The following is a 135,510-nucleotide window of genomic DNA, read 5'->3' on the forward strand; positions in this document are numbered from 1 at the left end:
ATCTGAACCAGAGCCATTACTATTTCTTATTGAAACAACACAGACGTTTTTCTCTTGGTGCTCTGCATTTCTGTCTGGCAAATGTTCCAGCACTGTGTAAATTGCAGACTTTTAACAACTGAAGGGGGTAAAGTTTTAAGTTCAGGGTAATGAGAATCAAAGCAGTTAAGTGGTTCCATTAATACATTTACATTTATTCACTTAGCAGATGCTTTTCTCCAAAGCGACTTCCAATGAACATTATGTAGTGTTACTATCAGCCCACACACCTTATTCACCGTGGTGACTTACACTGCTAGATACACTACTTACAATGGGTCACTCATCCATACATCAGTGGAACACACTCTCTCTCTGGCACTCACACATTATGGGGGAACCGGAACAGCATGTCTGTGGGAGAAAACTGGAGCACCTGGAGGAAACCCACGCAGACACAGGGAGAACATGCAAACTCCACACAGACTGAGCGGGGATCAAACCCATGTTCTCTCGCACCACCCAGGCGCTGTGAGACAGCATCGCTACTCGCTGTGCCAACAGTGAATGTCTCTTCATTACCACCTACACCTGAGGTTCAAAAAAACCACCCACTACATCACCTGTTTTCACTCATTGATTTATCTATACTATGTTAAGACATGAAGTAGTCAGTCAGCTAAATCTCATACATGAAGTAGTCAGTCAGCTAAATCTCATACATGAAGTAGTCAGTCAGCTAAATCTCATACTAGTGTGAATGGTTAGGATAATTACCTGGGAAATATGTCTAAGGGGACCATGACTGAAAACATCTGACCTAAAGTGTTTTTCGTCCTGTAACACCTCTTCATTGACCACAAACATCCCGTTAAAATATTGATTTATTTTGCTTCAATGAGAAAAGGGTAACAGAAAATGCACACCATATCTTTTCCCCGCAATACAAAGCAGTTTCTATTTTACTGATATTGCCTTTTGAAATAGTAAATATAATGTTTGAGTTTTCTGAAGTGGTGCTAAATATCCAGTGAATGCAAAAACACATTTTATCTGAGTATATTTCTCTAGAATATTGTTTATTATTACCAGGCAGGTTACATGGTTGAAAAAGAAATGTGCTGTAAAAAAAGAAAAATTCTCATTCCCCCTCAGAAGTACTGCATAAATAAAGTTCTTCATATTATGCTCATTTTCAGTAAAGTGAAAAAAATAAATTTAAAATAATGCATTCCTCTTAAAATAAATTAAACAAGGATATAATCAACTATGGAGTGTTCCTTTTTCATTCCTACACTGTATAATCACACACGTATTTGACTTAAGCTGCTTTATTTGATCAAGTACCAATCCCTAATCAATGAGAATAAGACTCCTTAAACCTGGAGTGAACCAAAGTCACAGACATGCAGTGAAAATGGAGAACTTCAGAAACCAATTCATGTCCATGGCAGGAGCAACAGTAGCCCTGCTGCTAGAATTTGGTTCGGAAGGAATTTGTTTCAAAGTTGTTGTGCAAAACACGGTTTTTGACACACGAGGGCGAGATACCGTTTTTCTCCACCTTCGTGGCGTTTAAGCTGTACTGACCACTCACTCAGAAGCCTGTGTAATTAAAACTTCCTAAGATTTCCCTGAAGAGAGACAGCCTGCTATTTCAAGGGGAAGATAAAAACCCAGGTGAAACCAATAATTTAACCTAAAAGATGAGTTTTTGTTATTTTGTCTTCTCATCTCTAAGACCCTGAACTGACACAATGGACAAATGAAGCACAGCAGCAAAGAATTGCTCCTTCATTGCACTGTCAGGAAAAGCCAATGACCCAGAGAATTTACCTTTGTTTCGTGTCACAGCCAGGTTAAGTATGTGCCTGTGACAAAGACCCAGCTGTTGTTAAGCACCAATCAGTGATGTCAGCCAGAGAGACCCCAACACAAGAACAGGAACCTGCAACGCAACTAGGGAAAGTTTAGTTTTCCACGTTTCCCTTGAGGGTGGGCCGCAGGGTCTGGTGGAGCCCGTAGCCAGGGGACTTGCGAGGGGCAGCCGGGGAGCCCAGCGGGAGCGGGGCCATCGTCTTTCTCTCAACAGTGCTTCTGGAGGACCGTTTCTCCTCTGGGCTCTCCAGATGCACTTCGCACAGCTCCAACAGGGAGAGCACTTGCTCCCGCAGGGGCAGGGCCTTGAAGCGTCGCTGTGCCAGGTAGAAGAAGGCCTCCACGAAGGCCTGGAGGCTCATCCCTACACAAGGGAGCAACAGACACAGCGTCACAGTGACGGTACACAACTGCACTTGTAACAGTACAACACTGACTGCTTCATATACCTTAAACCCATTCATGACTCCAGAAAACTTACTGAAGCAAATCAGCCTTTCAAACCAACACTGTTTCTGAAGGCAAGTCTAGTTACATTAAAAAAGCTGAAGTAGTACACCCTTGGGGGCACGGGTTTGGCTGGGGCCTGCTCTCTGGCGGGTCTGGGGTTCGAGTCCTGCTTGGGGAGCCTTGTGACGGACTGGAGTCCCCGTCCTGGGTGTGTCCCTCCCCCTCCAGCCTTGCACCCTGTGCTACCGAGTTAGGCTTCGGTTCGCCGCAACCCCGCTTAGGACAAGCGGTTTCGGACAGCGTGTGTGTGTCGTACACACGCTCAGGAATACTTACGTCTATCCCCTTCGCCTTCGGCGATATGAAATAAAAAATGAGTTTTATTCATCACAAAACAGAGTAGTAACCTTTCTGGTTAATTAGTCCTTGCACCACTTTGCTCTATGTCTTACATGTGTTCTCCTCCTTGATCAAAAGACCTCTAACTTACTAATCTGTCCATAATACTCTTTTCCAGTCATCCACTATCTAATTCCTGTGTTCTTTGCCCCATGTTAACCTTTTCTTTTATTTTCCAATGTTAAATATGGCTTTTTCTCTGAAACTCTGCCTCTAAGGTCTGTATTCGAGAGTCGTTTTTTTCCACTGTAAATAAAACTGGTATTTGGCATGTACTATTTAAGGAAGCAGCCAACTTAGAACTTGTAAGGCTTCTGTTTCTCAAACTACAGGGTCTCATATATCTAACCTTTTGTGCATTTGTGCATCTGGGCTTTTCACTTCTTTTTCTATCCTGTTAGATGCAGTTTGTCCTCTTCTCTCAAGACAGTAGTGGACAACTGTGTATGAAATCTTCAGCTTCTTGGCAATCAACGCAGGGAATAACCTTTATTTCGCAAACCAACAACAAACTGACATGTTTCTTAAGAAAGCTGTTTCGTTTTGGCCATTTTTGAACCCAGAAATTAACTTTAGGAATGCCAGTACTTCCCAACGTAAGGAAAGAATTTACTTGCTTTTTTGAACAGAATGACACGTGTCAGCTGTGCCAACAAAACTACAAAGGTTTCTCGAATAATCCATTAGTATTTAAACATGATTAATTAAGGATGAGCTAAAAGGATTAACCAGGAAACTGAGGATTTTAAGGGCTCTGGAGCAATGGCTGCTGGGGCTTTGCAGTCATATGTTAACACATTATAAATCAATCATTTCAAACAGTAATATCTACAGTATTTGCAACATTAGCGATAATTTCTTGGCTATATTTTAAAATCAGTTTAATGGTACATTGAGAAAAGGATCAGTTCTTTCAAAAAAATAAAATTTCTAGATGACTCCAAACTTCGGAACCCCAGTGTAGATATATATATATGTAAGCTTTCATTGTGATTGAGTCCATTAACTTTCAGCAAGTGCTGGTATTCACAGACTGTCATGTCTTGTGGGGGCTGCAAGAAATTAATCATATATCAAGGCTGATTAAAAGATAATAAACACATCTAAAAACAAACTGCCACAAGAGTGTATAATCAAGGCCATCCATCAACTCTAGAGTGCGGAGATGAGACTCCTTAAAGTCCTTTTCATTTCAAAATATTTCTTCAACTCATTAAATCCATTTGAGTTTTCAAGGTTGTGTTTATTTAACTTTTCCTTGATACTTAATTAATACATAGTTTGATATTAAAAATTCCAAACCCCTTTGCAATAGTGCTCAAGTTTTTAAATATGCATATTTTAAACTCTGGAAAGCAGACTGATACAAAAAGCCAAAACAAAATCTTAATAAATATGTACATATATACTGACATTACTACCAACCCTGCACAAAAAAAATCAGTATTTCATAGCAGGAGTACAATGGATGTCAATGATAGACAATTGATATTTATATAATGCATATAACCACAGGCATACAAATACAAAGAAATATACTTGGACTTCTCTTTGCTAGTTAAAACATAATGACAGCAAACAAACAAAATAAGCTATATAAATGAACATTATAGAAGAGTTTATGCCTAAAGAACAGCAGAGTGCTCAGAAATTAAAGGTGATTTTGAAAAAGTAAATGTATTGTTATGTAAATAATTAAATGCTGGAATGAAAATGCTTTAGACTTAAACATGTAATAAACAGCACAAACAGCTACATTTTGCCATTTTACATGTACTGTAATTGTTTGTATCAAAGAAGCAATGGTTAAAAAAAAAGCAACTTTTTCCAGGTTTTGCAGATTAAATGAGAAAATAAAAATGTGTGTACATGCACATAAACAGAAGTGAATGAAAGAATGAGCCCGGCAATGGAATGAGTGAGAGGTTGCCTCTACAGCAGCATTTATCTCCAGCAAGCAGCCCACGCCGCGTTAAACTGCTGCATTATTAGTCTGTGTCATCACAATGCTACCTGTTGCCCTATCAGAAACATTATCATAAGGACAACCAAGATATAGCAATGAGTTTTTTCAAACAATGATGTGTTTCATGAATATAAATTTACAAATCTGATAAGGACACATCTTTACAGAATGACAGATATATCTCAGTTTAAATGACCACATTTTGGCTGGTTAAGTCAGATGGAAAGAATATACAGTTCAGTTTCACCAATGCTTCCATTATTGTATTAGTATGTAATTCACTGTATCTGATTTTCATCAATGCCCAAACCCACCGTTATCTCTGTTGATGCATAATGCCTGTGATACAGTATTTGGGTAATACATACCATGTGTGTACTTCAGCTTGTTCTACAGTTTTATTCGCAGAGCTCGATATTTGGAGAAGCAGGTACTGAGTGGTTAAGGACGAAGAATTATAACCTAAAGACTGTAACTTCCAGCAGGTGTCTTGCTGTAATTCCCTTCAAGCATCTGCACCTGACTTCCTCCAGATATACTGTATAAATGGGCAAAACCATATGTATGTCATTTTGGACAAAGGAACTGTCTGACCTATGAAATAAAAAAAAATAATAACTTGGACAGCAAAGTCTGAGCAGCTCTTTCTTTAATCTTGACGCTAATGAAAAGTAGCCAACTGAACACACAATATCCCCACATTTAAAGACATTTAGAAATCATCTCCTGCATACAGATCACCTTATTTATACATATTTGGAAGTTTGCTGAACCAATGCTGAGTTTCCAGTTAAAATCAAAATTTAAGATGTTAATGTCATTATAGGCTGGAATTTATTATGTTGAAATATACACACACACACATTTTCAGAACCGCTTGTCCCATACAGGGTCACGGGGAACCGGAGCCTACCCGGCAACACAGGGCGTAAGGCCGGAGGGGGAGGGGACACACCCAGGACGGGACGCCAGTCCGTCGCAAGGCACCCCAAGCGGGACTCGAACCCCAGACCCACCGGACAGCAGGACTGTGGTCCAACCCACTGCGCCACTGCACCCCTCATGTTGAAATATACTAAATATAAATTCAATCTGTTCACAATTTCACTGAAATCTTTAAAAGTCTTGTCAGTTTTATTTCATTATTTATTCTTAACTTAGTAGTATTTTGCAGCTGTGGTCTGAGGTCAGAGGTAACATAGCGTAGGGGTTAGAGCTGTTGCCTTTGGACCCAAAGGTTGCAGGTTTGACTCTAACCTCTGGCTATAGTACCCTTGAGCAAGGTACTTACTCGAAACTGCTCCAGTAAAAGTTAACTAGATGTAAAAACGGGTAAGTAATTCTAGGTAGATTAACATTGTAAGTCATTTTGGAGAAAAGCATCAGCTAAATGAAAAAATGTCCTGGTAGTGATGAATTTTCTTCTGGCTGATGGAAGTAATGACATGAATGACAACTCACTGATAATAGCAATTGATCACTTCTGTGAAACATTATTTGCTTTACTTGATTTATGCTTGCAGTTTCAATATTTTGTTTGTTCCTGTGATCTAGTGTTGCTGCTGTTACAAAAAAAAAAAAAAAAAAAAAAATACCGCTGAAAATTTTGCTTCATTTTCATATTATTGTTTGGTTTCTTAACTGATAGCAAGTTTGTCTGGTTAAAACTATTTTACCAATTTCTATAGCTAGAGCAGTTGCTAGATCAAGAGAACCACAGCACGGCACACATTGGGAAATGAACAGAACTGGAACTTTCAAGACCATGTCAATAGCTACTACACTACTCGTTATCATTTCATAACTATATGATCAGAAAAAAAAACACTTAAATTCAGCAGCAACCAAAGTCATTCTTCAGCATTGCTACTGGGTGCTGTTTGCCCTTGTATTCTTAGAGTAAAAGGTTAACTGAATTGCAGACAGACTCAAACACATGATAACATTTATTTATCAAAGGCAAATTTACTGAACTGGATATTTCTATATCTCTATAAGTATTCAGAGTACTCAGATGAGACCTGGATACCTATTGGTTCTTAGCACAGTGCTACTCACTACAACATGTTTATCCCAAAAAACTGGGTTGTGGAAGTGATGTTAGTGTTGTGGGAACATGGAATGAGTAGAAAAAAGGAACTCTAATTCCAATGTAATGGAATTTCTCATTCAAGAAAAAAATACTGATAAAAATAAATCACTTATTTTTTTTCCCATTTACATAACTTAGCAATTTAGCCTGTCACCTTGTTTCCTAGCCTGCTGCAGCAGGAACTGTTTGAAGAAGTTAAATTTTCAGTTTCCACAAAACCTTATCAAAACTTTACTTACTTAATATACTGTCAACATTGAGCAGTGGACAATGAATTTTTCATTATAGCAAAATTACCTCTACATCCTTAATATCCTACCAAAGCCCAAAGTGTTCATACATAATATGAGAATTCAGTGTGATTGCAATGTTTTCCAAACAGCATGAGAGCTCCTGAATTACCACAGAGACCCTAAATGACCTCACATGTAATCAGAGGTAATAGCAATACTACACATGCATCAGCAATAAAGCTGCTCAATAGTTGTGATGAGTAAATAAGAAAGCAAAGATTTTCTTTTTCAGCATTACCACAGGGATCATGTACAATAGCCTGGCACTACCTTGTGCCCAGTATTACCTGCCTCCCTGGAGTCAGACACCATACCCGTCCAGCGTCGTGTGATGTCGATGTACAGGATGTCCACGGATGCCATGGAAAAGCTGCTATTGCTGAGTTTGCAGTTCCTGGAAGGCAGACACAGAACATATGCCCTGAGCTGTTAACAGAGATTATATTCCCAAATAGCTGGATAAAGCATGAAGAATGAACACTCTCACTGCTTAGACAAAACCATCACACAGGAATTCATCTTAGATGCATAGCAAATTCTAGAGGGCTACACCTCTGATGTATTTTTACTTTCAAGCATGTTGGCAGGTGCTTCTTCGAACCAGCAGTGAGCACACAGACCAAAAGGCAGCAAGCCAGCAGAACATATGCGCTGGTCGAGAGCAGAGAAGCACAAGTTGCAAGGTTGGGGTGTCAAACTCAATCCGAATGCACTGTATGCCAGCAGTTTTTTTTTTTCTCTCAAGTCCTCTCTCTAATTATTAATCAACTCCACTGCTTGGATCATTTGTTGCCAGCGTTCAGAAACATGTTTACCGTGTTTTCACAAGGCTAGTTATTCTCTGATTAACATGAAATCTAAATAATACATCTTAAATTATTGTGGGCTCTCAAAACGTGCATTTAGTTCAGTTTTATTTAGGCAGTTATACTAACTGCATTCAATCAAAGCTGAATCAAGGCTGAGCTAAGAGCTCAGCTAAGAGGAAAAACCCCCATGATGTGCAGCTTGTGAAAACCAGTAGTGTATATTCTGTGTTACATTATTTAACGTTAAAGGAATTCTCATTTTAGGAAAAAGTTACATATTGTTGGCACAACAGAGATCAAATAATGCAAGCCAGGAGTCCACATGATTCTGATACTGAAATAAAGGGTACTGTCACCTGTAAAGTTTGGGGGAATGTATTGATAGTCTGCATACACACAATAGAGTTTGACAGCCTGGTTGTTAACTATGCAAAAGGCATCTACAGGAGAAGGGTGAAGACTAAAGAATAACAGAGTACAGAAACCATGCAGGAGACTGGGAACAGACCGGAGGCCAGAGAGAGAGCCCAGCTACCTAATGAAGGTGCGGAAGCCAGTGGGACCCAGGCGCATGGTTCCCTTGACCCCCAGGAAGCGCACGAAGAGGCCAGCAATGCGCTCCACCAGACGCAGATAGTTGAACTGCTTGGTGTATTTAGGAAAGACCTGCTTCAAGCACAGTGACGGCAGGTTGTTCTCCACCTGTGGCCCATCATCCACCTCTGCCTTGTCATGTAAACCTGCCCCCTGGATGTTCTCCTGTGGTTGTGAGCTGCCGCTTGGCAGGAGTGACCTGTTGCCATGGAAATAAGAGGAGGAGAAACAGCCCATGAATCCTGCAATGAAAGGATTAATATAGGCACAGACTGAGATGTATATTATACAGAGAATTTTTTTTTTTTTTTTTTTTAATATCGATTCTCACTTAAAGCGGGAAGTTAGGCTAGCTAAATTGAATGCCGTTTCATTCCCTGATAAGATCTGAACCATGCACACCACTGCCAATTAATGTTCCACTGCCAAAATGCGAAGAAGAGATCAAAACAATTATGAAAAAGGTTGCCCTTTTTAAAATCAATTGTCTGCATTCCAGTGGCAACTTGTACATTCTACACAAATACATCAACAATAGAAGGAAAAGACATTTTCTTTAACACACATATGACTAGCTGAAATGTCAAATATATATCAGAATAATTTTGTTCAGTGGTAGAAAGATCAGACTATCTTACATCACTCTTCAAGTTAATGGTAGAACCTGTGGACCAATATCTATATTATCCAGCAGGACCCAGGTTTGAATCCCACTGCCTGCTATAGTGCCCTTAAGCAAGCGACTAACCCTAAATTACTCCAGTAAAAATTACCCAGTTGTATACACGGGTAAATTACTTTAACTTAACACTGTAAGTCAATTTGGTGAAGTGTCAGTTCACAAACATACACAAAATGTATCCATAACCTTCGCCAAAGTCATATTTACAATGTCATACTAACCCGCATATGCATCATAAGCAAGTACCTTTATCCACCCATTTCATATTTTACAAATATTACAAAAGTCACATTTACATGCAAACTTCCACTGCATAACGTGCATAATTCATTCCTGATGGTCTGCTCATAAAGACAATTCCTGTAAAAAGAACTCTTCGTTACCATTAAATTGAACAATAAGCACGTTTTTAAACCACAAAAAGTTAACATTTTTTTCCCCACCAAACACCCCAAATCCCAGCCTTATTCTTTAAAAACAACGAAAATTTAGTCCAAAACCAAGTCCTGAATATCTAATCTACTCTGGACACCTTTAAATCCAGGACTGCCTGTAAATTACTTTAGAGTTTGTGCAAAGCGGTGCAGAGGATAGTGCTGCACCTCACTTTGAATCCAGCTCGGTCCATGTGTATCCTCCCTGTCTCTGTGTGCATTTCTGCCAGATGTTTTGGTTTTTTTCCCCAAGAGTTCAAAGACTTTCAGGTTAACTGGTGACTCTATATTTTCTGTAGTCTGTGAGTGATTTTCTGCTCTGTCTGTCTCTGTGTGTGTGTGTGTGTGTGTGTGTGTGTGTGTGTGTGTGTGTGTGTGTGTGTGTGTGTGTGTGTGTGTGTGTGTGTGTGTGTGTGTGTGTGTGTCAGCCCTGTGATGGACTGGCATCCCATCCAGGGTGTACCTTCGTTGGCTTTGTGCTCTGTGCCTCCAGAATAAACTCTAGAGTGCTGTGATGCTAACTTGGACAGGTGGTTACTGATTTTGATTAAGTGCTTTAGAGATGTCACCGTACGTCTTTCTTCTTTACTGTAAAGCATTTTGAGAAGCGGTTTTAGAATGTGCTGTAAAAATAAATATTTTTATTAAGAGTCTCAAACCAAGTAATTCTTGTAATGTAAGTACAGTAACCAGTCTGAGTTACATTAACGCCATTCAGCCAATTATATTTACACAAAATCCAATTTCTCCAGTCCCTTTATACTCTTGCCATTTTTAAACTGTCTGTTTAAAAAGAACTGTCCAAAAGAACCATCCAAAAGAACTTTCTATGTTATTTTGAGAGGCTGGTCTCCATGTACTTTGTGTCTTGAAAGGTTTTAAAGCACAGAATAGGATTTTCATTTCAAAAAGCTTACATGTTCAAAGACGCTGCTATCAGCAGTATGGGAGGAAGAAAAAAAAGAAAAAAATACTTGTTCCTGACAGAATAGCTGTGTTTAATTGACTTGACCAGGACCTGGTAATGTTCAGGGATCTTTTGCTTCTGTTCCAGCCCCTGGCCAGATGGTTAGACTGATCCTAGGGGACCATGGACCAGGAAAAGAAAATATACTGTATATCAGTGGTTCAAGGAGAGACAAAAGCAATTATTTCTAAATTATGCAAATCAGATGCAAGACATGGGCCTTGCTTTCAATTAGTCCTAAAAGCACTAGGGGGAGAACTGCTGGCTCACTGTAAAGAGAGAAAGTCAAACTTAATTCCTGCTCGAAATGTTTTGATACATTAAGAGTCTTCATGCTGTGTTTTTATATTGATTTGCACTCTTCTCTTGACTTCAATGAACCTGTGGATTTCTTCAAAGCATCATCACATCTGCAGTAGATGCATCCACAGCAGGTGATTCTATAACAATGTAGATGAGGAACTAGGGATGTGAAGGAGATGTTCAAAATCCGGATCAGTGGAATGCGCGTTTAAAATTATAAATCCGTACCGATGCGAAGGTGGATGAGGTTTTCAAGGACAATTAAAATGTAAAGCATCATTTTTACACTATTCCACATGCAAATATCAATTAAAAGATGAAAAATATTTATTTGGTTTTACTTTACACAGTGAAGTAATTTTCTTTTTCAGCAATTTAAAAAATACTGCTTTATGCTCAAATTAAATATTAGTAATATAAGCATTCATTTATATCAGTATGAGTATTTCCAGTTAAAATCTCAAAACAAGATGCATGTATGTGAACTTACGCACACTGTCTTATGCTAAGCAAAAGACCACAATGACAAACATGGTATGCAAAGTCTTAAAAAGTAGTCCTAATGCATTTCACTGCATAATCAATATGTGAATATATATGTGCGCATGTAGTACTGTACAATCATTAATTAGTGCAGCCCCTCTCAAGCATGCCTAGACTTGCAGACAGCAACAGATATACATATAAAATAAAGCTTATAATGAGATGCATTGCTTTGACTACTTCCCCCCCCCCACATCAAATTCACATTTGCTAAAACAAGTGTTGATCAAATTTGACAGATTTCAGATCTGACAAAAACGTTCAAAGTTCAGCAACGTTCAAATTCGAACTCTGTCACACCCGTATAAGCATCTTATGTAAAACACTTCGACCTCAGTAGGTCATGCTGCAAGAACATTCATGCACGACGATTACAAAATATTCGGTTTTTCAAATCATAACATAACGTGCATGTAATGCACTCATTGTATTTTTTTGTTAGACGTACAGCCCTCTGGAGAAAAGCGTCTGCTAAATTAAAAAATGTCAATGTAATCATGCAAGTTATTTGCTTCAAAATGTTTATTCGAAGCAAATTAAATAGTTTGTAGTCTTTACTCGGTCAGGTATTTGTCTAGAGCAGACCAAGTAAAATAAACTAAAACAAGGCTCATCTTGACAACCGAATGACTGCTGTTACAAATCAATGTCTCTGACCCCTAAAGTAAAAGCATATTCATACTGAAATGCATGAATCGAACCCGAGGTGAGATTTTTTTGTCGTCATGTTTTTCATTATACTAAACAAATATTATTATCAGCAAATGCCTAGTTAGGTCCAAATAGGAAATAAAAAATAAAACACACACTGAAAGATGAAAAGCACACACAAGAAGGAAGCTGGTGTTCTCTGGAGAGAGACTCCTGGGTACGTTAGTGGCACTTGGAGCTTACTGACATGCATCACTTTCCAGCAGTGTGGAATAATTCATCAAAACCCTCACAAGTAAGCAAATGGATGCTGTCTGGATGGATGTTGTCAAAATCAAAGGGCAATGCAGATTAAAGACTCAGAGTCTTGACAAAAAAAATCACCCACGCAAATGCCCAAATACTTGCACTTCTTAAAAAATTTGGTCCGAGGAAAAAGGACTAGCTGTTCATTGCTGTCTGCATTTTCCAGTAGGGCAAGCAGTCGAAGTTAGTTATAGTCGGTTCCAAGACAGTTACTTCTGCAACATTGACGAATTTAAAAAAATAAATAAACAAATAAATAAATAAATAAATAAATAAATAAATAGAGAGAGAGAGTGAGAGAGAGAACCGCTTCAGGGAAATCGATTGGCTTCCTGTGATCCGACACCAGCCAGCGCCCTGATTTCCCCGATTGCGGGACTGGGAAAGAGCCTGGGGGGGCAAGGAAGGACACAACCTTCTCAAACCAGGCGCAAAGCAACACGAGCGCCCCGGGGAGACCACACTTCTGTCGACCTTCTCACCTTGCCTTTAACCCCCCTGGCACAGAAACCACCCCTGTTCATCAGAGATGTGAGCGGTAAAGCAGAACTTCCACAGAACGCTCACTCCAAAGGCAAAGATCTGACAAGCCAGTAGTTCAGAGCTGAATACTAATCCTAACTTTTTCGTTACCTTAAGATCGCAATGGGAAGAACTCCTAAAGAGCCGAGACTGAACCCCGCAGCCGCTAGCATGCATTTACTGAGATAAGTACTGACAAAGAAGTAAGATAGCTGCTTTTTTTCAGGGGGAAAAAAGTAAAAAAAAAAAAAAAAAAAAAAAAATTACTGCCCCATGTCCTTGCAGTATTACAGCAATCCACAGGAAATGAAAGCTAATTTCTAAATGATTCGTCTCAGCCGTATCTGGTGACTCACTCAAATTTAAAGTTGTTAGCCTTGATGAATAATAAGTGAGGGGAGAGGCCAATTTTCTCTTCAAAAGAAACCAGCGGTGTCAAAATAGCTCGCATTTTTTCTAATAATTTTAGCATTTTACACTTGTCTCTTCAAAGATCTTAAAAGATGGGATTATTTGTACCATTTCTGTGTATTAAATAGGCTTTCTGTTAATGACAAAAGAGCCCACCAGAACCTTGTGTGTTGTAAACACAAGGCACAAACACATAATAAGACCAGTGACCGGCTGTTCAGCGTCGAGAGGATGGGAATATAGGGCTTTGCATCAGGCCCTTTCTGTGAACGACTCCGCAAACTTGCCAATAAATCACAGCATGCCCCTCTAAATCAAGGTGTGCCATTTTATTCTAATGTTGCGGCAGCTGTCAGCCTCAGTTATGGATGTGATGGACGAACTACGTGTGATATTTTTTCAATGTAATTATTAAAGTGTGATTTTATCCCTCTGTAGATATGGAGAAAACAGGCACAGACACTGCTCCTGACCAGGCCGCCTTTTCCCAATTACATTTTGAAAAGGTTTTCGCTCATATAAACAAGAGCCATAATAGACCAGTCTGTCTATTGCTCTCACTCTCTCTCCCAGTCTCAGCAAAGTAAACTGAAATCTCCAATGCAAAAATATATTTACAGAGTAATAAACAGAAAAAACTAATTCTCTAACAAGGTGTATAAGGCATTAAAACAGATGCACAGCTCCTCATACAGTACTGTGCAAAAGTTTAAGGTACTTGGGGGAAAAAAATCTGTAAAGTGAGAATGCTTCCAAAAATGATGCTCTTAATTAATAAACTTCCTACAAAGCTTAGTAACCATCCATCGTCAACAACCGCTCGGCGCAGCGGGTTTGGCCGGGTATCACTCTCTGGCCGGTCTAGGGTTCGAGTCCTACTTGGGGTGCCTTGCGAAGGACTGGCGTCCCATCCTGGGTGTGTCCCCTCCCCCTCCAGCCTTGCGCCCTGTGTTGCTGGGATAGGCTCTGGTTTGCTGCGACCACGCTTGGAATAAGTGGTTTCAGACAGTGTACGTTCTTTAATAACATACTTTTTGCAAAAGGAATGCCTAGAAATCTAAAATATGCTCTTTCCCATTTACGCTAATGCAGAAGACATTAAATAAGCTCCTGAAACAAATATTTTTGTGAAACATCTAAGTGCCCAAGACTTTTGCATAGTACTGTACATCGATTGAGACATTCATGTAAATAATAAAATGCTACTTTATTCACAAAAGTTAGCAAGTCAACATTTCTAAAGTCACTTCAGAATAGCAAATAACCTTGAAGCAGTTTTAAGACACAACCTTGTTTTCAAAGTCAAAGTCCAACTTGATCTCAGTAGCTCGGAGGAGATGAACAAGAAAGCTTTGCCTGTCTTTGGAGGTCAAAGGAGATCGAATTTATGACTGACTCACAGGGCCTCTTGTGCATTACTGCAAACAAGTGAACGAAAACCAGCTCATTTTTGTGCCTTATTCCTTGTTTCTTTTGTCGACCTTGTAGAACGTCTACTAAAAAAAGAAACATTAGCATCCCAGAGGTGTCGTATGAGAAGAGTATGTATAATTTCAGCACAAAATATATACCACGGTGTGAAATCTCAAGTATTTAAAATGGATAAATGCTCTGCATTTCATACTGTGCTATATGTTTTACAAGGTAGTATATAAAATTTAATTTTATATGTTTATGTAATGCTGCCTATAATTACAAGATTATATATTTTTGGTATTTAGTTGTGGACACAGAGTGCAGGATCCCTTAAAATGTCCCCTACTTATGAATTGGGCCCATCATTTTAGGAGCCCTGGTCAGAGAAAATTTGGATAAAGCCTACCAACTTTATTTTTAAAAGAAATTAGCTTATTTTAGGTACTACTTCTCTGCTCCCAGCTATCTAAAAGACTTGATCATCATGATAATCTCTTAATTCCATGTAAATTAAATGTTCACGCACTATAACTTTAAGATCATTCTCGGATAAACCTTTAAGCAGCAACTCCTGTAATGTAACGTAAATGTTTATATGTATCTTTTAAACAAAAAAAAAATTCCTAGGAAGGTGATCAGGAATCGTCGACATTCTGACAAAGTTTTATGCAGCTACTTGTGTGATGAACATTGGTGCATATGGTGGAAACAAACTGACTGTACTTAAGAATCACGTGTCTGCAACTATGTCTCACTTTCTGCTACTGTAATGCACACATTGTATTTTCCATGAGATGCATGTCGCTTTGGAGAAAAGCGTCCGCTAAATAAATAAATGTAAATGTGTAGTATGAAAAACAGATTTAACTTGTCCAATCTTAGAGAAAAGACACAATCTACGGCACACTTAAAATGCAGCTGACACGTCCTGCTTTTTTATTCAACAACTCCCACGACAAAAAGCAAAACATTTAAGCTTGCTATTTCTGGTCCTTTTGGCATTCGGTATTTCAAAATACAGTGTTCTGAAATTAATGATTTTACTGCTTCAGAAGCAGGGCAGCAGAAATTTGGCCACAAGAAAAATTACAGTGTATGCCACAACAAACTCAATATATGCATCTTTTAAATATGGCACAATGCCAGTCAATTTCCTCTCAGCGAACTGGCTCTGGATGCATGTGACCAATGCGTATGCCCTTGGTTATAAATAATGGATATTTCTAAAAAGGTTTCAGGAAAACAGCATGCTATGTTATTACAGCATGTCACCACTACCTTTAGTAACCGTTAGCAACTGTTGTTCAGAGCCCTTGTTAATGCACGGTAATGAGCCATCAGGGGACACAATCCAAGGCTACAAAGCAATTGTTCGTGTTTGACGTTTCCGCATCTATTAAAGATCTAAAATAGTTCACCTCCAGACTGAAAGGAACGCCACCGATTTGAACGTTCATCCACCGTGTTAGAGCAAATAAACCAGACGGGGACGCAACTTCCCGTACAGTGGCTCGATGTAAACAAGGTGGGCTCCGAGCCGTGGCTGGCTTGCTGGCGCCAACCCTGCGCTCCATCTGCAATGTCGAAATGGAAATGTGTCTGAGAGCCGTGGCGCGCATTCATGTCCGCATCAATACCCACATTAATATGCTGGTTCACTACAGAGGTCTCTGTCAGCAGTTCCATTAGCCTCCCTCTGCATTGTCAGGTATGTTGTGCAAGTTCTTGTTCACGTCAGAAGCCGAATATTATACGGCTTGGTGGAGAGAAAGTACTAGGCCTAGATTACAAAAAGTAAAAAAGTATTTCCCCCTAACTAAAACACTTTCAAATAAAATTTTAACCCTTCATTTTGGTTAGTTACTACAAAAAAAAAACCCAAAGTTTCTTTCCCTGGAGCCCACTGATGATCACATTTGCATCAGAGAATGTTATTGCGATGAGCCTACGACAGCCAGTTTATCCCTAATTTCAATCTGCTCCTGGTGACATCTAACTTTCATTTCCAGCTAATGAAAAGTAGCCTTTGAATTATCAGATGTAGTCAAAAGCTTCCCTTTTAGGGCTCACAGTGAAAAACTGGAGGTGAAAGAGAGACTAGTACTTTTACAACGACTGCATAAGCCACATTATGCTACTCTAGTGGTGCTTGCACAAAGGAGTAGGTGTGTAGGTCAGTGTTTCTGACAGTCCTCAATCAAATAATACCTATAGAACAAGCCTTCCGGTACAATCCGCTCTATTCTCAACAAGTCCCAAATGACACACCATGTGTCAGAGCAACTCAAACAAAGCAATTTTAAGGTGCAACGGAGTGACAGTAATGACCCATCTACAATCCATCCTCCAAGCGCAGAGAAGCTAAATATGAATCAGTGTAATTTTTTTTGGTAATAAGGGTATTGCGATGTTTCTTGAAGCTCAACCCAATTGTTCTGCTTCATTTATTTTAATTTCAGAGATCGTTACTGAAAAATCATACAGCGATTGCCACAGAAATGGTCTCGTCTGCCTTTCTCCACAGCTGTGCAATGAAGCCATCAGTGACTTCGGCAGGAATTTTATGGTGAGCCTCAATTAATGATGACCTGTTTAACAGGCATCCCCACAAAAATGCAACTCGTAAGACTTCGCTGCATGAAAGACAACAACAACATGATCAACTGATTTTCATTTCCTCTCAGTATCACTTGGCACAAAAAAAAAAGGCAAACTGACAGCGTCTCTTTCAGCAAATCTAATGAGTAAATTAATACACATTAGTGTCAGATGTGTATTACTGACCATTTCTCTTTCTGGCCATAGGTCTAAGTAATCTGTTGTGCAGTAGCAAATTGTGTTGCTGGAATTTTGAGCCAGACAAAAGAATCACAGCATTGTTCCTCATCATTACATAGGACTTCAGTGGAAAAATTATATGCTGCTATTGCATAATTAAAAGAGATGTGCAGTTAAGGACTTCATTTTTATTCACGTTATTTGCATAAAGTTACATTTTCGTTAACAATTTTCCATTCAATTTTCCCTAAATGAAACATATTTTGAAAAAAATACCCAGAAAATGAGAAGTAACATCCATTTCAAGTTTCATCATTAACTTCCAATCATTTGTTCACTTATCAGCTCATTTCATGGCAAACAATAGAACAAATGATTGGAAGAGAAATTCGCCTTAAATGTACTACTGCTTCCAGCCTATCATGAAAACAGTGAATAGAAGAAATACAAAACCAGCAGGTACAAATAAAACCTGAACTAGTCTTTGAGGAATGAGTAAATCAGATCTTTTAAACACACAAACTGATGTGAAGGCTGAAATGAGCAAAGCCATTACTTTATCAGCATTATGCTAACAGAGTGAGACCCAGTGCTAGCATGTATTAGAAGGATTACTTCTGATATGCTGAATCACTTCTTATTACACTCAGATTCTGCACAACTACAAAATAAAAGACCCTTCCATTGCCAGGGAACAGCAATAGTTATGGTAGTTGAGTATGAAATGCATGTGCAAAGTATTATTTATTTGTTGAAATCTGTATTTGCTAATGATCGGGAAAAAAGACCTCGTCCTTCTGAGAGGGATAAATTTTAAAAAAATATTCATATGCCTTTTTGGTCCCATTAAACTTCTTTTTTAATAACTTCTTGTAATTTCACCTAGAGATCTGTTATATCATCACGTGTTTTTATCTTTCAAGTCAGACCATACTTTTCAACGTGTAAAACAAGGTTAGCTAAGTCAAATGACAGATAAGTTGTGGCATAAATACAAGTATGATAAAATATTACAATGCTTTTTCATTTGATCTCAGAAATTTAGCACAGAATCACCCTGAGGTCAACATTTAGAGCAATTTTGAGGGTTAAAAGCTTAGTCAAAGCTAAGACAAGTTGATATACTTCACAAAATAATATATAAGATGAACCAAAACCATTGAAAAGTGTGAGCACACCTGAGCAACCTGGGCAATACTTGTATGAGACAAACTGGACAGAAGACTGAACCCATCAATGTCCTACGTCTTCACAAATTGCTGTAGAAGAGCTGGTACACGTTTAAATGATGTGTCTACTCAAACTTTTGACTGGTACTGTATGTGTGTAAAAATAGTTTAGACAGTCAAAGAAATTCTATCCTGACGTTAGGAATGAAACCAGTTATTCTACATGAATGAATCAAATATTAAATGTACTTAAACAAACTTAGAAAACAAAACATTTCATTGAGAACGACGGAGGAATTTGCAAATAAGTCACTTAAAAATATGAAAATACCAACAAAGGATCAAAAAATATTCTCAAGAGCATTACAGTAAGTATAGTAACACTTCCACAGCAGTCTGAGAAACAGCTTAAAGAGGTGGCAGATCATCTGATCTGCTAAACATCTACACTGATAATTTTAGTCTGGACAGAGTGACTCATAGGCTTCCTAAGAAGTCTGCCAGTGGCCTTTTCTCATATCCAGGCACCTGATATCTTCACAAGAGAAGCATGAAAGGGGTCACTTGACACAAATAGCAGCTGGTGAGATCCCACCAGGGCATTTTGGGAAATTATGTGGCCAAACAGCAGATTTGCAAGGTCTGCTCCAGTGGTTTCCTGCCAAACTCTTGGGGGTTAAACTGACACCTTCCACCTGTTCAACGCTCATTTCCATATTCCTCACACTAAGGACTTTGGGCCATTACCTGGTCCTGGCAATAAACCACATACCATTGGTCTGAATCTCCCACATAGCCACAAGTGCTGGAGGACAGACAACACCAAACTACTTTCACTGAACAAGCAAATGCAGGCCATTATAGTCAAAATGTTGCTTTGATTAATTTTCTTTAATTCTTATGCTTCATCAGAAAATCACCTTGCAAATTCAATTACTATAAGGTGTTTGTGTACATACTTCCTAAAGCTTGCAGTAACACTTCTGAAAAAATGTCCCACCGATGAATGATAAAGGGGGATGTCCCTGTGACTTCTACATACTTTTAAAAAAAAATTACATAAAAGCCAGCAGCTTCAACATATTTTTGATTTTATCTTGGGGTGGGAGAGGAATTATATGTATTATATATATATATATATATTTTTTTTTTTTTTTTACACTTCAGTGAGGCTATTCAAAGGCCAGTATGTGAGTATATTGGACTTACAAAGTCTTCCTCTGTGCAGGATCCACAAGTCTCAGTGTGTCACGGATGACCCCCACCTTGACCTCTTCATCTACAGGACTGGGCACGTACTCAAACACACCTGGAGACACCTGTAACATCAGCAGCTGTAATCAGGCACCCTTCCGTGAGAGACCCCAATTTGCAGGAGTATTCACCCCCATGGCTGCTGTTCCCCAATTATGTCAACACAAACTGACATGAGCCTAGATAGGGAACATTCTGTCTCACAGGTGCCATCAAACATCAAAGCTAAAAGAATTGAATGTACATGTACAATGTACATGCAAACTTAAAAATCTTCAGCTAACTTTTCATGTGATGTCAAGCATCACATTGTGTATACTGCATAACTAGCTGGACAAGAATTGCTAAACTAGGTTTAAATCATAGATCTCATCCTGACCTCTATCTCCACTAACATTAATTTAACAAATGAGTATTAGAGTTCCTGTAAACCACGTGTGGACTTTAAGTTGTGTGTGTACACCTGAGCTTTTGTGACAAAAAGGCGCTGCTTTTTAGAACATCCTCATACAGCGGTCCCTTTGAATAACTTCCATAATATCTCTGCAGAGACTAATGGATGTTGCATTGAACATGACTCTGTCTTTAAGAAAACCATTCCAGCAGCTAAAACTGCACACTGACCTCCTGCTCATGTTCAATCCTCATACTGGGATTAGCATTGACCTCCAGCAGGACAGGTTTTAGGTTCTTCATCAGTAGGATGTCAAAGCCCAGTATCTGGAAGACAGAAAGGGGAAGAGCAAAAAGGGAAAAAAAAAAAAAAAAAAAAAAAACATGCTGTAAAGTACACGCAATGTAACAATCAAACATGTACAACAGTTGATAAAAAGAAAAAGTAGTAAGAATAATGGATTTAATGTCATATTCTTACAAAATAAATACAATTTTCAGAACTGAGTGACTGAGTACCTATATGCTATTCTGGTAGCAATTCTGAAGCAAATATGCAATTTCCAAAAAATGTGAGGGGGAAAAAGAAAATGAGAATCTGTCTTTTACAAAGAACCTGAGACCCGAGCATTGTGTTTCAGCTGAGGACACACTGAGCTACGCCACTGTATTGTCTCCACTGGGGTTCCACATTTCAACTACGTACCTGAAAGCAGGTGGGTCCTGGTTTTCCAGGTGGGATATCAGCCTGGTAGTACACCTTGAGCTCCGGCACTAGGGCAATGACTGTCTTTATGACCAGAGATATTATGTCAGACCACACCCTCTTGATGTCTACACCCTTGGATGCCAGGCGATACAGCACACTGGAGAAAGTGCGCTTACTGCCTGTGTTGTAGCTGTCTGAGTGGATGAAGTTGCCGCTGTGCACGTTGAGCGAGTAATTGGTGAGGTGCATGAAGACGCGATTGAGGTTCTTCGGACTTGGCTCCTGGTATGGTTCAGTGCAGAAGCGCGACAAGCCTTCTTTGGCGATGTAGATCTCTAGTGGCTCTAGTGACTTGACCAGGACATACAGGCGGATGTCAAACTTCAGCTTGTCGATGAGCAGGGGCTTCTGGATGTACTCCTGCACAATAGCATGCTTGCTGTGAGCGCCTGCTGCCAACCGCAGGTCCCGGGGATCCCGGATAAGGTAGATCCCATCCCCCTGGGAGCCACCATCCGGCTTTACAATGAACGTTGGGTTCCAGGTGACATCACTATCCTTTGCCATGCGGATCTGCAGGAGGGGGAAGAACATGGGTTAACAGGAACAAAGCACTCGACCCAGCCGATGTCTGCATTTTTCGAAAAGTTATGGAATACGATTATGCTTCTCTAAACTGATGAGAGAGCCTCTTAACAATCAAGATAATTTTGTGACAATTGCCCATAATAACTAATTTACTTTAATTGCTGCATAAATGGAAATGATTTTAAGATAAGAAAAATAAATCAAAGTTTCATTGTTCTGCATCAGAATAAACACAAAAGAAAACTGCCGGTTAACTGCAACAGGCTCAGCTTTGACTCCACAATAATTAATATGTAAAATGTATCTTCCAAGTACTTAAAAGTGCATCAGGAGGCATACAGCACAAAGATAATAGCGATCTTTAGGAGAGTTTTCCTTCTTTCTAAAGTGTCTAGGGGCAGTGGACATAAAGGGCAGCGCCTAATCCAATTGCAAAAAAACAAAATTTGTTATCATCTACATGAGAAAATGTGGTAGATTCTAGCAATAACAATGGCTCTTTGTTTTTCCCCATTTTATCCGAAAAACACAACAGCCAGGTCTACAGCTTTCACGGTTACACGAGGCAGGAAATAAGTCTTACTGCATTCAGATGAAAACCGAGTGGGTAGGGAACGGCAGAAGTGTTGACTCTGCCATCTACACATTTATGAACATGAAACACTAAATCCTTGAGATGAAAACTTAATTGTGAAACTGCCATTTGAAGGGGATAATAATAAAGTAAGTAATGGACTTGGTGTTAACAGGTTAACAGGAAAGCCATGGCAAACTAGCAGCTAATAGGATTGCAATGGTATACGGAAAGGTTAATAGGTTAAGAAAGGTATGTCAGGGGTTAATGCAAGAGACGGCACAAACAGATGATATAAAGCGGTTAACTAACACCTGTGAAAACCTTTCAGTATATATCTTGTACTTGTGCGCAGTAGTTACATATACCCTTTACCTCTTCTGCAAAGAATGGTTCAAAGTATTAAAGGATCTGCATACTTTTGCAACCAAGGGAAAAAAACAGTCTTCCCGCATAAAATGATTACCTTTTCATTTAAATACTGCTTGTTATAAGATATAACTAAAGGTAAAAAGGTCTGATGAGATTCATCTTCGTTTCAGCCTTTACATCAACAAAAGCTGAAATTTTAATAAGGACACACTGATTTTTTTTTTTTTTATGTCAAATGTGTGTGCAAACACAGAATACATATATAAAGAAACTGCAATCAGCAATGAACCTCACACAGGCCTCCCAGGACAAGCACGTCAGTGCTACAAGCTGCAGTTATGAAAATGGAGTAATTAGAAATGGGAACTTAATCTAATCTTGTTGCCCCACATGCAAGTCTTTAATGCTGTCCAGCCACAGAAGAAAGGAAGTAAAGAAATGGCGACGTGCCCTGCAATAGCATGCCTGGGTGACGCATGCAGAGACGAGAGCGGCAATTGAGCCGTCACCTTTCTAAGATGTCAACCCACCCCTCACCTCGCCCTGCGCAGAGGCATGCTGTGGGTCGGAGCGGCACTGCGGGGACCCCTGATGTGTCAGCCAATCTGATATTCGGGTCAGGTTGCCAAGAGACTGGAAAAGCTAATGTAAAGGGACCGAAGGTGTGAACTGCACAGTTCTGTTTTAAAAATAAGGTAGAAAATCAGAGTGCTTTAAAGTTAAAAAAAAAAAAAACACTGTAGCAGTTAATTTTTCTGTATAAACACTATGGCTCCTTGGTGAGGGGTAATGTGAAAAATGAGCATGAGAACTCAACAAACTGTAATATGAAACCAAATAATAATATAATGCATAAACCAGGACTATGATGTATAATTTATGATCAGGTAATAATGTGCAAACTTTCCTGTCTGATTCTCAAGTTCTACAATTATAAGACTTTTTAAACTAAAAAAATCTTGAGAAACACACTCTTCTCACTGCCTCTCTACTGCCATCTAGAGCCGCTGGAACTAAAGTGCATTTTGCTCTCACTGAAGTCTGATGTGCAGCTGTCATCAGTTTGCGAATACATAAAAATATGTGTTGATGAAAATGTCATCATTTCAACTGCCCTTTCAACTAGGACAGGTACTCTGTCATACAACACATTTATCGGTGCAATTTGTATCTTCCATACAGTCCTTGTTTCATTGCCGAGTTTTCAATCAACCTATAGTAGACACAGAATGTCTGAACAGCCACTTGATTGACTTTCCTTAGCAATTCAAAGATTGCTTTGGTCTTGCACAACAGACAGCTCTCTGTTTAGGTGTGTGTGTGTGTGTGTGTGTGTGTGTGTGTGTGTTTTCAGCGGGGCTTTGGATCCCTCTCCCTGAGATCTGGTGCCACCTTCTGTTTCCATACCTCCTCCACTCTTTCTGGAAGGACCAACCCAGCAATTAAACATTGCAATGCCCGATTACAGGAATTTCCAAATGATCATTTAATTATTCCATTAACTCATCTGCACTTTATTACTTATGGATGTGCACAACTGCTTATTTTAATTTCTTTGTCACTAGCACCCTGATAATAGTTACCTCTCAATTCAGTGAAACAGCTGAACCTAGAATATTAAAACAGGCAGTGTAATTAAAATCGTAATAAAGTGAATGATGTAATCCATACAGGGACCCTGGAAATGGACAAAGCTTAGTATGGACTGCAATATGTAAATATGTTTCACTTCTACTAATATGCAAAACATGCTATACTAGTAAAAGGCTGATAAACTACAAATTATACTAAGACAATCCTTAAGATTTATCTTCCAATCCTAAGGTTATTTTCCAGAAGAGAACAAATTTATCACCAGTATTTTATATTTTGTCTTGTCTACGTTAGAAAAGTATATTCAAAAAGGCACTTATCAGTGTTTTGTTTAGTTATAAATCTAGGACATTAATCAGGCAAATGCCAGAGCTGTTATTGTCGACTGTAAGATGGGAAAACAACATTGTAATTATCATCAGAAGAGGGGAAGGTTACAGGAAATTCTGCGTGGGAGAGAAAAGCTGATTTTTTCTTCCCCTGAAAAACACAAACTTCATCCCAAATTTGTGACTAGACAGTAGTGCTTTCTATTTACCACTAACATGACATGGGGCATTTTTTTTCCCATATACTCTCCAAATACCAGTCTACATGATAGAACTGGTAGTGTAGTGGTTACAGTTGCTGCCTTTAGAACCACAGGTTCAATTCCCACCTCCAGCTATAGTATCTTTGAGCCAGGTACTTACCCTAAATTGCTCCAGTAAAATGACCCAGCTGTATAAATGGGAAAATAACTGTAAGCTGCTTTGGAGAAAAGCATCAGCTAAATGAATAACTGTAAATGATACTTGCAGCAAAGGGCTATGGAATGAACTTCACTTTGTCATGGCTCACCATCTGTTTGCCTTGCATAGAACTCATGGGCCAGATACATGTTTAAGAAATAGCATCAGGTTACAATATGTTAGTTCAAAAAGCAATGCACTGTAACATGAAACAGATTAGGTACAAAAACATTAAAAAGGGCTATAGCATGAAAAATCTGTAAAAGAGCAATTTAAATGACTATATACAGTAGGTGTAATAAATTTGTGCAGCATGTACAAGCTTCCTCAGCTCCTAGGTTGCATATTGGGATCTGACCCCCAGCGTTTGCCTGTGAGTTGCTTTGCATTTATTTTTCTGTTCTATTTCCTCCTCTATTTACTGTTTATGTGACTGCCATCCCTTTCAGGAGTTACTTCGCCTTTTCCCTTTGTCTCCTGGAATATGTTCCAGATCAGCACAACTAATGGTGTAAGCAGTAATTGAAAATGAAAGGATCAATGAATGAATGGATGACTGTATTAGTCAACATCAGAGGGGTTAATCCAAGCTGACATTTCCATATTGCACACCTGTCGTAGGCATACACTCCTACCTGGGTGTTAAAGAGCTGGAACTCCTCCGGCATTATCCAAGAGCGGGGGTAGAAGTTGTACTCTTCCGGAAAGAGTTCCTGCATGGTCCGCACCGCCCTGCTAAGGTTGATCTTCCGCAACATCTCAATCATACCTGGGTAAAACAAGAAAAAGCATCCATCCATTCATCCATCTTCCAGACTGCTTGCCCAGCTAAGGTCACAGTGCAAGGAAAAACAATATATATATATATATATATATTTAAATTCTTGAGATGTCCTCTGTTCTAAAAGTTTGATTGCGTTAATCAGAGCTACAATTTTACATGTACCTCACAGTAGGGTTATTAAACTTAATTACTAAACCATTTAACATGTAGCTACACAATCAAGTCCAGTAAGTTTATCAGATGTTTTAATTCTGCTGTCAGAAAGGATGAGAAATCTCAGCGATTAGGCAAAAGTAAGAAACTTTACTCAATCATTTTGTGCAACTGTGCTTGGCCAGCAAAGATATATGCTAAATCCAGCTATAAACTGTGTACAATGACCCAGCACTGCCAGAAACTTCTGATACGCTGTTCGGGAAATGCTGATAAAATCAGGCATCTAGATGTGGTAAAATTAGTTGGCTTACTAAAATAAGTGCTATCTAAGTGTTTACTTGGCAAGCAAAACCTCCTCTTCAAATTCTTCCCATATCTCTTTTCTACAACCTGTCTGTAAACCCATGTTTACCCATTCAGCTAACAGGTCTCAGTAAAATGGAACCAAATAGGAGGAGCAGGACCACCTTTACTTCAACTCACTGCCAGTTCACGCCGTACATGTTTATGGCACAAAAAGCCAACAATCAGCACTGAATAGTTGTTTGTGAAGACTAAAGTATTTTTAATTTCAACTGCAAATTAATTCATTTTAAATTAATTTTAACTGCAAAGCAACTTGCAATGTTAAGCTGCATACATCTATTTACTCATTTATACAGCTGGGGAATTTTACTGGAGTAAAATCAGGGTAAGTATTTTGTTTAAGGGTGCTACAGCTAGGATTCAAACCTGCAACCTATGGGTCCAAAGGCAGCAGCTGTAACCACTAGGCTAGCAGCTCAGCAGGTTTTATGTTGATGCAGCTCAAAGTTGATATTAAAATGAAGCCGTATTATTATTATTATTATTATTATTATTATTACAGCTATATTCAAGGTTTTATAGAACACATGGCACAAACAAACTGAAGCACATCTGTATTGTTATGTTTTTCTTGATTGTGACACAGTAGTAAAAGCAATGTTGGAGTTACAGACAAAATTAATTAACAACAGTCCTCCAGTCCCAATTGTGCTCATAAGCTGGGGAGCCAGTGTGACCTTACCAGGAAACTTGTTGACTTGGCCAGAGACTATGTTTTCGTTATCGTGGAAGGACACTCCATGCCAGTATATATCGCAGGCCACTCGACGACCCAAGGGAAACTGCAAAGAAACAAGGGACTGTTGATGGTTTCAAATACGAAAGTCAACGTCCAGTGGTGTACAGCTGCAAGTCAGCAAAATAAGTTAAGCAACTAGTTTGCCTTCAAAATGAAAAGGAAAAAAAAATGTGAGACAAATCTCAGAGAATTCAAAATTGGCGACATTAACAATTTAAAACAATCTACCCAGTCTGCAACTTTGTTCGCAGCCCCTGTTTTGTCACTGGAACACTTACACCTCTCTAAGCTAACAAGATTTCTGGGGGACACCCTGCAATGAAGTCAAGGAGCCATCCAAGGACACTAGTTTCTGATCAGATTACACACTCCTGCTGGGTTTCCCAGTGTGTGAAGCAGGGCTGTTCATCACCATGTAAGTCACACATGAGTAAAACCCACCAAAACCCTAACAAGGTCCACAAAGTCAGGGCCTTTACTATCAATGGGGGTCTTGGAGAAAAAAAGCATTCAAAAAATATGCTTATAAATTCATGTAAAACTGCTACAAACACTAATCTATACTAAATGCACACATTTAATCTAATCAAGAAAATAGGCCAAATGAATTTGGGTGATATTAGGGCAAATAAAACCTGAAATAACCGAGTTCAATTACTGCTCCATTCTCATGTTTAACCGTGCAGAAAAGGGACATCCTAAGAATAACTCATCCTCAATCCACAGATACAAAATATGGCAACATAACGAGAAGGCAAGCAAAAAGAAGAGCAAGACAGCAACCTTCATACAAATAATAAACCTAAACCATCTTACATTAAACTATTATCACTATTCCTTCTCTCTTCTCAGCCCCGAAAGTCAGTCATCTTGTCGAATATAAACATAACAATATCCACTGATCAACAAAGAAATGCATTAATCATTCAAATTACACAGTACTGTTCAGGAGTGATTGAATTATTTGTCCGGTAAAGCTCTTGTTTGATGACACAACCAGCTGCAATGAAGCTCAAAGGTATTTCCCATTTGTTTGGACTGCCAAACAGCAAAATTAGATGCTCTTCTTTCTTTAAAAACAAAGAGAAGAAGAGCACTCTATAAAAAATAAAATAAATAAATAAAATAAAGAAAGGATACCAATGGATGCTTTGAATTCTCTGCTCATGGCGTTTTAGTCCATTTTACATGTGCATTTATTTATTTAGCAGACACTGTTCTCCAAAGCAACTTCCAATGAACTCGAGTGCTATTTCTTTCATCAAAAAAATGCTCACCCACATAATACTGAGACTGTGCAAGTTAAATGTGTGCAAAATGTGACTACTGTATTTGTATAGGGTCAAACCTTAAACCCCTTCAACAGTCAGGAGTTCAAATACTCCATTTTTTAAACCAGTTACGCACCAAAGGCTAAAAGACAAAACAAAAACTTCTGACTACTGTAAAATTCATATTCTTATTAATGTAGCAAATACTTATTACAAGGACAACTGCACATGTTGAATATAGACTCCCTTGAACTATGAGAAAAAAAGACACCTTACGTGAGAATCACTGTTCACCAAGAATTACATGTATATATGGCTTTCCACAGCTGCTCGACTCATCAACCAAAAACATGCTTATATTTTTAAAAAAACGAAAACAGACTTACAATAAACTAAATCATTCAGAGGTTCTCTTTCACAGTTGAAATGAGTCTGTAGACAAACTTTTTTTATTGCAGTGAGTCAAACATATGAAATTTATTGGAAAGCAGTCACAGTATACATATTCCAACACTATCATAGACAGATCCCCAGTCACATTTTACATAACACACTAAAGTACACTTCAGCACATTATCATCCTCCATCACAGCTATCTGTAAGCAGTAGATCTCTCTTAACTTTGAGATAAAGACATCCCATTAGCAATGCAGAAGAGAAAGCCTAAAGCACATTTGTGCTTTTCTTTGCACGCAGAGACTCTCCATCCCTCTAAATGGACAGAGAGACTAAAAGGATTATCCCAGATTACATCTAATCATTACCCACTGATAGGCTGCACCATATGCTGAAAGTCAATTGGCAGATGTACTGCATGTTGTGTGTGTAAACTGCAAAAATCAGTCAACTGTGTTCAAACCTACAGGGGTAAAGTGTTACGAAAAGTTACGTTGTGTATCAATACAAAGAAAATCTAATAATAACAAAAATTATTGTAAGAGGACTTTGTCACATCTGAGATTTCATTAGGGAAAAATCTTTTTAAAACATTCAATGTTTTGGCTGTAGTTTGGCAGTTGCTTTGGGGGGGGGGGGGGGCGGTGTAACTGTTCAGATTTCATCTGTCATGTTCACAACCACATTTCAAATCACATGCAAAGTTAACTTACTTTCACTTAACATCAACTAACCTTAAATAAAGTTAACTCTTCCTGCAGGATCTCCCTGGAGGTTCTGAGGTTACATAATGCAAAGATAACCATGGTCCACAAAAAGGCAACACAAAATCTTCTGGATTTTATTGTTGAAAGGTAAGATCAGGAAAGGGGTATTTAAATTAAAAAAAAAAAAAAAAAAGTCATTATATATACCACAGAAGACCATGCATTATTAAGTAGACAATACTGTAGAAATACAGGCTCATGAAATATGTTGAAAATATGGTATCATCTGGATGTAAAAGACCAGTTTTGTTCCCCAAAAACTGATGAACAGGCAGAGAGAAAGGTAATTGAAGAGGCTATTGAGAGCCGATGACAGCCATAAAATAGCCACAAGACTTTAAGGCAGTAACTGGCTACTTCCTGCATCCTCAAAAAAAAAAAAAAAAAAAAAAGAAATCCAAGTCCAGAAAAATCTGCAACAAGACATAGTAACTTTTGCAAGACCTTATGAAAAAAATGTCTTATGATCTAATGGGACAAGGCAGAACTTTTTGGCCTTGATTCCAAAAGACATGTTTGGTGCAAAAGCACCACAGCTTGCCTGCCAAAGTACAGAGTACTTACACTCGAGCATTAACATCACTTTGAAGAAGAGGAGGAGCCAGAACCATCTGCTAAATTAATAAATGTAAATGCATGGTGTTTGCAGCATCATGCTACTGGGCTGTGTTTCTTTAGCAGGGACGGGGGCTCTGATCAGACCAGATTAAAAGGGGAAAATAAATAGCTACAAATATTTATTGCAAAATCTGCCATGAAATTTAACAAAGAATTTCCCCTTTCAACAATCCATAGCACACAGCCAACTGGGATGGCTTAAAAAATAGGAAGGTCAATGCCCTGGAATGGCCCGATCAGAGCCTCCAGCTCAATCCCATAGAAAAGCTGCAGAGTGACCAAAAGAGGGCTGTGCACAGGAGATCACCTCAGAATGTGACTAAGCATTAACTCTGCAAAACGTGAGATAAAACTGAAATCCACAAGTGCAAAGTTGGGAGAAACCTATGGAGACACTTACTGCTGTGATCAAAGCTTCTGCAAAGTATTACATAAAAAATATGCACCTAATATGTATTGAAAAAAGGCACTGCAAGAATTTTTTCCCCCTTAAAAGTTATTCACTTCATTTTAACCTAGATATCGCAGGGTACAAGATGTTATTAGTGAAATATTACAAAATTACAAAATAAGAAACATATAAAGTACCAATAAATGTGGAAATATTGGGTTTAATAGTATGAATATGAAATGAAAAACACTTTCTGCCACCCCCATTGCACACAGGGAGCAAACATAAGGCCCTAAAAACATAACTAGTGACCTGATCAATAAGTCCGGAGTTACAATGAACGAGATTTGAGGCCTTAAAATATTTATACAAATCATTTGTTAATTCTTTGTTGCCGAAACAAAAACAGATCGAAAACTCAATTGCATGAGAATATACAAACATTTAAAAAAAGACATTTGTTAAAACCTTGCATGAAGACCCTCGAATACAACGTGCAAGTTCATCAACATCACAAATGTGATCTTTATCGCTGAATTAAGACCGACTTTACCTTGCTCTTCAATCACGCTGTTACACAAAAACAATATTTTTCCAAACACGCACCAAATCTGTGCAAATCAGATGAGCTCCAGACATCAGTACTGAAAATGTAAAATTCTCCTTTTCATATTTAACAATCAAGAGAAAAATATCAGCAATATGTTTAATCATTTACCATAGAATATGATTTCTTACTGAAGAAAATCACTGTAGTAAGTAAACCTTCTGTAAAGGTAAGCCTTTGAGGTCTTGATTAGCCTTTTGGTATATAAATTCTTGTCTTCACTTTGCTGTTGTAATGGCAGCATGTAATAGTTCAATACAGATATCAGTGCAGAGAAGGAAACTGGATACATCATAGCCATTAAAAGATTGTATTACAATGGAAAGCCAAAGCTGTTGATGGAGTTCATAACATCACAATAAAAACCGTTACCATCAGACCTCTCAGATAGGTAGAGATGACCAAGATTATTTACACTGTATTTTAAATGTCACACTGGACAGATGGTACCCAGTAAGCATGCACAATATCAATTAGTGTCCTCATTAAATACTTATGGACAGCACATATTTAAAGGGAACTTTTAGTAATGGTAAACTGTAACTGTATCCGAACGCTGGACAGGTTCAAACATCCGGATCACAATTCACTCTGTGTTTGTCTCGTACGAACCGTGCGAGGCTACTATAGATTGTCGCATGGAAAGTGTAGAAGCATTGCTGAAATATCCTAGAAAATAAACCCGACGTATTGCAAAGTGTTACGGATTCAGCGCAAACTTTCGGTGAGGTTTAAATAACTAACTCCTAATCCGTGAGGGAGCACGCAAACAAGTGAGGGTTAAATCAAGCACGGGTCTCTTCTGCGCCATACCTCTTTCCACTTAAGCTGCCTGATGCTCACTTTGAGCGCTTCCAGCGAGGTCTTGGCTTTGGAGGTGTCAACCGTCACCGGCCTCTTCTTTTTGACAAGTTTGCTGCCTTCGTCTTTGATGTACTGGCTCTTCGCATCCTTCAGCTGGATGCTGGGAACCGTAACGCCGTTGCTCTCCGTCTTCCCCTGGAGCACTTTCGGCTTCCCCTGGACCTGAAGCGTTGGCTCGCTGCTGTTGCGATCGGACGCATCCCCCGAGGTGTTCTCCGCTGCCCCTTGCCCACCATCCAAACCCTGCTCGCCGCCGTTGGCAGCAACATCGCCCGAGTCCTTGCCGACAGCACTCCGCGCGCTCCGACCCTTCGCCGCACTTCTGCCGGGTGCAGGCGGGCCTCCAGCATCCCTCCTCCGCCCAGAAGCACCATCGGGACCAGGAGGAGCACCCGGCGGCACGGGTTCCGCCGCCGGTTTCTGAACAGGGCCCTCCCCGACCCCTGCTTCAACTGCTTCTCCCTCCAGCGCCCGTCCGGGCACCTTCATGTGCTCCAGCTGTACCCTCACCTTCACATAGTGGTCACTCATAGTGCGGGCAGCCCTCCAACGTGCAAAACTGTCTTTCCCTTTCCAACCACTCTGTGATGCAACCCCACTGTCGGTGTCAAGGCACAACTGAATACTTCTTCATCACACTAGTCTAGAAACGAGTAGATCATTATGCTCCATGAGAGACACGTTTCCCTGTACATGATGATCATGTGGAATACGGGATTACACTGATTTCTCCATAGCAAAACAGTCAAGGGAGTCATTGATTCAAACATTCGACGGTTAAAGCGCGTTAGTTACGTCGCCGGCTACTAAGACTGGGCTGGCAGCTAACACTAAGTCATATTTAATTAAGTATCAAGCTACAGTGCACGGACGTTAAAGCCATATAATATTAACTTTGCCGCACAGGGGGCGTGAGCACATGATGATAGAAAACACGCCATGATGAGCAGCGGAGAGTAGCGGCGGGGCAGCGGCCGCCTCGCTCTCGACGACTGCGGAGGAAAGACGCCTCAGACGCAGCTCGCCCGCCTCAGAGCAGCATGCACACTCGAGCATATTCAAAGTCTTAACGCCGGTCAAAGGCGTCTGCCGCTTCAGTATGCATAATCGGAACGGTAATAATTTCGCTGGTGTCGGTTGTTTCGGTCGTCTTTAATGAGGTGCGCGCCCGCGAGCTCTCGAAACGCCCGCAAAAGCAGCCGCGTTACAGCGAGGAGGGGAGCCTCGCAAATGAGGCGCTTGTGTTTTGGTCCCGTTGACAACGCAACGAAACGCGAATAACGGAAGCCGCAGAGGCACATTACCTTTGCGGCGTTACGGTATTCTCAAAATTTGGCGTTGTGAAAAAAACAGCGGAAGCATCGCGTGTAGAGCAGAACAATGACGCAATTCCGCGGGAAGAGGAGAGTATTAGGGGCGACGTTTTTAGTCAGAAACAGAGCAAAATCTGGAATTGTTGCCATTAATTCGAGAGAAATTATGAACTTTTATTAGCATTTTGAAGTGGTTCAATCAATGGACACAATCAGTAGTTGATAAAGTGCCTGAATCAGTTCTTGTTCAGCAACTTTCTGTTTCTCACTCACTGAAAGAAAGTGATTCAACAGCATTTTCAATTAGTCTTTAATTCCCCTGCAAAAAAAAAAATTCCATAAAGATACTAAATTAACGTAGTGGAGTAATACATAAACACAGAAAATAAATCTGAGTCAGTGCAATACAGCAGTGAACACAGTCCGGAGCCTATCCAAAATCACTGAGCGTAAGGCTGTGGTGGTACATCCAGGACGGCGCGACAGTCCATCGCAGGGTAGCCACACACACTCACACTCACACAGACTTACGTAGTACTGGTAATTTAGTGTCCCCAGTCCAGCAGAACTGCATGTCTTTGGACTTCGGGAGGAAACCGGAGTACCCCGAGGAAAGCCAAACAGACACGTAGGACATGCCAGATAATAAGAGCTAAATAATTTTTTTTTCGTTTATTTAAGAAGACACAATTAAACTGTGGAAATTACAAGACAATGTTTTGTGACTGAAGCCGAGAAGAACGAAGCGACTCACAAACCAGAACTGAACAATACAGTATTATTGCGTGTGACCTCTAGGGGGCAGTGTTGCCAAAAGCACGAGAAATGTTTTTAATAAGCATTGTCAAGGTATTACGGTACTGAGATTTTTTTTTCTAAAAAAGGTATGGTTTTACAATGTACAGGATTTCTTTTATAAAGTTAATATCCTAAAGAAAACAAATTGGTAGTCATAGATTGACAAATTAGAGAGTCAATCATTTTATAACTCCCACATGCTTTAATTTTTCCTGTCCATTGGTATTACTTGCTAATTGATTGTTTTTATTGTCTTTTAGTACAGTATTTATTAAAGTTTGATTAAAGTGATTTGATCTTAAGATGTTTACTGCAAGTGCTAGCCTTCATTAAAATGTTCACAAATTAATGAGAGGCCTCTTTCTATTTGTGCAGAAAGGTAATACATAATTAAAGCAATTAGAATCATTCACAAACAGAGAGGTACTTGCATGAGTTATATTTGAGAAACTAAACTCATTTTCATGTTTTTCTTTTTACTTTTCCCGAAATTCCAGCAGTTTTGTTGAATGTACAGTATGTATGAGTACCTAGTCAGTACAGTATACAGTCAAAGTCAGCTTTGTTTTGCCCAGCAGAGAGAACATTTGTTTATAACTAATTGTTTGTAATGCAGTTTGTGCCTTCTGTTGATTTACTGCACTCTTTGTATTGTTTTTTGAGATGTTTGTTGCTTAGGAGAAAAGAATCTGCTAAATTAATAAATGTAAATGTACACACACACACACACATTTTCAGAACCGCTTGTCCCATACGGGGTCACGGGGAACCGGAGCCTACCCGGCAACACAGGGCGTAAGGCCGGAGGGGGAAGGGGACACACCCAGGACGGGACGCCAGTCCGTCGCAAAGCACCCCAAGCGGGACTCGAACCCCAGACCCACCGGAGAGCAGGACTGTGGTCCAACCCACTGCGCCACCGCACCCCCAAAATGTAAATGTAATTATTTTTAATTTTTAAAGGTTTCTGCAGTTTTAATTACAGAACTTGAAATGTCAACTGTGTGAAATGCATTATAACACTACGGATGTGATGTGTTTATTTGGAGAGAACAAAAATCTGCTTTTAACAATTAAAGCTATACATTTTCATGTCTGTTGTTGTACGTTGTATTTGCAAATGATTACTGCTACAAAATTAATAACCAAATGAATGAGCTCCTCCTTTCTGGATCAAATGGGCTGTTATTGTAGCAAACACACTGAAATACACTACAGTGTTGGCAACTGTAGTTATATTCACAATTTTGTAACTAATGCATGAAAAGGCAGCATTGTGGGTAGCCCTGGTGTTTCACTGCTCCTTGGCTGTTGGCTCAGACGGAGGTTCGAAATTTTTTCAGTATGGGTATCCTCTGGGTGCTCTGGTTTCCTCCCACAGTCCAAAGACAGGTTAGTGACTATATCACTTTAAGTGTGTGTGCATGTGTATGTCAGAGAGATTACCTTGTGATGGACTGGGATTCCGTCCGCTGTACCCTGTCTCCCTCCCAATGCTTCCAGCATAGACTCCAGACCACCGTGGTACTGGTGGTACTTACTAATTGGCAATAATAACTTTGGTACACACCATCAGTAGCCATATTCACTGCTGTTCACTCACTTCTGTGCCCTCATTATTATTCATTTCAGGGTATGCACTCATTGATCAATGCATAGGAAATCACTCATCCTAACTGACACACTTAGTGCTGTTCATTCATCATTCTGCTGCCCTTGCTATATATTTACTGGTGTACAGTTACTGGTATTCACTAAGAGGTTTACACTCACTGCTGTGCACTAATTCACATAAACGTACGGGGATGCACTCACTGGTGCGGACACATTATTGTGGAATGCACGTATTAATACACACTCCGTACTATGGCAGTGCAGTAATGCGCTTGGGATAAACGTGCTCGCTCCGAGTGACTGGGCTAAACCCAAACGAGTGTAACGAGCGGAAACACCACAGTGCGGCGCAGCGGTGAGGGGCACGTGCGCGCGGCGAGGCTCCCTCCGTTCTCCCGGTGTGTGCTGCAACCGGAGCCCGGAGAAGAGCGGAGTGGAGTGGCCGCTGAACTCTGAAGAGGATCTGCGCACACGGACTGACTGAGCCCAGCGTGGCACCAAGGAGCTCTGCGCTGTCGACCACGGTCTCCTCGTCGCGGCGCTCAATATAATTATTATCACAAGTGCAAACAAAGAAAGAAAATTTAAAAGAAAAGAAAAAAAAATGAGAGCGGGAGCTGCTGCGTGGTCCACGGGACCGTTCGGCACGAGGACGTAGGGAGTGTGAGAGCGATGGAGTGAGTGACAGAGGAAAAAAGGGGGCGGCCGGCCGGACCTTTTGTCCTGATCGGGATCCTCCTTCTGGACTCATGACAACAAAGGGCAGTCAGTCCCCCTGCGGAGCGCCTCCGAGCCGCCACTGCCGCGGGGACAGCGCCGCGTGCTCATGAGCGGCGGGCGCGGGCGCGGGAGGCGAGTGTCGCGAGCCGGCGTACCTGTGACACAGGTGTGCTGCGGAGATGCCCGTGCGGAGCAGGTACAACCTGGTGGACGACCTGGCGGACTCGCGCGTGCCTCTGCACAACGAGGAGGCGTACCGCCACGGCATTCACTTCCAAGCCAAGGTGCCTTTTCACATTTCTAAACCGCCGCGCTAAATGTTTTGCGGAAAAAACGCGTTTCCCGAAATGTTGCGCTCCGGGGAGGGAAGGAGTCAAGGACTCGGAGCGCGATCGCCGATCGGCCGCCGTTTGGCCCGTGATCGCGGTGCGGTGCGGTGCGGTGCGGTGCGTTGCGGACGCGCTGCTTTGGGCGGGATCGTCCGTTCAGGTCCGCAGCAGCAGCAGCAGCAGCAGGTAAACTTGTTTGAGCAACTTAAGTTGTTTGGAGCGGCCGAGAAAAACGACCTCGCACTTCCTTCGCCTGCTACTCCAGCTATAATAAGAGTTCTCACACTGAGCACGTTTGGTTTGGAGATACCGCTTCAGCCAGTTCAGGTGTAGAATAATTTGACTTTAAATTTAATTTGTCCGTGATTTTATACATGATGATCACGCGTGTTTGTGACGATCGGCGGCACCGCTTCAAACGGTTTACTTTCGCTTTCAATACATTCATTGAATGCAGTGCATGCGTAATAAACCTTTTATTACGCATGCACTGTATTCAATGAATGTATTGAATGTATGTATGTGAATGAATGTATATGAATGTAGGTAAAGGGCATCAAGTGAGATCTCCAAACCTGGTGAACTCTTTCTGGATCATTTTACTGTGCTGGCTGAAGAATAACAGGTCAGTTGACTCCCTCTGAGTAAAACTTTCACCATCAGTGACCTGATGAGCCAAACGTGGGGTGAAGTTGAAATGTGTATTAAGTAACAATAAACACTAATAGAGCACATACACTGGGGGGAAAACTTTATCTGCCCTACATATGTACCCTCATAATATGTACACCAACCTCATTGTTTATTATTTCCTTGAATATTTAAATGCGTTGCAGTAAGTTCACTGATTTGCTACAGCCTTCATTCTTAACTATCCATAAGAACAAATCAGAAAATAAACATAAGTTGATGAAATCCTCGAAAAGAAATCTGGCTCAGTTGTATGAACGACTGTTCAGTGCACATATTCATACCTGTTTTTTTTTTTTCTAAAATGAGATGTTCCTCGCGTGAATTAAATATCATTCAGTTATTTGAAGTGGACGGGGGGTGCGGTGGCGCAGTGGGTTGGACCTGGTCCTGCTCTCCGGTGGGTCTGGGGTTCGAGTCCCGCTTGGGGTGCCTTGTGATGGACTGGCGTCCCGTCCTGGGTGCGTCCCCTCCCCCTCCGGCCTTACGCCCTGTGTTGCCGGGTAGGCTCCGGTTCCCCGCGACCCTGTATGGGACAAGCGGTTCTGAAAATGTGTGTGTGTGTGTCTGTATTTGAAGTGGGTTGCATGGAGTATGGAAACAATCTTGTGGATTTGTCTCAGCAGTTGTGTGAGAAGGGGGGCTGGCTGTGGACACAGGCACTCATGAATATTTATGGGACTTGTTTAGATGAGGACTTTGTAGGCTCTCAGAACTGCAGGCCGGAAACGGGCGGCATTCTAAATAAATGCGAAAAAGGGCAAAATGCATGAAATTGAGGAGATGAAGTTTGTGGTTGTGGTGGGTGTTCCACTTTCTCAGTTTCTGCAGATGAGCGTGGCCTCGGTGTGTGTGTGTGTGTGTGTGTGTGTTAGGTTACTTCACGGCTGCTGCCAGGGCTGCGGATTAGCAATGAGCAGAGGATTTCTGAGCTGATGTGAACTCAGCAGAACAAAGTTACAATGAACCCCCCTCCCCCCAACACACACAACAGATTTTTTAGCATTTTTTTTTCCTCATGATGCAATAAACCCACCGAGGAAACACTCTCACACTCAGTCTAGACTTTTAATCATTTTGTACGTAGTTACGTGAACCGCTGCTCCAAACACATGTGCGCCAGAATAGGGAATGCGTATCGAACAAGTGTGACAACACCAGCACTTCCTCGGGTATTTTATAATGAAAACGAGTTTGCATTTCTGATGTTCCATAAGTCCGGTCCTGTGTTGCATGTATTTTTCATGATTTCTCACTGCCGCTGAGACACAGAGAGGGACTGAACAAGAGGAAATGCTTCTGTACGTTGCAAGCAGAGCTGCAAATAGCATGCCAGTCCAGCCAATACAAATGACACAGCCTTTGTTTTACAGGAATTTGTGGAATGGATTTTGAACAAAAATCTTGCCAGCTAACCAAATTTAAGACCAGCCCACATGGTTGTGAAAAACACTTTGTCTGCTTTTTTTTTTCATAGCTACACTTTGCTATTGCAAAATTATTCTGGCATGTACTGTATGACTTATGAAGTATCGGTGTAATAAAAATAAAAAAGTTCTTTTTATTTTGCCTACATAAATTTATACACTAAGTGTAATGATTTAATAACTTGATTTGTGATCACTGAAGTAAATTTTGATTTATGAAATTTTTAATGAAATTATTAATATAAATTTGCACCTGTGAAATTAATTTTATGCAAGGCATTGCAACAGTATACACCAGGGCTATTTTAGCTTAAAGGGTTAACCTTAATCTTACTTTTGTTGCTACACTTATTGTATCTTTCACTCTTATGGTCATATTTATGGTCCTGCATCAGAGCATATATTCTGTGGATGAATTTAAACGCCAATTTTCCAAAGAAACATTTTTATCAGCTGGGGAACTTCCTTTGAACTTCTGTCAGCATTTATGGCATTTAAACATGTAATCATAATCACAAATTTTCACTTTGCTCGTTACCACTCAAAGTAGCCAAAATCCCTAGGGATCCTTAAAATCCGACATTCCTGTTTATGATTACATAACCAGAACTCATTTGTATTTAATTTTATATATGTTGAGCAATGGCTGTATTCAACGCTATGAAATAGCAAGAAGTGTTTCTAAATAAGGTAACACTAAATGACACCCTTAAGTTGGTTGATTTCACCTCTCTTTCATCAGATCCCTTCTACATCTTTGGTGTGTCTATGATAACTGTCGGGGATTGAACAATGTTTCTAATGTCCCCTGAGTAACAAGCGAATGTTTTGCTGTACATCACAATCCATGGAGCTCTGTGCTCAGTGCATTGCTGCTTTGTGCAGTTTGCTCAGTGCCGCTTTTCTGTTGTATCTGTGTTTTCAGGGCACACTGTAATGATCTGTGTCAATCTCTGCTCTGTGGTTCGCAGTATGTCGGCAGCCTGGATGTGCCGAGACCCAACAGTCGCATGGAGATTGTGGCCGCAATGAGGAGGATCAGGGTAAGTTTCTGTGACATCTTGGTATAAAGAGAGGAAGGCCTTCTACTGTGAGATAAAGTTTATTGACTTGAGGTCTGTGGATGTAGGGTTTTAGATAGGTGACAGCAGGTATTGCTGCAGTTAAGGAGATGCAGTTGAACCCTGAAGGCTGTAAGTTCAAGCATCACTCCTTCCTTCCTGCTGTAGTACTCCCAAGTAAGGTACTTAACCCTGATTTGCAACAGTGAAAATACCCAGCTGATTAAATGGGTCAAAAAGTTGCTTTGGGTGAAAGTGTCACCTAACAACAATCTAGTAAGAAAAAAATAATAGATGCAGCAGCAGGCAATTGATGCACATATTGGCGATGTTGAAGAGTCGCTGACTTGTCTTTCTGATGAGGAAGCATCAGAATTAATTTCTGAGTAGAGCTGACTTTGGCATTTTAACATTAACTATGACACACGGCACTTACGCTCCCTCAGAGCTGTCGTACACCAGCGACCTTCATTCATTCAATTCATTTTGCTTTACTTAGCAAACATGTTGTGTCCAAAAAGATTTACAATTCAAGTTGGTAGCCTAAAATATAGCGCATAGAAATACATAAAGTAAAATAAATCATCAACATGGCTACATGTGTGTTCTCATCCATGGGAGAACTTTCTTCGTAAAGCTTGAGATATCAAAACTGACTACTTTAAAATTTGTATATATAGATACTCTGGTTAATTTACCCAGTGTAAAAAATGTGTTCGAAAGTGCTGAGGCTCATTGTAACTTTTTACTTCAATGTATTTCTCTAGTTCACGGGTACGGTACAGCTTAACAGCTTTATAGAGGTATAAATGGTAGATTGGCTATCCAAACTGCAGAGAAGTCCCGTTGATGAAGCTACGTTGGGAGACTTCAGCGAAATCTGGTTTATACTTTGTGTGTTGTACAACCTAAACAGTAACTTTTTTTAAACAAACTACCATTAGATGAACCCTAACTGCAGTGTGTAATGTACTGCACATGCAGCCAATTCACAGTGAAATCGTTGCCGAAGAAATTTATTAGAGTACAAAAGGGATCAAATACTGGTTTACTTTGTTAAGAAAATACAGATATTTTTCTTAATTAAATAATTTAATTCCGGGGGGTGCGGCGGCAGGGCGGGTTTTGCTGGGGACTGCTCTCTGGTGGGTCTGGGGTTCGAGTCCCGCTTGGGGTGCCTTGCAATGGACTGGCATCCTGCCCTGGGTGTGTCCCCTTCCCCTCCAGCCTTGCGCCCCGTGTTGCCGGGTTAGGCTCTGGGTCACCCCGTTGCATGCAGTAAACCAGGAGAACCAGCATCCAAAAGGCCTCACACTAAGCACTGTCTTCCCTTTGTGTGCTACAACGTGCTTCTTGCAGTAATTGCATTGTGACATACAGGGCACATGGGCCTTGCACGTGAATACCTGGAAGAGTTATAAATACCCCACAGGCTTACTCGTATCCTCGGGTCCCAGTAACCCAGTGAGGGTGAGTGCCCTAATTATCGCAGTTGTAATAGCACATCTTCTCGTTGCTCTCTTCAGCAAGTGACACATTTGTTCTCTTTGGTCTGTTTCTAGCTGTTTGCTTTTAAACACAGTTCCATGTGAACATGAAAAACGTTTGAAAAATGATGGAGTGCTGAAATACTACAATTCTGTGTAAACGAAGTAAGACAAAAGGCTTTCCACAGTCTGAATGAGTGTAGCAAACAGAACATTCATGAAAAGATTACACCCGTGCGTCACATAACGGTGTTAATTTGTTCCATAAAGTCACTCCATTAGGGAAATTCGCATTGTAAAGGGATCGAATTGAACTGAAAGAAATGATCAGTTTCCAGACAAATGCCACATAAAATGTATTAAAATACCAAAAGAAAAGGTATTTTTATGATTAATAATAACACCAAAATATTTTACATTTGTAGCAAAAATATTATTTCCAGCATGCCTTTTATTCTGATATTTTCATTCATACATTCATTGCAGATAACCACTTGCCTTAAAGCAGGCTTGCGGAGGTCCAGAGTCTACACCAGTACCACAGACCTTGAGGCAGGGTACATGTTGGACAGAAACGTTTTGATATTCGGCTCAAGGATGTTTTTGATATTAACAAAAAGTTTTCCTTTTGCAAAGTGCAGGGACACTACATGGTCAGAGGTGCTGTGTAGCATTAATCACAAATTTTCTACTTTCGACAATCGTTAAATTGTGAGATTAAGACTTTGTTTATGCTGTTGTGACGGTATCGGTGTACAAGAGCAGTTTTTATGATTTAATTAATTGAGTTAAATGAAACATTTATAGTTCGCGTCTAAAAGTCAAAAATACCTCAGTTTGAGTTCCACTCCCACTGTAATACTCTTCAGCATGGCGCTTTCCCTGAATTGATACAGTAAAAATTACCCTGCTGTATAAATGGGTAAATAATTGTTAAGCAGCTTAAGGCATAAATTGTTTTTAAGAAAATCAACAGATGAATGAGTTATTAGTAGTACTAAAGGGGGGTGGTGGTGCGGCAGACTTGGCTGGGTCCTGCTCTCTGGCGGGTCTGGGGTTTGAGTCCTGCTTGGGGTGCCTTGCGATGGACTGGCGGCCCATCCTGGGTGTGTCCCCTCCCCCTCCGGCCTTATGCCCTGTGTTGCCGGATTAGGCTCTGGCTTGCCGCAACCCCGCTTGGCACAAGCGGTTGTTGACACTGGTTGGTTAATCCTTGGTTGTGATTGGTTAAGACTTTCAATGTGATAGAGACAAAGTAGGAAGTATGCAGGTGGTTTAATTATGGCATACGTGTAACCATTTTAATGAACCGCTTGAAGGAATTTGTTTCCATCCAGTGCTTATATTAAAAGAGAAAATTTCAAGGAATGCCCTTCAAAGCCTTCTTGTACACCACCGGTCATTGTTTCAAGGGTATTGTTTAGGTTGATAAACTAGATTCAACAGAAAGTAGTTAGATTCACACTACTGAGGGGCAAAAACCTTTAGACTTTGACACACCAAGCGTGTATCTCTTTTCCAAAATGTTTGATAGAAGTGGCATTGCAATTGAAGAGAAAAAAGCCATTGTGGCATTAAAATAGCTGTGTAACAGATGAAAATGTGATCGCATAGAATAATAAACTTGTTGTATGAAAGAAGGGTATATATTTTCATGAACTGGTAGCGGTTTTTCATTGTGTGGGAGTCTGTTATAAAAGCATATTTAAATGTCAGAACAATGCAGAGTTAAATCATTGGTTCAGCCACGAATGTTTTAAAAAAGTCCATCTAAATTCTTTATTTTAACTCTCGTGGTCTTAATGCCCCATGGTAACTGCCAAAGTTTGTCTTTTGTCTAAAACTGATGTGGTTTTTTTTGCTATATACATGGCAGGACTCAAATTTCTTATGTGAGCTGACAACTAAAAGAAGTAACACTGTATGCACAAAGATTATGTTATCTTACCAGGACAAAGATGTTCCAGTTTATACTAATGAACAAACCATGTGACCGAGGGGTAATGATGCCCTGTTGATTTTATTGATTCTGTATGTCCATATATTAACAAGAAAGACAACACCGTTTTGAAACATTATATATTTTCATGCATATCTAGCAGTAGCTCATGACAAAGTTTCAAATAGCCTTTTACTGCAATCCTTGATCATCGTTGTTAACATTTATTTTGATAACACCAAGTTGTCCCAAGGCGACTCACAATATTAGGAAAACAGCTTGAATCGCCTACCTATTGATACGAGGCCATTTTTAGCAGAGCAATTTCGTATTAATATTAAGTCCTACTTCTGCTCACTTGGTAGTCCCGTGCACGAAAGATAAAGCACGGAGGTTCTGGCTCCGTTGTGGTGGAACGACCTTCCCCTCTCACTCAGAACTGCGGAAACTCTGCCTACACTCAAGAAGGGTCTGAAACTCATCTTTTCCGGACCCATTTCCCCCAAGATGTCTCCAGCTCATGTACGGTGTAAATGATCATGCACCGTAACTTCATGAGCATCACCAGATAAAGACTTTAATCAGCCACTACTCCAGCATTATATTTGCTTGCTTGTGTATCTTATATTTTTTGAAAAAAAGGGTAGGAAGGTATCAGGATTTGTCTATCCTGTGTTTTATGCACCTACTTGAACGATGAACCTTGGTACAGCAACTGGAAGGTAACAAACTAGGTTTACTTGAGTCACATGTCTGTAGCTATATCTCTTTCTCGTAATGTAATGCATAAATTGTACTTTTGCTGAGATGTACATCGCTTTGGACAAAAGCGTCTGCTAAATGAATAAATGTAAATGTAAATGTAAGTCCTTGCTCATGGGTACAGTAGGAGCGGGGGTTTGAAGAAGGGACATTAGGATGACAAGGCAACATCAGCACCCACTACCTGCTGCCGCAGTCTGCGTGAGATGCATGTTTCAGGAAATAACAAAGCAATACTGTTTCTTGGGGTCCTAATTGCATCGGATGGTGTTTGAAATTGACTGTAAATTGAAAGTAAACGTTGCAGCTCATACCGTCAGTCACTTTGAGAGGAATGCGTGCTACCCATGCACTCTAATTGTTATTCTATGCCTGGTGCACTCAGAAGAGTGCCTCTGCTTTGAATGACATGGAGTTTTGTGCATGACTGCCTCACTTTGCTGACCTTGATCTTGGAGTACACAGTAAAATAGATAAGCTGGTCAGAGATCAGACGTCTTTTTGTACCTGAAGCTGGTCTTTGGCTCGCTCTTTCTTTTGCTTTTAAGCTAAATTAAATTCATTCTTTCGGGGTGTTGTTTGCATCATGAGGAATACAATCATATTAAACCTTGGGTTCACAATGCATTTATAAGACTGGCCTCTCGATAGCTGTTGCAACTTTTATGGGTTTAAAGTGCCTGGATATGGGTCTTGATCAGTTTTGCTTCGCTCAGTGGCTGTTGGTTTTACGGCACAGTGTTGTCTGCAGACAGGGTGCACTTTACCATTGGACTGTGTTCAAATGCTAATGCACCATAAATCACCGAATCAGTTAAAGAAGGAAGCTCTGCTGGTTCACATGACAAAAAGCAATCACAGCCTAAAGCCATTCCTAAAGCCAGCCTTATCTTTTGTACACCGCTGTGTATACATGCATTCCATCTAGTACTTTTTAAGTGTATTTGCTAAGTACATTTATTTGCTTAAGGCAGTGCATAACCTAGAAAGCTACAACACATAGAACTGGCCTAATCATGGGTGTTTGTGCCTTTAAATGTCTTTCTGTGCCATTTATTGACTCTAAAGCATTAATAATTTGGGTGCGGCTACATAAACCCTGAGATTAAAAGATCACGCAAGCTGAAACTTGCATGGCTTTGGTTATGCAAAATGATCTGAAAATCTGAAAGGGCTGTGTATTTTCCAGTGACCCAATAATGCATGTCTTCCTTTGACTTCTTCATTCCATTTTTACTGTTGCCAGAACATACAAATGAAACAATGCGATCTATATAGTAAGTGCTCTATACAAGCCACTGGTTATTAAGGCAAGCTGGGTGGAAGTTTTTCTTACTGAGTGGTTTGTAGTTAACTGTGATCTTAATAAAATGTGTCATGCTTTGAGGCTACCAGTATTTGTTCTGCCGTATTCCTCGCTACTGCTGATAGGCTCCTCCGAGAGTGGCCTCCGAGACCCACTGACCGTGGACCGCCCTGCTGTCCACTTGGATCAGCTTCCTGCTGTCCTGAGTAAAATCACCTTTATGGAATTCTTCTAAGCATCATGTTGAGCGTATTTGTGTACGACGTACTTTTTATTCAAAGTGACAGTCCTTCCCATTTTTGGCTACCTTTGATCACTGAAGCACTTCAGTAAGCAAGAGCGGTAAAGTTCCTCTCTTAAGTACAGCATAGATCTTTTCTTCATGAGACTTGAAGCTGCTGGTTTACAGGCACAAAACTAATCGCGTGCCTTCTATAGTGTTTATTGCTGATGATTAACAGCATGTTTATACTGTAAGAGGCTGTGCTGTTTAGTGTGTAGCGCTGTCGTCTTTTCAATCAGAGATGTTCTACATCAGGCGTGGAGCGCCGGTTCCAGAAACTTTTCCACTCTTGTTGCATCCGTATGAGCTCTGAAATATACCTGGATCAGACAGTTCCCAAAAATCTTGTGTTTAGGTGAGATAAGGACACATGGTGTGGGGAAGCGCTTTATCGGCTTGCTGTCCTCCTTACCGTGTAGCTCAGTTACAATATACCATGCAGTCAGTAGGCAGACACTGTCATCCAAAGAGGAATAGACAGTTTTCATTTGTACACACTGTCTTGTTGCTATTCTGGATGCAATATAAATACTCGAACACTTTTTGGATGGAAATTGTTAGATTTTGCCAACTTCAATAAGTCTGGTACAAAATATCCAGATTACATACATACAATTTGAGTCCTATGTCTATCTAACAAATATGAAATAGTTCTATATCCCATTAAAACAGCTGAAGCTTTCTCAAAAGCAAATGACTAACTGCCATTCTCAGTTATGTTGCAACAGTATTTATTCAAGTATTTAACAGTCTGTAAAGTAACTACACACACACACACACACACACATTTTCAGAACCGCTCATCCCATACGGGGTCACGGGGGAACCGGAGCCTACCCGGTAACACAGGGCGTAAGGCCGGAGGGGCAGGGGACACACCCAGGACGGGACGCCAGTCCGTCGCAAGGCACCCCAAGCGGGACTCGAACCCCAGACCTACCGGAGAGCAGGACCGCGGTCCAACCCACTGCGCCACCGCACCCCCTAAAGTAACTACAGTTTATTGTAATAAACAACAAGTGACATTGTGGTGCAGCAGGTAGTACTGCCACCACACAGCACCTGGGCTGTTTGAGTGTAGATTTGAACGAAGCTCAGTCTGTGTAGAGTGTGATGTTCTTCCTGTGGGTGCTCTGGTTTCTTCTCACACTGCAAAGACATGCATTCCAGGTGCATGGGTGATTCTAAATGCCCCATATTGTGTGAGTTTGTGTGTGGTTATCCTGCAATGGACTGGTGTACTGTCGATGGTATATCACTCCTAGCTAGCGCCCAGTGATTCCAGGTGAGGCTGCGGACCACTGCAATCTTGACAAAGGCAAGTGGTTAACGAAGGTGAGTAATAAAAAACAATTCAAACCTTGACTTAAAGCAATCGATGTTCCTAAATCTTACGAGAATGGACCCTGTCGGAAAAAAAAAGAAATAAAATTAAAAGTAAAATTTTCAGGCAGCTGACCACCCCGAGCCCATCCTGTGCAAGTGCAGCATCCAATGCCTAACAGATGAGTGTAACAGCACTCTGCATGACAATGGCAGACACCCTCCTCACTGCTGTTCTGTAGGTGTGAATAAATTAGCTCTTTTGAGAAGTCCTGGAAGATGGCACAGATATTTTTGAGCCATTCTAGAGAAACTAGGTCTTTAGAGCAGTGATGGTGTGTGTGTGCGCGCGTGCGTACATGCGTGTATGGTACTTGCAGACTGTTCAAAGGTACTTCACTCCCGCTGATAAATAGACACAGAGTTTGACTTTCAAGCTATTTGGAAGTTATTATTACAAGGAACAGCAGAATCACAGTAGGGGTTGTGGTGGCACAGCGGTTTCAGATGGTGGCTGCGGTGTGGCGGGTCTGGGGCTCAAGCCTTGCATCGGGTGCCTTGCGACAGACTAGTGTCCTGTCCTGGCTGTGTCCCCTCCTCCTTTGGCCTTGCATCCTGTGTTGTCAGGTAAGGCTCTGGCTCACCCTCACCTCGCTCGCGACAAGCGGTTGTTGACGATGGATGAACAGTCCCAGTGTTCGAATGCAGTTCTGCACACAACTGCCTTTGGATCCAAAGGTTGCAGGTTCAAATCCTTCCTCCAGCTGTAGTACCCTTGAATAAGGTACTTACCCTAAATTGCCCAGCTGTATAAATGGGAAAATAATTGTAAGTTACTTCTGAGCAGGGGGGTGCGGTGGTGCAGTGGGTTGGACTGGGTCCTGCTCTCCGGTGGGTCTGGGGTTCGAGTCCTGCTTGGGGTGCCTTGCGACAGACTGGCGTCCTGTCCTGGGTGTGTCCCCTCCCCCTCCAGCCTTATGCCCTGTGTTGCTGGGTAGGCTCTGGTTCCCCGCGACCCTGTATGGGACAAGCAGTTCAGAAGATGTGTGTGTACTTCTGAGCGTCAGCTAAATGAGCAAATGTAAGATTACTGCAGTAGGTCTACGGTAGTCTCTGTGTTACCCAGATTAGTGCAATATTCCTTGCACAGCAAAACTATGCAGCACTTAGAAATTTGCATGCTGGCAGTTCTGTAAGTTTGTGCTTCATGACTAAGCTCAGTTTGAGGTGGTTGGCCTGATGTGTCCAGAGTTCTTGTGCGTTGGGCTTTAAGAGCTGCCCAGGACTCAAGGCAGGGCCGCACGTCATAAGTGCCCCTGCCAACCTGGGACTACTGCATGGCGCTGACGCACACCTCTCATTACAGGAAGAAACTAGGGCAATGGCATCCCATCCATGACGCAGGCTGAGACATTCAATCCTTACAATTTCGTATCTATTCTTCTGTGGATAGCCTGTGGACAGATGAATGCCAAAGATCAGACTATATTTTATGATGAATTTTGATGACTATGAGCAGACTGCCAGGGTGCACATATAGGTTCATCTGGACCGGATCTAGGCAATTTTCTTCTGAGAGAAACATATTGTCATGCATTTTGGAAAAGGTGAATCACAAAGCAACACCCTGTGATTACCTGAACTGCACTGCAAACAGCTGTCTCAGCCTTTAGTCACTTCAAGCTTTAAAATTAAGATTTCGACTTTCCCAGAGATGCAGTATAGATCATAGTAAAAAAAGATACCATTTTAAATCCCACATAATTTTTTTTCCCACTCTACAGCTCTGTCTTTAGCTAGATTTCCATGTGCAATGAATCACTGAAGAAATTATTTCTGATTTTCTTATCTAAGTACATATGTAGAGCTGTATACTTAAAAGCTGCAATGTTGTACCATTTTGAGGGACAGCCACAGCTAGATTTTGAATCCTATCTTCAGTGATGACTAGCTTGTCCTGGTCTTCGCCTCTCACCTGTAGCCAAGGTCAGCCCAAAACCGATTAGAATACTTGTATATCAATGCTTCATTTGTGACAGTGGGACTGTTAGAAATGGACAAGTCATCAAGCTGATGTAGTTATGGTAGGGTAGCACATAGCAGAGCAGTCCAACAGTTTTCATGGCCTGTGGACTAAATACTGTGGTGGATGTTAGATGTCATTCCCCTTGTTTTTAGCAGAAGGTAGCCCCAAAGGCTGACTAGTTGCATCATACTTTGACGGACAGAAGATTACATTTTGTGAGAAAGAATTTTCTGTACCTCAGCTAGTACACTGTGTACCTGCTAATACTGTCCAGGTTGCCAGTAGGACATTGATTCCAGCCATTAGGTGTGGTAAATTAAGCCTATGTTTGAATCACATTTGATAAAATTGAGGTTTTTAATAATCACTAATACCAGTGTCATACCCAGTAGTTTTAGAATGGACTCAGCCCATACGTCAGAGTCTGCATTTCAGCTTTCTGAAATCTGTATGTGAGCTTTATCAAAGTTACTTCAGTGAAAAACAGTGATTCATAGAGCCATAGCCAAGAAATATCACACATTGAGAAATAGCCAGTTTCAATGGGTTTGTTGAATGATACGGGAGGAAACACAGCCTTCTGAGATTTCATGTCCTGGAAATGCCAGAAGAAGTGATGTCAGTACTTCCTCCCCTTAATCTGAATTTATTGTTGTCTTCGTTTTGTTCTGTCAGGATCAGACAACACATGGGGGACGGCACACATTTTGCTGACCCAAGTAATATTAGGATTGCTTGGGCTGAGGCCAGTTAACAGGAACTTACCATTTCATGGGAAGGAGGACCTCAAGCATGTCCCAGGACCTTCTCCAGGCTTGGTTTTCACTCACCACCTGCCAAGGTTAAAGTCCCCTACCCCGGGACTCAGTTCTGACTGAACTCTGGAAACTGGAGCACCCCTTGCTGTTTGTGGTACCCAGAAAATAAATTTGGTCTCAAGATTAGATTCTTCAAAATAAGATTAAAGGATCTGTACCAAAATTAATAATTTATCTTGGATTTGACTGAGGTTTGTCCATACATAATCAGTTCTTTTGCCCTACTACTGGATGTTAAAAAATCTTGAAGAACAGAGAGGGATACAGCGGTTGTTTTGCTAGTTTGTTTGCCTACACAGAATAAACGGGTTAAAACCACACTCTGAATGGCACCTGCTTTCTGACTTTACAGTTTTCATACGATGTTTATACATAAATATATATTATTAATAAAGAAAATTGTGCGTGTGCCTGCGCTTTCCTGCCCCTACTTGATTGAGTGGCTCCAAGGTGAGGCCAGCATTTTTAGAAGCTGCTCTTTTCCTTCAGTAAGTGCTCCAGTTCAGGTCTAGAACGTGTCTGTGGCCTGAGAATTGATTAAATACCTGATTAAAAACTCTTTTACAAACAGAAGCTATCTTGCTCTGTTACAAAGCTGAGGGTGTTTTCCATGACGGGAACTAGATGACATGGTGTTTGAGGTCTCAGACGTATATTCTGGAAATTCACAAAGTGTAAAGCCTGACATACGGACATAACATACTATAGTCTCTAATACAGATGCTGTCCTAATGGGTGCACCAAAAGTACTTATTTTCGTATACAATCGGCTGTCAAACTAAAAATAAAAAAAGGTACGGGAATGAAAAACATTAAAATTGTCAGAGAACTGCTTCAAAGGCAAAGGCATGCCAGGTTCTTGGCACTTACTGTTGTTTTTCTTGAACAGATCATGCTGAAACATCTCCCTAATTGAACAGCCTGATGTAAGGCATGTACGGTCTTATTTATAGCAGATTATTGTCTACCTTTATTTCTGTTCCCTTGTTTCTGTCTTACTAGCCTGCACTGCCTCAGCGAAAGATTCTGCACATTTATCCTTCCCTTATTCTGCTGCACTTCTGAATTCCACAGTGTATCATCTGTCAGGTGTTAGACTTCAGAACTGACAAATTTAAATGGATTATATAAAAAAATCTATTTAAAGCACCTGAATAAAGACCTTTGATCTGAAGTTTTTTTATGGGTCACATGTCTGTTTGTGAAGTGCAAATAGTGTGGTATGAATATATTTTCAGGGAAGCTATTTGAAATGCTGGTAGGTGGTAACCTGAATGGGGTGAACAGGTCCAATCTATAAATGTCCACTGACCAGTGTTTAATTGAATCTTAGTAGTAAACAGGGGCAGCATGGTAGCACAGCATGTAGGAATGCTGTCTTGCAGCACTTGGGATGTTAGGAGGTTGGCTGGAATCCATCTTACTCTTTGTGGAGTTTTGCATTTTCTCCTATTTGTGTGGATTTATGCTGGGTGCGTGGAGGCACAGTGGGTTGGACTGGGTCCTGCTCTCCAGTGGGTCTGGGGTTCGAGTCCCGCTTGGGGTGCCTTGCGATGGACTGGCATCCCGTCCTGGGTATGTCCCCTCCCCCTCCGGCCTTACGCCCTGTGTTGCCGGGTAGGCTCCGGTTCCCCGTGACCCCGTCTGGGACAAGCGGTTCTGAAAATGTGTGTGTGTGTGTGTACTCTGGGTGCTCCAGTTTCCTTCAGCAGTCCAAAGATACATGCTTGGACTGGTGCTCGAAATTTCTCATAGTGTGTTTTTATGTGAGTGAATATATTGCAACAACCCGCGTCGCTGTGTTTTAGCGGGAAATGTGTTTGATGTAAATAGTTGCATTATGGGAAAAATTAGTAAAGTAGGTGTGCAACCACTGGGGGGACGTACGGGCAAAATGATGGGGTGACTGTGATTCCCTGTAGGTAAATGATGTTCTGGGGGTGATAGACAAGGGAGGAAGGCTGGCTTGGTGTACAGGTCCCTGAGGAAACTGTGTTTTTGACCCAAGAGTGTTATTTCCCTGTATGTTGATGTTTAAATGAAACATTTGAGATGAATGCTGCTTCCTTCTTTATTCACTCCAAACTTACAGCATTACTTCCCCCAATATGAAGGTGGTTACTCTGTGAAAGACTGGCATCCCATCTAGGTTGTACTGCTTAGCCTTTCCCCCCCTCACTTCAGGGGTAGACTCCAGACTGCTGTGACCCTAAGCTGGATGAGAGGTTGAGGAAAGTGAGTGAGTAGGAACTGGTCCATCATCACACACTCACCCTTTTAAATTACAGCAGGAGCATTAAGTACTTATTCAGCTGTACTGGATTGGTGTCTCACCGAAAAATTTTGTCTTTTTAACTTCTAACCTTTACGAAATGATAAAAGGCTGCCTTATGTGGAGATGGTAAAATTTGAAAGTTTAAAATATAACATATTTAAACGTTCACTGTGATTTCTCCTGCAATAGTAATGAGTCATGCACAGGTTTCCAGACATCTTCCTCGGTTCCTTTCCCAGAGCTTGCTTAGTGCTTACCACATTACTGTTGTTCAACATAGTGCCTACTGCGGGAGCACTGCTCTCCGTTTGTTCTCGGTTTTTGCCCCCCAGATCCCTAAGGTATGCTGGGAGCATACCAAACCAGAATAGGTTTCTTCCTTTTAAAGTTCAGGGATGATGGATTTAGCTAGGCTTGTTTAATTACTTATGGTTAGTCTAAAAATTTCCTTCCAGAATTATGGTTTAAAACTCGTAATAATAACATTGGTATTCCCAAAGAGGTTCAACGCATCGAGAAACAAGAGGAATTAACAGGATTGCAACTTTTTTGTGACTGTAGCCTATGTTTGTGGCAACCAGCTCTGGGTCAGTTTTTATTTATCTCCAAATCCTTCTAAAGGAATGCTGATGTTATTTTTCTGAAACACAAAAAAGTTCTATAATGTTGTTGCCACAATCGTGTTGACTTGACCTCTAAAGTTTCACTTAAAGGAATACGATGGCTAATCATTAAAACAACATATAGATGATGAAGTTAAAATGTAAAAACATAAATTATGGTACAACATCTAGGAGAAAAGGGCCTTCCCATTAGATTGGCTCAGTCTGCCCAGTGTACCGTTAAATTTTGAAGAACCAGAGTGTCACACCGATGACAATCGACATTGTATGATGAGTCTAGACAGGGTCACAATCTCAAATTCAGCCCAGGTGATTCGTCATGTTACACCTTTATGGCTGCATTCATAATCATGTGAGTAACAACTGGGAACTGGCTTGATATGTGAGCATTTTGGGAGGTGTGTTGTGTGCAAGGAGGGAGAGAGTATGCTGCATGAAGATAAATCCCTGCTGGTAAGATTCCATGCACCTCAGCCAGCCTGAAGGGCCATTTTCATGGTATGGTGTGTTAGAGTGAAATTTTTAGCAGTATTTATGAGCTCTGTTTCTGTCAGTGTGTCTTGTGTGGGAACATGCATCTGTGTGAAGTCCAAAGCAAAATTACATATATCTCCAGGTACTACTTTGTGCATCAGTGTGTGTGTGTGAGAGTGTGTATCTGCGGGTGCGCGTTTCCCGCCAATGAAACGTACAGCATAGCAAGAACATCTTGAATATCTTCTTCTTTCACTTTACAGAATTTACTGCTCGGCTGCTTCGATCTGTTTTCAGAACTTCAGTGCGATTTCAGACCTCTGTTCCGTGTATCCATTGGGACTAATGACTGCAGTCCGGTAGCATTTCTAGTAATTTACTTTGCTTTAATTCTGCCTTCCCTACACGACGAGGCTGCTGCGGTTCGCCACGCTCATCTTTATGTTTCGTCTGTGCGGTATTTATATTTTAGTGCCTTTCGTGAATGTGAAACCCCACACTGTCTGAGTGACACTTAGAGGAGATCCTAGAACATGACTCTACCTGAGCACTGATGCAGAAAGTGAACACTAACCTTAGCCATGCCATGGGAGAACGTTGTTTTGCTGACCATGACTTTGATGGTGACCTTGGGGGAACATCGACCCTTGCAGGACTTACCGGATGTAAATCGTCTTGTCGTCCAAGAACCTGAAAGTCCTTGGAAGAAGATCTGGGCAAAATAACGACAGAACGAGGAGCAGCTTAATTTTCACACCAGTTGAAATCCTCTTTCGGCACAGAGGAGTCAACAAGATTAAAGGTGTTTTATGTTCTGGTGTCACTGTTTAGTGGGAGAGTGAGGTATGCAAAAGTGGCACTCTGATATGTCTGCCAAAGTGAAAGGATCTCTCACGATGAGCAGAGTGGGTGCAACTCTATTTATAGCGCAGTTTGAAGCAAATAAAGCCTTTCGCTACTCATACGAGCAGATCTTGCATCCATCTCGGAAAACCGAACCAGCCAGTTCTTCCAGCAATCTCTGTTTGCCGTTTCTAATTTATGCACACTTGAGGGTTTTAAATCCTGGAAGTCAGCCACTGCATTTTTCAGGCTCACATGGGTCTTTCACACTAGCATATGGGCTCATCAGCAATGATAATCTCAAAGATGACAGATAACAGCAATAAACAAACCTTTTTTGTTTTTTTACAAGCAGCTTGTTTCATGCTTGTTGCCTTAGGGGTTGCTATAAGTGCCATTTGCCGGTTAACTAAGAGACGCGCCTGTTCTTTCCTGTATGTCTGTCTCGTTCTCCTTGCTACGGTGCACCTGAATTCACAGAACTGCACACTTCGCAGTCCCCTTCTCTGGCTTACCCTCCCCTGCCCACTCCTCCGGCTGCGTTTCACTTCATTCCACCTCCGGAGACTTTAAAGTGACTTGGTTAATCTGGAACAAATCGGCCGAGGAAATCGGAGAGTCCCCAGCGGGAGGTCGGTGATCCCTGATGTGTAAAGAAAGGGCTCTTTGTTTTAAGGTCCCTAAATGGCAGACGCAGCTCCACGGCCTACTTGTTCGGCGTCTTGGACTTCTCGTCCAGAGGCGTTCCATCGAGGACCCAATTATACGGGCTCGCTGCTGTCTTTCAGGAGCAAGGGCCGTTCCGTTTCCTTGTTATTGTTTTGAAATTTCTTCTGTTCGGTCTTTTTTTAGCCTCAGTTGATCCGATTCGCTTTATGTTCATCCAACTAGTCATGTTTTTGATGCTGCTGGACTTGGAAAACCTGGCTGAACGGGAATGAACAGAGGAGAATCATCTGTGAATTAGCGAAAATTTGGGGGGGGGGAACAAAGGCTGATCTGTTAAACCATCTGTTGAGCCTATGTACATTACAAAGCAAGCTAGGGAGAAAATGCAAATGTGTGTAAAATGCAGGAGTGGGATATTTAAAAAAAAAAAAAACAAAAAAAAAAACAAGGGTTTTCTTCCAGGGCAACTCTGAGAGAAATGAGACAAAAATACATGAAGTGGCATTTTTCTGTTGCCAAGGGACTGAAGAGGTCTTACTGCGAAGTATTTCTCACTTAAAAACCCGAAAGGAGCGTTCATAAAGTAGGTTTGAGTGATGAGTCTCAGATCTTTCCTCTGTCCTACCTGCACACATTTTTTTTTTTTAAAAGTGCTGCAAAAAACGTAAACAATTTTACTCATTATTTTCAGCATTTTATTTTGATTTCAGTGGTTGATGATTTAATCCAAATCATTTCTTTGTAGTCATTTTTATTTTGTTTTAAGGACGGGGGGGGGGAGTGGTGCAGTGAGTTGGACCGGGTCCTGCTCTCCAATGCGTCTGGGGTTCAAGTCCTGCTAGGGGTGCCTTGCGACGGACTGGCGTCCTGTCCTGGGTGTGTCCCCTCCTGCTCCGGCCCTATGCCCTGTGTTGCCGGGTAGGCTCCGGTTCCCCCCGACCCCGTATGGGACTAGCGGTTCCGAAAGTGTGTGTGTGTGTGTGTTTTAAGGACAATGTGGAAATGTGCAAAGTGGGGGAAAAAGGTGTTTCTGAGTTTCAATTATTTTTTTTGAGATAAGTCATATTACTAATAAATAGGAGAGCAGGCAGGATAATGATAAAGGAACCTAAACTTTGCTTACCCCCAGGAGGTTAATATCCCTCTTGTTTCAATATAACATCTAGCTGGGTAAATGGAAAGAATGACAACCATCAACTGTGAGCATCAAACAAAGTAAAAGTGCAGAAGATTAACAAAGAGTATAATGCAGTGTGACAAACAAGTCGGTAATGCATGCAGTTTTCCAGTTCCAGAATTGTTTTATTTGTGTTTTCTCAATTCCATGAGTCCCAGAAGCCATGTTTTATGTAAAATGTCCCATTTCAGTAGCGAGTTCAGAAAGCATAGACAGATGGGAAACATTTGCTCCATTGTGATGAAAATGGACAGCAAAACACCCCCAGTTACTCTGTTTTCTAGATCTTTTACACTAGGGGTGTCCATTGTGCAACACAAGTGCTACATGTGGCAGGCTGTTTCACAAAATGTGGACCTAAATAAACGGTTAAAATTATTAATACAGTATATATACTATACCTACCATAAATAAATCAATATATAAATTCTGTTGAATCACATTCTAGCGCAGACATAGACAAACAAACTTGAACATACACCCATCTAAACAAATTACAATTAATAGTATTTTTTTCAGTGCAAGACATTTAAGATTCAGTGTGTTGCTGTGATTTTGAGATGCGCAGCCCTCGGAATGCTTCACAGGAATGATTGCGGCCCCGGCCAAAAAAAAGGGTTAAATAACACTGTTCGGCACTTACGCTGTACACTGTTGATACAAATGTTCTTTAGTTCAGTTTTATTACTTGCACTTCCCAGCATCCCTCTGAAGCAGGTCTGCAGGCAACACCAGTGTTCAACACATAAAGTTAGTGCCAGTTGTTTGGCTCGTGCTTTTTCTCCAAAGAATCTCCAGTTTTACCCATTTGTAAAGCTGGATTTTTTTCTGAAGAAGCGTACGTTAGCATACTATACTTGGCAGCTCTTGAATTACACATCTTTGACTCGAACCATCGTGTTACCTGTTGCCCCCCATCCCATTCGCGTGACTCAGAGCAGCCGCTCATTCCAGTTTCGCAAAGAAATGAGAATCAGCTTTGCACGTCCTCTACGGAGATTTTGCACGTCTTAAATCTCACCCGTGATGTAAGTCTGAGCACCGTTTCTCTTTCTCCAGTGAACTCCAAATAATGAGGTGGGGTCATTTCACTACTGTGGAGGACTTGACAAGCATGCAAAGATGGAAAAAGCCTCACAGGTCACATTAAAGCTTGCCAATAACTCCTGAAATAGTCTGGAATTCCAAAAATGGACACTCGGGTAGCACTCGTGCTCCAGCAAAGGACCGCCTGAATTTGGCGGGCTCTTTCGAGAGACGTTGTGAAGGGGTATTGTGAAGGACGCTTGCCAGTGGAAATAAAGACCATCTTTCTGTGTAAATTAGGCAGTGCCTCATAGAGCGCTAAGTGAATGAAAGAGGTGCTTTTTTTTCCCCCATTTGCTCTTTTTATTGACAGCAGCTAGGGTTCAGTTAACAGGCTACACCAGACCACTCCCCAACCGAATCACCATGGCAACAGGCACAACGGCCAAAGCCTTTCTCTTCCCCCACTGAATTGTGTTGGAAATGCCTTTGTTGGTAGGTGTCTGTTGGCGGGAAAGGAGCAGGGAGTGAGAGAGCGGAAGAGAGAGACCGAAGTTTTCCAATCTGAATGCGTTTCATGTATGAAACTGTATGTTCCGTGCGCTGAAGCTGTGCTCTAGAGGCACACACCTTTGTAAAGATAAACGCGCATAGAATAAAGCCGTTGTCCTCTGAAAATAGCAAGCCTTTTATCTAACAGGATTTCCTAACTGTGAATGAAATAAGTGCTATGGGGTTCGGCAGTGAAACGCCCCGCTCTCCTAGTTCAGCACACTGGCGCCCCTGGCAGGCGGGCGGGCACAGCTCATACGTCACCGGCCTTTACTCCCTTGTCCATCCAGCTGGCAACGGAACAGCTCATTGAGCCTGGAGGTGTGTGTGTGTTTGCATGTGAGCCTGAGGGTGTATGTGCACATCAGTCAACCAGTCTACAGAAATGCTAAACACTGTCTCTTCTGATGGAGTGTGTTCACTTTTTTACTTAAAGTGTATTATTCTACTTGATTGTGCATATTCCTGTAGTGCTACATTTACATTTATTCATTTAGACAGGGGGCACAGTGGTGCAGCGGGTTTGGCCAGGTCCTGCTGTCTGGTGGGTCTGGAGTTTGAGTCCCACTTGGGGTGCCTTGTGATGGACTGGCATCCTGTCCTGGGTGTGTCCCCTCCCGCTCCAGCTTTGCGCCCTGTGTTTCTGGGTTAGGCTCTGCTTTGCCATGACCCCACTTAGGCCAAGCGGTTTCTGTGTGTGTGTGTGTCTATTTATTCATTTAGCAGATTTTCCCCTCCAAAGTCACATACATCTCTGAGAACCTTACAAAAGTACAGTACATCAGCAGAACAAGAGATCTGGGTGCAGACATGATTCTTGAGTACAGTCAATTTGTCACATACCACACTATAAATCAGTATACAGTACATCAGTAGCTGAATATAGGGTTTTTAAAGATTATTAAACAGATAAACACATACATGTATGCTATCAAACATTGGAGATCATGGGAGAAGTGACTCTGAAAGAGGTAAATTTTCAGACCCTTTGAATGCTAAGAGAGATTCAGCAGTTCTGAGTGAAAGGAGGAGGTCATTCCACCATATCAGACTCAGAACTTTTGTGCTTTTGATTTTGGACCTCTTGCGCGTTAGGTCACCAAGCAGGCGGAGATGGAGGAGCGCAGCTGTCTGGTTGGTGTATAGCGAACGATCAGGTCTTATAGTTAACGGGGTGCAGATCCGCTGAGGGTTTTGTAGGCAATAACCGGAGTCTTGAATTTGATCCGGGCAGCTACAGAAAGCCAGTGCAGAGAGATGAGTGGGGGGGGATACATGGGAATGCTGCTGCAGGTCAAACACAACCTGTGCAGCAATATTCTGTACCAATTGGAGAGGTTTGATGGCAGTTGGCAGGAAGGCTAGAGAGGAGAGCAACTGTACTAGTCCAGATGGGGTATTACCATGGCCTGGACCAGCAGTTCAGTACAGTGCCTCATCATTTATTCCCCAAAAACACCAAGAATTGTCTAAAAAGATCCATTCTAACACTGCTATGTGTAAAAGTACCATCATACAGTGCAGCTCACACAGGGTCTCAGCAAACTTGTCTGATAACAAATCTGGCCGAACTGTCCCTCCAGGGGAACTGAAAACAGAGCAGAGCGTGTCATATCTTAATTACTATACCTTTCTGAGACCCCCAGGGAAGAATTGTCTTTCTTCACTTCACTTCACCTTTGGCATGTTCTACCGAAAAGACACCAACAACTGCAATTAGACACTGTTCGCACTGAGCCGTATGACTGGCACCATGTACCCCCGTATTAACACATGACTGGCAGTTGTATACAGACCTAGTGTCAAAGCAACAGGTGTCAGATGCTTACCTTTCGATTGAAAATAGATAGTGGATATACATACTGTAGACATACTGTACCTACTAAGTGTCTTTTTATAGATTTGTAACAAATGAGCTTTCAAGTGCAGACGTGTTCGGTTCATATTTTTTGTTTTAACGCTTTCTGGAATTATGCTGTACCTGTAGCGTCCGGACGGGAGTCCGACACGGACGCGCGTTGCTATTACGTCCAAACACAGACGAAATATATAATGACTTCACGTGCAGTGTGAGGTTAGACGTGTACGGTGAGTATTGTAAGACACTCGGTGGAAGTGAAACAAGAAACACGAGACCAGGAAACACACACGGTGTTGGAACTACGGTGAACAGTGAAACGCTAATCTGTGAGTCTGACCGCAACCCTGAGACGTGACGAAATACCGGACAGGAACGATGGACCAGGACTGAAGAACAAGAGGCAGGAACTGACGGGACGGGCACTCGGGACTGGAACATGCACACCTAGGAAACAAACTGAGGGAACAAGAGACTACCAATCGCCAACGAAGCACAAGAGAACTGCTGATTAAGAATCCGCGACTAGTTCTGCTCCGCTGGCTCCTTTTATACCTCCATGTCCTACGAGACTGTGAGGTGATAGGTAAGCGTTAGCTAGCGGCACTGAGTGGCGCCGCCTCTGACCAGGAGGGGCAGTGACCCCGTGGGATGTGACAGTACCCCCCCCTCCAGGGGCGGCTCCAGCCGCAGAACGCCGGCGGGTAGGCGGTCGCCCCCGCCGTCGCGGAGCAGGCCGATCTGGATGACACTCATGGAAGTCCTCAATAAGAGCTGGGTCCAAGATGTCCCGTGCTGGTACCCAAGACTGCTCCTCCGGCCCATAGCCCTCCCAGTCGACCAGATAGTACAGCGTACCCCGTCTCCGTTTGGAGTCCAGGAGGGCCCTGACGGAGTAGGCAGGAGAACCATCCACATCCAACGGTGGAGGTGGAGAGACTGCTGGGCTCTGCAGGGCGGAAACACAATGGGGCTTGAGGCGCGAAACATGAAACGTGGGACAGATACGATAATGCGAGGGCAACTGAAGACGGTAAGAAACCGGGTTGATCCTCTTCAGGATCTTGAAGGGGCCGATGAAACGGGGGGCAAGCTTCCTCGAGGGCAAATGCAGTTTGAGATCCTGGGTGGACAACCATACTCTCTGCCCTGGCTGGTACAATACAGTCCTACGCCTTTTGTCGGCCTTCTCCTTTTGGTTGGATACCACCTCCTGGAGACGGACATGTGCGGATTCCCACACCGACTCACTCCTCTTGTACCAGTCGTCCACAGCTGGCAACCCACTGGTCTCCATCGTCCACGGGAACAGCGGAGGCTGGTAACCGAGCACACACTGGAAAGGAGTTAAGTTTGTGGACGAATGGACCAGGGAGTTCTGGGCGTACTCTGCCCAGGGGAGGTATCTGCTCCAATCCGCTTGATTCTGAGCACAGTAACTCCGCAGGTAACGTCCAACCTCCTGGTTGAGGCGTTCCACTTGCCCATTAGACTGTGGATGATAACCAGAGGAGAGGCTGACTGAGACTCCTAAGCGGGCAAAGAAGGCCTTCCAGACCCTTGAGGTGAACTGGGGTCCCCTGTCCGAGACGACATCCTCTGGCAGGCCATACAGCCGGAAGACATGTTGGAACAGCAGTTCCGCGGTCTCCAGGGCTGTAGGTAGACCTTTCAGAGGAATCAGTCGACAGGCCTTGGAAAAGCGATCTATGACGACCAATATGGTGGTGTTTCCATCAGAACACGGAAGATCAGTAAGGAAGTCCACCGCTATATGGGACCATGGACGGTTGGGAATCGGGAGTGGTTCTAAAAGCCCTGCTGGCAGCTGCCGTGGGACCTTGGCCTGTGCACATGTGGTGCAGGCAAGGACGAAGTCTCGTACGTCCTGTTTCATGGATGGCCACCAGAAGCGTTCAGAGAGAAGCTTCAAGGTTCGGTTGACCCCTGGGTGTCCTGTACTTGGACCATCATGGGCCCAGTGTAGGAGCTCGGACCGAACAGTGGACGGGACGTATTCTTTGTCTTGGGGCTGCTCGTTGGGACCGGGTTCTTGACGTTGGGCTGCTTGGATATCGTCCAATAAAGCCCAACGGATAGGAGCCACAAACTGCGTCGGGGACAAGATGGTGTCTGGTGGGGAGAGCTGAGGCGATACCTCGAACAAACGGGACAGGGCATCGGCCTTGCCGTTCTTGGAGCCAGGACGATAGGTCACCGTGAAACGGAACCTGGTGAAGAACATGGCCCACCGCGCCTGTCTGGAATTGAGCCTCTTTGCCTTCTGCAGATACTCCAGGTTCCGGTGATCAGTTAACACTAAGAATGGGTGCGTAGCCCCCTCTAACCAATGTCTCCACTCTTCCAAGGCCATCTTTATGGCTAAGAGCTCCCTGTTTCCTACATCATAATTCTGTTCAGTAGGCGACATCTTGTGTGAAAAATACGCACATGGATAGAGCTTCAGGGGACTTCCCTGGCGCTGTGAGAGCACTGCCCCTACCCCGGCCTCAGAAGCATCAACCTCCACAATAAAGGGCAGTTTGGGATCAGGGTGCTTCAGGATTGGGGCAGAAGTAAAACGCTTCTTTAAGTCTTCAAAGGCCTGACTAGCCTCAGGAGTCCAGGTCAGGCGCCTAGGGGCTCCTTTTAACAGAGCAGTCAACGGGGCTGCAACGGAACTGAAGTTCCTTATGAAGCGCCTATAGAAATTCGCAAAACCTAGGAACCGTTGCAGGTCCTTTACTGTCTTTGGCTGGGGCCATGACAGAACTGCCGAGACCTTCTGTGGATCCATCGTGACCCCGTTGGGTGTTAGGATGTACCCCAGGAAATCCACAGAGTGCACATGGAACTGGCACTTCTCCCCTTTCACGTACAGCTTATGTGCTGCCAGCTTTTGCAACACCTCCCTGACATGTCCAATATGCTCCTCACGGGACCGAGAAAAGATCAGGATATCATCCAGATACACTAATACTGAGCGATTAATTAGCTCTCTGAGTACTTCATTAACAAAAGCCTGGAATACGGAAGGTGCATTCGCCAGGCCAAAAGGCATGACCAGGTACTCATAATGGCCGAGGGCGGTGCTAAAAGCGGTCTTCCACTCATCCCCTTCCCTAACGCGAATCAGGTTATATGCGCTCCTAAGGTCCAGTTTCGTAAAGATGGTAGCACCGGAAACCTGTTCGAGGGCCGACGTGATAAGAGGCAAGGGGTGCGGGTACTTCACAGTAATGGCATTTAGCCCCCGATAATCAATACAGGGGCGCAAACCCCCGTCCTTTTTCTCAACAAAGAAAAAGCCAGCGGAAGCTGGAGAGGTAGACGGCCGGATGAATCCGGCTTCTAGTGCCTCCGTTATATAAGCCTCCATTGCCTGATGTTCAGGTTGAGAAAGAGGGTATACCCGCCCCCTAGGGGGTGTAGTGCCCGAAAAAAGATCTATAGCACAATCCCAAGGTCTATGAGGAGGCAGTTCTGCAGCCTTGTGTTTGCTAAACACCGCCACTAGATCTGCATACTCCCTTGGAAGCTGCAGGGGCAGATCTGCATTAGGGCTCTCTATGGATGTGGAGTTACAAGACGTCTCCAGGTGTTTGGGACACTGCTGTCCCCAAGACAGCAGTTTCCCCTCACTCCAAGAGATAATAGGGTCATGGGTGCATAACCATGGGTATCCCAAAATAATGGGGTTATCAGGGGACTTAATCAGATAGAACCATATCTGTTCCTTATGGAGTGGCCCTACCTGCATAGTAACGGGCTCTGTGCGCTGCTCTACACGCCCCGACCCGATTGGAGCGCCATCAATAGCTTTAACAGCCAGGGGTTTTGGGCATCGGGCACAGGGCAAGCCCCAGGACGCGGCCATATCATGATCCATGAAATTCCCTGCAGCGCCACTGTCTACCATAGCTTTCGTCTGCTGCTGCTGGAAACCCCAGGATACTGTAACTGGTAATGTCAACAGGGAGGTATGGAGAGATACATCACTCACCAGTAAGTCGGTCCGTTGGGATCCACGGGGTGGCCGCACTGGGCAGGAAACCTGAACGTGATCCGCAGCTCCACAGTAAAAGCACAAGCGTTGCAGAAAACGGCGCCTCCTTTCCTCCTCTGTCACACGCCCGTTACTGAGTCGTATTATTCCCTGTCTGACGCACTGTTCTTCGAGCCCTGCACAGCTGACAAGGTTGCGTGCTTGAGCCGGCTCACTGTCCACAGGGCTGTAGGGCACCTGCTGCCCGGGCGGCGTCGGGGTCCGGCTGGAACCGGAGTTGCTCCGGTAATCCGGCGAGAACTCCTGAGAGAGTGGTCTTGACAATCGGGGGCTGGATGTCTTCTCCACTGGAGACCAGGAACGCACCTGAAAACTCTTGGTGCTGGGGAAGAACTGTCTCTCTGTCTTTCTGTCTGGGCTAGGGGGTGACTCAGGAGAGTAGGGCCCTGGGAACAGAGAGGCTGGACTGGAGATTGAGTATTCTGTGTAATTCTGGTTCTCACCTCTGCTACCTTGCAAAGCCTCCTGGAAGGGAACGGACAGCTGCTCAGTAGCGCTGATCCCATTGGTCTGCACAGGGCTCGTGGGCTCCGCGCGAGGACCCGAGGAAGCATAAAGACGATCAAAAAGACATGTCCGCCAATCATCATGCGTTTGCGAACTGGTCGGATCGGCGCCCCGCCCACCGTGACTGAGGAGTCGTGTCAACCGCTCCAACTGATCTGTGAGGCGGCTAGCGGCGTTTGTGCAAACCAGGAGTTGTTCTTGGTTCGCCTCTGTCAGATCCGCCAGCTCACGCCATTCCGCTGAAGTCATACTAGGGGGCGGATTCTTCTGTAGCGTCCGGACGGGAGTCCGACACGGACGCGCGTTGCTATTACGTCCAAACACAGACGAAATATAGAATGACTTCACGTGCAGTGTGAGGTTAGACGTGTACGGTGAGTATTGTAAGACACTCGGTGGAAGTGAAACAAGAAACACGAGACCAGGAAACACACACGGTGTTGGAACTACGGTGAACAGTGAAACGCTAATCTGTGAGTCTGACCGCAACCCTGAGACGTGACGAAATACCGGACAGGAACGATGGACCAGGACTGAAGAACAAGAGGCAGGAACTGACGGGACGGGCACTCGGGACTGGAACATGCACACCTAGGAAACAAACTGAGGGAACAAGAGACTACCAATCGCCAACGAAGCACAAGAGAACTGCTGATTAAGAATCCGCGACTAGTTCTGCTCCGCTGGCTCCTTTTATACCTCCATGTCCTACGAGACTGTGAGGTGATAGGTAAGCGTTAGCTAGCGGCACTGAGTGGCGCCGCCTCTGACCAGGAGGGGCAGTGACCCCGTGGGATGTGACAGTACCTCAATGGCGAAATTGAAACAAATTTAGATATTCTGAATATTTCGTGTTTCATGGGATACAAATCAAAAGCTGTTTTTATCCGTGCTGATGCAATATTTAAGTGGCGTTAAGGTTTCCAGTGAAGTTTTTAGCAACAGGCTAAAATTTAACAAATGACCCTAACAACTACTTGGTGAAAGCTGAAATGGAAACAGAATTTCTATATGTACTGTTTACATTTATGTTTATTCATTTAGCAGACACTTTTTTTAATGCGACATACACATTTCCAGAACCGCTTGTCCCATACGGGGTCACGGAGCCAACCCGGCAACACAGGGCGTAAGGCCGGAGGGGGAGGGGACACACCCAGGACGGGACGTCAGTCCATCGCAAGGCACCCCCAGTGGGACTCAAACCCCAGACCCACCGGAGAGCAGGACTGTGGTCCAACCCACTGCGCCACTGCACCCCCCATGCAACATACATCTCATAGAAAATATAATGTGTGCATTATATTAGCAGAAAGAGAGACTTAGATGCAAAGATGTGAATCTAAAGTACAGTTCGTTTCTTGCTTTCCACCATATGAAATATTGTTGTGATTTTAAAGGAAATATGGCACTGGAGAGTAGAAGAAACCCCACACTCCAGCCAGTAACCAAGCTGTGCTTAAGTAACACTGTCGCTAAAGTTTTTGAGATGCTGCAGTATAAATGCATTTTTTTAAAGTATACAATAACGTTTCTGAATAATTTTATTCATGTTATGTGGTGCGACATTTCAAGTCCGTGATGCTTTTAAACAAATAGGGCTAAAGTGAAACGGTCTATCTGAAGACAAGCGTCTCACAAAATGACCTCAGTCAATAACTTGACACTGTCACGTCCACGCCCACATCTCAAACGACAATACCCGACTCTGCTCCAGCACCAGATTAACCACTCACCCTTTAAAAGACCCTCCTCAGCTCCCATACCTTTGCGGAATCTCATCAGAGACAAGCACCCTTCCTTGTGACTCCTCGCTCACCTCCAGTTCTCAGTTCACGTTCTCCGGTTGTTGACCCTTCGCTTTGTTTCTCGACCACGTCCACGGATCTTCGTTTCAACTCCGATCGCCGTTCGACCGACTTCGCGTCGTCTCCTGACCTCGCCCATGGATTCCTGCTCTGACCCCGACCGCCAATCGACCGACCCTCCGCCTGTCTCCGATACCGAGAACAACTTGCCTGATCCTCTGAATCCAGACGAACGACCCCGCACTTGGGTCCTTCCGTCCCGTTTCACCGTGACAGACACTTGCCTACAGCCAATAATTTCATACACCTTATAACTTTAGTTGTGTATAAATGGTTAGCTCTGCTGTTTCTCTTTCTCCTGGAAACATCAAAATGCGACACTTTTAGCCATTGCTTATAGACATTGAGCTTTGCGAATATGACATCCTGGTTAGTTGTCTGCCAGACTTATAATCTTATGCATGTAGGCCTCAGGATTTTGTTACATTAATCCGCTTTCTCTGAATTCCTGACTCCACTATTTCTCTCTTTTTGAAGATCGGTGTCGCTCGCCATTCTTTGGACGTTGTAGCTTTGTGTGCTGCTGCAAAATTCGGATTCTGGGTTCTGCTCTGCCACTGGCTGTGTACACGTTCCTTGAAGTGGTGCCTTTGAGATCATGCTACGTGAGAAAATGGACTCGCTGAGCCCTCGCAGTTTTACCCCATCGCACCCTGCTCCACCCAACCCCAGCCATTTCCAAATGGGGACTCACCCACAAAGGCTACGTCTCAGAAGAAATTTGGATATCCGCTCTCAAAGCCTTGCATCGTGAGTTATGACAGGGCCAGCACTCCTTTTTAATTTTTTGTTGCATAGTTGGAGCACAGCTTGTAATTTATCCTATTTATGCAACAGGATGTCTTTAGGGGAGCGAGTCAAATTTATTGCCTTTCTTAAGAGTACTACAGTAGTTACTGAGAGTCAAATTTGCAACCTTCAGGATACAAATTCACGGTCTTAACTATCCTACCTGTCATGGTTTGCTGTCTGAATTGTTTTTTTAGGTATGCTGAAGGAGTTACTGGCTTCTGCAGGATACAAATTTTAAAAGTAAGAGCGTTATGTAATGGAAATATGAGCAACCCTTGTCAGGTTAAATCTTCAAGTAACTTGAGGGAACATGTAAGTTGCACGAACCTTGTCGGAGACAATGATGGCGATGACATTTAATGCTTTCGTTAAATCGTCGTTCACTCTGAGAACAGCCCATTTCATGCTAAAAGCCCAACTGTACTACATGTCCCTTTAAATGCCCTTCATCCAGCTTCCTGCCAGCAAGTGCTTCGACAAAGCGGTGGGGTGAGGGTGGGGGTGGATGTCGAGATATGGCCCTCATCGGTAGGGATTCTTATGGCTCCCTGCACTGGAGGAATTTATGAGCAATTATTCCCTCTGCTCCTGGGATCTTTGCTGCAAAGAGTGTAATGTCCTTACTGCAGTAGAAAACCCTCTGATGCAGGGTTCGGCCCCATCCCATTCTGTCCTGTTCCGTCCTGGCAGATGCTCACAGGAAAAGTCAAAACCAAGAGGTGGATTTGAACCTCCAAATGGTTCATTTTTTGAATTTGGACTTGCTCCTACAAAAGTTGCTAGAATAAATAAATAACACGTTGACTATAACCAAGAAAAACAGAAGCTACATCATCCGCCTGTGCTACATGTGGGAGAGTGAGTGTGGAGCAATTTTATTTAGCAGCTCTATAGTGAGTTTGAGAAGATGGTGAGATATTATGACTGCAGTGGTCAGCAGTGATAATTCAAGCCCTCCCCACACACACACACACACACACAAGCTCATCACTCTCATCTCATAGCACACAATGACTTCAGTCCCTGCACTGACATTCAGCAACACCCATGATAGGAGGATTGGTGCCTCTTATGAGAAAAATTCCTCTCCAGTCGCAGTGTGGGGTCTTCCTCACGGTCTAGTTCTGCAGGACCCCACCAAGCAGAACTGACTTCATGAGATCTTGGTGGATTGTTCTGCCACCTATGAGAGATAAGAGTTGGGATTTCAGCACCCATGCTTAATCTGCTTATTGTTTGTTGGATCTGAGTGTGGTATCATCGCCATCATGGTTCTGGATTGCTGTAACATCCACATTAAAAGCCAGAAAAAACACAAAATGCCTCGTTCAGCTTTTCCAGCTAAGAATGTCTGAGTCACTTCCAATTGTGAACAGGTAAACCCTTAATTATTCTTATTTTTAGCAATTTTTTTAGCAGTCTGATTTTTATACTGGATTAAAGAATATGATTTTTTTTAGTATATGCATTTCATTTAGACTTTGCACTTGTGATTAATATGAGAATATCATTCCATTCATTGAAAGACTTTATTGGGAGCTGTTAAACAGAACACTATTAAAATTTATAATAAGGAAGAAGACATTTTACATCATATTGTATGATTTCTGAGGAGTAATTGAAAATTCAGCAGGCACAATATGTGGATATTGCTCTGATGAAAACAGGCGAAAAGCAATCTCAGTACATTTACTCGCTAGTGGAGCCGACGTGATTTCTGGCGGTGTAACTACTTCTGCTTTAAGGGCTTTGTTGCTTTCAATAGATGGCCAACACTCAGATCTTTGTTGTACCACTACACAGGAGATATTTACTCCAGCTGGCCCTGAATGGGTTCAAACAGGAGGAGTCATGTCCATGGGGAGGCAAGAAGGCATTCAGGGTCTCTGCAGACTGCCCGAGACCCATCTCACACAGCACCCTGTGGGCTCTATATCAGAGGGCCTTGGCCCCATAGGGGAGCTGGGAATCTCCTGTGACACACACCCCCTCTAACCATGGCATTCTTTGAGTCCAGGACAAAGGCCTCAAACCCAAAATCTCAGAGGACTGTTTGTAGACCGGCTTTAAGGTGCACACAAATGCTAGAGTGGTTTAACCAATCCATCTCAGGAGCTGTTTTTTTTTTTTTAAATTATTGCTGCAGACATTTTCTGGTTGTGGCTCATTTTTCGGGACACGGCAACATTGGATGATGCTTTTAATCTGGGAAATGGATGAAGCGACTCCCCTTGGCAGGACGGGGATATCCTTTCCATCCTGCTACTCCCACTTACACCTCAGTAGATGGATCGAAAGGTTGGCTCTGCTGGGGTGAGACTGGAGCAATAATGCTGGTCACACACTGGGGTGGTATACGGGGCATTGCTGTCATTATCAGCATGGGGTGAGCTTGTTTTCTACAAAGGTTCATTAGCTGGTACATCCGTTCTCTTGTGTCTCACAGCGTATTTTCCCTGGGTGACAGGGTCTCATCCACCCCCTCACTGGGGGCATCATGGGGCAAGTTGTTTTTATACACGGTGGGATGACTAATGTTTTCTCCAGGGGTATGGAGGAAGGCTTTACCCAAAGCACTGGCCTAATTTCTCAATCCCCTGCGGCCTTCCCAGGCGGAAACACAGTTTTCTAATTGTGGAGAAGAGTCTAATCTGAACGCCTTTACTTGCCATTAACTCATGCCACAGGGCCTCAGGAGGCCAAGGAGGAACAGATACTACCCCTCCATCAAGACAAGCTCTGATATTGATTGGATCCAGAGCTGGTTTTTTTGGTCTCGTGGGACTAGAGCCATCCGCTTCTACCACCTTGGACCACGCATGTCTCAGCCGGCATTGGCAGGTGGGATCGTTCGGGTTTGTGACTCCCATTGCAGTGGCAGCAGCTTTGTAATGGTACACGTACAGTACAATGGACATCGCAGCTCCACCTGTAACAGCCCTGTAGCCTGTGTACAGCAGTCTGAGGATGGGGCCGCGGCTTAATAAGAGGAGTAGCCTTTTCAGTTTTCCTTGAGTCATTTGTCGCTGCGTTTCATCCCAAGACGTTCAATAGTTGCTGCTTATGCAAGCTCAGAATGCAGATCCTTCGGCACATATGTTTCACTATAACATCTCCGTTCAGCTGCTGTCAGCGTTTTTTGCCGTTTTACTTATGCATATAAGTTTATTATAACATTATAGTATTATGTATTACATATAACTACGTTACTTTACTAATATATAGTAATACGTATTATAACATCGTACTTATTATTAGATTTATACATATATTTAGTGATATCAGCAAACCCCATTCACAAGCCAGTTGTACATCAAGGATCGCAGCGAAAAAACCGCGGACTGGTTTCATTTGGATTGTGCGTTATTTAACAGTGTGTTCTCATCTTTATGGCAGAGCTGCAGTCATTTGCTATGGCTTAACCTTAAATTTTCCTTCCATATTTATTTTTAGATTGCTCTTGATTGATAGGGGACGTCCTGGCACAGCAGGTACAGCCAGTACCTCACAGCTCCTGAGCTGCTTGGCAGGTGTGGGATTTTTGTCCTGCTCAGGCTGGTCATAGTTTTCATGTTTCTCCCCGTGTTTGCACCTCCCAGGCTTACAGAAAAAGGCACTGGTACACAACTTCTGTTCCTCCCTTGCAACAAAAAAACATGCGAGTGGTTGCTATGAATGAGGACTGAGTCGATGGCACATGCTTGTTGTGTGATACTCCCCATAGAACATGTTCGAAGTGTCCACCATACACTGTTAGAAGTAAGCTCCTTAGAACCCTCATACGCACAGCTCTGCTGCAGTAGCACCAAGTTTTTGGAATTTTTGGTGGTGGTGGTGGTGGTGGTGGAAAATTTAGCAAAATATGTAAAATATTAAAAACTGCATCACATCATCATCACCATCACCATCTGAAGCTGCTTGTGCCATGTGGGGTTGCAGGGAGCTGGAGCCTAACCTGGCAACACAGGGCGTAAGGCTGGAGAGGGAGGGGGCAAATCCAAGACGGGATGCCAGTCCGTCACAGGGCACCCCAAGCGGGACTTGAACCCCAGACCCACCAGAGACCAGGACCCGGTCAAACCCATTGCACCACCACAACCCCTCTTAAAAACTCAATTTTTCACTATATTCTATACGTAAATGTATACACAAATATATAATTTTTTCATTATTTTGCAATTTTTTTTTCAAATTTTATTTCAGCTGAGCTGTTACTTTTTTCAACTCGTTACAGTTCTGGTGACAGTCAGTACACAACCTTACTGCTGTTTAAACTTCTGTTTAATTCATTTTTAAAACAATAGGCGAGAGAACATGGACACATGAACAGTGCACGTTTTTCACTATAGGTCTGCTACTGCCGTGTCTGTAACTATATATGAAATTTATGTTCAGGAACTCATATCCCTGGAGAAAGGCTTTATTTTTAGCTTACGGACTAATCCAACGCACCATGGGATGAGAGGAGTAGCATCAGTTGCTCGTGTCGTTTCACCTCAGGTCCGCTAGATCTGCTCTGTGCTCAGGCACTGAGTTTCTCACCCAGCAAGGTGTGTCTTAATGTTCCCAGCCTCTTAAAAAGAATATAGAAGTGACCTGTGTTTGTGCCCATAAATTCCAGACCTTTCTGCGGGGTCGTGAGACCATTGTGTGAATTTTTTTGGTTTCTTTTCAGCAGCTGTTTTTTCTTTTCCGGTATCCCAGTAGGCCCCTCGCAGGTCACTTACTGCTAGGCTTCTCACCCCACCTCAGAACAAAATCAATACGTTGTTTAATTCCAGCAGCCAAGCGGAAGGTTGGCCTGTCAGATGGGCCCGCAGCGTCTCCCCCCCTCCCCGTCTCCCCTGGCATGGGGCGGGATGCTGAAGTAGGCCAAGGTCGGTTCCCACGGCGGGCGTCACAGAAACGGTTTCCGACACCCCCCTGCCAAAAGTTGGTGAGACATCAAAGGGTCTCCCTTCACGTCTGCTTGTTCATTTTTTTTTTCTGCTGGTCTCTTGTTATTAAGACGCAGCAGATTCTAGCGATTCTGCAGGAAGCCTATTTGAGTCAGGATAATAATAACCGGAGTGCGCAGCAGTGCTGTACTATTTACCCGTGGAAAAACTCCTCTGTGTGTGGATACAAGGAATAAACATCCTATTTTTATGTTGGAGATGAATTGTCTGTACAAATCCCAATGCACTTTGAAACGCATGCATGAATAATACAGGGTGACATCAAGCTGATTAGCTTCCCTGTCAGTAGCTCTGAGCGGTTTCTCTCTCTCCTTTTCTGTGTGTGTGTGTGTGTGTGTGTGTGTGTGTGTGTGTGTGTGTGTGTGCGAGCAAGGGGACTGGGGGGCATGCTCATGCAGGTGCTTTGTCAGGGATCAAGTGCTTCTTTTTAATTGTGGGGCAAAGCTCAAATCATTAACTTTTTTTATACAGTGAATGTGTGAAATATTAATTCATGACACAATGCGAAGTACAGGGGCAGCAGGTAGTTTTTTTGTTTTTAAAGCTTGTGCACATCTTTTTCTGTAAACGTGTTGTTTTTCAGGCTACACGTAGTGTGCTGGTTAGAGCTGCTGCCTCTGGTCTTGATGGTTGAAGGTTTGAATGTCACCCCCTGCTGCAGTACCCTTGACCTGGGTACTTACTTGGAATTGCTCCGGTAAAATCTACCCAGCTGTGTAAATGAGTGTTAACTGCTTTGGAGAAAAGTGTCAGCTGAGTGAATCAATGAAAATGTTACACCTTCAGTAAAGTTAGCGTTAATGAAAACCTTGCTACAAAAAGAGAAGGGCGTAAGAGGCAAGGAGAATACTCTCAGTAGAGATTAAGAATCCCGAGAGGCTTTAGAAAAGGCTGAAAACTGAACACAACGAAAGAACGTTATGAATTCCGTTTCGGACTGAAAACGGTGCCATTATATTATTCAAATGCCTTCTTTTTAAAATTCCATTCAGTGCTTTATTACTTATTTTCCCATTGAACAGTTGTTGGATGGATGGTCATTGCGTCCTCGATCAGAAATCAGTGCCTTAATGATGGCTGCTTTGAATGTTTGCGTGAAAGCAAAACCCCAAGAATGGTGTAGGCCAACCCTAACCCTAACTGTACAAGGTCCATTGCACAGCCTCTGTGCATTCAGTCGCGTTGTAGAGAACCTCTGTGAGCTTCGATAATCTTGAGATTCTGTTTTCGATGACACCAGAGATGGGGTATGGGTAATCCAAGCTTTTCCATGGCAGCCTGCTTTGTCCTAAGGAGAAGAAAAAAGGTTTTGCGTTGGGGCCTTATTTAATACTAGCGAGGTGTTTAAAGGCTTTCCCGTAATTCTTCTCATTTTAGTCATATGCATTAGACCCTCACGGAAACAAAATTGATTCTGAAATATGAGCTGTGCAATCAGTGCTGAAAGATGAGCTGCTAATGAAAAGTGGCGAGACGAAGGAGCCTTTGTGCACAGCCAAGGAAATGGAGCGTAAATGAGCAAGATGGGAAAGGTTGTGCTTGTCAAGAGCCCATCGTAGCACAGAGGAGGACCTCGCGACTCAGCCGCCGAGGTGTTGCTCAGCATACAAGCGTATTAATGAAGAAAAAGAGCAGAAAGAGAGTGAGATTCTCTGAATATGAACAAGATGGCCTGTGTGGTGCCAGTATAGCGCTGTAACAGCGTTTCTGTGCAAGACAATCTACTTCCAGGAAGCAGACATTGAGAGCAGATATCACCAGAGCTCCAACCCTATATGCGTGATCTAGGCTCCAAGGGCTGAACTTATGGCTCTGCTTGGTTTTTTTAAAAAGTGCAAATACAAGCTTTTTTTGATTTTTGTAAAAGGTAAGAATCACTGCTTGCACACTCTTAAATCACAGTGGGTAAAGAAGCTTTTTAGTACAGCATTTGGGAATTAAAATCCTGTCACTTCAGTCTCACTGGGTCTGCTATGAAATGGTATGGCTAAATTTAAGCTTGTAAATCACCCCGAGATATTTATTTTACGAAATGTTTATACATCTACATTTATTCATTTAGCTGACATTTTTTTCCAAAGCAACTTACAATGTTAATCTACTTATAATTATTTACTTATTTATACAGTTGGGTAATTTTTCTGGACCAATTTAAGTTAAGTACCTTATTCAAGGGTACTACAGCAAAGGTTCGAACCGGCAAGCACTAGACTACCAGCTGCCCCTTTATTAAACAAGTGTTATATTTATTGTTTAAGACTGGAATAATTGTTTTGTCGATGAGGGAAAAATCCTGGATTTTCCAAGGCAAGGTTTTCAAACATTTTTTAGTCCTGTTGAACCTTTTGAGAAATTGCATCTTATCTTTATAAAATTTTCCTACTTTTTTACTTTAGTGTGTTTTCCTCATGGTATGTATGGCTTGGATTTTCAAACCAGTTTAACCGCCAAATATCCTGTGACTAACAAACAGTTGGAACATCCAGCCAAGAATCAGTGAAAAATGGAGACCAGATATGTTTACAAAAGATTTATTGTCTTGTACAGGAAAAATGTAAACCACATGCATCTGTTAAAGTTCACTTAAAGTTCAGTTTTTGCACTTACTCAGGTAGTTTTACTAGACACCTCAGAGATACATCAAATTACCCCCCCGAACAAATATTCTCTAATGGAACAGTTACATTGCGGAAACTACATGCCTGTAATTGCACTTATTACGCTTTTTCAAATAGAGTTTTATTCTGAGCTGTGTCTCATTCTATTTTCCTACTTCCCATTTCATTAAAAAAACAAGTGTCCCAAGCGTCCTTGTTTGTGGAACAAGTTCTGCTTCAAATTGCTTGTCCAACTGTGGGGTCTGCAGCTGTGGGGGGTTGTCATAAGTGATTTTTAATTGTTTTCTGTCCTGTTTGTGTGGCATTTTGGAGAATAATACAAGTCCAAGAAGGTTTGAATATTTCAAACCGCTTTGGGCTTGGCCAAAGCGAAGCAAATATTAAATTTTCATTCCTGAGTAAAGTTACAGAACTTCCTTTTTCAGGTAATGTGGCCTTGCATGTAAATTATAAAACATTTTGCTGCAGTTGGTGCCTTATATTTAATTTTTCAGTGTTTTCATAAGTGTAGAGCGGCGTGAGTACCGCGGCGCAGGAGGGGAGAACAAGGTTGTACGGACACCGACACAGGCGGAGACGGGCTTGTTGCAACTCTTTTCCTACCTCTGGGTTTGTTCGAACTAGCGGATTTCCTTCTTCGCATGTAACAAATATCCCAGCACCTGCATTGGCTTTCACTTCTTCTCACATCTGTTCTACATTTTTTGGTGCACAAAGTGCAAACACAGTGAAGGACACTGTTCGTGCTCAGATTTAACCATTAATGCTAAAAAAAATATAAATAGAAACAATACTTTTTTAAAAAGTGTGTGTGTGTGTGTGTGTGTGTGTGTGTGTGTATATATATATATGTGTATATGTACAGTATATATGGCTAAGCTTTAATATGTATGTTGTGAATGCAGGAAATTTTTTTAAAATTCTTCGCACGTTTGCAAGAGAAGGCGTGAAACATAAAAACTAGGACATTTTTATGAGACACTGGAAAAAAAAATGCCGGTATTCGTTAATTATGCTGTGTTGCTCTTGTGCTGTCCTATATTGATTTTCCAGGACTAAAGATGCCCTCTTGTGACTTGGTAAATACATCATCATGTCCAGGAAAATACATTTATGATTCCAAATTTTATGAAACTCTTACGGGTTTAATAGTTGTATTGTAGCAAAATATTTTTATTTTTAATATATTTTGTTGAGTCTCCCCATTTTATAAAAAAAAATTATATTTTGTGTGTCACAGTTATCTTTGTCATATCCTCCTTGAAAATCACATCAGCTACTAGGAAAAACAAGATTTCCATTGAATGCCGGTAGGAGAATCATAATTTTCTCTGCAAAAACAAAGAAAAGGCAGGTCCTGCTGTTAAAGTGATACCAGGCATAACAAATATAAATCAACATCATGTTGATTTGATAGAAACACATATTCAGAAGGGTTCATTAGATTTTTTATTAAGGGACTTTTATAATCCCCTGTTCTCCTGTGGGGGGAAGCGGGTGTAGTGGTGCGGTGGCTTTGACTGGGTCCTGCTCTCTGGTAGGTCTGGGATTCGAGTCCCGCTTGGGGTGCCTTGCGATGGACTGGTGTCCCCTCCCCCTCCAGCCTTGCTCCCTGTGCTGCCGGGCTAGGCTCTGGCTCACTGCGACCCCGTATGGGACAAGCATTTCCGACAATGTGTGTGTGTGTGTGTTCTACTCTGGTGATGGTCGAGCAAAATGTCCTACACAAATGCCTCGGTGAGTCTTTGGAGAGAGGTTTCCAGTTCCTGGTCAGTGTCCAGAAGCTGTTCACCCCTGTTGCATTCTAGAGTCACATCCGGCTGGGGGCTTCCAGCACCATCTGGCCACCTGGGTTCTGACCCTTGACATCTTGGAGATACACAAGTGCACTGGAACACAGTGAGCCTCCACTTGGAAGGCAGCCGGTGACTCAATGGATGAGGACGAAAACCTGTACAAGTTTAATGCTGGTTCAAGTCCAAGGAAGGGCCTTGTTGCAGTTCTCCAAAGCAGGGGGCTTAACCTTAATGCACTGTTGCTAAGTTGCGGACTCTGAAAAAGCATCAATGAGTTAAACAACCAAGTTAGGGCAAGAAATGTCCTTTTCCCACAAAGTTCCATTAACACAGCTTGAATGAGTCATATTGCTGCTCTGGCTTGAAATAGCCTAGGTGAAGAACATGGGGAGAGGTGCTAGAATCATCATTATATCATGATAAGTGCTGTTAATAAGGATTTCTGTTGTGCTGGGTCACACTTTCTTTTGAAACCCACATACTGTTGCAGTGAGAAATAAGTGGGGAACCCAGGTAACAGAATCTCAGTAGACTTGGGACCGATGACAAAACATTAGGTTAAATTCACACTTCGGGGGCATGAACACCTGCTTCAGGGAACTTTGGAATGGAGATGTAAACTGCTGGTCAAAGCATAAAGGGCTCAGAGTTGGAGAGTGAGGTTGCTGTTGACCCTAGTGTACTTCAATAATCTTTCCCCGGAAGGTTTAACATAATGTGAGAAATTTTTACATGGATATATTACAATACTATTAGCACTTTGGGGGGGGTGCAGTGGCGCAGTGGGTTGGACCAGGTCCTGCCCTCAGGTGGGTCTGAGGTTCGAGTCCCACTTGGGGTGCCTTGTGATGGACTGGCATCCTGTCCTGGGTGTGTCCCCTCCCCCTCCGGCCTTACGCCCTGTGTTGCCAGGCTAGGCTCTGGCTCCAGCTCCCCACAACCCCATATGGGACAAGCAGTTCAGTGTGTGTATTAGCACTTGATGTCGTACATGGGTGACAAGAGGTAAAGCTGTTGAAATTTGTTCTGCAGCGGTCAGTTCCTTGTTTTTTTCTGGAATGTACTACTCAACATTTTAGGGCTTGTGGTGGCTAATAATTAGATGAAAAAACTTTGATGGAGTTTGTGTTTGAAGGGGCCAGCTGGCGTTTTGAAGAATGGAAAAGAAGTTGAATTTTTCAGTCAGGGGATGGATAAGCAGTTAGGTGCGCGTTGTGTTAGCACTGCGAAGTACAGCCGAGTTTTCCTGAGGACAAGCCCAGACGGATGTTTCGGGACACTCGGCTCTGGCTTGTTTCCATCACCAGGTCTCTGTATGTCCAGCTGAAATGTCCAGATGGGAGTTGAAAGCTCAGCTGTGCAGTTCAGTGTCAGCACTTCCAAATGGACCCATCCCCTCGTCCAGCAGAGTTCAGCTGCAGGTCCGATGTGGCAGTTGGAGCGGGCTCTTGGGCACTGCGATGTCCCTGAGGAGTGCCGCCTGTCACTTTGTGCACAGTGCCCTTGGTGACATTTAAGGGCATGGTCTCCAAGCGTGAGTGGGGAGGGACACAGGAGCTTAAAAGGCTTCTAAGCAGAATAGCGTACTTTACATTTACCTCATGATTTTCTCCAAAATGACTTACAATGTTAAGCTACTTACAATTATTTATCCATTCATACAGCTGGGTAACTTTACTGCAGTAATTCATAGTAAGTACTTTGCTCAAGGATACTACAGCTGGAGGTGGAATTTCAACTTGTGACCTTTGGGTCCAACGGCAGCAACTCTAACCTCTACACTACCAGCTGCCCCAATAAGTAATGTCAGATGATTTAGTTTAAGCCCTGGTAATCTCCAAAGGTTTGTTGGTGTGGGAAAAGTGGACAGTCTATTCTGCTGTTCCCCGTAGAGCCTTGGTCTGGAGGCAGCAGACTGTGTAGCTTCTGACTTCGGAAATAGTGCTGACTGTCAGTGTGAAGGAACTGTAGGAGTACATTCAGACACCTGGAATAAATAAAAATTGCAATCATTTAAATAGTAAATAAATCTGCAATAATACTTAAAAACATTATTAAAACTCATTATTATGGGTACTTTTAAACTTGCCTTTGTGCGTGTTTACATGTGCACACACGTATATAAATCTATATGGTTGTAATACATTTAAATTTATGCGCATGGCAAATTAAATGGAATTCAATTCAAGATTGAACAAACACGCATTCAGAAACAAAGGTTTAGGATTCAGACATGATGACTGGATGCAAACATGCATGAATACATTATTTTGGCAGAGCTTGTGCTAAAGTTACCATTTTGCTAGCTAACATTACTCAACCACCTGCCTATACAAGTGACATCTATCTATCTATCTGTCTATCTATCTATCTATCTATCGGTCTAGAGAAATACTAAATGCACAAATAACAGTAACAGATGGAGATGGATTAACTCATCCCTCATACAAAAGATGAAGGTCAAAATTATGAGGGAAGATAAGTAAAACATGAGAAACTACTATGTCAAAAAATCAAAATGATGTATAGGGTAATGCAAATATAGTAAAAAGATATTATATAGGAGGTAACGAGTAATTATTAATTACTGTATAAGCATACTTTTGTAGTTTAAGATAAAGTCAATTTAAAAAATCAAAGCCAAAGACTGAGTCTTTTCTGCAACGCTACGAGTTCTCGCGATATTTTTTACACTGTACCTTGGACAGACAGGTTGTCCCGCATGAGACTGGCAGCACGCACGGGGCAACCTGAGAGTGCTCTTGTACAGGGAAAGCAGTTTGTGTGGGGAGGGGGGGTCCAGATGGCTTGCAGCTATTAATTATAAAAGCTGTTTTTCTCATATGCCGCCAAGCGCGTTGGCTGACATGATATATTAGTGGTATATTAAGTGCCTCGTAGTGAGTCACTGTGGTGTGGTGCTTCATCTCGCCACAGTGCCAGCCGTGCTGAGGCTCCAGTAATCGTGCCAAAGGCTTTCAGCAATAATGCACCGCTCCGCACCGAAGTTTTGCTGTTAACGCAGCGCGGTGATTCTGCTCTCTTTTCAGTACGAGTTTAAAGCGAAGAACATCAAGAAGAAGAAAGTGAGTCTCGTCGTATCTGTGGATGGGGTGAAGGTGGTCCTGAGAAAGAAGCAGAAGGTAAGGTCTGAGCAGTCAGGTAGTGTGGCCCTCACTGAGCCATCCCTCCTAGTGTATCCTAATATTCCGCCCCATTACGTACCCATGACCCGTAATCTTCCGGGCCACCTGAACCACAGCTTATTTTGCACACACGCACATTGTGTTCGTTTTAATCTGCTGGATGTAGATTGGAGATGTGCCGGGCAAAGTAACAGCATCAGCGTGATCTGTTCATCTCAACAGAGGAAAGAATGGACTTGGGATGAGAGCAAGATGCTAGTGATGCACGACCCCATATACAGGTTGGTCACACACCTCTCGATCTATGCGCGCCGTGATCGCAACACGGATGGCACGAGTGTGCGGCACACTAAGGTTTCTGCATGATGCGATACACTTCATTACTATGTTCTATGCTCTGTGAAAGATACGTAGTGTAGGTGGCGCACAGCTGGACGGGTTGTCACACAGTCCCGAAAGACGTTATGTAAACGAGTCAAGCTGAAGTCAAAGGTTGTCACTGGCAGATGATCATGTCAAAAGCAGATGTACAAGGTGTATCTCTGATGCTGGACGGGATATAACTGGCTTGCTTGTCTTCTACTGCATGGACACTGCTAAATGTGAAGGCTGCTTGACAGTGAACAGCATAATAGTTAGAGCTGCTGCCTTTGGATATAAAGGTTGCAGGTTTGAGTCCCACCTCCAGCTGTGGTGCCCTTGAGCAAGGTACTGACCCTAAACTTGCTCTAGTAAGTTTGCTCAGCTGTAAAAATGGGTAAACAAATGTAGGTAGATTAACATTGTAAGTCGCTTTGGAGAAAAGTGTCTGTTAAAGGCATAAATGCAATAAGAGCTGCGACTGGAGAAAATGGGACTAAATGATATGTCTGATTGAAATGGCACTCTGCTGTGGAAATTTGCTGCATCCCTTAAATAGGAAGAACCCAGAGCATGATTTTGTAAACGTGTCTCTCCGAGACGTGCATGCTGGGTAAGCGCTTGCTTTCTGCCTTCCAAGTTAAACTGTCTCACAGAGCGGAATAAGCAAATTTTTACAACGTTTATGTCAAGCGTCAACGTGGAGATGTCGCTGGAACAAAGGCTGAAGGGGTGGTTCTGGACGGGTCTAATCCAGCGCAGGGCTGTACGGTATGATGAGTGGAGTCCATTGTCCACTGTCTTGCACAGTAGTTAGGTGTTGGGCAGGTTGACAGTACAGTGCTCTCTACCCATGATGTATGAACATGCCGATGTGAGCATAGACTCAGCTCAACGAGTTCACCCAGTAATAACTCCCAGACAAACTCATTAGCCAGACATCCCACAGAGCTTAAAATTAAAAGCCATTCGTGACGTACAAAGAGTTTCTTATTTATTTATTTAACCTTATTAACCGAACAAGACCCTTGTGGTCTAAAACCTCTTTTGCTAGGGAGCCTTAGCAAGCTTGCCAGCAGAACCAGGGTATTATAGTTATAATGATGCATTATGTTGTGAGGTAGTGCACAGACTGCATGCACAGAGCGTCCTGTAAACATCTAAAACATGTAGAGGAATCTAAGAAAAGATCTATTTGCAGCGGCGATGGTGCTCCGCCTCCAGAAATAATTCACGTCTCCTGAGCATTGAGGGGAGAGCGTTTTGTTTGCTCTTCTCATTCAGAATGGACGCGCCTGCAGCGCCGTCCCACAGCGGGCGCAACAGATAAAGCTGTCTTCGCGCATCGTGCGGGACACTGGCGGCTCTTACGGGGGATTCGCTTTCTCACTGGGGTACGGCAGGAATAGTGACCGCTCTTGAAACCACACGATGGCGCTCGCAGGAAGGTGTCTGTGATGGAAACACAGCATTAAGGTTGTGAGTCTCTACAGTTGATGTTGATACAAGAAAAGTAGCGTTGTCCTTAAAGGGATTTTTGAAATTTTATTTCAGGATTTTCTATGTGTCCCACGACTCCCAGGACCTTAAGATCTTCAGCTACATCGCCCGGGATGGAGCGAGCAATACTTTCAGATGCAACGTCTTCAAGTCCAAGAAGAAGGTGGTGGACCTTCGCATGACTGATCGTGGCGCTTCCTTAAGAGGCTCTGCTTTAAAACACGGAGGAGTCTCACAGTCACGTGTCTGTCCTGCCCCAGACCCAGGCCATGCGCATTGTCCGCACCGTGGGACAAGCCTTCGAGGTGTGCCACAAGCTGAGCCTGCAGCAGACCCAGCAGAGCGCCGACGGCCAGGCGGACGGCCAGAGTGACAAGGCGGTGGAGGAGCTGCTCGCCGAGGGTGAGAGAGGGGATGCGCTTACAACGCATCTAAATCACAATCGCGCACGAGCATCCTATTTCCATTACGGTCATTTACTCATCTTGCATCTCGGCCACGGAGTCATTTTGCATCCTGCCACAGTCTCGTTGTCTCAGGCACAGTAACGCTGTCAAATTGAATCTCAAGCACGATCACGTCATCATATGGCATCTGTGGCATATTCATCTCGGTGAACTTTCTCCTGCTCAGCAGCGTGGGGACACGGTTCATTCGTGATGGGGCCTGGCAGGGGACCTACCGGATCTGTCAAATTTTGCTGGAGTTTCCCCCGTAACTCGTCATACCCTGTGGTTATAGATGCTTCAAAATGACAGCGAACAGCTGGAAGCGTACTGGGGTGGTGTATAACCAATAGTTTAGCTGAATATAAACTGATGATAGAAAAACAAAAAACAAAAAAAAGACTGTTCTTGAGAAATCTTTCGTGACCTTGTCACACGTAATATCTGTATGTTACAGGCTGTCAGCTGACGGGGGCAGAGCAAGACAACGACGGCGGGACGGGGGCGGAGCCCACCACGGGATCACTCTCCGAGCAGGCCGTAAGCGAGATCCTCCAGAGCCTTGCGGAGCTGAATGTCGTGAAATCCAGCCACATCCTTCCAGAACAACCCTTCCAGGTGAGGTGGTTCAATTTAGCTAAAACTCAAGTGTGGAGTAGTGTAAGTAAAAAGTGGCTGTTAAATTTAAGATGAAACATTATGTTTGATTTTTAAAATTACTTGTCATTCCTCAGCACTCTGTGAAACTGCATGAGAAGTGCTCTCTACAATATTAATTGAACTGAATTGATTTGGGGGGGGCGTGGCGGCGCAGTGGGTTTGGCCGAGTCCTGCTCTCCGGTGGGTCTGGGGTTCGAGTCCCGCCGGGGTGCCTTGCAATGGACTGGCGTCCCGTCCTGGGTGCGTCCCCTCCCTCTCCGGCCTTGCGCCCTGTGTTGCCGGGTTAGGCTCCAGGTTGCCACGACCCTGCTGGGGACCAGTGGTTTCGGTCATTGTGTGTGATTTGTCAAAAAATACTTTTTGAATGCTTCAAAAACACTGGATTCACAAAGAGAAATCCTCATTTCCAGGGAAAATATGTATCAATGGGTGATGATACGCTGAAACAGACTTGTCTAACACTCTTTATCATACAGTTAACTATTACCACCTTTCGTTTAATTATCTCACTGAGGAGACAAAGTGTGGAAACCGCAGAAACATACCGTCCATGAGTTTTGTCGCTTCCAACACTATGTGACATTCCTCGCCAAACAACCTCACAGAAGGACCTCAGGGTTGCTGCTCACTGCTGATCGGTGCTGTTGAAATGCTGATATAACTGTTTCACATCATACTGCTGTCTTTTGTAAATATAAACCAATCTGCTACCAAGAACGAGCGTCTTCGATCCAGGTCAGATCACAAAGCTTTCTGCGTGGCTTTATGAAATTAACAGGTCTGAGGAAATTTAGGAGAGGGTGATGAATCGCATACACTGATGAAACGAGCTCGCAGTTTGGGATCCTTCGGAGGTAAAGCCTATTAAAGCGAGCGCGAATTAAGCCGAGGCTTTCCTTTCCGGCACTGCTCTTTCATCTCGGGATTGAGCCCCGGGGCAGCTCCACGGCGCAATGTCACCTTGGAGACGCGTTGCTGTGTAAACGACACGCTCAAACTGAGCTACTTAGCACAGCAACGCACATGGAGCTTCCGTAAATTTTCCGCCTTTATTTATTTAGTACACAATTTTCTCCAAAGCAACTTCCGATGAAGTCTACGTAGTGCTATCAGCCCACACACCTTATTCACCGTGGTGACTTACACTGCTGATACACTACTTACACTGGGTCACTCATCCATACATCAGTGGAACACACTCTCTCTGTCACTCACACACCCACACACACTGTGGGGGAACCTGAACATCATGTCTTTGGTTTGTGGGAGGAAACCAGAGCACCCAGTAAACATGCAAACTCCACACAGACTGAACGGGGATCAAACCCACATCGTCTTGTACCACCCAGGTGCTATTTGACAGCAGTGCTACTCACTGTGCCACCATGCCACTCATCCTGCCAGCTTTGTCGCATTTTGGTAAAGGAGCCATTGCATCATACTCTGAGTAGGGTTACCTTAGGGGAGACGTCCATGACTCCAGCACCTGTCTCACTGACGGTCGAAGACCAGTCGAAGGACACCACAGAGAAAAAGGACCAGTTGTTTTCTGTTTTCCCACACACTGCATCAGACCGGCCACCTCGGGTTGTGATTGGAAGCATGTTGCCTTCGTGATTTTCGGGGATTCCGAGTGTCCTGGGCAGGCAGCGTGGAGTGGTACAAAAAAAATCAAAAAGTGATACATGGATTTAGGGAGCAGCCATCTAATCCTGTTTTGGGGTTTAAGGCCTGTGCATTGGTGAGATAGTGGCAAGGAAACCGGTTCTGGCCGTGCAAATTTCAGTTCAATCTGTGTGTGGAGTCTGTGACGGTGTGGCCGGGGCGATAGACGTGGTGCGGCCGTGTGCTGCCGGCCGGCGGCGGGAGGGGGCGAAGCAGCGTGGGGCCGATGAGCGTCGCCCGGCTGCGTGTCCATCCTCGGCCTGGAGAAGGACGCCTCCTTCTGGCAGGACAGTGTCCCACGGGAGTGTCCCCTGGCCATGCGGCCCGTACTACCGCTGTATCGAAACGTGTCGTTCGCTACTTAGTTCAAAGAAACCTGCAAGAAAAAGGTGATGTTTCAGAAATTTCAAAACCTCATCACTCCTATGTATCCCTATGTAATCATCCATTTATCAATAATACAGTCCATTGCAGGGTCCTGGCGGTCCACAGCCTAGCACAGTACACGAGGCAGGGTACACCCTGGATGGTGTACGCTGTGCTTTACTAAAAAATGCAAAATTAGTAAAATGCTATTGTGTGAGGGAATTTGCTTTTGAATTACTTTGAAAATTACTTCATTTTGCTTGTAAATTGCATTAATTGCTTCTATGTCAAAAGACTGGGTTGCAGATGCTTTCAGGACATGTAGCAATGATGAAGGTGCAGCGCCATCTACAGGGAGCAGATGGAAAGTACATTCTCATTGAAGGCATGTTGAGTGTTTCAGTGGAACTCAGATTGAGAATGTAGTCTTCCCCCACCTTAGGAAGGTGATTCATTCCCGAAAAACCCTACGTAATGTGAACTTACACAAATATAGCAGGTATAATATAAATATAAATCTTTATGTATTAATTCTGTCTTATATAAGAGAAGAGTTTTTAAAGAAGGTTACCATTTCGTTTAAAATAAATGAATTAAAACAATGCCCGCTTGGGACAAGCAGTTGTTGGATGGAATAGACACTCAAGTACATTTACATTGTTTGGACAGTAAAAATGGGGGTGTGATCACTGAGCTTTGTAACAGGTGAAACGAGTAACTACAGTACTGTGCAAAAGTTGTGGGTACTTGGTTGGAGAAAAAAAGCTGTAAAGTGAGAATGATTCCAAAAATAATGCTCTTAATTAATAAACTTCCCGCAAAGCTTAGTTACCATCCATCGCCAACAACTGCTTCTCCTGAGCGGGGTCACACCAGGGTTGGCCAGGTCTCGCTCTCTGGTGGGTCTGGGGTTCGAGTCCTGTTTGGGGTGCCTTGTGATGGACTGGCGTCCCGTCCTGGGTGTGCCCCCTCCACCCTGACGCCCTGTGTTGTCTGGGTTAGGCTCTGGCTTGCTGCAACCCCGCTTGGGAGAAGTGGTTTCAGACAGTGTGTGTGTTTGTGTGTGTACTTTTTTTAACGACATACAAAACCCTTACTATAAGACTTTAACTTTTTGCAAAAGGAATGCTTAGAAATCTAAAATATGCTCTTTCCCATTGACACTAATGCAGAAGACATTAAATAACCGTCTAAAACAAATATTTTTGTGAAACATCTAAGTGCCTAAGATTTTCGCACAGTACTGTATAACTGCAAAGAAAACCATAGAGTGGTGCTGGTCTCTGTCTGAGTGACATAAAGAGTCACGGCGATGGTGTCACAGTGCCTGTGCTATGCCTTTGGTCGAGGGTTCGAGACCCTGTCAGTCTGCGGGGAGTTTCTCCCATGTTCACTTTGGTTTCTTTCCACGGTCCAACGATGTGTTTCAGGTGAATTGGTAATTCTAAATTGGCCTTTGTGTGTGTGTGTGTGTGTGTGTGTGTGTGTGTGTGTGTGTGTGTGTGTGTGTTAGTTACATTGCTCTGTTGTATAAATGGACGAGTGATGAGACGGAGTTTAGCGAATCTAACACTATAAGCCACTTTAATTCTCGCAATAATGGAGCTTTACTTGCAGTGAGAGAACAGAAGCTCGGTTTGAACGCGGGCCAGTGAGGAGTAAATAATTCATTTTGTTCACTGATAGACTGAGACTGCTAATGGTGCCCGATATTGGACTGGAAAAATCGATGCGGTTCGCAAAAAAGTCAGGTGTATTTTTTTTTTATCTAATTTTCACCGTTCAGTGAAAAAAATGTTGCTTGTACCACAACATACAACACAAACCCAGCATTATAAAAACTGCGAGAGGGATGAAATAAATTATTGTTATTCTACTTAAGTTTTTTTTTTTTCTTTTCCCCTAGTGTTTCTACTAGAGGGGGGCGCGGTGGCACAGTGGGTTGGACCGGGTCCTTCTCCCCGGTGGGTCTGGGGTTTGAGTCCCGCTTGGGGTGCCTTGTGATGGACTGGCGTCCCGTCCTGGGTGTGTCCCCTCCCCCTCTGACCTTACACCCTGTGTTGCCGAGTAGGCTCCAGTTCCCCGCAACCCCGTATGGGACAAGTGGTTCAGAAAGTGTGTGTTTCTACTAGGCAGGGGGTGTGGTGGTGCAGCAGGTTGGACTGGGTCCTGTTCTCCAGTGGGTCTAGGGTTCGAGTCCTGCTTGGGATGCCTTGCGATGGCCTGGCGTCCCATCCTGGGTGTGTCCTCTCCCCTTCCAGCCTTAATGCCCTGAGTTGCCTGGTTAGGCTCTGGCTCCCTGTGACCCTGCTCAGGACAAGCGGTTTCAGACAATGTGTGTGTGTGTGTGTGTTTCTACCAGCCAATCTTGCACATTTAAGCCTTAAAATGTCAAACATCTGCAGTCTCTATAAGTATCACTTTGCCTTATGCTTCATGTTGTTTGATGGTAATTAAAATGAGTACATTCTAAATATTGTTAAAAAGCAGTTAAGATAATAAAAAACCGGAAAATAAAATTAAACAGGTTTGCTGCTCCACAGGTACCATGAACCACACGAGCGTATTTGTATTTATTTATCTAAGTCCTTTGCAACAAAACTTCCCGTGTCAGATGTTCAGCTTTAGAATTATTAACTAATTTATGGGGCAGGTAAAATTCATAGTGTAGGAATTCATGGTAAGTACTTGATCAAGGATACTGCAGCGGGAGTGGGGTTCAGGCCTACCTGTGCTTGTATTCTTATTAGTTATCGAGTTATTGTTGTTGCAGAGTTTTATAATTAAAGCAAATATGAATTGGTGCTCCATTCCGACTAACTAAAATTGTTTAACTAAGCACGGAACATTCCGCAGAAGTTTTGGACATCAGACATTGTCGCTCCACCGTTTTTACTATCTGTGTGACTTCAAAACGTTCGGTTTCTCTCATTCTTTCATAATAGATTGTCTTTGACCAGAAACATTTAACTTCCTTGTGGTTTTAGCTAAATTGTAGTGTGGGACTAATAACTTGTTAACACACACACATTTTCCGAACCGCTTGTCCCATACGGGGTCGCGGAGCCTACGCGGTAACACAGGGCGGAAGGCTGGAGGGGGAGGGGACACACCCAGGACGGGACGCCAGTCCATCGCAAGGCACCCCAAGCGGGACTCGAACCCCAGACCCACTAGAGAGCAGGACCCGGCCTAACCCACTGCGCCCCCCAACTTGTTAACAGCAAGGGTCAAATGTCAACATAAATAATACCAGTATAGGCCTGTCCATTGTCATGCGGAACGCAGGGAGCCGGGATGGCTGAACCCAAGTGCTGCGTTGTTTGTCAAAAGTTGAGGGAAGAGGCGAGTTCTCAAAAGCAGGGACAGGCGAAGGGTCGGTCGATCGGCGAACAGGACAGGAACGAGGATCCATGGACGTGGTCGAAGAACGAAGCAGGAGTCAAAAAACTGGAGATCGTGGACAAAGCAAGAGTGCATGTAGAAACACGAGGAAGGGCGTTGTCCCAAACGAGATTCCGCAGGGGTACGGGAGCTAAAGAGGGTCTTTATAAGGTGAGTGATTACTCATGAGTTAGTGCGGAGTCAGGTGTTGTTGCTTGTGCTGTGGGCGTGGACATGACATCCATGATGCTTTGTATCTTGTATGTATGATTTCTGAAATTAGCAGGTTTGAGGAAAGTTAGGAAAGGGTGATGAAATACACATACCGTTGGCATGAACATGCTGTTTAGGATCCTTTAGCCGTAAAGGGTTTGAAGGAGACGGGCAGCATGGCGGCACAGCGAATAGCGCTGCTGTCTCACAGCACCCGGGTGGTGGGAGAGGACATGGTTTCGATGCCCGCTCAGGCTGTGTGGAGTTTGCATGTTCTCCCCCGTGTCTGCGTGGGTTTCCTCCCACAGTCCAAAGACGTGCTGTTCAGGTTCACCCATAGCGTGCGAGTGACGTATGGATGAGTGATCCATGGTAGGTGATGTGCAGCACTAGCAGTGTAAGTGACCTTGGTGAATAAGGTGTGGACTGGTAACATTACACGGAGCTCGTTGGAAGTTGCTTCGGAGAAAAAGCGTCCGCTAAATGAATAACCTTAAATGCAGAGAGTGCAAATTAAGCCAAAGCTTCTCTTTCCAGCATTGTTTGTTTGCAAGCAACAAGAGTGAGCCTGCAGTGTATTGGTCTCTCATTTGGTTTGTTGCAGTGGATGCTAGGAATCCCGTACATGGATTCCCTTGGGCTCTCTGTTTCTTTCGATGCGGAAAGTGCACGTGCAACTCGGAGAAGTGTTGCTGTTCTCCTGCCTGTCACTGACAGATGCGTTCCCTTAAAGCGCTAGTCTGTTTCTCCACCGCTGCTTTAACAAGGTTCCCGTGGTACAGAAAGTCTGACGGAAGATGCATCGTTTATGCACCATGCACAGGCTCAGGAGCTGCCACTCTTGTACTTGAATTGCCAAGGAGAAAATGAGAATGTATGGAATGCACAGCGTTGTGGAGAACTCCACACACACACACCGTCTGAACCGCTTGTCCCATATGGGGTCGCGGGGGAGCCGGAGCCTAACCCGGCAACACAGGGCGTAAGGCTGTCGGGGGAGGGGATACACCCAGGACGGAACGCCAGTCCATCACAAAGCACCCCAAGCAGGATTCGAACTCCAGAGCCACCAGAGAGCAGGATGAGGTCCAACTCACCGCACCACCGCGCCCCCCTGGAGAATTCCAGACAGTCGAAAATGAGTATTCCTTCCAAGAGGACAGTTGTTACTGCCAATGCAAAGTCACCGTGCGGGAAGGGTCTGGGCTGAATGCTGGAACATGGACTCCAGGGCACTCAGGATCAACAGCGCTGTTAGCGGCCGAGCTGCTGCGTAACATGCAGTCTGGACAAAAGTAACTGGATCTGGATTTCATATTAAAGGATCAATATGAGGTAGTTGCAGAATGACACACTTTTCTGGAATATTTGAGGAATTTTGACATTTGAGAAAAAAACATGAAATGGGGAACACCTGGACTTCACTTTTCCGGAACCTGCAGCACCCACGGGTGTTTAATGTGGCATGCATGGGACAGACGAGAAAGTTATAAATATATTCAAATCGGCTGCAAAAATCCCAAAGAGCCCCGCATCCGCGCACACGGTCCCCCGCGCCCACCCTCACCGCTCTGGCGGCCCTTCCCTTTCAGGACTTCAGGACGCGCACGCCCTGTGCCGTGTCTCCCGGCAGCCCCTGCTCCCCCACGCTCACGCCCTTGGCAGCCCAGCACCACCTGCAGCTCCTCCAGCACCAGCTCCAGCAGCAGCAGCAGCAGACGCAGGTGGCCGTCGCACAGGTAAGGCCCCCGTGAGAGCGTTCGGTAGCAGCAAAAAAGGGCTTACGTGCATTTCGCTGTACGTTCCTTTCCGCATCACAGCCGCGAAACGTGTATCGCAAAGCAAAATCCTAAGGCACGGTGGCTCCACGCATGACTTATAACACCACTGGGCGACATCATGTATAATCCATTGCTTCTAGAAGGGGGCCATGCTCAGAAGAGCGAGCGCCCTGAATTTTTCACCACCGCAATATACCACTGACAAGCGAAAATCCAAACTGTGGACGTAAGGATACATTCTTATATATTTAACACTAACACCGCAGGCTGAGGGGGGTGGACTGTAGCTCATTGTAGGCTGGTTGCCATAAAGAGGTGTGTGGAACCAGCCCTCAGCCACCAAGGATGTGGACTCAGCGTCGCTCACGTGCGGGTAACTTTGGCGTAAGGACCGTCACACCCCCATCATCGTACTGGGCCGTGCGGCCCATCCTGAAAACTGCGGAAAAGCTCATTTTTGCGGAAGTCAGCGGGTGACATTGCGGTTACAGCCACAGGCTCGCCGTTAAAGGATGCAGGTTCGAATCGCTGGCCCTGTGATATTACCTTTGATCGAGGTACTTCCTCTGGACTGCTGCAGTAAAAATACCTCACCTGCCCGAAAGGGTAAATCGTCGTTAAGTGCCTTTGGAAGAAATCGTCAGCTGAATGAATAAAGGACTGAGTATTTAACTACTTCTGTCTATTTGTCCTCATTGTGACATCAGCAGGTCCCCATTCGAACCTTTAAACGTACTGTACGTGGTGTAAATTACCAATAATCCAGAAATAACAAGCGCAGCTAAGAGTACCTGATTTGCGATTCAACCTTTTGGTAAATTGCAAACATTGAGCGGCATTTTCGTCCAAGAGAAGGCGAAATCCACTGATGAGTCTGTGACAAGCAGACGTAAAAATTTCCCGTAGAAGTGAGCCTCCGCTCCCTAAAGGGGGAGCCCTAATCAAAGACTAGCACAGATATGAGGTTATGGATATTTCTGAGAAAATGATATCTCATACGGGCAGAAAATTGCACCGAACTGACATTTCATATATATTATTCACACTATCCAGGCCATATTGCTTCCAGTGCGGCGATGCGACGGAAAATAGTCACGAGGTCTTCCTGAAGACTGTTGCTCTGCCGTATTATGGCAGAAAAATCGCGGAGGTTACAGTTTATTTTATTTAGTGTAGACGACCGGGATAAAATTGGAAGCGCTTAATTTGATTTTCCCTAACAGTCATATGAATTTATGAGAACTGTGTGAAAAGTCTTTGATTCTGCTGCAGCAATGAGGACTGTCAATCGCGCGCAGACGCTCGCAAAGATTCGCTGGCAAACGGCACAAACACACACACACACACACACACACACACACATAGTTCCTTGAATTAATTTCCATTTCTCTATTTCTTTTAATGCACGCTTCTGTGACATTATGAATCCAGATATTGCCCTCGCTTGGCCCTCCCAGGTGCAGCTCCTGAAGGACCAGATGTCAGCTGAGACCGCGGCTCGGATCGAGGCCCAAGCCCGGGTGCACCAGCTGCTCCTGCAGAACCGGGACTTGCTGCAGCATGTGGCGCTGCTGGTCCAGCAGCTCAAGGACCTGGAGGCCAAAGCCCACCGTCGCAGCCCGGGTGAGACTGGGTTCGGAGGGTCTGGGGCCCCTGAGGCTGAGTCTGAGATACACGAGGCATCCAACCCGTGTGACGTCTTTTCTTGTTCTACACGAAGGGTCATTTACACTCGGGGCAGAACGACGGACAGAAACTTTGTTCCTAACCGCTGCGACACGTTACTTTTGGTCAAAGCGGCAGTGTTTCATGCAGGTGAATCGAAACACGTGCGTCTCTTATACATTTTTATCATCCTTCCCATTGAAAAATGACAGCAGTTTCCGTACGCATGAGACACGAAGCGAGCCAAAGCTGAGGCGAAGGCTGACGCAAGTCCTTATCCTCAGTTAAACCCCGGTGCTGGAGATGACACTTTGGTGGGAACGAGATGATCAAAAACTGGCAACGAGACAAACCGCGGATCCAGAAAAGCAGCAACGGCAACAAAAAAAAGAAAGAGCAATCCACGAAATACACACACACACATTTTCGGAACCGCTTGTCCCATACGGGGTCGCGGGGAACCGGAGCCTAACCCGGCAACTCAGGGCGTAAGGCCAGAGGGGGAGGGGACACACCCGGGGCGGGACGCCAGTCCGTCGCAAGGCACCCCAAGCGGGACTCGAACCCCAGACCCACGGGAGAGCAGGACCCGGTCCAACCCACTGCGCCACCACACCCCCATCCACGAAATAGCAAACAAGAATAAAAAAAAACAGGCAGGGTGAGCAAGTGTTCGTCGGTGTAGAGTCCCAGTGTTGGACCGCGTACAGCACGGTCACTCAGTCACAGCCCGGTGTTCGACAGTGTAGCGTACATTAATTTTTACTCCCTGCGGCATTTAACGTCGTGCGCTCGAGCGCAAAAACCCAGACTCGGCATACACGTTACAAACGTGGCATCTAACAGTTCACGCCCAACATTTAAAAGGACATCCTCCGTCAAAGTGGGGCGTTTAACTGCGTTTCAAAGCTCTAACCCACCGTGTTTTCCAAGGGAGGCCGTTCCAATTTGTTCTGGTGTATCGAGCGAGATGACCTTGCGGAACCTGCCAGGTCACCGGCTCTGCCCAACGATGACTTGAACAACATGTGTTTCCCATTTACGTTGTTTTGATTCGCGCGTGACCCTAACGGTATCTGGGCCGCGTCCGCGAGATAACGCTCAGCCTGTCACGGCGCTGAATAATGCATGTCATTCGTGTGCGGCAGAAATTAATAAGAATTGCTCTCCGAACCTCGGAGGGCAAGCGTGCGATCTTGGCTGTGAGATAAGAGCTCCGTGCGTGGAAAGATGCATTCTGGGATGGCGGTGGGGAAAGCAGACACTGTAAACACAGCTGGAAGGGGCGCTCGCCTCCAAGAGGTTGTCTTGCCAAGACCGCGCGGTCAAGGAACGACCCTGCAGTCTGAGTAATCGCCAAACCATTTGTGTTGGGAATGCTTCATCGCCCCTGGGGTGTGCGTTGCGCAACGAGGGCTGGTGGGGACGCCAGTCTGGAGGGTGTGTGCATGTATATGTGTGTGTGTGTGTGTGTGTGTGACGGGGAAGCTCGAAAGGCGAATTCCTTTTATCCTTCCCCCTCTTCTACCGTACGCCTCCCTATCCCATCTTTTATTCTCCCATTCTCTGTCTCCCTCAACATTGAAAAGCTGTTTGCGATTCCTGAAACGCCGAAATAAAAACAGGAGTAAACAAAAGTTTCGGGAATTGAGTTTTAATCACCGCATTTTTCCCCACTTCGCCTTCTGCGTGGCTTGGATTCGTCGTTTCCCTGTTTTTTTTTTTTTTTTCCCTTTTTAACTAGTTTCTGTGCGGCCCTTTTCTGTTTATTGAAATGAAGTGCTATTTAACTTGCACTCAGATTGCTTACGTTTTTTCAAAAGCCAATATATATTGGTAGTGGGAGTGTGTGGGGGGTCTCCTCGCTGCTCAGCCCCCGCACACCAACACAGGGCCCGTGACACATCATATTTCATTCCCCCCACGCTGGGGAATATTAATCTGTTAGGCAGCCTGGTTCATCGCGGTAATGGGCTCCACCAGCTGGGTTGTTGGGGGTGTCACCGGAGAGACCGCCTGGCCCATAGGTTCCTGGTTTGCTCTGTTGTTATATACTGGTTTCCTATATTCTCATGCGTTATTCTGTGTTGTAAACTTTAATTAGAATTTTGAAAAGTCTTCCGTGAACAAAACACGGTAGTGTATCACAACACCTGCCTTTGGACCCAAAGGTTACAGGTTTGGCGGGTGCAGCGGCGCAACGGGTTTGACCTGTGCCTGCTCTGTGGTGGGTCTGGGGTTTGAGTCCCTCTTGAGGTGTCTTGCGGCAGACTGGCATCCTGTCCTGGGTGTGTCTCCTCTGCCCTGTGTTGCTGGGTTAGGCTCCGACTCACCGCGACCCTGCTTAGGACAAGCAGCTTCAGTCGATGTGGGTTATGGGTTCAAATCTCGCCTCCAGCTATACTACCGTTGGGCAAGGTACTTCCCCTGAATTCCTCCATTAAAAGTATCCAGTTGTATAAATAGGCAAATAATTGTATGTAACTTTGGAAGAAAAAAAAAAACATCAGCTAAATGAACAGATCTTATTTTCAGTATTGACTTTTTAGGAGTGTTTTGTTCTTTACATTTATTCGTGTAGCATTTCTCCAAAGCCACTTACAATTATCAACCCCTTTGTAAAGCTGGGTAGTTTTACCAGTGCAATTTAGAGTAAGTACCTTGCTCAAGGGTACTACAGCCAGAGGTGGGGAATCAAACCCATAATTTTTAGATCCAAAGACAGTAGCTCTAACCACTATGCTACTAGCTGTCTCAAGCACAGCTTTCCGGATACTATTGCCACAGGGTTGTACGATTTGTCTTCTCTGACTGCTGATTATGGAGTAACACTTCCAAAACGTACATTATATTTCACTGCAGATGAGCAGGATTCGATGTGGAAGTCCCTGTCGACACAGTCGCTGTCCCTCAACCTGAAGAATCACTACAGCCTGGCGAAGGAGCAGCCCGTTACCTCCACCCCGGCCGGGGGCCCCGGGTGCGAGCCCCCTCCGGTGGATTGCGCAGAGTCCTACCTCAATCTCCTCACCCTGGAGAATGGACCCAAACAGCGGAGCACGGAGGATGTGAAAGCCCCCGGCACAACCTCCAATGGAAAGGTAGAGAGCGCAGATGGGTCAGAAGGTTCCGGAAGCCACGTCGTGAGTGTGGACTCCCAGACCATCGGGACGGTAGCTGAGCGGTAAGAGGACTTCTAACTTCACTCACTTTAATATTCCAGGTAAAGCGGCAGCAAACGCCATGAAAGCGAATGACTAGCTAGCGGTTAAAGTTCCATGAAGGACCCTGCTCTAATCTGCTCTGCTCCAGTATTATTTTAAGCTGTAAAGAATGGTAAAAAGCATGGCACATTGTACGAAAGCACTCCAGAACCATCATAAAAATGATAATAATGTAATTGCTCATGAATACAAAAGCAGTACAACGGCGCGGTGAGATGGAAACATCTCTATTAAGGTAATCTGCAAGTCCAGCTTCCTGAAAACAGGCTGCCGTTGAATCGGCTGCACGATTCTGAAATTGTGAAAAGGCAGAGCCGGAGAGGAATCGTGGGAAGGCAGCGACGGCGAAATGCACCCGGCCATTCAGACGGATGTCGAGCGGGGAGCAATCATTAAAACGCGCACCCCGTCAGTTTGGGCCGTACACCAGGGCCTTGTTAGGCCGTGAGCCCCTCCTCTTCCACATTCCCGTCAACGATTAGCGGATCCAGTAGACGGATCAGGATCCCATTGGAAAAGTGGTTTTATTCCAAGATTAGGATCAAGGCGGAGGCTTCCTAGGCAGAACATTTCTCCAGAAACGGTGTGAGGTCCACTGTTTCTCTCCTGCTCCTGTGTTCAGTCAAAGCTTTACCTGGAAACTGGACTCACACACTGCATATTTCTCTTAAAGGGTTCCCTAACCAGGCACGGTGACGTGGTGGGTTGGACCGGGTCCTGCTCTCCGGTGGGTCTGGGGTTCGAGTCCCGCTTGGGGGGCCTTGCGATGGACTGGCATCCCATCCTGGGTGTGTCTCCTCCCCCTCTAGCCTTGAGTTGCCGGGTTAGGCTCCGGTTCCCCGCGACCCCATATGGGACAAGCGGTTCCGAAAGTGTGTGTGTTCCCTAACCCTAAGAGTAAAGGTTCGTTGACCCCATCGCATAGTCTTCCGCTTGAGAGGGGATAGGGGATGCTTAGCCTATGTGTTAATTACCAATAGCGAAAAAAACCCTAATGCAAACATCAAAACGTGGCCGACCTTTAGCCGGCGACAAACGGCACCGGTACGAGCACGTTTCGCTAAAGCGGGGGGCCATATCACGCACAGCCATGCAACGCAGGACCTGTGTGCGCACAAGCAGATTACAGGACACCCATAATTGTGTTCGACACTCCTGGTAGTTCCCTTTGGAGGCTTACTTTAATATCCTTCTCCAGCCATCAAAGAAAAGCAACCCTCCCATCTACAGTTCAGAGGCTTCCGTTAACGAATTCTTGCAAAGGTGTTCCTCACCCGGTCCTGCTGCCTCCTTCCCGCGTGCGAGTTCCACGGCAAATTAGACCCCAGCGACGAATTTGCACATGGATAAATAGCAAAGCCAACCACGTGTTTTCCAGGGTCTTCAGTTTGCAAAAAGAAATTTGTCACGGAGGTGATTGTTTTGGGAATATGAGCAATAGCAAGTAACGAAGGATGTAGTTCCACCTAAGGCCTATACCAAAGTGGAAGAACGTGTGGGCAGCCTCGGTCTGGGATCCCCAATAACAGCCTGAGCGAATCTACGTAAATTGCCGTCAAAGGCGGTCACTCGGTTCCCGTCCTACGGGCTCCTCGCTGTGCCGTAGTGCGCTGACGATGCGAGACATTGGAAAAGGCTAAAACTCAGCCTGTTTCACTAATCTAGCTTTAATGAGTTTTGGTACTTTTGAGTCATGATGGGCAGCACCATTTGTGCCTGTGAATAATAGACGGTAAGACTAATTATGATGAAATACCATATTTTGGCATTCCAAGTTTATTGCGTGAGGGTTTAAGATTGTGTGTTTTTTCATGTTGATTGAAGTTATTTCCCAGACAAAAGGGTAGTTCACTGTGCGTTGTGGGAAAAATATCCTGGTGGACTGTGGTATTAAATACACCCTGAGCCAACATGGTACTTTTAATTTTTATTATGCATTATGCAGTCTGCATCACGGATTATTGTAGGTTGTGGGGTGTGTCAAAAGAACGCGTCACCCCTTCGGCATACGTTTTCATCGCACGCTCCTTTAGCCGAACGTTTTGCACATTGATGTTTCTAGAAAAGGGTCAGAGCCCGGAAAGTGCACTGAATGGTCAAGTTAGGTGTTTTCGAAGATACAAACATTCTCTGGGTCACTTACACTCACACACACCACCTGAAACTGTTTGTCCCATACAAGGTCACAGGGAGCCAGGGCCTGGCCTGGCAACACAGGGTGAAAGGCTGGAGGGGGAGGGGACACACCCAGGACAGGATACCAGTCCATCACAAGGCACTCCAAGGAGGACTTGAACCCCAGACCCACTGGAAAGGAGGATGCAGTCCAACCCACTGCGCCACTGTGCCACCACATCACTGTGTCACTACGCCACCGTGTCCCCCTTCTGGGTCACTTATTTGTTTTTAATTGTATTTTCCTCACCTTTATTTATATATTTATATATTTATTCATTTGTATTTTCTGTTTCACATACAGTACGTATTTTTTTCCCTAAAGTTTCTGTCTGTTGTGGAGTGAAAGCCACCTGCATTTCCACGCTCTGCCGTAAATTGCCAGTAAAACACAGTCAGTGGGGCAGTTAGAGACCCCCACAATGTTTAGAAGGCGCAAGATTCTCCTGCAGTGTCTACAGCTCATGTCTGGTACTCATCAGTGACGGTGATCAATAACAAGATAAGGAACGTCGCTCATATTTGTAATATGAATCAGTCCGCAAACAGTACTGAACAGGAGATTCTGAAGAGAAGGTATCTTTATGGTTTTGGGTGGCACAGCAAGTAGCGCTGCTGTGTCAGTGCCTGGGTGGTATGAGAGGACATGGGTTTGATCCCTGCTCAGTCTGTGTGGAGTTCGCATGTGTCTGCGTGAGTTTCCTCTGGGTGCTCTGGTTTCCTCCCACAGTCCAGAAATTCCGTTTAGGTGGACTGGTGACTCTAAAATCACCCATAGTAGAGTGACTCATTGTAAGTAGTGCATGTAGCAGCGTAAGTCACCTTGGGTGAACGAGACGTGGGCCAATAACACTACATAGTGTTCATTGGAAGTTGCTTTGGAGAAAAGCGTCTGCTAAGTGAAAACGCTAAATGTTCTGTCATTTTAAATTAGTTTTAGTTTTAATGTGGCTTGGAGTTAATTAAAACTCTGAAATGAAAAGTCTTACAATGTAATTTTATTTATCATAGTCACATTCAACATTTTTATAGATGCTATCCTGTAAATAACTCAAGGGACATATGTATTATTAAGCTTTTACTGACTGTGTAGATAATAAAGTTGAAAATGGCAAGAAGCTTTATGAACATTACACATGCTAAGCTGATAAATCACTCTATAATCAGCATTGAATAATGCATATAACATATTTTGGATGGATTCACAGCCTGTCTAGGCTACACCCTGTCTCAACCTATGCTTCCAGGACAGGCTATGGACACTGTAACCCAGCATTACACACACCGGTATCGAGAATGGGTGAACGCAAGGAAGCGTTAGAGAATTTTTTTTAAATTCGTTATAGTTTTATCTAAGATTTTTACAGAATCTATACAGTAAATTGATGGAATGACCTTTGCGCAGCATTGATTCATTGTGACTTTGGGGATACAAATCAATGAAGAACAAATCAGGTTATGAGCAGACTTCCTGTCCCCATTGGGTTCATAAATTGGGGAGTCAGTGAACAGATTCTATAAACTCAAGTACCATGCGGTGTTCAAAAAGCACGTTGTTGAAGACTTGAATATTATTTAAGCTCGTAATCGTTCTAACCCTCTGATTTTGCTGTAGCCATTTACTTTAGTATCACAGTACTCTTACAATTCACATGATGGGATGCATTGAAATGACATGTTTATAAATCAGTGAATGTAGTGCAGGATAAATTGCAAATCCACCAAAGCAACGTACAGCCCTTTATCCGTTTAATCCGAGAACTGTTTGTAAAAGCTGCTCCTAGTCACCAGCATGTATGTCAGCAGGCTCCTGGTGACCTCCCAGATACTTGTTTTCTCGGCACCGTGACTGACGTCAGAGCCCGAGATTTGAGAGCACGGTATATCCACTTACAAGGAAAACAAAGGAAAAAATACGATGGAAATCAGCCGCAGAACTGTCGAATCCCCCCAGCCTCACCCCGCGTTGTTTAATTGATGTAAAGAAGACCTTTTCATTGGACCTGTTTGTGCGCTGCGGCCCGTTTCTGCATATGGATCTTTCCCACGGACCTAATTTAAGCCGTGCCTCATAATGGGCGAAGCTGACCTTTTGGTCCATTTGGTCCATTTGCGTATTCATTGATTTCCTCATGAATGAGACAGGGAGTCGGCGCTGCCACCTGCCTCTGGAGAGCTCCCTGCGAGCTTTACCAGGGTGCTCACAGGACAGGCTGAACAGGGATTGCCGTGTTTTACTCATCTACAGCGCAGGTACTTGCAGCCAACAGGGCCCGTATCAACAGCCCCCTTTCCCATCGCCCCGAGCCCCCCGACAAACACGTCCACTAACAAGGTCGTCGCTTTCACCCTCGTCGATGCTGCTGAAACGCTCCTTGCTGCCACATTGTCGCGGGAAGCCCAGCTGGTCCAGGCTGATTTCCTCTTCACTGAGAAGGACGCTAATTCTCGCCAAGCTCCATGGGCTGCTTTTCAAGGATCGAAAAACAGAGCGAAAAAAAAGGCTCCGAGGGGGTTGGATTGATCCTGAGACGTGGGTGTGCTGAGCAACAAGGAATGTAGGAAGACCTTTGCCGTTGCTGAATGTCTCCAAGCATAAGAGGTGCGGCGAGACGGCTTGTTCTATGCGGACAGCAGGCGGCCGCTCCCTACCACGGGCTCCGAACCGGCCAGATGGCACACGTTATTGTCCGGATATGCCTTGTTTCCGCAATTTCCAAAGAGAATCAATAGTTACGGGGCTCTTGGCTTTTTACGTCTGCCGAGCCGGTCAAACTCCCGAACGGTCGGATGCTTCAGCCACACGCTCACGAATCGATTTCCCAACTTCGCTGGAGTCACTTTGTAAATCAGCTGTTGCGGTTACATATAAGCTTAAATTGTTGCGGAGGAATAGCTGATGATATTTGTGCTTGCTTTCTTAAAGAAAACAGGTGTGATTGCCAAAATGAGATCAGAACTGGAAGCGAGGAGAGGTTTACAGGCTGTTGTGTAGCGCTGCAGTGCTCTTTCCCACTGGGACACCAGCACAGTGTACACAGGATATATGTGGACCAGGGTGGTGATCCAAAAGACTGGTAACAGTTTGCTTACAGAGTCAAACCTGGACAAACAGATGGGGTCGCGCACACATACACGCACAGAGACACACACACACACACACACACACACACACACACACAGAGTCATGTCATATTTACAGTGACTCACATCCCCGAGACAGAGCCTGGGATTCCAACCAAAGTTTTTGCGTGAAAGACGAAGATGAGAAAAACAGGGTTTCTTCGTTCTGGTCCCCCACCCTCCATGGAAATAGGCTGCGGTGAGGCCGCACCCCAACCCCCCCCCGGCCTCAGTTTTCTATAATGGGTTTTCCAAAAAGACGCACATCCTCATGTGCGATGCGGTTGGAGTGCGTCTGTCAGCTGTGCAGCTGTTCCCACTGCGGAGTTTTCGCCGTCTCACAAATGACCTCTAAATGATCCAGTGTGAGTGTGTCTGTCTGTGCATGGGTGTGCGGGCATGGGGGGGGGGGGCGGTTGCGGGCATGTGTTGTGTGGATTTTCACACCGTTATTAGTGGTGAGCAGGACAGTAAACTGCATAAGGGTAAATTATACCACTTCTCAAAGGAGCACAGCTGGTTACGATCTCATGCAGGGTAAGGACATCTCCAGCCCTGGTACTGTAACTGCTGGACAGACGGCACATTGTGCTTGTCGGCTTGGAGAAAGCGATGCAGTAAGTCTCTAAATATTACAAGACTGTATTTTCTTCTTAAGCGCAGTGTGATTTTTCTTAAACTTATAAAGCTCGCCAGTGGTCTTTCTCACAGAGTTTTATTGGCTGGAGCGGGGTGAGGGAATTGCGTTCGGCAGCGTGTGCCGCTACCACCGGCTCCAGGATTTAGTGCAGTTCAGTGATTTTTCCAGGGCAGCCTCTGCACAACAGCGGTGAAGATAAGGTCAAGTCAAGTGCACAGGTGGTCTGGGCCTTGTTTCAGACAGCAGGCGGACAGATGAATGCCAACACGCACGCACGCGGGGTCGAGTGGAGGTTATCTTCAGAAGGCCGGAGGGCCTCTGCACTAGTTCCTGTTTGTGTGCGTGCGCGTATATGTGCGCTTATGTCCATTATACATGTGTGTATATTACAGATCGTGCTTTAAGGGAGAATTCAAAGTCAGTGTTAAGTTATCAGATTAGACTCAAGTGTGGCTGTTTAAGCTTCATTTAAAGATCTGTGATAGTATGAAGTGCATTGCACAGATATCTCTGGAAATGTCATGTGCCCCAGGAAGGTAAGTACCACAAATACCAGGAGATGTTGCTCTTGCTTCTGTTGACTAGAATTACCCGTTTTACCCAACGTGAAGGCTGCGTTTGATGTGATGGAACAAGGCGTATTTGGACCTGCGGTAGGACCGCAATGCTGCAGTGCCCCGTGTGAAGGACGCAGGATCTTGGCACTAGGGTTACCGTGCTGGTGAAGATTGCCAGGCCTGGCCAGTCAGGGGCTGAAACCCAGCTTGTCCATCCCAGAGCCAGGCTCCCACTGTCATGTCATCTGCAAGACCAGTGTGCTGTGTTCCATACAGGCGCTCTTGGAAGCCTGATAGAGGATACATTTTTACGTCCCACATTATAAATTGTCGATAATTTTGCATAACTTCTAGTAGAAATATTCACTTTTAGAGTACATCATACCACATGGACCCTCAGTTACTGTAAAACTGTGTTAAAGAAAAAATACAGCTAATTGATGTTTCTGGGATAACGGAATGCATTTCATGTTTTTGATTCATTTGTGAATTTATCTAGGACAATGAGAGTGATTCATAGCAATTTCAGAAACATTATTATAGTATATATTGTCTATGTTCACCGAAGGGAATATACGCTATGTTTAGTATTGTTTTTGCCATGCCACCGTAAACACTCGCATATGTCAGAACTGTGACTGCAGGCTTTACAGTCTTATTGTGGTGCAAGAGGATAATTCACCCCTGTCCTGCTGGTGTGTTATGTATCATGCTGGCACTGAAACCGTTCAAAGGAGTGCAGTTTGTTCTGTTCTTTTAGAACTTCCACTCCTTTACAATGTGTATGTTGTGCCATGTGGGACGTGATCCTCAGGCTGGGACTGTAAAACAGCCGAAATGTGGAAATTATTTCAAGTTCTTATGAGTGAACAATATGTGTTCATACATGTTGGGAACTGATAGTTCTGTATGATCTTGTGAGCTTTTCGGGCACCAGAGGCCTCACAAAAACAATGCGGTCTTCCACTGCCTTACAAAGGTAGTGCACTCCTGAAAAATCCTTCTTAAGGGAAATTCTCATAACTTGAAGATGTAATTACGATTAGCTCCACAGGTTAAAAAAAAAAAGAAAAAAAAAAGGTTTTTAAAAAAAATTTTCCATTCCTGAGCTCCAAAAGTGACACCCACATTTGCTGAATGTCACCAAATCCCATTAAATTAGACACAATTACTTCAGACAGTGATCATATTATAATCATTAGTTATCATAACACAGCATTATGACCCAGTGTCCCTATGTTAATTACTCAATAATACTGTATGGCTGTCTGCTCCAGACAAGTCAGAAGCGAGAAACCATGTTTATCTCTGTTACCAGGTAGGCCTAAACCTCTGCATGGATTTCTTTTGAGTGCTCTGGTTTCCTCCGACAGTCCAAAGATGTGTTTCAGGTGAACTGGTGACTTTAAATTGTGTTTATGTGTCTGTTGATTGGACTGTTTTATAAATAGAGAATGACTGTTTTGTGTTCACTGCAGTGTTTGTAGCACTGTAGATCAATGTGTATAAAGGTAGCTAAATGCTATGTAAGTTTAGAGAAAACACACACACACACACACACACACACACATATTGTCTGAAACAGCTTAGCCCAAGCAGGGTCGCGGCGAGCCGGAGCCTAACCCGGCAACACAGGGCTCAAGGCTGGAGGGGGAGGGGACACACCCAGGACGGGACTCGAACCCCAGACTCACCAGAGAGTGGGACTCAGCCAAACCAGTTTATAGAAAATAATCCATTAAATGAATAAATGTAAATATAAATTTATTGTGCAGCTCAGCTTTGACGACAAGCAAGAAATCCAAATTTGGTCCTCATAAATGCAAAGAATCTCCTAGTAAGCCAAAGTATGGCTGTGAAATGACTCCCAGTAAAGTAAAATTTTCCTGATTCAAATGGGCTATCTTGGGGAATGACAGTAAATCAATTGTCAATTAGCTAACTATCCAAATACAGTATATATCATTTGGATATATTGGATGACATTGCAATTTGGCATCAGCATATGTTGGTAAAGAATAGTTTTGGGATTGGGAAACAAATGATCAAATTATATTTTCAAATTGTATTGCTTCTTAGGGGGTGCGGTGGCACAGTAGGTTGGACCAGGTCCTGCTCTCTAGTGGGTTTGGGGTTCAAGTCCTGCTTGGGGTACCTTGCGATGGACTGGTGTCCCGTCCTGGGTGTGACCCCTACCCCTCTGGCCTTATGCCCTGTGTTTCTGGGTAGGCTCTGTGACCCTGTATGGGACAAGCGGTTCAGAAAGTGTGTGTATTATTTCTTATAAATAGCCTCATGGGTTGTACATTGATTTGTAGTCAGCTAAGAAAAACTGTTTCAGTTTTATTAGTTTTTGACATTTATTTAATTAGCTGATACGGTAACCCAGAGAAAATCACACAGGTCTTGATGGCTTACAGGTTTGTTTGATTTTATCCATTCACCTGGCTGCATACATGTTGAAGTGATTCAGTAAAGGGCCTGGCGTGCACTCCAAGGAAAGGTTTCATCCCATTGTATAAAATCAAGAATTTCCTTTGAATCAAAAACATCAAGCCCTCAAGCACTGTTACCTCAGAGACCTCACAGCATTCAACACCAGGTTGTGTCTTTTTGCCCATTTCATCACCGCAGAATGTCACGTCGTCCTCATGGTATCATCAATCCTTTCAGCCTTGTAATGCCTGACCTCCAGAAGATGCATAGGCTTTGGCAGTGAAAAAAATATTGTTTGAGGCAATGGAACTGTCACAATACATTGATTCTAAAAATCTTATCAGTGGAGAAGACCTCCAAACAACATCTCACCTAAGGCCTCATGAGGCTTTTATTGCCCCCTCTGGAACTCCATGTTGTCCTGACAGTCAGCTGCTCCCAGGCAACCTGACTCTGCATCCTATTCTTCTACACTTGCTGGCCTCTCCTTCCCCTACTCCAGCACCATGCTTGGCACCATTCTCACTCTCCCTTCTTTCCGGTGCAGGTGCGAGGAACCCCCTCTCTTGCTCATCCTGGTCCTTATCTAGCATCCCCCGACCTACCCCAATTCCCAGAGTCCTGTTGGGTGAGGCCGAATGTGGAAGGGAGCCTCCCCCGTAAGGCACACAAAGCTCCTCCTGATGGTCAGCCATCCTGTCCCCTAACCCCTGGTTCTCCACTCCGTTCTCGGCCGCTAAGCCCCCTGTGTATTATACCCCAGTCCTGACTAGATGTGAGTATACTAGCGCATGCCAATCACACACGTGTTGCACCTGTCACGCATGAGCATGTGTTCTGAGTTCCGCTATGTTCAGCCTGCATGTGTTCTCTGCAACCCAAGAATTACGAAGTGTCCAGTGCACATACCTAAGCCAGATGGGAGCCTTGTATTTTACGGTCACCTAAGCAGTATGAATGGTTCTTGAGTTTTCTTTTTTTTTTTAAATATCTGCTTATGTCTGCAGTTATGTAAGTATGACATGAAGGGCTAGTGGTGGATTAAGCTCCCTTTGTTTCAGAGGTTCCTCGTGAAGATGATGGTTTGTGCTTCTAGCCACATGCACTCTTGAGGGGCTTCATTGTCAGAAAAGGTCAGGTTGGGCTACCCCCCGAAAAAGGTTAGCAGGGACGTTGGTGAAAACATCTATTCAAAGCATTCGTCCCACCGGTGTTTCTATTGCATGCTTGCGCATGTACACTCACGGACACGCATTCAAAGGAAAAAAATGAAGACAACACACTGTTCTGAGAGAATTTATAGATAACATCTGATTATTAGTATGCAATTTAATATAAATGACTAGGTTGGGATTGCTGGGTCATGATAATCTCATTGGACTGAAAAGTTGTTTTCCTCATGCATGTCTTGAGATCACCTTTGAATTGACGGTGAACACCCTCTTGACCGATAAGTCTCTGTGCTGCGGCTCTTGAAAACGGAAGGCCTCCAGCATCCTTTGCTCGCCCTTTCATTTGTCTCTCTCGCTGTTATTGGCTCGGCCTTCGGAGATTTAAAACCATGTTTGATTTGGATTTTCGGAAAAGGAGAAAATACAGCGTTATAGAAATTGTTTCGGGGCACCAAATCTATAATTCCCCTAATCAATGGCTTTCAAAAGATTATTTTACTTGAATTTTAAGGTGGAAGGCTGTTACAATATATATCCGGTCATACTGAGCAATGAGCTATGATAATTAGCCGTAAAACGTTAACTGCGACTAGCATACAGAATGAAATTTTGTTCGTTGCAGAGGGTAACCTTAAAAATTATACTGGCATTTCCTTACTTGTTAAGTTTATGGTATTACAGTAATATATTATTTACACTGGTATTTAGTTAAATAATTCAGGGGTCACTTCAGCAGTACTTTTAAGATTTTAACCTTGTCTACATATGTGAGAAATTACCCAAACTGTAAAATTACCATGTGGTGACCCAATTTTAGCTCTTCTCTTTTGAGTAGGGCACTGGATTGTTGGTATGAAGGTGCATACAGTGAAGTGGAATCGAAATGACAACAAAACGTCACACAGGCATTTGGCACAGCATGGATATGGGGCATGCAGTCATGAAAGTCTGGTAGAATGTGTTAGTGATAATGTACCTTTTGTCCCATTTAGAAACATTATTTTGCAGTTTATTCAATGTCCAAAATGACTGCTGTGAACACTTCTTCATACAGTGGCATAATTGTTCAGCAGTCATCTTCAGCACAGCTCCTGGCAGACAGGTATACGGGATGCGCAGGTCTTGATTCAATCTGAGCCCTTCAAGTCCTTGAGTTCAGATCTTATTTGGCGTAGTTGAACTGATGGAGACTTTCTTTCGTTACTTATAGTAGACTGTATTATGCACCACCCCACCAAGATTAGTGTAGGGGGTAACAGCAGACTTGGCCAGATCCCGCTCTCTGGTGGGTCTGGGGTTCGAGTCCCGCTTGGGGTGCCCTGCGGCAGACTGGCATTCCAGCCCTACACCCTGCACTGCCAGGTTAGGCTCTGGTTTGCCGCGACAAGCAGCCTCAGACTATGAGTGTGTCTGTGTGTGTGTTGATAGCCTGCACACAAGTGAGCTTAATCTTCCTTGATAGTTAGGAACTAGGGGTACTTTGAGTATTTAGTTTGGTGACTTACAGTGCAGGTAAATTTCAGCAATATTCATCTTGTCTTAGAGGTCTTTGGGACCATGGCAATTGACTGCTTGTCACACCTCATGACAGTCTTTGACTTTCATCATTGGCACGTTAATGGGTGCTGTTAGATGATTTACCTGCATTCAGGGCTTGTGCACGTCTCCTCTTCTACCCTTGATGCACGATTGTGAACGCCTCGGTATAATCGCTGCATTTTTGAGGATACATTTTCCTGTATTCAGCTTTTTTTTCCTGCTTTTCCGCAGTTCCTTGTGACACGCGCGTCAATCATTTCTACTGTGCTTGCTGATTATTTTTCTGTATAACATCTGCCAAAGAAGCACTACCAAGATTTACAGCCCACACAGAGTCACCGAGTGTTCGATGACCAGGCCTTTTGTATTTTTATTTTAAAACATGATTTGGATGTGTTGCGCTAGCCAAGGAGACTGATGCACAGCGGATGGATGTAGTCTATACTATGTTTTCGACTATGCATCGTTTTTTGCTACGTCCTCCACATTTTTACGTTAGCCTGTGTTATCCTGTGTTATTCCTTGCTATCCTGTGCTACATTATCCTGCGTTTCCCTTGTCTGAACGATGTATACGGGGGAAAGATTGGCTTTGAGGTTATGTACATCTCTTAAATCTAGTTATATTTTCAAGTGGTACGTAGGCAAGGAGAGGACACTTAAAACAATATGGTGGACCGAGGCGAGCCCGTATACTTTGCAAACTCAACCTATACGGGGTTCACGTTCACCCAGTAGCAAGAGAGAACGTAAGGGAGCAAGGTTGTTTTCCTTCTACTTGCCAGAAATATTTCTCTTGTGAGATCTATCGTGCTGAGACTATTTGTCCAAAATCCACATGCTGGAAAAGAGCCTGCGTAAAGGATACAAGGTCCTTATACGGTTACACGCTCAGAATCCATATGGTTTCTTTGCTATGGCATCCCGAATGCGAACAGCCATATGGGCCACATGTGCCGTTCCCCACATCAGACCTCGGGCCCCAACCGCCACGGGGCCTTTCGCGTCGCGTGCGGTTTAGCCGCCTGTGGCTATTTTTAGCGTGGCTGCTTCTTGAAGAACGGGGACGAGAGCATAGCAGATGGAAGGGCCCGTCGGAGCCGCATCTCCACAGCGAGCGATGGCTTGAGCGTGTAAATGGTCCTGTAGCAATGGCACGCAGCTTACGAACCGGGGAGAGATATTCCTCGATTTTAAATGTCGAGCGTCGGTTAAGGTAAATCCTGGCTTTTTATTCTTTTTGTGAGCAAATTACACTTAACTTCACCACATCTGTTCTTATTAACAGTGTTGGCAATCAGCAGTTAAAGATGGTTAGTAGGTCATCGGGGATTTAGGTTCACTCCAAATGCATGTACTTTCAGAGCTGGGCTTTTGGTTTGTTTGTGTTGTAATAAAGGGAAAACGGCCAGTTGTGTGTTTCTGTTGCTTTTGCAGGTTTCAGCAGTTTGTCCCCAAGCTGAACCCGCCACCACCGACCGTGAACCGCAAGCGGTCCCTCCGTCCGCTCTCCCCGGGGAAGCTCATCGCGGTCTCGGAGGCTCCCGCACCGGTGGCCCTGCGTAGCAGCTGCTCCTTTCCAGACATGATGCCGGGCTCCTCCTCCTCCCCGCGTGACCTCCGCTCGTTGAGCAATGGCGAAGGTGCCTCCCGGTCGGCAAGCGAGGACTCGGGCGTGCGCTCCGAGGAGAAGGGCCTGCTGTCACCCCAGACGGAGGAGGACCCATTTGCCGATCCTCCCAACGGCCCGCTGTCCACCTCCAGCAGTTGCGGTGGAGGTGGCGGTTTAGGGGACGGGGTTACTTTCGGGTGCGTCCCTGCTGCCCCACCGCCACCTGCCAGCCCTATTGAGAGATCTGAGAGTTTCGACCATACGCTCGCCTTCAGTTCACCTGCCAACGAGACCTGCCTCCACATCAGCTTCTCCGAAGACGAACTGCTGAACGCTTCTACGGAGGACCCCAGCATCCCACAGCAAACCTAGGAGGCCCAGCCAAAACTGCTGATAATCCCAGACTTGGGATCTGACCTTTCTCCTCATCTAAGGTGACTGGGGATACAGTGTCATTCGCAGTCCACCCCTAAACATCAAAGACAGCACATGTCACTATTTTTATACTGTCTTGGACTTTGTGAAAATGTACAACATATCTTCTGTGATCACCTCATGTGAGCAGACAAAGTACATACAAGACAATTCTTGGAACGTCATTTATTGCTTTGTTCTGGTTTGACTGGACAGCTCATTCCTATTGTTTTGATCCACGCCCCAGAAAAATTTTATTTATCATTTTTCTAGAATACACCTTTAATAAATGTACATGACTGCTATGTCTTTGAAAATAGAGAGTTATGGAATAAATATATTTGTTTTCAAATTATAGGTAGTAGCCTGTAGTAACCTACCTGTATTTTTACCTTAGTAGCTTAACTTAGATTCTCAAGACATCAGCACTGAGCTAAAGTTTATACTGACATCTTTTTCAGATATTTCAAAGGGGAATATCCTATGCTTTTTAAAACGTTCTTTTACTTAGAATGTATTGTATGGGGGGTGGCGTGGTGGCGCGGCGGGTTCGGCCCGGTCCTACTCTGTGTTGCCGGGTTAAGCTCTCGCTGTTTCAGACTGTGTGTGTGTGTGTGTGTGTGTGTGTGTGTGTGTATTGTATGAATAGCACCAGGCAGTTGGAGAAGATATTATACAGAGGAAGGGAAGCCAATGTGAATATCTATTTGTTACATGATATACAAGCCAGATAGTAAAATTATATTTGTAAGGAGACTACTACACACCACACACCAAATCAATTTCTCCATTTGGCTGACAGTTATTTTGACTGGTTCAATTGTTGCATTGATTGGCGCCTATTAGATGTTCTCTTTTAATTTCTGTCTCAACATTTTGGTTGCTCGAGGAAGGACACAGTGATGTAACCAACCAGCTACCTGAAATCTGATCGGTTGAAATATTTTAATGTCTGTTTGTATTTAACGGAAGGGACAAAACAGGTTATATTCATAGTGTATGCTTTGTATGCCGAAGGAAAACCAACCTTTAATTATTAACTCTTCTTTGTCTTGGCATTGTAAACCCAGCTCTGGAGCTTTGTTGAACACATAAACCAGTCAAGGTCTTTTTTTATTTGTATCTGTACCATACTGCACATCATTCAGCTGTCATAAATGCCTTGGGCCTCTTGTAAAATGCAGGTATACACAGCTTTCACTGTAGATTCAGCAAATTTGTACCCATCTCATCTTTGAAAGTGATAAAAACTTTGAAAGTGAAAAATGCTCATCTGTACTCTAATCTGCACAAACTATTCTTTGTGGTAATTAATGCTGAACACTCAAATGTGTATGAAAATATTACACTCATCTCCTGCATTTTAGGATTGAATTTTTCTGAATTTTATAGTGAAGGATGGTATAGTTGCAAATGGCTGAACAAGTTTCTTCTTTAGATGATACGTTTAGCAGACTGATGTCTAGCATTTCTCACCACTCTCTTGCAATGTCTTTTCAGTTTTCACAGTGTGGCATTATAGCACTCACAGTCCCAGACCATATACAGAAGACAACCAAATCACCATTAATAAAAGGCATGAAAATTGGTCATGCATGCAATTTTAAGGTAGTGTGCATCCAATTCAAAGTTTAGAGATGAACATTTAAACAATATTTTTATGTGCAGAATTAATTTTTAAAATAAAGTCACTGTAAGTTTCCAATGCAAAAGTAAATGAGCAATTCATTTCTTTTAATGAAGAAAGATGAATTTATGGAATAGTTTTACCTATTCTTGGAAATAAAAAAAAAGAAAAGAAAAAATTCTCAGCTCAGAACACTATATTTTCTTGAAAAGCAGAACTGGCACATTTTTTTCTATCCTACAGACTGAACTTGTGACATCGATGGTGAACCTGGGTGCATGTGTCCCGCTTGTGATCTCACTCATTGTTTTTGATACAAAACAAGCATCAAAATCAGGAAAGATGTGGACTGCACACAGTGCTGAACTGCCCTTCTGCTTAGACTGAACAGTAACAAGGGCTTGATATCAGCTGGATACTTAAGCAGAAAACACCCTGCACACTTTGGAGAAGAAATTTCCAAATTTCTTTGACAAAAAGGTGCATCCAGGTGCTAAGAGGGGCAGTGGCATCAAACGGGAGGGGAATATTTAGGGGATGAGGTCAGTTTCGGGCATGTCCCTCCTAACCCAAAGCATCAAATACAAACTAGAGAACGAAAATATCTATAACACTGTTGTTATTGCTTTTTCCATTAATATTCTTCATATTCTTTGAGTCAGCAACAACTTGTCTTACATATGTCATATTCAGGTACTGTGGTCAGCAGATTGGTGAACTGGCAGAATCAAATTGAGCTTAAGACACCCCTGGGGAAGAACTGTGAGCATAACTGAGTCATTGCAGAAGTGGCTAAATTAAAGTAACACCTAACAACTTACAGTTAAAAAAAAAATAAGAGAATGTGCTCAAAATGTGAAAAGCATAGACCTTCAAATGTAAATCTGCGAATGAGGAGTGAGGTCATTTTAGCTTGGTTATATTTAGTTTACATGGCACTTACTGTTTTTAAATGAGAAACGATAGCTTGAATAAAACTTTTCCACAATAGATTAGTAAATATTTAAGAAAGAAATGGAAAGAGTAGAAGTAATTTTCTCAGAATCATAAGAATGGTGACTCAGAAGGTTATAAATCAGCCTTCTGTAAAATCAGCTGTAAAGTTAAATGTTTTGGCTATTAGAGCACATAATGTATAATATATTTGAGTGTTTGGAAAGCCCTATGATTAATTGCTGCATGAGGGTCCTGTCTGAAAGCTAAGCGGTTTGGGAATAAAAGGGAAAGTCTTTCAAAGAATTCACAAATAATTTCAATGACAGACACAAAGAAAATCAGTTTTGTCCTGTGCAGCTTCCCTAGTGCTTGAACTTTGCGCCTCTTTACATATATAAAAATAATACGGAAGTACTCTTGAGCAAGGTATTTACCCTGGATTGATCGAGTAAAAATTACCCAGCTGTATAAATGGGTAAATCATTGTAAGCAGCCGAGTGTTGCGAGTTATTTTGGAGAAAAGAGTCGGTTAAATACAGTTCAATCCAGATTTTATAATTGTGGAATACATATGGCAATGCACGCAGAATAAAAGGCTGGATGTCGGTTAAGACCCTGCAAAAAAAGGAATGATGAAGAACTAGAGAAGTCAAATGAATAACCAAACAAGCCACAACAATCACTGATGTGTGACTAAAGTACACAGCCCCCTCAGTCATAGTTAAGGGGAATCTGATCAGTTGTACCAGTCTTTAAATCAGTAACAGGAAGTGTATCGGACGGTCTGTTTCGCCGTACATTCCACGAACAGAACGAAAGAAAACACCAGTTGGAGCTGGTTAAAGACACGCACCAAAGTGACTTTAGAAAGCCTCTCTTTAGCAGGGAGTTTTAAGGCAACTTGGATTTATGATGAATAACTAATACAACTAATCCACTGGACTCCCCAACTCCACGTAGCAATAAGCAGGACAGTTGGCAAATAAACCAAGATGGGCTCACGAGTCTGTTTTTGTCCTTACGCTTATGTCCTCGTGCGCTCAGGAGAAGGTGAATCTCCGTGGGCCTCAAGCAGCAGAGCAGCGACGCGTGATGGAGAGAGTGCCTGCGGGTCGCGCTCATGCGGAACACATGACTCAGCGGGAGAACAGGAGCCACGGGACAGGGCGACGAACGCGAGTCCTATTAAGTTCTAAGAGCGGCCCCTCCCAAGGTGCCTGGTGCTGATGACATATTTTCATTCCTTCCAGCTGCACCACTGTCATTTCTTACATTAGCAAAGAGTGGATCTTCTCGCCTCGAGTGAACGGTCAAAGAACGTACAGCAAAGCACTCTTCCTGTTTTAGCCAATCAATTAAATAGAAAAACGGAAAATACACTACCTTTATAGGATATTGCTGTGATTTTCTTATGCCGTTGCACTTAAGAATACATTTGATGATTTCGCTGCTACATGGTGGTTGAGAGCGGAGCCTCTTGTATGTGGCGGACCTCACATTTGACACTGTGGAGTTAGATGGTAAGAGAAAGGTAAAGGAAGTGGGTGTTTTTCTTTTCTTAAATAGTGATGTTAATGAGCTGTTCTAGTGTATACTGTCAATTTCTGTACCGTTGGTAATTAGTGTTACTGATTGCTGTTAATTTGTGCCTTTCGTTGTAATGTTTAATTGACGTCACTCGGTGCCTGCTGCTGCATTTCAGGTTCCCCTTCGGTTCCTGGCAGTTTTTGCCGGTGACGCAAAGTGTTAATGCCTATTTTGCAAACGGCGTTTCACTTGCATATGAGTATGCAATGAATTCCCTGAATCCTCAGTCACCATAACTAACAGGTGTAGTGTGGTTTTTGTGACACTGTCTACTTTTCAGGTAGTAATTCGTATAAGAGGGAAATTGCTGTCAGATTGCTTTTTTATTCTCATTATATGTTTTTTTTAATATTGAATTTCAGTCACATTCTGAATTATATGCAGAAACACCACATTTTGTTATATTCCGATGTCCTGATTCCTATGCAGTGCACACCCTGTCAGAAAGCAGGCCATGAAACAGCAAAATGCATTCGCTGTTTGTGCACAGCGAACAGGGAGGCATCTCTCCTTGTCAACTGCATCTTGACACCGTGTGACAAAATGCCTGTTCCAGACTTCCCCGAACCCCGAGGTAGCAAAGATTGACATATCTTCATTTGCCGGACAAAGAGGTCGTTGGCCCAGTGTGTGCCAGCAGCGACCTGCCTTCATCCAGGACTGTACATTCTGGTCTCCTAGTGTGTCACCGGGTACATGTGCCCAAGTGATGTTCCAGCCCCAGGCTCTCCTAATGCACTAGTGCATGGGAATGCATCCCTCTTTGGCTCATTAATAATGCAGTGGACGGGATAGCCCATATGTTGCAGAGCAGAGGCTGCACCAGTTCTCCGTGCTCTTTCAGCGCACCACACAAACACTGAGCAATTGCTTGGAATTCCACTAAACTTCATGTGATTTCAATTGCCCTCATAAATTTTCTGCAGAAGCCACATGTAGTAAAATAAACTCTGCAACCCTGATGGCTTTTTACTGAAAAGGGATACATGGAAAAACAAATGTAGTAGAATTTGAATGCCCATTTGTAACTGATCAGGGGTGAATGTAATAGCTTATTTTTTATTGCCTGACCATTTGCACAGCACACAATTTCAGAACAAAAAGGGCTCTGAAAGTTCTGCTGATAAAAAGCAGCAGGAATTCTCGTATGGCAGTTATAAAACTAAACAGGAATCCTTCTGTACCCTTTACAAACATACTTAATCTAATATAATTTATCCCAGTGATGAGATTAAAACTGTATGTTGCTCTGGACAAAAGAATTTAATATAATAATTAAGAATAAGAATTACCCTGTGACGGACTGGCTTCCAATCCTGGGTGTACCATGACCAGGCTGGTGCTCCATGCATCTGGGCTAAGCTCCAGACCATCTTGTCCCTGACTGTGAGAAGCAGTTAAGCAAAGTGAATGACTGAGTGAATGACAGGATCAGAAATAAGTGCAAAGTCTTGAAACATTTTTAAATGCGATTGCCTTAAGCTTTGAAATTGAAAATGCTGTGAAGGTTATTTTTTAATTATGATTTAAAATGCTGTGTGGAGCATAGAGAGCCGTGACTAATAACGCTAAGGTGAAGAAGATAGCAGGTGTTTTTATTGTCGTGCATCCAGTGCTGAATTCAGCATCCTCCTCAATCCTCTTAGTGCTTTATAAGGAATTAAGACAGCTTCATGATGTAAACCCTCAGCCCTTGTTCAGAGAAATATGTTAGAAAGACTGTGGAGAAGCAAACACTGTCGACATGTAGTTCAGCCTAATAAGACAGCCAACAGGAGTCTACAGACACACTAATAGCTATTGTGTTGCCCAATATCATTGCACAGAAAGAAACAAGACAGTGACACCCCTTCAATCACTGGTGTGTCATTAGAAGAATGAACATCTGCTCTCTATAAGCAACATCTGCACCATTCCAACTCTAATAGCATTTAAACTCACCATCAGGCCCACGCGAATGTCTCTAACCTTCAGGTTCTTGGAAGCCTGGGTTCAGGATGTCCCGCCATTCTTTGATCCTGTGGAAGAAATTGCTAGTTCATGTTCACCATAAAAGAAAAAAAAAACCTTTAACACTTGATAATGACCAGTATTCCTTAAGACTGAGCACTTCAAGGTAGGTGAGAAATTGGAAATGTTCGTACAGAGCATGGCTTTACACATTCAAGGATGGGAAGAGTGCAGTGTAAAATAATATCGATATTTATCTGACACTTTTCTCCAAAGCAGCCTTCTGTCACGCGGAGCACAGGGAGCCAAGGACAGCTGAACCCAAGTGCAGTGTTGTTCGTCAGAAGTTGAGGGAATAGGCGAGTTCTCAAAACCAGGAACAGGCGAAGGGTCGGTCGATCGGCGAACAGGACAGGAACGAGGATCCATGGACGTGGTCGGAGAACGAAGCAAGGAGTCAAAAAATCGGAGATCATGAATAGAGTTAGAGTGTGTGTAGTAATGTGAGGAAGGGCGGTTGTCCTAAATGAGATTCCACAACAGTACAGGAGCTGAAGAGGTTCTTTATAGAGTGAGCAATTACTGAGGAGCTAGTGCAGAGTCAGGTGTTGTCACTTAAGTTGTGGACATGACACCTACAGTGTTAGGGTCACATTTATTACAGGCTTACAATGATCTGCTCACTGGGGCAATTTTACAGAAGCACTTTAGGGTAAGTACCCTCCTCAGGGGTACTACAGCTGGAGAGAGGGATTGAACCTACAATCTTTGGCACTAAAGGCAGAAGAACTAACCAATCTGCTACCAGCTGTCTGGAGTCAAATGTGAACATTTTACAGCTGATTCCTATTCAAGTACATATATCCAAAAATATGATCAGGCTTAAAATGAGTTATTTCACAAAAAAGATTCGAATTAGCCTTAAAATTAAAGTTAGTTCCCCCTTCTGGGTGAACAAATGCTACAGTTCCATTCAGTTCCTGGGGCATGTTGTCAGATCAGTTGAGGACAGGTGTGCTGTTATCTCAGGTGGGCATCAGAGCTTTCACCCCTGGGGTCATGACACAGTGGACCCTAGGTTAAGAACACATCCTTTACATAAATAAACTTAAACATAAAAAATATGTTAATGCACTTTAATAAGATAATAAAAAATCCTAGCAATTTAAAAACTGTATGGACATGTAGTAAATGGAAAAAAAACAGAAAATTCATCTTAAAAAAAGTCCAGAATTTCAGCGGGACAGAAAAAACTAGTATGGTATATATTCTTGGAAGTGAACTCTTCAGCAAATGTATTCGACGTGATTTGGATTTCAACACATAAAGAGCTCAGTGAAGAAGCTGTCCCACGCTCACATTGTGCGCACCTTGGTTAAGTGGAAGTTGTGTGCTGCTCCTCCGGATTCTGCACTAATTAAATTTTAATAGAGCCCCTGTGGCTGTGTGGGTGGTCTCAACGCTATTGAGAGCTGAAAATTTGCACGCTTAATGAGGCAACAACGACAACCAGTCCAGGAAGCAGAGCAAAGAAGTACTTGTGTGCATCAAAGTAGCCCTTCATCACCTTGTCTTCCCGGGACCAGCATAAATGCTGTTATTCCATTACATTTTCCCCTTTAGCATCCAAACAATACAATAGAAAAATATTTCTCTAAAGAAACCTCCCTTGCAAATATGCAAAACAGCACCCAAAATAGTTCAGAACTTGGGACCTGCTTTTAAATTCCAACCCAGTCAAAGTATATCTTATATCCATGCCCAAACACATCCCACGGTGCAGCCAAAGGTACAGGTTTCAGGAGGAATTGTGTCCCCAGACCCATTTCAACCTGCCATTATAGACAGAATATTAAATTTCCTGACCACCCCTCATTTATAGTGTCTCCAATAACTCACACCGCTCAAAGGAAAAGTGATCAGCTGAGTGCAGAGCTGATACTGTCAGCCCGAACGAAGCAGCCAGAGAAGCAGCCAGTATCCTGCGAGGTCCCCTGGACCCCTAATAAACTCACCTACGAAGAGCTTAATGAGCTCAACACTCCATTACGTCGGAATTGAAGCGCTTGATCTTCACATGCCTGTGCGCGAATAAATCTCAGTTGAAAAATCCATGGGTGAATAAAACAACTCAAATCAAACTCTAGCATCCAAAGTCAGATCCAAGGTACTATGCATCATTGATGGCATGAATTACATGAAAAATGCTATTTATTTATAGATGAAGGAGTCTAATACATGAGGGGGGTGCGGTGGCGCAGTGGGTTGGACCACGGTCCTGCTGTCTGGTGGGTCTGGGGTTCGAGTCCCGCTTGGGGTGCCTTGCAACGGACTGGCGTCCCGTCCTAGGTGTGTCCCCTCCCCCTCCAGCCTTACGCCCTGTGTTGCCGGGTAGGCTCCGGTTCCCCGTGACCCCGTATGGGACAAGCGGTTCTGAAAATGTGTGTGTGTGTGTGTGTGTGTGTGTGTGTGTGAGTGAGTCTAATACACACACCACCACCAGAGGCCAGCTAGACCCATGTTTGCTGTTAGTTGTGAGGATCTACCTGTCTTTTTTTGAAAGGTGTGTTTTGAATTCAGTTGAGACATGATGAGTATGTGTCATTTCATGCAGGTACTGACTTTTGTAATGGTATGTTTGTGGTACACTAGGGGGCGCGGTGGCGTGGTGGCGCGGTGGTGCAGTGGGTTGGACCGGGTCCTGCTCTCCGGTGGGTCTGGGGTTTGAGTCCCGCTTGGGGTGCCTTGCGACAGACTGGCGTCCCATCCTGGGTGTATCCCCTCCCCCTTCGGCCTTACGCCCTGAGTTGCTGGGTCAGGCTCCGGTTCCCCGCAACCCCGTATGGGACAAGTGGTTCAGAAAGTGTGTGTGTGTGTGTGTGTGTGTGTGTGTTTGTGCTACAAGGAAAATCTCATTATTCATCAGACAATACACAATATAAAAAGCATCAGTATGCTGACTACACACACAGTTTCAGAACCGCTTGTCCCATATGGGGTCACGGGGAACCAGAGCCTACCCGGCAACACAGGGCGTAAGGCCGGAGGGGGAGGGGACACACCCAGGACGGGACGCCAGTCCATCACAAGGCACCCCAAGCGGGACTCAAACCCCAGACCTACCGGAGAGCAGGACTGTGGTCCAACCTACTGCGCCACTGCACCCCAGGTATGCTGACTAAAGCATGTGAATTATTGCTGTACAGTGGCATCATCTACTGTATCAAACCTTTCTTAAATAAGCTGCAGTCTGCAAGGGATTGAGAGAACCTCACTCTTTCGACTGTTTTTCAGTTTGCTATATCTAACGTATTACGAGAGAACACTTTGCCTTACTGTTCACACCTTACTACTGAGCTTTATCATTAAGTTATTCCACATGTCAGACACAGAGCAGTAGGCTCAAAATAGTTAGCATATCCTTTATCAAAACGGTTACTGATTATATTTGCACTGAATTTTATCGTGATAGTGGAACTGCATAAAATTACACTGACAATGACTGCAGTCCCACGGGGTTCTGAATATGCATGCAGTTAACTTAATTGTACAATCAACACTTTTTCCAGAAGTTAAATGCAATCAAATGCTAAAGAAAAATGTATTATTTATAAGGACACTGCAATATCAGTAAGAAAACAATGTGAGAGGAATTAGACAATGCATCAGTAGTTAATAAGCAATGAATAAAATACAGTTTCCTCTTGATTACTTTGGTAATGGCAGAGCATGCAGGGTAGAGACGTGCTCATAAAAAGATTAAACTTTCTGATATTTATTCTTGTAGCATATTTTCAGCATCACTCACCACTGCTTTATTGGATCTAACTTTAACAGTTGCAAATGTAAAACTGCAATACGTTAGTGCACTTCCACTTCACTTGTGGACGGGCTTCAGATAAATTTTATCATACTGATTTTTGGTTCCGTAAATTGGAGATTGGGTATAAGATAGAGAGAGTTCGTAAATTGAGGGATGCCTGTATTTAATGGCTATCAAAGCAAGCATCTCAACTAGCTGCTCTAGTTGGATAGTTGCTCGCTCTTATTCAAATATATCCTTAGAGTTCGAATAGCCTATACTGATAAAATGTGTTGAGGCAGAGAACACTTTATATTTTATGTAGCCCTGCGCATTGTCCCGTGTTGCACCACGCTCTCCGGAAAAATAACATTTCGTTCTACATATACAATCAAAAACACTTGATCTTGATCTTGAATGCTGCGAACAGGATAGCAGTCCACCGGCCACACGCACCTCAGGTTATTCAACAGCGAGACAGCAGTTCACTTGAACACCACGTCTTTGGAATGACACTCACAAGAAAGCTAGACACAAGAGAGCATACAAATTGTACATGTGCAGCCAAAGCTGGGCGGGTATTCAAACCCACAGCCCTCGAACTGGAAGACACCGGTGCTACCTGCCAACAAATCACGAGTGAAAATGTATACAACAAATAGTAAAAAACATACCAGTCTATCTACAGCATATATTATATATTATCATTTCCAGTGTCTTTTGCAAGGACTGGGCTACTATACAAAGATCTGGAATATGCCATCTGGTAGTAATCCCACACAAAAAAAAACAATCATTTGATAAGAATTCAAGATTTTATCTCAGTCCGTGACGGTCGAGGCAGACATTTGCGCACAATGTGCAATCTACACCCTGATGATATAGTTCAAACTCAGCTGCAGGAAAGAGAGCATCGCAGACAGGTTCTGCTTTGCACGCAGCATCTGCAGCGCAGTCCTCGGATTCATCCGGCTCACCAACGAGAAAGATCATCTCCAGGCTGATGACGACAATTAGGCTTTAATTCCTCTAAATGCTGCCCTCTGCATGATGCATGAAGGTGGTGGGAGCAAAGCCAGGTTAATGTGACTAGAATGTGTCTGAGGACAGGTAATGGGTAAGTGTAGAAAAAGGCTAAAAATGATCAGGGTAATTTATGTGCAGAAGAAAATGTTTTACCTATTAAGTTTAGAAGAAGTATTACAGATCCCAGTTCTCCCCAGATCAGATGCAAATTTGTATATTAATCAGGAGTTTTAACAAACATTCTCCTCCTGCTCTTTTGACAATTAAACTCAATGCACCTTATTATGAGATTAACAAATTTATTACAGTTAAGGTGTAAACATCCTTGACATAAAAAAAATGATAAATAAATTTTCAGCTTTATTTTGCTTTGTTTTCCAAATTTTATGAATCCCTGCAATGTTTCTCCCTGTATATGCTTACATAGTATATTTTTGATGAAAACAATCAAAAAGCAATATTGCAGGGCATCGTTATTCTAATTTTGTTACCATAAAACACAAACCTGTTCACACTGTACCTAAACTTTAATCCGCAACTATAATCTATTTCCCTTTGCACCAGGCACTCGAGTTCAGGGAATTTGAACGTAACCTTTTAAAATGGGATTTATAGACCTTGCCAGCTGTGATCAGTGCTGGAGTCCATTACATCTTTGGATATGCGTGGGGTCACTGAAGTTAAAGGCTCTAAAAATCAGTCGGCTGGTTCCCCTGGTGAATTATTTACTCTGCAACAGAGTTCTACGAAGTCTCCTTCTGTGCACCAAACTCAACTATCAACAGAAAGAACAAACATCTGAAAACTGTTATCGACAATATCATGCAAGAGCACAGTTAATAATAGTCACCTGAGCAGTGGGTAAGGACTTATATCAGTAAACTGTAATTTTACCCTAACGTGCTATCAAAGTTTGTCCTTCATCACACCACTTTCCTGTTTAGAAAGCAGACAGAACAGTCGTGTGAGTGACGTCTCCACATGGGTGCATTCATAGAGAGCTGCTTCCATATTCCTCTACCTTATTTGTCATTATGTAGAAACAAAGTATGCTTGCAACACTGGCGACAGGAAGGATCTCATTCATAAAACACTTCACCTCTGCTGCTTTTTTCTGAGCAATTTATTTATCCTGGACTACGAAGGGAAAAAAAAAAAGTTTCGTGACAAGATCACATTGCCATATGGAATTAGGTAAAAACATGATTGCAGTTTCTCTTTTATACTGTATTTGATACTTGATCATTTTAACTCTTCCTATTACTGTTTTTTGCCTCAAGCCCTTTTCATTTATCAGCATTTAAATGTAAAAAGCAAAAAATGAATATAACACTGTAATGTAGCAATGTTAAAAACTTAGATATAGAGGGGATGAAAAACATATTAACTGCAATGTATTCACTGGATTTGCAGTTCAGATCCTCTAACAGAGCAATGTCCCTTGTTATGTTTTTGCTATCTGAAAATAGACCATGACACATTTGAAGGAAATTATCACGTTCAAATAATTAAAATGTGAGCGTGGGAACCATCATATTTTTATTTAGTTACTTCCTTCTGTCTATATAACAAATGCAACCTTGTGTTCTACCTTATGTAAACAGTAAAATAAAAGTAAAATATGGATGGTTTATTAAGTAAATTAAAGTTAGTGTATATAAATACCTCTGATCTCCTCCCTTGGGCCTCTTACATTACATGCAAACATTGCTGGATATACACACACACACACATTTTCAGAACCGCTTGTCCCATACGGGGTCGCGGGGAACCGGAGCCTACCCGGCAACACAGGGCGTAAGGCCGGAGGGGGAGGGGACACACCCAGGACGGGACGCCAGTCCATCGCAAGGCACCCCAAGCGGGACTTGAACCCCAGACCCACCGGAGAGCAGGATCGTGGTCCAACCCACTGCGCCACCGCAGCTCCCCATTGCTGGATATAATACAATGAAAAAAATTTTTCTTAAGTCAGATTCCAGTCTTGAAGACAGGCTGGACACCAAACCCAACGAGAAATGAATCTTTCGTTTTTTCAGAGTTGGAAACTATGTCTTTCACTGTAAAATAAATCAGTCATTCCTAGTTTAAATAATTATTGCTGCCTTCTCAGAGATAGTATTTCATTCAGGGTAAGAGATGCATAGTATGTCACTGAAACAAAGCTGAACCATTTGACAGAACCTTGTGATGGCTGCGGCAATAGGTGGGCATATTTACATTTATTCATTTAGCTGACGCTTTTCGCCAAAGCGACTTACAATGTTAAGGTTACACTTATTTACCCATTTATACAGCTGGGTAATTTTTACTGGAGCAATTCAGGGTAAGTACCTTGCTCAAGGGCACTACAGCTGGAGGTGAGGCTCGAACCTGCAACCTTTGGGTCCAAAGGCAGTCGCTATTTCAGTGACGCACACAAAATCAAAAGCCATTTATCATACCTTTGATAAGTGATGTGGCCCAATGAACAAGTGCAGAGCTACAGATCCTCCAGCCTGCAGATTAAGGTAATTTGAATAAATGACAATGTTTGGACGCAGGCAGCCGGTGACCTTGCCACTGATTTCTCGTAGCTCGCTGAAACAGGGCACCTGTTCCTGGTACATGCTCGCCTGCATCCAATTAAAACCCCAGAGTGCAGGAACAGATGTAATTACTCCCTGTAACATTAAGACGTAATCCGTTTATTTACTCATAATCAACTCGTCTGTGGTAATATTTACCGGTGCTGCTTGTTGCTCGTGGGATGCAGCATACAGGAAAATCCTTTCCTCAAGATTGTGATACGAGCCACACAAATAATTAAGCTTTCAAGTAAAAAAACATGTTTCCACTGAACTTAGTGACTCACATCAGCCACAGGTGGGTCAGATGTACAAGTGGAACATTTTTCAGAAGGATGGGTAGTTCTGGGCTTTGGAACTCACACACAGTCTGAGACTGCTCATCCCAGGCAGCAATCACAGCAAACCGGAGCCCGACCTGGAAACATAGGGTGCAAGCTTGGAGGTGACAGACCTCAGATGGGACACCAGTCCATCACAAGGCACCCCAAGCAGGACTTGAACCCCAGACCCATGAAAAAGCAGGAGCCGGCCAAGCCCGCTGAGCCACCGCCCCCCAGCTTTGGGGCTGAATGTGATTTTCAATACCACTCAGTCTGTGGGGTTTCTGCACTTGGGCTTCCTACTGGTGCTCCAGGTTCCTCACACAGCCCTCACTGTTTCAGGTGAATGTCACTCTAAATTGTCCTTTTTGTGTATCTATGAGTTAATGAGTGTGAATGAATGTAGTATGCCCTGCCTTTCCAGGATAGGCTCCGGACCACCGCTCCCCAGCATTGAACAGTTGGTGATGGATGGGTGGATGAATGGATAAAACTCAAATCAAAAATTTTAAATGAAAATGGCATCTTATTCACGGAGTTTTACTTTTTGGTTTTATATATGAACACTTTAAATGGCAGTTTCAAATGGCAATGCTTCAAAGCTAATTTTGTTATGATAAGGGGTCACTGGAACTCCTCTGAAATAAATTCATCCAGTGTTCTTTGCCAAAGCCTTATCTTATCATGCACCTCGACCTTTTTCTTTTGCGGCAAAACCTCAGTCTAAGAAGGGGATGGAAATGTGTACAATTAAGAGGGAATGGACCAGATGTAGGGGGTGCGGTGGCGCAGTGGGTTGGACCACAGTCCTACTCTCCAGTGGGTCTGGGGTTCGAGTCCCGCTTGGGGTGCCTTGCGGCGGACTGGCGTCCCGTCCTGGGTGTGTCCCCTCCCCCTCCGGCCTTACGCCCTGTGTTGCCGGGTTAGGCTCCGGTTCCCCGTGACCCCGTAAGGGACAAGCGGTTCTGAAAATGTGTGTGTGTGTGGACCAGATGTATCTGCTTAACTGAACAATGAGAGGGACCCCTATTTTACCATAAAATAGACAAGCCAGTTCTTTCATATACAATGAATACTATTAACTGGGTAAGAGTTCTACTTGTTATCAATGTTTTCTTGCTAAGTGAGCTACAGTTCTGCACATTGTAACAGCAGGGTATTGTACTGGAGCCAATCAGGTTAAGAGTCTCTACTTTGAAATGTAGGGGCTCATTGCGGACTCCAGCTGTCAACCTTTAAGTTACCAGTTGATGTCTTCAACCACTACACTACCTGCTGCTCTAAAACCCAATACAATGATTACCATTATGTACGTTAAACATTTTAAAATTATTTTTGGGTGAAATGTTGTTCAGGGGGTCCGGTGGTGCAGTGGGTTTGACCTGTGCCTGCTCTCTGGCAGGTCTGGGGTTTGAGTCCTGCTTGGGGTGCCTTGCGAGGGACTGGCATCCCATCCTGGCTGTCTCCTCCCCCTCCAGCCTTGCTCACTGAGTTGCTGGGTTAGGCTCTGGTTCACCGCGACCCCACTTGGGACGAGTGTGTGAAAATGTTGTTCTCAAAAGGAAGCCAAGGCTACATCTTTATTCAGTTGTTCTGTGATTTATCAAGGCTCAGTTAGCTGGGACAGGTATTAATTTTGTTCTCACAGTCTAAGAGTACAGTTTTAATTTCCAAAGCATTGTTCCTTGCTCGAACTGATAGTACATCATCATCATATGATCCTATCAGCTAGTGGGCGACAATTCCAGTGTGAGTATTCCTGACCCGGAGTTACAGGACCTGGGACCTCTCCTTGGGGCTGTCTGTCATCCCAGTGTGTCTGGGAGAGCTGCACCCAAGTGACAGGACATGCCCTGCCAAGGAAGGCCTGCCTCTGCGACATTTGGCTGTCAGAACAAACACCTCACACATCTTCTAAGCAAATCAAGAAGCAACACGAATAGAACATAAATGCAAGCTGATTATTTTCCATTTGCATGAAGAACTACTATAAGGCTTGGTTGCAGGCTTCGGTGTTGTATGAGGAAGGAAACTCAGCTGGAAAGGGGTAAATATGGCCACACACTTCAAAGTATAGTTTTGCTGGGATTTTCTTGAACAGATTTTTCAGCATACCAGTAACACAGCATGACATCACTGTTATTTATGCAAATACACACACACACACATTTTCAGAACCGCTTGTCTCGTACGGGGTCACGGAGCCTACCCGGCAACACAGGGCATAAGGCCCAAGGGGGAAGGGGACACACCCAGGACGGGATGCCAGTCCGTCGCAAGGTACCCCAAGCGGGACTCGAACCCCAGACCCACCGGACAGCAGGACTGCGGTCCAACCCACTGCGCCACTGCGCCACCGCGCCACCCCCATTTTATGCAAATATGGTGAAATAAATAATACAAATATTAAAATTTGTTTTGATATCACTTTTACAACTAGTAGGTATTTAGTGCCCCTTGACAGAGCAATTTGGATAATAAAATATTGAAGGAATTTTTAAAAATCTGTTTATTTTTACACTTTTCTTAAAATTGTGTATTATTCAGAAGGAGCAAAACAATACTAGATGAGATCAAATAAAATTAGAGTCTTATTTCATACTTTTGTGGATTATTATGGGACCACATAGCTCCATCACAGTTTAAGGACTTCTGCTTAGATTTCACTATTCAAACTTTGAAAGGGCTAAAGCTGAACTGACCCCAGAATTTTACACACACACACACTTTCTGAACCACTTGTCCCATACAGGGTCGCAGGGAACCGGAGCCTAACCTGGCAACACAGGCCATAAGCCTGGAGGGGGAGGGGACACACCCAGAACAGGACACCAGTCCATCACAAGGCACCCCAAACAGGATTCAAACCCCAGACCCACAGGAGAGCAGGACCCAGTCCAACCCAGTGCACCACCGCGCACCCAGAACTGCATCACCTAAATAAATAAACATAATACAACTTATATATTTGTTCCATGATTGTACAGCCTTCTACTATAGTTGCACTTGACCCTGGTCTGAACGAAAACTAATATTTCTCTTTCAGAACAGCGTGGAATTTTCATACATTCTGGGAAGATTTTTGGTTTCATTCATAAGAATTCTTTCCTTTTAATATACCCATTTCCCAAAAGCATGAAGAAAATTGCAAACATATGGGAAGAACTTTAACATGTGGTTTTCCTTTCTTTAGGTTTAGACACGTATGACAGAATATTAAACTGGGAAGGTTAAATATCTTGCATACATATTACTCAAATTTCCTCACCCTTTTCATTTCATTCTTTACAACATGTCTATTCTCTGAATGAAATAACTGTAAAGAAAATTAAGGGACCATGAATAACTTAGTATAATTTCAAAGAATTACAGCTTCTATATTGTATGTTACACATTATGTAAAATATTTGATGAAAAAATGCATTTAGATTTGGGGGTGTGGTGGTGCAGCGGGTTTGGCCTGTGCTTGCTTTCTGCTGGGTCTGAGGTTCAGGTCCTGCTTGGGGTGCCTTGCAATGGACTGACGTCCCATCCTGGGTGTGCCCCCTCCCCCTCCAGCCTTGCGCCCTGTGTTGCTGAGTTAGGCTCGGGTTTACTGCAACCCCACTTGGGACAAGCGGTTCAAGTAGTGTGTGTGTGCATTTAGATTATAGCAAAATGTATTTTCCCAGAACATCAGTTTACTGTTGCAGTTCAGCACTGCACACTGTATTTGTACAAGTGTTAGAAGAGAAATTAGTACATTACTGACAGTATCTGCTTTCTTTTGCTCTCAGCTCACAATTCAGCAGACAGAATTTTATTACATACATTGTGTGGTGGTAAACCACAATACCTGTTTAAAAACAACTAAAATTTTGGTCAGAAATATTCACAGAGCCAGGTGTTTGTGCAACCATGCATGCTTGTGTCTACAGTGAATGGTAGTTTATGATGGGGAAAGAGAAAAAGGCATGGTGGGTGGGTGTGTGTGTGTGTGTGTGTGTGTGTGTGTGTGTGTGTGTGTGTGTGTGTGTGTGTGCAAGTTAAACCAATCACGTGGAATCACTAACATCAACCAAGAAAATCATGCTCAAGGTGACAACAGCAGAGCACTAAAGTTGTTGTGTTTTAATTACATTTCAGAGCAAGACGAAAACATTCCCATGTTGTTTCTTAAACTGAAATCGAGAAACACTTCATTGCAAATATGCCCTGTGGATAGGAACTGCATGTATTAATTACAAGCCATGTGAGCAAAAGAACCACTCATCAGACACATTAAGTAGAGTAAGCAGCGTTCGGCTAAAAACCCAATACACATCAGACTAATGTACACCAGCCATGGAGTAACGGAGTGTAACTCGTTGGGAAATGCTGACAGTTATGATTGTGTCTCCTTGTGACACACGCAACCCCATAATCGCCCACTTCAGAAAGAAAGGCAGACGGCAAATGTGGCAATGCAAAGTTTAAACAATGCTATCAAAGCTTTTTCTATGATATGCATCCAGAGTTATGGAAGGTATAAACTGAACTGCGATAACCTTCATATGAATTACTGAGCAGATTGTTTACTTCGATAATGACAAGGTTTCGTGTCTAAGTTTCTCCTTGTGTTTTTTGATAAGTGGCACAGGCACCCACATGAATAGAGTGCTTCCAGAATATTCTGTCTGTCTAGTTTCTGGAAGGTACAGACTGAATTATTGAGTTATTAGTGAGTTTTTCAATGAGTTATTGAATATTGCTATACTGAGTTATTACTGACTTTCCCTTTCAGACTTTTCAAGAGAACATATGTTTCACATTACATGCCCAAAGTATGATAACTTCAGCCTTCTCACATGTGCTTCCAACGAGAGTTGTGGCTAGACTTCCCAAGAAAGTTTTCAGTGACTTCTAGGTCTTCACCACCAATACTAAAGCTTGCTATGGCTGTCATTACTTTAGCTTTAACTCTGTATGTCCTATACAACACATTTCCTACAAAGTCTCTATAGCCTACTTCAAATGGCTCACATCTTGTCCTTCAATCTTTGGGGCAACACTGCTCCATCAGTTCCTTATACTTCATCTCCTTCTCATTGGCCTCTTATATGCATTCCTCCCATGGAACTACAAGCTCCAACAAGACAACTTGCCTGGAATCCTCAGGTACTAGGACAATGTCCAGTCTTATTAATGTCTCTGTGATGGTGACTAAAAATCTAAATTGCCATCTAAAGTCAATCATCAAGTGATAGCCCTCCTGAAGCCTTTAACTGGCACTGTCCATACTACTTTTTTACCCTTCCTGATAAATGCTATGGCAGAACCTATGGAAATATCTGATGCGGAAATTCTCTCGGAGTTGTACTTAATTAAACAGTATCTTACAGCGTTTTATAACATTTGAACTGCAGAGCAGCAAGCAGACTAGTGATTAGGGCTGTGGCCTTGAAATCTGAAAGTCTCATTTCAAATCCCACCTCTGCTGCGGTAAACCTTGATCAAGGTAACTGCCCCACATTGCTCCAGTTAGCATATCTTGCTGTATAAATTGGTTAATTGTTGTATAGTTGCTATCTTGCAATGGACTGGGGTCCCATCCAGGGTGTACCACCCTCAGCCTTGTACACAGTGATCCCAGGATAGGCACAGGACCCCTGCAACCCTACCTTGAACAAGCGGTTAATGAAAATGGATGGATGGTTGTAAAGTTACTTATCTAACCTCTAACCTTAACCATTACTACTGTATAGGGTATATTCACTCACAATTACTCACACACACACACACACACATTGTCTGAAACCGTTTGTCCCATGTGGGGGCATGGGGAGCCAGAGTCTAACCCAGCAACACAGGATGTAGGGCTGGAGGTAGATGGGTTACACCCAGGACAGGATGCCAGTCCATCACAGGGCACCCCAAGCGGGACTCAAACCCCAGACCCACAGGAGAGCAGGACCAGGTCAAACCCACTGCGCCACCACAACCCCCACTCACATTTACTGCTTACTGTAATTCAGAGTTGTGGTGCTATAAGAGGATATCCCAGAACAAGAGACTAAGCTAAACAATGTAGACCCCAGATGGAATGCTAGTCCATCACAAGGTAGCCACACACACTACAGGGAGTTTAGAGTCACAAATCCACCTAAAAGACATGTGTTAGGACCATGAGAGGAAAACTCAGATAAACACGATGAGAACACGCCACAAATGCCACATAAACTGGGCAGGGATCAAAACTACTTCCAACTGCACAGACAAGGTATTGCAATGCTCCCACGCTACCCCACCTTGCCACCATGTTTAAATTCAACTTAATATTCACAATATAGCAATAACATAGCAATGAACTCCCTTGGTCCAGTTAACGTGAGTAAAGTGTGAATATTAAAACATTTCACACAATTTTAGTAGTTTCGGTTCAGTTCAGTTTCAAGTACAGTGAAGTGCTAAAGATCAGTATAAAGTTTATATTGAGCTATTTCATTTGTACCTGTGGTGTTTTTACGCTAAGAGTAAAGCACTTGGAGTTTGTATAAAGAAAGGTGCCAGCCAGGCTGTAGGGTGTAAGTTTAAATGTTTCTTAAACGCTATTGGTCAGTTCTTAGTTGAACGTTGTGATTTCACATAGGCTGCAGGATGGGGGCTTACCTGCCCTTTTTTTGGGTGAGAGAAAAAAGGTACCATAGAGACAAATGTGACACAAACTGCTGTTTCTTAAGAAATTCTTTTATGTTGCACTCAAAGCGTTCCAGTGCCGTGTTTCAGTAAAACCTTCCAAAGAACGGTGTACCTTCCCTTCAGACGCCACAGTACCCTTAGCTCTTTTTCTCTGTAGATGGAGCAGATGATATGCCGGACTAAATGCTCAAAAGTTACCATCAAATTTGGCTGCTATATTTTCTTTCCTCTCTTCTGCTATAGTGTTTTTGGTGGTAATTGTACACTGGTTCTAACAAAGAAGTTAATAAATTTCATAGCTTTCTGGCTGTGTTCTGGAAAACCGTAAATTCCATGGAAATCACTGTTCCAAATGACATGAGATATGGTACGTAGGCTTTCAGTGCTTACACCTAAGAAGATTGCCGTGCAAAAGCTGCTACAGTGGAGAATTAATAAATACGTAATGAGGTGACTCTAGGTGTAGGGTTTTCATGTTTGCAAATTTGTCTCCCCACCAACCTCACTCATGTTTTTAAACCTGAATATGCAAATATACATGTACAGTTTAAAAACATCTTTATGTGAAACAGATGGATTATTAATTGGTTTGCCATCACTAGGGCTATTTTTCATTTACTGCATTTATTGTTCGATTAAAGGTTATTTGCATAGATACTGAAGATTGCACTCAGTCTGTCTGCTGTCAGCATTAAAATCTGTTGGTTTGTTATGTTATTGATTTATAAACTGATGTCAGGCAAGCATTTCCTGAGCAATGCATATTTAGTCTTCTTGTGTCTTGTATCATTTTCTGTTTTGTCTTGTGCAGACAGATAAAAGCATATGGTGCAAGTTACAGAGTTAAGCCTCATGGGACATTTATGCAAAATTTCCATTTGCACTTACGAATAGTATAAAATGTTTAAAAAGAATATTGCTTATATTTTCACCTGTTGTCCTTTTTAACTGAGCCTCTCGTGAAAAAGGCAGAACAGCAAAATGTTTACTACTGTTTCAAGCAATGAGGAGATTTAATGTCTTTATATAAGAGTTTGCATTTCTTTATAGCTGGATGCATTTGTGACGTAATAAAGTGATATTTTTTCACATTTAAGCAAATCAAAATTATCGCTTGTTTATTACCATTTCTTGGGGGAGCACGGTGGTGCAGTGGGTTTGGCCTGTGCCTGTTCTCTTGTGGGTCTGGGGTTTGAGTCCTGCTTGGGGTGCCTTGTGATGGACTGATGTCCCACCCTGGGTGTGTCCCCTCTGCCTCCAGCCTTGTCTCCTGTGTTGCTGGGTTAGGCTCTGGCTTGCCACAAGCGGCTTCGGACAGTGTGCGCGTCTGCACCATTGTCTGTGTTTTTCCTGGACAGATAGGGATGAGGGGCACTATCGTAGCCACCATTCAATCATGTGGTTCGGTTGCTGCAGCCAGAGAGATGCACGGACTGCTAAAATATGGAGATAACTGATATTAGAGTGGTATCTTTGCAGGGACTAATGAGGGGAGACAGATTGTGACAAATGGAGCTATTGGCAGTTCAGTGGGTCCAGTCTGACGGTGTGTAGCCTCCATAATGCTCCATTCTTTGGAGTCTTAAGGAACCTGACCTGCTGGAGGAAGCTGCTGACACTTAACTCTTCATCTCAAAGATATGAAACGATTACTGTAGCTCATCTGAAACGCCAATCCCAGACCAAGCATCTGAAGCACTCAGGGTAGCGCACCTTGTATTCTGCAGCCAGTGACTCATATGTATTTGATATCTGCAACACACAGTAGGGGAGTGAGATGGGAAAGTAAGGATTGGAGGGCTGTGGACCTAACTGTGACTCAGCCCTACTTCAGACTATGTAAATGACGCAGAAAAATGAGTATTCCAATACTTTATTCTTCCTGAATCATTTTTAACACTCTGCCATCTGCAACGTGAAATGAATTAATTGTGTGCCTTTCCAGCTCAAGAGTGGTAGAGATGTTCGATGCTTCAGAAGTATACTTACCTTGAGTTGCCCTCACATACTCAGGATAAGTATTGGGCTATATCGAAGGGTGAAAAGTGAACAGCTGAAGCCTGTTCAACTTTGGACGGAGCGTTGGAGTGCCCACTCAGTGGATGAGCAATAAATTAGCAAGTCTCAACTTGCTGAGGTTTAAGGTAGACTCAGTGCTCAAGAAACATCCTTCACTGGCTGAAATGCTGGGAAACTTGTTATGATAACACCACACAGACATATATCTGTGAAAAATGGGACGTGGATTCATGCTCATCCTTGGCCCTCCTATCTGAGCAGAATATTATACTCAGCACCAAGGAGCCATAAACACTGACTGAAAAAATACAAAGTGCAGATTTACATCCAAGGGAAAGTAGTAAAAAGTAAAAAAGTAGTCCACTGATTGCTGCGAAGCTTGAAGCTTAAATTTTTAAAATAGTTTATGCTGTGAATAATTGACTTAAGAGGAAAATACTGTATAATTAACATATGTTCTTCCTATATATGTCCTTCCTATTTTAGGTATTGCATTTTGTAATGTTGTTAAAAACAAATAATGTATTTTGTTTTTAATTCTACTAAATGCAGTGCCTGAAATAGGAAGGACGTCCAAGAATGAGATTGTGAATAGGGTCATGACCGGGAATACTCTCGGGTCACAGTTTTTCAGTACTTCAGCAGTCTGTTTAGTTCGGAAGGTCCTTCAGAGATTTGCATGGTGTCCTTAAATAAATGTCCTCAACCGTGACTGACTTAAAAACATAGAGAAACATCTTATCGTTGCCCTGTGCTGTTATTAGCCAGCGTTCGCCCAAAAGATTCAGCATAAAGACAGCTTGTAGGACACATTTACATGTACATTTATTCATTTAGCAGACGCTTTTCTCCAAAGCAACGTACATCTCAGCGAAAACACAGTTTGTGCATTACATTAAGAGAAAGAGACATAGTTGCAGATGTATGACTCTTAAGTAAACCCGATTTGTTACTTTCCACTTGATGCAGTGATGTTCATCGAATAGGTGCATAAAACACAGGATAGATGAATCTTGATGACCTTCCTACTATTTTTTTTTTTCAATAAGGTACACAAACATTCACATACAATGCTGGAATAGCGGCTGCGTAAAGGGTTTTCTGGGGATGATCATGAAGTTACGATGCATGAACATTTACACCACACATGAGCTGGAGAGATCTTGGGTGAAATGGGTCTGGAAAAGCTGAGTTTTCAGACCCTTCTTGAATGTAGATGGAGATTCAGCAGTTCTGAGTGAGAGGGGAAGGTCGTTCCACCACAACGGAGCCAGAACCGAGAACCTCCGTGCTTTATCTTTCGTAAACACTAGGATGACTAGGACAGTGATGTGGATATTTTTGCAGTTACATTTTGAACTCATGGGACGTCAGGTGGACAAATGTAAATGACTTGGTTTGAAATGCAACTACAGTACTGCTGGTCCAACCCAGTGATGTTGCTGTTGAAATGTTTAAGGAAGGAGCTTGAGGAAGGAGCATCAGTCAGCATGTCGGCTGAGTCAGTTCCTCAATATAACAATCGTCACTGACCTCACGGGCAATTTTTTCTGCAGCAGATACATCTATAAGGAGAATGTATTGACAACCATGGTATGCACCCAGTTGGCTGGAGCTGTTTATGGCTTTCTGTGCAGGGACACAGCTTCACTAACCAGGTCTTTATCCAGGGCGACATATGTGCTGAATGGAGCAGTAGCTGGATGGAATCCCACAGTATATTGGGATCAGCAAGGCATTAGGATATCTGGACAAGCTCCTAGCGTGCAATACGGGAATGTCCACATAAAAATACATTGTGTGTGTGTGTGTGTGTGTGTGTGTGTGTGTGTGTGTGTGTGTGTGTGTATATATACACACTGTAAAAGAACAGTTTTATATAACTGTAAAAGAATCATTTGCACTGTACTGGAACTCCAGATATATATATATATAAACCGTCTTAGTGGTTATGTTTAGTCTACGAAACTCTGCAAATACAGCAAAAAAAAAAAAATGCTATATATAGCTGCAGTTCCACTATAGTGCAAATGGTTCTTCTACGGTTAACCCTTTAGAGTTTGGATTTTTTTAGCTTAGAAAAACACTGCAAAGAATATAAATTTCAAAAGTGAATAAAGCACGAAGGTTCGTTCAGTACACCAGCGCAACTCCAGATACTGTGGATGTTAGAGCACCCAGGTAACTGCACAGTTCCATCCTGCCACGGCCTGACAGCCAGTTATATAGCACTCTCTTTCAATGGCTTGTCTTACAAAGGGCATCTTTCGTTGAAGCAATGAATCACTCTGCTGCACAGAGAAACAAAGTCTCTTTCTTGCTTGCTGAAGGTGTAAGGTGATGTCTTTGTTGGGTCTTTAAATAAGGAAGATGTGTTTTCTGGAAATACTGCAAGCCTGGGAATTTGAAGTATTGTTGAATACCAGATTTAATTAGTCTTCCAGCAGCTGCACTGAACTAATTTAAGCAAGGAGAAAAACCGTCTGCAATTTCTCCTTTGTACTTTTCACTGGTCCTTTCGTCGGCTACTTGAATTTAAATAAGGGATAAGGGAGGTAGCACATTCAGCAGCCCTAAGATTCATATGCCTAACAAAGCTGAAAAGACTCCTCTTTTCAAACATGTATAAAACACAGCTGTCAGTTGTCCATATTTTTCATGTTGGTGTTCTTTTTTATTCACAGCTGGATATTTAGCTTCACAGAATAGAAGCAGATAGAAATATGCAGTATAACGTTTGTATGCTAGATGAAATGAGAAAAATGTTTGACGAAGTGAGTTGATGATGCTGATATTCAGTTATGTTTGACAGTTAATCAGAGGTCTCTTTATATTCCTGATGTGGTGTTGTACAATAAAGGTGAGCTTTGTTTGACTTTTATGTGCTATTGAGAAAAGAAAAAAAAAAAAATCGAACTGTAAACAAATCAACCATCTTCACTGGAAAAATTGCTATTCATATTCTGGAGACCCTAATTATCTATGTAGTTGCCATAAAAAAATACTGCTGAACTGTCCTTAACGAGAAATCATTACAACTTTGAATTGCTCAGTATACATTGCTAACTAATACATAAGTGCTTCAAAATTGTGAATATCAATTTATTAGCCATATATATTTTAAATTTCCAAGTTATACATACAGGCAACAGTCATTTTCCATAAAGGTACGACTGCTCATAATTTTAAAGACACGCAAGACTAAAATATTCCTGTGTAATTCCTCTATAATGTCTGGTGAGAAAAATATAGCTTTGATTTAATCCAGGAAGCTATGAAATATGTTAATACAGAGCATGTATAATTCAGCAGAGGGAGATTCTCTGAGTGACAAGGGACATTCTGTAACTTAATGCAGACAGGAATTAATACCTGCAGGACTGACAACAGTTTGTGCAGCACCTGACTGGATTTAGTGGCCTGGAAGATCGACTTACATCCTGACGGTAGCTGATGGAAACTCCTGGGTGGTTTCAGAAGAGCCCAGAGGTGTTGAGGGAACCAGTGTCAAATAATGTGCTGTCAAGATGAAACGGTAGCCAGAATAAAACATCCAGACCAAGCTGTTATCTGCAAAGGAGGGTCCTGGTACTTTGTGTTCAGTGATGACATTTGCTGTGCATTGTGTGAACTAATTAATGGCACACAATTTAATACAGACGACAACAAAATTAGCTTTGGAAACTTCCTGAGAACATCTAAGCTCACTCACTGTCCTTGCAAAGAGAGTTCACAAGCTGGAGATGGAAATACCCTTGAAAATGAGTTATTGTCGGTTCAACAGTTTGCAGAGAGCAGTTCTGGTAGCAAGCCGTTTTCCCCCAAGGGCCATCAGCAAAAAGGTTTTGTTCGAAGGAACTGACGAAAGTTGATTATTATGCACAGACAGCACTTCCATTTAGCATAGCTGCAGTACATAAGTTCCTCATTTGGCCCTACATGTCATTTGGAGCACACTACAAATGCAAAGACCTGATGTGAATGTAGTATTTTATATTAAAGTCCACTTCATTAATTGCACTTTGGAATAACCTCCTGATGTCAAGTACGAAGGGTTCCTTCTAAATTTGCAACAAATGTGCCCGCTCACAAGTCTACGGTCGAGACAAGGTGTCCCGTTGTGTGACGGCAATACATTATTCCATTTAAAGTGATCATCAAAAGATACCTTTCATGATAGCTATCAAATCAATCTATGATTAGTGTTGAGTGGAGTAAGCATTACATGGAGTTACTGTAATAACCACGAAACATCATTATCGCTGACTGAAATTTGAGCGCAGGCACAGATACTGAAATCTACATTCCATTTTACCATTTGCCCCTGTTGATATAGCATCATTATTCACTTACCAGCTAGACAGGTTCATGGAAACACTCAAAACAGGATGTAGGAAACTTTAGCTCTTCTTCTTCTTCTCATTTGTATACACGGATTTATTTGTACAGTGGACGGGATGCAATTAGGTGAAACGGATAGAAAAAAAATGGAAGCAAGGGAATCTATTGGCCTGAACGCTTGACCACATTCTTAGACAACAGGGGTCAGGCAGGTAAATACTTTTTATAGCATGTTTCTGCTGTAGGCTCGTAATTAATCCGGATGCTTTTCATTTTTCCTTCCTCAAATTCCTTACCCAGTACTCTCTACCTGTGACCTTTAACTCAGCCCATGACTGCACCTGGAACTCATTTATATTACTATCTGCCTTCTGTATATCACATTAAAAATAAATGCTTCTCGCCTCAGTTGAATGGGAGAGGCCCTGCTGCAGACGATCTCCTTGTTCCACCTTTCCTCTCTCACGGGACTTACTGAACCATGGCAACAAGCCACTTAGAAACAAAACCATCGGGCTCTACCAAATCTGTTCTGTGACCGTTGGCTCTGATTTTACATCCTAACAATGCCTAATTCAACCCAGACGTCACATTAAAAGATGCTTTGTCTGTTATTCCCAGCTCACCTGCATTGCAGCCTTGTGCTCTCCCTTAAGAGAAGTCACAAAGTAAAGAGATACCACCTCTTTCAGCGTATCCATCTGGTGCGCAAAGTTTTTTCTAGCAATAATTTTGAAGTCCAAACGCACACAGCAATAATCTGCCATGGAGCCGAGTCCAGACTA

General features: G+C 43.3%; 2 protein-coding genes across 2 annotated transcripts; one reads left to right on the forward strand and one right to left on the reverse strand.

Moving 5' to 3' along the window:
• Positions 1–766: 766 nt before the first annotated feature.
• ttll11 (tubulin tyrosine ligase-like family, member 11) lies at positions 767–32,346 on the reverse strand. Its single transcript, XM_029253083.1, has 9 exons — positions 31,765–32,346; positions 26,845–26,944; positions 25,492–25,625; positions 20,996–21,571; positions 20,521–20,616; positions 19,852–19,961; positions 8,402–8,659; positions 7,345–7,451; positions 767–2,221 (listed from the first exon to the last, which is right to left on the reverse strand). The coding sequence occupies exons 1-9, from the start codon at positions 32,344–32,346 to the stop codon at positions 1,950–1,952; spliced, it is 2,235 nt and encodes a 744-aa protein (XP_029108916.1). The 3' UTR covers positions 767–1,949.
• Positions 32,347–35,966: 3,620 nt separating this feature from the next.
• On the forward strand, positions 35,967–108,427 carry LOC108927257 (carboxyl-terminal PDZ ligand of neuronal nitric oxide synthase protein). Its single transcript, XM_018740438.2, has 11 exons — positions 35,967–36,544; positions 39,678–39,749; positions 78,864–78,956; positions 79,182–79,240; positions 80,874–80,982; positions 81,080–81,221; positions 81,723–81,883; positions 89,146–89,292; positions 90,792–90,957; positions 93,862–94,183; positions 107,302–108,427. The coding sequence occupies exons 1-11, from the start codon at positions 36,440–36,442 to the stop codon at positions 107,846–107,848; spliced, it is 1,923 nt and encodes a 640-aa protein (XP_018595954.2). The 5' UTR covers positions 35,967–36,439; the 3' UTR covers positions 107,849–108,427.
• Positions 108,428–135,510: the final 27,083 nt, after the last annotated feature.

The sequence above is a fragment of the Scleropages formosus genome, chromosome 6, assembly GCF_900964775.1.
Source record: "Scleropages formosus chromosome 6, fSclFor1.1, whole genome shotgun sequence".
Lineage (NCBI taxonomy): Eukaryota > Metazoa > Chordata > Actinopteri > Osteoglossiformes > Osteoglossidae > Scleropages > Scleropages formosus.

What these genes read in the sequence shown, in the direction of transcription:
- LOC108927257 (XM_018740438.2), top strand. Translation starts at nt 36,440, where the DNA reads ATGCCCGTGCGGAGCAGGTACAACCTGGTGGACGACCTGGCGGACTCG. An exon ending in ATGCACGACCCCATATACAG is followed by an intron (nt 79,241 to 80,873) that starts GTTGGTCACACA and finishes ATTTTATTTCAG; the next exon opens with GATTTTCTATGTGTCCCACG. An exon ending in AGCCCACCGTCGCAGCCCGG is followed by an intron (nt 90,958 to 93,861) that starts GTGAGACTGGGT and finishes ATTTCACTGCAG; the next exon opens with ATGAGCAGGATTCGATGTGG.
- ttll11 (XM_029253083.1), bottom strand. Translation starts at nt 32,346, where the DNA reads ATGAGTGACCACTATGTGAAGGTGAGGGTACAGCTGGAGCACATGAAG. An exon ending in CCAAGTCAACAAGTTTCCTG is followed by an intron (nt 25,626 to 26,844) that starts GTAAGGTCACAC and finishes TGTTTTACCCAG; the next exon opens with GTATGATTGAGATGTTGCGG. An exon ending in CAGGACCCACCTGCTTTCAG is followed by an intron (nt 20,617 to 20,995) that starts GTACGTAGTTGA and finishes TCTGTCTTCCAG; the next exon opens with ATACTGGGCTTTGACATCCT.